Below are 114,301 nucleotides of genomic sequence, written 5' to 3' on the forward strand. Positions count from 1 at the left end.
ATTTACTGGATAGTAGTGTTTTCCTTTAAATCCAAATACAATATTTTCCTTTGTAAATTGCACTTTACCTTCTGTTATATTTCCATCCCAAGTCGTAATATACTTACGTATTGAGCACATTCACAAAACATGAATTACTGTTTCATTTTGTTTTTGCAGATTGGGCATAATGGAGAGTCTATATATCCCATTTAGAGTAAAACGCTATTTGTTCCAAGGATATTAATTATTTAATTTTGAAACCATCTTAGATTATAACTCTGTGTTCATCTATACGACAAAAAATATTTTTTTTACATTCTTCATTGTCATAATGTTTCTCAAACAGTTCCCCCTTCTTCATCTGACTATGTGTTCTTGTGCAACATGGTCCAATATTTCGACCCTATGTCTAGCATTCAGCAAGACAAGAAGAAGAAATTAGTTTTATGGTGTTTGTTTACGGCCCATGAGGAAAGCTGTAACAAGGGTGCATCCATGTAGTGATCAAAATACTTACGGTATACGGCGTATGTGCAGTTGCTTCCCCAGTCAGCATTACCGAAAGCCTCTTGTGTAGGTGTCTGTTTGAAGATATGACAGTATTCGTCTGCCCTTCCACTGGACTTGCCACCACCAGGGGTAAATTTGCATGGTGGTTTTCCTATCTCAAAAACACAGGGCGCGGCTGTTGTTACTGGTGCACTGGTTTCCATTAGACAGTGTAGAACCATCACACAGTCGTCCGTTTCTGTGCATTTCTTCCCACAGTTGGACTGTGTCAGTCCTGTCTCAGTTTTGCTCTTGAGGATATTGAAATCTAAACCAAAGGCACTTGGAGAAATGGCGAAGTCAACGTCTTTGAATATGTTCAGCTGTTTTTTAGACGCTGATAGTGGGTTAAAAGTACCAAGTGATGACTGACCCCCAGGTCCTGATGGTGCTGGAGAGGCCGCAGTGAGACCTGGGACAGCTGCGCTGGGACCTGGTATTGCTGCGCTGGGACCTGCTATTGGCTCTGATGGCCCTTGGACAGAAGACGGAGCCACAATTGGGGCCGGTATTGCAGCCGGCGCCTTTGGTGCCGGATTTGTATTGAGATTTGTAGGCAAACCTATAGTTCCTGTCTTCAGATTCGGCAGATTGAACGAGATGGCATCACAGTCAGTGTAGCACATTATCACAAGGATAAAGCAAGTAATTAATCTTGCTGCCATATTAATTTCTGACGGAACTCCTTCGTCCCCTCTGATACTCTGTTTATGTCTGTTGGAGGGATGAATCAACGTTCCAATCCCCTCACTGGATTGTTTTGGACATATCTCACTGAATATATATACATTTAGCATACATAATTTGATACCTTGATCATGAGGGTGGATATCTCACGTGAAATATCATGTTTGGAATAACATACTTTCGATAACCGAAGTCCAGATTTTACATATGTGGACGTTTAGCTACACTACACTTTCAGATAATACTTGACACTCAAAGTGGACATGACATTTGAGAAGTTGGTCTTCTAAAGATTTTATCTGGATTGTCAGAAAAATACTTAACGTTTAGCTCTCACGTGAAATATCAGGTTTGTAACAAGATACTTAACGATAACCAGAAGTACAAGCCCCCCTTTATCTATGTCAAGTTGGATTATGATGATTATTCGTGCATAACTATGAAAATTAAAATCTTGAAACCATACAATTAGAATAGAAGTTCCATTGACATGATAAAGGTGGACGCAATAGTCTATATACAGGATATATTTGTTTTGAGAATCCACATGGCATCAATTCCACTTGTCTCGAATACTTTCAGTGAATTAAAAAAACAACTTTCCTTGATAGTATTATGGATTATGTTAACGTTAGAGACATGGATTTGGTGGTACATTTGCTGGACCCAGCAATATATCTCTCTTTGTACAGACTACCTAGTATACGTGTTTAGAGTATGTACATGTATGACGTGCTTTGAGCATACGTTGTATATCATGCGATTTGAGCATACGTTTAATATGATGCGCTTTGAGCATACGTTGTATATATGACATGCTTCGAGCATACGTTCTATATATGAGGCGCTTTGAGCACACTTTTATATATGACGTGCTTCGAGCATACGTTGTATATCTAATGTGCGTCGAGCATACGTTGCATATGATGCGCTTTGAGCATACGTTGTATATAATGTGCGTTGAGCATACGTTGCATATGATGCGTTTTGAGCATACGTTGTATATGATGCGTTTTGAGCATACGTTGTATTTGATGCGCTTTGAGCATACGTTGCATATGATGCGTTTTGAGCATACGTTGTATATGATGCGTTTTGAGCATACGTTGCATATGATGCGCTTTGAGCATACGTTGTATATAATGTGCGTTGAGCATACGTTGCATATGATGCGTTTTGAGCATACGTTGTATATGATGCGCTTTGAGCATACGTTGTATTTGATGCCCTTTGAGCATACGCTGTATATATGATGCGATTTGAGCATGCGTTGTATATGATGCGCATTAAGCATACGTTGTATATGATCAGATATGAGCATACGTTGTATATGATGCGCATTGAGCATACGTTGTATATGATCAGATATGAGCATACGTTGTATATGATCAGATATGAGCATACGTTGTATATGATGCGCTTTGAGCATACGTTGTATATGATCAGATATGAGCATACGTTGTATTTGATGCGCTTTGAGCATACGATGTATATATGATGCGATTTGAGCATACGTTGTATATGATCAGTTACGAGCATACATTGTATATGATGCGCTTTGAGCATCAGTTGTATATGATCAGATATGAGCATACGTTGTATATGATGCGCTTTGAGCATACGTTGTATATATGATGCGATTTGAGCATACGTTGTATATGATCAGATACGAGCATACGTTGTATATGATGCGCTTTGAGCATACGTTGTATATGATCAGATATGAGCATACGTTGTATATGATCAGATATGAGCTTACGATGTATATGATGCGCTTTGAGCATACGTTGTATATATGATGCGATTTGAGCATACGTTGTATATGATCAGTTACGAGCATACATTGTATATGATGCGCTTTGAGCATCAGTTGTATATGATCAGATATGAGCATACGTTGTATATGATGCGCTTTGAGCATACGTTGTATATATGATGCGATTTGAGCATACGTTGTATATGATCAGATACGAGCATACGTTGTATATGATGCGCTTTGAGCATACGTTGTTTATGATCAGATATGAGCATACGTTGTATATATGATGCGATCTGAGCATACGTTGTTTATGATCAGATATGAGCTTACGATGTATATGATGCGCTTTGAGCATACGTTGTATATGATCAGATATGAGCATACGTTGTATATGATCAGATATGAGCATACGTTGTATTTGATGCGCTTTGAGCATACGATGTATATATGATGCGATATGAGCATACGATGTATATATGATGCGCTTTGAGCATACGTTGTATATGATCAGATATGAGCATACGTTGTATATGATGCGATATGAGCATACGATGAATATATGATGCGATTTGAGCATATGTTGTATATGATCAGATACGAGCATACGCTGTATATGATGCGCTTTGAGCATACGTTGTATATGATCAGATATGAGCATACGTTGTATATGATGCGCTTTGAGCATACGTTGTATATATGATGCGCTTTGAGCATACGTTGTATATGATGCGCTTTGAGGAATTGTTGTATATGATCAGATATGAGCATACGTTGTATATGATGCGATATGAGCATACGATATATATGTGATGCGATTTGAGCATACGTTGTATATGATCAGTTATGAGCATACGTTGTATTTGATGCGCTTTGAGGAATTGTTGTATATGATCAGATATGAGCATACGTTGTATATGATGCGCTTTGAGGAATTGTTGTATATGATCAGATATGAGCATACGTTGTATGTGATGCGCTTTGAGGAATTGTTGTATATGATCAGATATGAGCATACGTTGTATATGATCAGATATGAGCATACGTTGTATATGATGCGATATGAGCATACGATATATATGTGATGCGATTTGAGCATACGTTGTATATGATCAGATAAGAGCATACGTTGTATATGATGCGATATGAGCATACGATATATATGTGATGCGATTTGAGCATACGTTGTATATGATCAGAAACGAGCATACGCTGTATATGATGCGCTTTGAGCATACGTTGTATATGATCAGATATGAGCATACGTTGTATATGATGCGCTTTAAGCATACGTTGTATATGATGCGTTATGAGGATACGTTGTATGAAGTTCACATTCCCTATAGCATAACAAAGAATCCAAATTTAAGAAGGGTGTACGATTAGTAGTTTGAGAGGAGACGATTTTGAAAGACTTTCGTAAAAAGAGCACAAAATAGACTTGGAAAATCTTAAATCCAAACTAGATTACCTATATTTAGGTCAAATAACAAAACGTCACTGCTTCCTGACACTGTTTGAATTATCTGCCCTTCTTCCCGAGCCCTGACAGTCTAGATTTTATATGGACTAGTCCCCATTGTTCCGTATCAATGTAGATTATGAGGTTATCGCAGATGAATGCATTATGTTGCATGTAAGACTTTCACAGCACCGAGAATCAATTGAGAATTTGCACTGAAAACTGGTTGCTAAGCTGAGAAACCACCGTCAAGCACGTCTACAGTGGTGCTGACAGCGTCTACTCTGGACGGCCATGCAGTGGGGACAAGTTCTATTCACTGACGAGTCTCGTTTTCACCTTAGTCACAGCGATGGACGGATTCGAGTGTACCGACGTCGAGGTGAACGTTACGTCAATCATTGTGTCATGGAAGAAGATCGGTTCGGGGGCGGCAGCGTTATGGTATGGGGTGGGGTAACAGCAAGACAGAGGGAAATCTCAATGGACAGCGCTACCGCGACGAGATCATCGGCCCTGTTGTTCTACCGTTTTTGCGTCGTCATGGCCCAGGCATTACCTTTTAACATGACAACGGCCTCATATTGGTCGACTTGTTCAGGATTCCCTTCAACAAAACAACGTGAATGTCATCCCCTGGCCGGCTCGCTCCCCTGATCTCTCACCAATCGAGCACGTGTGGGATCGGCGCCTTCGACGTCAATCACGTGTTCCACAGACACTCCAGGAACTTCGAAACATGTGCGACGCCTGGTCCATTCAATAAGGTGGTGAGGTGAGGTGAAATTGGGTTTAACGTCGTGTCCAAGATTATTGGACTTATATAGCGACGTGCATGCACGTGTGTGTGTTTATGTGGTTGCTTTTTCTAGTCCGGACTGAATCCGATTTATAGTGCTAGCCAAATGAGATACCATGCCACAGTTTAACATGAATGCCCCACTCAGACACAGTAGACTGACTCCGAGCCGACCAGTCCTTGCTTTAACCCCTTAATGCCGAGCGCCAGACAGGGTAACAACAAGTACTATCTTTTAACGTCTTTTGATATTACGCGGCCGGGGATCGAACCCCGGACCTTCCGCTCTCCGGGCGGACGCTCTACCACTAGACCACGGAGGCAGTCCATTCCATAAGACGAAGATGTGTTGCTTGCATCGCAACCAGAGGTGGACACACGCTATTTATTTGTAAATTGACATTTTGGCATGTTCATGTTTTTTTTATGAAATCACGCATTTTCTGAAGTCAGTATGGCAAATTAAACCATTTGAACACTAACAGGAGTCTTTTATCTGTTGCAAACCGAAATTGTTTCAGATTTGGTAAAAAACATAACTTTGCATTAAATCTTATTCAATGTCACAGGAACTTTGTTGTTCAGTATATTTTTTCAAAGAAGTTACCGTCGACGATATAAAATTTATCATTCTGTTTGTTTTGTAAAGAAGCCATAACAACTTGTCTTTATATACATGTAGTTGGCAGTTTAATGCCTATTTCTTTAGTATGGTAAAACGGTTTACAGTATGCTTGCTTTCTTGCTATTGTGTAGCGACTATCCCGTTACAGGCACGTGTAATGTAAGTGTTATCGTCCAACTACAGAAAGTATCATATCTGTAAGAGAATCATGTCTGATGAAAAAATCTCACGATTCTCGTGACTGACATTTGAGCTTTTCTTCACATCTATTTGCAAAGGTGTAGTACAGGTGTTCATTATCTCGGCTCTGGGTGTAAAATTTGACAAAAAAAACCTTACGTGTGCATAATATGTGAAGGAATTGCGTTTGAAGAACTTTGATATCGCTTTGCAACAGTTGAGGTCACACGCGTGTAGGTGTTGTTGTTACATGATAAAGTAACAATATTAATACAAACGACAAACCATATAAGCACATTACAAAAGAATTCTAAAATTCATCGATTCGTATGTACTATTTTTACCTTTTATGTGAGGAAAATGGGGTGTTTTTGTTGCTCATAACTCATAGAATGTCCTTTTTTTGTCTTTAAAGATGTAACATGTACTTCCATGTAAACGATGTCCCAACAGGAGTTCACCCTGTGTTCACCCTCTGTTCACCCTGTGTTCACACTCTGTTCACCCTGTGTTCACCCTGTGTTCACACTCTGTTCAGCCTGTGTTCACCCTGTGTTCAGCCTGTGTTCACCCTGTGTTCACCCTGTGTTCACCCTGTGTTCACACTCTGTTCACCCTGTGTTCACCCTGTGTTCACACTCTGTTCACCTGTGTTCACCCTGTGTTCACACTCTGTTCACCCTGTGTTCACCCTCTGTTCACCCTGTGTTCACACTCTGTTCACCCTGTGTTCACCCTGTGTTCACACTCTGTTCAGCCTGTGTTCACCCTGTGTTCAGCCTGTGTTCACCCTGTGTTCACCCTGTGTTCACCCTGTGTTCACACTCTGTTCACCCTGTGTTCACCCTGTGTTCACCCTGTGTTCACCCTGTGTTCACCCTCTGTTCACCCTGTGTTCACACTCTGTTCACCCTGTGTTCACCCTCTGTTCACCCTGTGTTCACCCTGTGTTCACACTCTGTTCACACTCTGTTCACCCTGTGTTCACCCTGTGTTCACACTCTGTTCACCCTGTGTTCACCCTCTGTTCACCCTGTGTTCACCCTGTGTTCACACTCTGTTCACCCTGTGTTCACACTCTGTTCACCCTGTGTTCACCCTCTGTTCACCCTGTGTTCACCAGACGTGTTCACCAGACGTGTTCTAATCCGTACATTTGTGACACTGTCGATTGTATTTCGCCCATCATTGCGTATAGCATGAGTTATTTTTTAATTCTACTGGTCACCTGTAGTAATTGCAATAACGTTTTTGACGTACTAAACAGTATTGTAAATACACAGTATCTTCTTAAAAGTTATCATGAGAAGCATCCATCTCTTTGATAAAAGTCTTACTGTTTTAATAATGCAGACAAACAGTGGGTTTTAGTTATGCATAGGACTTTCTGATGGGTCAGTCATATTGTTTTATTGACACACATGGATCACATACACAATATGTGATCGTAAAAACCCCACAAGGTTCTAGATGAAAATGCAGTAAAATAACCAGACTTTTTTCCTGGTTTAAAGTACACACTTATCGTAATCAGATTTCATAAAGATACGAGAAATGGCTGGGCGTTGGGCCAAATGCCGTTTCAATATGGGGGCCATATTTAATTTCAGATGCAAATTCTGCGACTCTATGTCTTGAACACAACACCTATCAAGACATAAGGGAAATAGTTATAGTTATGGAAACAAAAAGCATCAATGCCCTCTTTGTTGTTATGGCAATAGGAAGCATCATTACCCTGTTTGTAGTTATGGCAATAGGAAGCATCAATGCCCTGTTTGTAGTTATTGCAATAGGAAGCATCAATGCCCTGTTTGTAGTTATGGCAATAGGAAGCATCAATGCCCTGTTTGTAGTTATGGCAATAGGAAGCATCAATGCCCTGTTTGTAGTTATGGCAATAGGATGCATCAATGCCCTGTTTGTAGTTATGGCAATAGGAAGCATCATTGCCCTGTTTGTAGTTATGGAAACGGCAATCACCAGTGCCCTGTTTGTAGTTATGGCAATAGGGAGCATCAATGCCCTGTTTGTATTTATGGTAATAGGAAGCATCATTGCCCTGGTTGTAGTTATGGCAATAGGAAGCATCTATGCCCTGTTTGAAGTAATAGAAACAGGAAGCATCATCGCGACGAGAACAAGTTTTACTACCTCCAGGCAATACATACTTCGAACACTAGTATCCGTAACTATGATTTTTTAACATATGAGGCATTTTTTAAATCCCCTTTCAGACACATGAGACACACGCAAACACGCGAAGCATGTTTGTTTAAGTGTTTATTTAATTTTTGTGATAGTTAAATTTCTTTCCTTACTCTAAACAAATACGTTTGAGATAAGGCGTATCATGTAAGTCCATAACATATCGTATTTGAAAGTGAATACTGTTTGATAAACGACTCACGATTCAACCTTTCATCAGATATACTGCTATGAGTCAGATGCGTGTGGTTAGATGCGTCTCGGGGTTAACTATGCCAAATTTAGGTAGGTTAGTGCATAATGGGAACATTTGTACCAAGAAAACTATTCCATTTGGTTCCTGGAAAGGGTTCACCGTGTCAACACCCACCATTTGAAACTGTAATGCATTTCTACGCGAGATGTAAATTTGCATGAAAGTGCCATGTCATGGAGAGAGAACTGGCGGCCTAAACATCATCTCAGTTCAGTTCATCATCAAAGGAGTAAAAGTTTGAAAACTTTAAAAAGTCTTGCCACCAATTCTGCCCATTTTAAGGTCCAGAGTACTCCTCAAACTTAACATGTGGCATACTTGACATATTTGAGGTCACTGATGAAGTTATTGTTGAAGTTGCAGTAACGTTGATGCAGGCGTTGTTGAATTTGCTACTGTTGTGGTGATGACAGCTGAAGACACAAGGATGGGTGAAGATGGTGACTGAGGGACAGGAACAGGCTGGTCAACAATAACCTTGGCTCCTTGCACCTTGATGGCTAATTCAGCCGATGTCAATATGGCTGCAAAGGTGGATCAGCTCACCAACTTGGTCGCTGAACAGCAGGACCCCACAACAGACCTCCGATGCAGAGATATAGACATCATCAACAAAAGCAACAACAGTTGCCACCTCCGAACTAGCCACCACCACCGATGCCAGCACATCCAATGAACATGCCTACAGTTCCAACGTCAACAATACTGACACCCTCAACAGCAGTATCCAAGTCGACCACGACTACCAGTACCACCCCGGCTCCAACAAAAGTGTCATGACGGTGGTGTGTATTGCTCGAATCGTTATGCATTCCCACACTACAACACAGTTTGTACTTATTGCAATAAGATAGGACACCATTTTAGCGTCTGTCTAAGTGCTTACTATTCACAGAACAAAGCACCTATGCAATAGGGACTCGCGCCTGATTCTCAGATTTCTGAGGTCAGGTATAAGAACCTTGTGGTATCACTTGTGGCTCCACTGGTCAAGAACACTGTTCTTGGCAGGATAGTCGGGATACACTAAGGAACAGTTATCTAAATCCCATCTTAGTCAAATAACAGGTGTAGGAGGTGAAATTCATTCAGTATAAGGCTCTCTTTCACTTTATATCAATATTGGCAATGTTCTCCTGTCCCAAACTTTTCATGTTCTTTCCCCTCTCCTTCACTCTCTCATCCTAGGCATCGACTTTTTAGAAGATAACAAAGTTACAGTCTGTCTGTCTTCTAAATGTCTTTACATTCATGAAGGTCTGATCACTGTTGCTTTCGTTGAATCTAATGCAGGTTTTGCTAGGTGTAAACATCAAGCTGCTATTCCCATCAAACAGCAGGTAGATCTTCCTGTTCTTATCTCTAGGAATAGACGAGGCGCTATCCTTCTGCTTGAGCCTGTAAGGAATTTGCAAAAGGCTGTGTATGTGAGACTTTTAAATCCAACACATAAAGATGTCCACTTAAACACTAAAAGAGTACTTGCAACCACTTCCGAAATTGACATTTCCTCTATATCAGTTCTCTCAGACATTCCTGACACTGACCCTAGGCCCTCTACCTCCAACTTGTCAAAACAGTTCAATGCATATCCAGGTCATTCATTCAACTCAACCTCAGCTCACTCATTCACTCAAAACTCAGGTTGTACATTCAACATGTCAAATCAGGTCAATGCATACTCAGGTCATTCACCCAACAGGCCCTCGAGTCATTCATTCAACCCACACTCAGTTTAGTCATTTAATCAAAACTCAAGTTGTTCATCCATCATATCACATCAGGTCAGTGCAACTTCATCTGATCACCCTAAAGGCATCACATCACTATCACATACTTCAAAGCTAGGTCTCAACCCCACGCTCAGGTTACTCACAACAACTTAGGATCATCTCATGCCTCGGTTCATCCATCACAAAACCAAAAGCCGCCATGCCCCTCTGATATATCTTTTGATTTAAGTGAATCTGATCTTTGCTCTGAACAAAAGCAAACTCTCTTATCCTTTTTAAATTTGCTGAAAACTGATCTGAGCTAGGTACAACCCACTTGCATCAACAAAAGATAGAAACAGGAGATGCCAGACCAGTAAGACTTCCCTTCTATCGCCAAAGTGCTGAAATCAGAAATGAATGCTCAAATCAATTAGAGGAAATGTTAGAAGCAAACATTATCTCCCCTAGTTCTTCTGAATGGCATTCACCTGTGGTTATGGTAAAGAAAAGAGACAACACCTATCGCTTTGCGGTCGACTACAGACGTCTGAATGCTGTTACAAAGCCCATTTTCTTCCCTCTCATTCGTTTTGAAGATGTCATAGATACTGTTGGTGAAAGTCAGGCCAAGTTCTTTAGTGTTCTGGATTGTGCTAGTGGGTTTTGGCAGATTCCCCTTCATTCTGACACAAAACATAAATCAGTGTTCATAACTCCTGATGGTGTATTTGAGTGGGATCGCCTCCCTTTTGGCCTGAAAAATGCTCCCTAGGCATTACCAAAGCACAATATCTGAAGCCTTAAAGAAATGAATGGAAAGTAAATTTTTATTTATGTGGATCATGCGGCAGTATTTTGAAATGTGTATTCGAAAAGATCAAACAAGCAGGACTTACTCTTAAAGCTAGTAAATGCAAGTTTGCTGTCAAAGAAGTACAGTATTTAGGTCTCATTTTTTACAAAGATCAAAATCCAAAACTGTAGCAGTCAATAAAATTCCCCAACCAAAGAATGTACATGCTGTTCGATACTTTTTAGGCTCAGCAAGTTACTACAGCAAATATTGTCCCAAACGTTTTCAGGAATTGCCTCACCACTGTATGATCTTCTAAAAAAGGACATGTACACCCCCTTCATTTGGTCTGACAAAGCTAAACAGGCATTCACAACACTTAAGCAAAAGCTAACATCATCTCCAGTTCCTGCTTATCCTGATTCCCCTCGACCATTCATTCTCACCACTGATTCATCAAATACTTCTATAGGGTACATCTTAGGTCAAAAAGGACTCTTAGGGATGTGAACATGTAATATGCTATGGAGATAGATCTTTACATCAGGTTGAAAGAATATGGGGTGTCGCACATTTAGAAGGCCGCCAGTTTTAGAAGGAATTAGACACTTTAGAGTATATTTGGCATCACAGAAATTTCAGCTGTACACAGATCACAAAGCTTTGACCTGGATCCATAAGTTCCAAGAAGATGCAGGACGTCTAGGTAGATGCTGCTTTTGCTTCAAGGCTAAGATTTTGAAGTTATACACTGCCCAGGAAAATCAAGGCAAATGCTGATGCTATATCTCGTACTTATATCTGAACCCAAAACTCTTCCAGTTACTGATGACAAACAATCCCATCCTCTGCCCTCTGTTCACACAAATGTTGCAGCTATCCAATGCGCTCCTTCCTTTATCTCCAAACCAAAACCATGCCAGTCTACCCAATCACAACATCCAAACAACTTCCTACTGATGTGCGCAAAAATAGGCTTTCCCCCTTTCCTGCAACATCGAACTCCATCACAAGCAACACAGCCCACACTGCATCCTTTGTGCCAATTGTTGACGATTCTGTCTCCCTAGCTGTTGATTTTGTGTATGTGAATGAACCACAAATTACCAGTCCATCAGTTTCTACAGTATCATCTAAGTTCGATTTTGAGCAACTAGATGTCAAACAATACAATTCCCCAGATCTTCAGCCTATAATTGAAATCCCAGAATCTTATAGTGAATCTCAGGTCAAAGGTCTTAGAGGTTGTGCCCAGGAATATGATGTCTGTGATGGTATCCTTTATCATTTTGGGGCAGTCGGGTAGCCTAGTGGTTAAAGCGTTCGATTCCCGGGTTCGATTCCCGACATGGGTACAATGTGTGAAGCCCATTTCTGGTGTCCCCAGCCGTGATATTGCTAGAATATTGCTAAAAGCGGCATTAAACATACTCACTCACTCACTCACTTTATCATTTTCATCAATCAAAGTTTAGAGGACAACATGCAGATAAGTCAGGAAATCAACAAAGAACATACAGATTTAAAAGCTAAGGTTCCTTCATTCTCAGTTGGTGACAACGTCCTGTTAACTGACCCTACAGTCTCAAAAGGTCTCTTGCCCAAATTGTCAAGCAAATCGGCAGGTCCTTTCACAATCATTGCTTTAGGTCCAAATCACACATTCAAACTTCAACATTAACACTCGGCCAAAGTCCACAAATCCCTTGTTCATGCTAACAGGTAGAAAACATACACCGAGAGAGCTGAAAATCCACCCAATGCCCAAGATCCTGACATAGGAATACATAACTTGGCAAGAGTGTTTGTTTGTTTGTTTGTTTGTTTAATACAAATAATTTCAATGATGGATTAGTCTTTCCGTGTGAAAATGTGATCGACATCCTCTACATAAACACGGAAGCACATGGCAAACCCCTTTATTCAGGATGGAACTATTCCGAGTAAAATCATCTGGATATATACAATTCCGGATTAAACAATTCTTCTTATGAAGTTGGGTGTATTTGGAGACAGACAGTCAGTTTTATTTCAGTGTTGGAAGCCCCGTTGTACAATCTTACACACATTGCCAATAGCGTGTGTTATAGAAGTTTAAAATATACATTAATCATGAATTCTGTATTAACTTCACATTAATTTGAAATTTTGAATTGAATCGCATTAAACAAGGGTATACCATGAATTGACATCATGCTACAAATAAAAAAATACTTAACACACAATGCATATCGCCCCACTTCCCCAAGCACGACATTGGTTGATGTGCGTTTACTAAGTAAAATGAATCTTTTGAAAAAAAATCCCTTTTGTTTTCAACACTTTCCCAAACAGTGTATCCCCAGATCTCACTGTCATAGCATGCGAGAAGAGCTATCTTAGTATAAAACATTGCAACAATTACATATAATAAAAGATTTGGATATTTCCTGATAAGATTATATCTTGGAAAACGTGTTTTCTTTGCCTGTACAGCTAACGTCTCACAAGCTTTGCACCACACTAAATGTGAAGAAAATATTAGACCAAGATATTTCTAAGAAGATACTATATTAATATTTTCATTGCCATAAAAATATATTTCTTTTCACTTTTAGCAGGCCATTTCTAAATACACGTATTTCAGAATGTTCTAAATTTACCTCACAATTCCACTGTTTGCAAAAATATTCTAATGCTGATAGCTTCTTTTGTAGATCAACATCTGAATCTGACACTAAAACAGCATTTTGATGATCTCAAAGATATCATTTACAAAGATGCCATTCGTTTCACTTACCATCATATCAGTAGCAAACTGGTTAATGAAAAATATGAAAAGTAGAGGACTAAGCAAACAGCTTTGTCTAACACCGCATGATGTTGAAAAGATATCTGTTTTCGAATTCCTTAAGCGGACACGAGCACAATCATTTCTGTACATTTTTTCTAAAACATTCTACATTCTACCATGAATATGTAATAACTCATATCTTATGAACCTTATCAAAGGCTTTACGGAAATTAATATAAGCTGCATAATAACTATATTTAGGCATACGTAAATATTTCTGAGCAAGTGATTGCAAGACAAAGACAATATCTATCGTAGAATGTTCCTTTCTAGGCCCAACTTGAGATTCAGCTATCAATTCATGTAATTCTTACCAATATCGCAATCACAGTTCAACTAAGGACGTAAATACTTTTCCCATGACATTGAGTAAAGATTTCCACCTATTTGGGTCCTTCCTGTTTCCTTTTTAAATAAAGATACTATTATTCCAACTTTCCAATCATTCGGTTATACACACTGATCCATAATAGAAATAAATAACATTCCCATGTAAGACAGTATTTCATAACAATTTTGAAAAAAATCAAGAGGCAAACCATCCGACTTTCAAAACACTACAGCTACTTTAATTTCTTCTGTAATTTTCCCTGATCATAATTCATGCACGTTGTTCAATCACATTTCAGGTTACCCAGTGACAAAAGTTTTGACATTACAGGCATCATTAGCATCCTAAGAGGGACCAGCGCCCGTTTCACAAAGCGGTCTTAGCGCTAAGACGATCGTAACTCCCATTCCTTAACACTGACTTACGACAGTCGTAGGCCGGTGAAGATTCCGGGGTAGAATTCCCCCGCCATATACCTGGAATATTGCTGAGTGCTGCGTTAAACAACAAACAAACAAACAAAACAAATACGACAGTCGTAGCGTTAAGATCTCTGTGGAATTGGGCGCTGGTGGTCAGGAAGGTCAAGCTGAAGTGACAAACAGTTGAGTCAAGATCATCAGTTCAAGGACGACTACGCTTTGCTCATAGATGTGAATGCCTTTGTATGTGCGTTTTCGTTGACGATCTGCCACTGTCCGATCCATGGACCAGTGATTCTTGTGTCAAACTCTTCCGTCTTTTTTACCTGAAACAAAAGGAATATACTTGTTGATTTCAGATGCGGATGCCAGATCCTCAGAAAACAAGAATGATCTTTTCATAGATAAAAGTGACAAAATCCTTTCCATATTCACATAAATAATGATAAAAGCAGCGTTGATTGTGCAATTCAGACTATATAATGAACATGATCATAAATTACAATCAAATAGTGATGATACCAGGTGTTCGAGAAAAGGTAGGCACCCGTCACAAACAGGGTCTAAAACAAGGGCTGGTCGGACAGTATACAGTGTCTGAGTGGGAGTATTCATGTTAAACTGGTATCTCTGTGGGTTAGTACTATAAAAGTGGCCCAGGTTCACACACGAAATTGAACTGTAGTTTGACACAAAATGAATTCTCAGGATGAACAGTATTTTAAAATAAATGTATTCCATATTTTGCACATCAATGTGTTTTACAGCTCGTTACTCCTTAAAGTGTCAAACGCACATGACGGCAGGAATGTTTCTTAAAGTTACCCTCAAATTGTCATACCACTAAAATATGTTAAGGGCCACATTGCTTTCATATCACTATGGGTAATCTATCGCCGAAGTGAGCATCGAAGCCTGGGGCGTGAGCCTGAGTGGAGACAGCAGGGTGCAGATCTGGGTGGGAGTAGCAAATATTCAGACGCGGCAGGACAGATTTATTACAGCAAAAAACTTCTTTTTTTTTAATAGAATATTTAACAATACAATTGATATATTATGTGTATAAGTTTTGTGAATCGTGGGAACAAAAATAATCCCTATCAAATATGGAGAGCATAGCATTTAAAAAGTAATCTAGAAAATAAAATAGAAACTAGAATGTTCTAAAATCCATCTATCTCCCCAGGAGAAATATATCTCAACAGCAGATATCATCTCATGTATACCAACCTCTTTGAAGTACTTCTTCTGCCAGACTTCTTTCCTGTCAACAGACAAAAATTTGTCCCAGTCTGGCTTCACGTTCGTTTCAGATGATGAACGGAACCTCACGCCATCTTGGATATTGTAGAAGCCCATATTATAGAATGGTGACTGCCACCGAAGATCGATACTCCATCTAATATCGTTTGACAGGTTCACACCGCTAAAACAGAGAGGACATATACTGAAATTCTAAGATAATTAATTAAATTAAGTGTCTCTTTGTACATTCAGAACGATTCAGATTGAATGTTTAGAAGGCTCAGTTCTGATGAGTGTCCTCGTCATCCTGGAAGCGTCTTCCTTTTTTGCCAGGAAATGGTCACTGGGGGCTAAGTCTGGGCTGTAGGGTGGGTGATTTAACTGTACAGACCAGACTTGGCCCCCAGTGACTATTTCCTGTCCCGGCAAATGAAATCTGCCCTACGTGGAAGACGCTTCCAGGATGACGAGGACATAAAGGCTGCCATAGAGGCGTGGTTAGAGGGCCTGATTTCTTTAAAAGTGGTATTAAAAGCTTGAAGGACAAGTGGAATAAGTGTTTTGAAGTGAATGGAGATCATAGTGAAAAATAAAAGTGCAAAATATATTCTTTGTCTCATATTGAAGTTGCAAAACATATTGAACGCCCCTCGTACATACACACACACACACACACACACACACACACACACACACACACACACACACACACACACACACACAGAGGCCTTATGTACAAATTATCTACATGCTGTTTAATATTTTTTAAATATTTTAAATGAACTTTTCAGGGCATTACCTTCTGTGTGGAGTAAGGTTGTGAAAGAGGATAAAACCGCCGTATGGCACTGGCTCAACATATACATCTTTCTTGAGGTCAACACCTATAACAAAGAACATTCTCAACTTACTTTCTAAAGTATGTGTGTTGTGTCACAGTGTAGTGCTTTTTATGCACGTGTCACATTGAACGTTCTGTCGTCATAATAGGGTGGGTGACATTATATGCTTCCATTGCTGAACTGACCGGTCAGCATACTGCAGAGAGGATGACGAATATCACTATTTTTAAAAAAACAAACAAACCATAAGATAGGCACAAAATGCATATGCATAAGCAGTGAAATCCATGAATATGTATGCGTGTTGCGAAACACGTTTCCATTTGTTGTACAATATTATAAAAATGTATTCATACTTTCGTGTTTAAGTGTATGATTGGGCTACTTAACCGTCGATATGAAGAGTAACGTGCATTCGTGAAGAAGAGGGGGCCCAGTTGTCTTAGATGCCGCGATTCGCTGTGCAGAGTTGCGTCCCTTGGACACACCAGTAACCTATGACTGTGGGTTCGAATCCCGGTTCGCCCCGATTATGTTTCTAGGTTTGTCAGCACCATACCCGTTCTCGTGGGTTTCACCGAAGAGGTAAACGTCTAAGACCTGCATCACTTCGGGCTTTCCTCCCACATTATGCAGACACGCCGTGATATTACTGTAATACTGTTAAAACCGGCGTTAAACCCAACTCACTCACTCACGTAAAGAAGACCAGGGTTACCAGATTCACATAAAATGGATGTTAAGAGGTTGATAATATTTGTAACAACTTTTTTTAAATATCAACAATGCTTAAATCTACTTTCTTTATTTTACCGCGTTGCCGTTATGTCTCAGTAAGTATAGTGTTAATTTATAAAAGGTGTGCGTGCTGATGTAATATACAAGGTTGTTGTGGCTGGGATCGAACACGCAAGCATGTTCTTTTTAGTGTGCACGACACATTTAGATTACGTCTTTAGAGTAACCTCCCCTTATAACATTGCTCATGACCGGAAGTAACGCGTATGTGTTTACGTCCGGAAATGGTGGGAGCTACTCAAGGGAAAACCAGAATTTAATGACAGGTTAATGAAAACACTTACATTAAGTGAGTGAGTGAGTATGGTTTTACGCCGCCTTTCGCAACACTTACATTAAGGCGTCGTTAGTTTAAAACTGATTTTAGTGATTTCACTTACAAATGATGCTTCGTGATTATTTGATTAACGGTAAGGACATTATACGTACCCAGTTCCTTCACCATGGTGTCCTCTTCAAGTGTTATGTACCACGTGTTGGCATGGCAACAGGTGTGACGAGCAACCCTTCCATCCGCATGGCCATATTTCACCATCTGTGAATGAATAAGAAAACGCGACAGTCGTTTACAGCTTGTGTCTTGTAAGATATGACGCCTCTGTTATCAGAAGTGTCGACAAAAGCTGTAGTTATCATTCCTATTAAGACTGTGACCTAGTGGTAGAGCATGGCCGGGCAGCGGAAGGTCGGGGTTCGCTCCCGTCCCGCGCTATCCCAATTCGTTACAACAAGGACTGGTCGTCTCGGAGTCAGTATACTGTGTCTGAGTGGGGTATTCATAATAACCTGCGGCATGGTATCTCAGTGGGCTAGCACTTTAAAATTGGCACATAGTACGGACTAGTACAAGTGGACACACACACACACACGTGCATGCACACGCACACGCACAAGAACTCGCACACACACACCTTCGTATATGCACGTCACTTTATAAGTTCAACAATCTTGAACGCGACGTTTAACCCCATTTCACCTCACCTATTAAGAATGTAATGATAATTGGAATGTTGCGTGCATGAACAAAAAGGAATCTTTAGGACTGAACATGTGAAAGTACAAACATGTTCAAGAATGAAATATAAACAACAACATTTTACCGACAAACTTACGATTCTTTGAACAATGTGTTGCGAAGAAAAAAGAAATAGTTCAGATCCCCTTAGTTCAGATCCCCTAAATTGCTTGTTTGAAGCAGCCATTGACAACATATTCTTTCTCAAACTCTGGAAATGTCAAACGCGATATACGCATTTCTAATTGGACAAGGGGCCGTCACATGGCCGCGAGACCCGTGAAGATCCAGGGTAGAATAGGTCTTAAGCAACCCATGTTTGCCGCAAAAAGCGACTATGCTTGTCGTAAGAGGCGACTAACTGGATCGGGTGGTCAGGCTCGCTGACGTGGTTGATGCAGGTCATCGTATCCCAATTGCATGGATCGATGCTCCTGACCTCCATCACTAGATTGTCTGGACTCGATTATTTGCATACCGCTGTCATATGGCTGGAATATTTCGGAGGGTGGCGTTGAACAACAAACAATAACAACAACAAAAAAACATGGCCGCGAAACTGACGTTTATAAGCGTACGACATATGTTGACGTTCATGCTGTTTTCAGGAGACTGTATTCCAGAAATAACCTAAAAACTGACGGAATACGTTCACATTCCTAAGGAAACCCCCAAGAGTTCCTATTCATAAATACATACAGATTCGTTGTTCGTGACCACATACAATATACAGTCCTGCATTGGAATCTAGTTCTAGACAAACCAGTGGGTGATATTATGAGCACGAGCCAAGCAGTCGGGGCACGGCGACCTACTATCAAGCAAGAAACCGAGCCTGACCACCCGATCCACTAAATAGCCTCTTCTCACAAGATTGCTAGGGACTATTTCTCCCCGTGTCTCCCCGTGTTACCATCTCGTCGCCTGCACAGCTAATGATAGTGTCCGGATTAATGCGGTGTCACTGTTCAAGCGTAACGAAATGAGACATGCGCATTTTCGTTTACGATAGTTTTGCTGTTTGGCTCCATGTATCATACTGACCGCCTCCGTGGTCTAGTGGTAGAGTTTCCGCCCGGAGAGCAGAAGGTCCGGGGTTCGATTCCCGGCCGCGTCATACCAAAAGACGTTAAAAGATGGTACTTGTTGTTACCCTGTCTGGCGCTCGACATTAAAGGGCTAAAACAAGGACTGGTCGGCTCGGAGTCAGTATACTGTGTCTGAGTGGGGTATTCGTGTTAAACTGTGGCATGGTATCTCAGTGCGCTAGCACTATAAATCGGCATCAATCCGGACCAGTACAAGCAACCCAACACACACACACACGTCGCTATGTAAGTGCAATAATCTTGGACGCGACGTTAAACCCCATTTCACCACACCTCGCCATGTATCATACATGTTCCTATCAGTGTGCTTGTTATTCGTACCGTAGTTTTAAATCGTATATTTGTGAATTTTAATTGATGGCTAAATTTACTACAATCACCAGCAGCTGAAGCGATGGTGTAAATCCTGCTAGGGGACCGTGTAGGTAGCAGAAGTATCGTAAGTCCCCACGGTCCCTAGTATGGTGGCCTAACTTTGGTTGCTGGTGATCTATAGCCCGTTTTTATAATGTATTGTCGAATCATAGATTATTCTTTTAAATGTTCGCAACTAGTTTTACTTCAAAACTGTGATAGTCTAGTTATTAATACTGTCCGTCGTTGACAGGTTTTTATTCATCTAAGTTTAAATTGTATTAATGTTCTCGTCACTCTATGGCTGAAATATTGCCGATGTGACGTAAAATTTTAACTCGCTCACTCACTCCTATCAGTGTACCTGCATGCATCCGTTTTCAGGGGTTGCATCCAGGAAGGGTATCCACGCTGTTGGGATGAGATGGTCATAGGACTCGTTGCTGAAGTAACCACTGTCTGGAATCGTTGGAATCGGTTTCATGAGTTAATAATGAATATCAGCAATACCTTAAACCAGGAATCAATAATTGGGAGAATTAACACTCACTTGCTTTGTACAGCAAATTATGAAATCATTTTATTCTGACGTCTTCTGTATATCAATCGGTTTTGGGCCGACCATTAGATATTCTGGGAGGGAGCTGGGAGTTTGGATCGAAATTAGATATATGTCACCTACAGCCGCAAAACCTCATATTTCTTTTTTTTACTTAAAACAAAGAGGCAATTCCATTTGTTTTCAACAGTCTGAAGCATTAATATATTTAACAAGAAGTTTTGGGGACAATATCTATAAAGTCCCATCAACCCACACCCCACACCCTCATCCAGAATATGAAATGGTCGTTCACTTCCCAATCCTTTATCCGCTTATTGATTCTTAGAAACTTACATGTTTATACTGAAATGAAGTTGGAATTGGCGTCAACCCAATGTCATCTAAACGCACACAACGTCCTTCCAAACTTACCTTGATGCCAAGGGATGGCGCCGATCTTGCTTTCGGGGGTTTTGGTCCTGAGGTTCCAAGTGGGATGTCCAGCAATGTCCGGCCCAATCAACTGTTCAATCAAGTTCAACATGCGCTCGTTGCTCCAAACGTCCATGAATGCCTTTGAGTAAAGAGGATGAATGCATGACAGGATGCAGTGCCAGACGGACAGTGTGTCTCCACACGCTACGTACCTCTGACCTAATGATCATAGGATGCAGTGCCATACGGACATTGTGTCTCTACACGCTACGTACCATTGTCCTAATGATCTCAGGATGCAGTGCCAGACGGACATCGTGTCTCTACACGCTACGTACCACTGTCCAAATGATCATAGGATGCAGTGCCATACAGACAGTGTGTCTCTACACGCTACGTACCACTACACTAATGATCATAGGATGCAGTGCCAGACGGACAGTGTGTCTCTACACGCTACGTACCACTGTCCTAATGATCATAGGATGCAGTGCCAGACGGACATTGTGTCTCTACACGCTACATACCACTGTCCAAATGATCATAGGATGCAGTGCCATACGGACAGTGTGTCTCTACACGCTACGTACCACTACACTAATGATCATAGGATGCAGTGCCAGACGGACAGTGTGTCCCTACACGCTACGTACCACTACACTAATGATCATAGGATGCAGTGCCATAGGGACATTTTGTCTCTACACGCTACGTACCACTGTCCTAATGATCATAGGATGCAGTGCCATACGGACATTGTGTCTCTACACGCTACGTACCACTGTCCTAATGATCTCAGGATGCAGTGTCAGACGGACACTGTGTCCCTACACGCTACGTACCACTGTCCTCATGATCATAGGATGCAGTGTCAGACGGACACTGTGTCCCTACACGCTACGTACCACTGTCCTAATGATCTCAGGATGCAGTCCCAGACGGACATCGTGTCTCTACACGCTACGTACCACTACACTAATGATCTCAGGATACAGTGCCAGACGGACATTGTGTCTCTACACGCTATGTACCACTGTCCTAATGACCTCAGGATGCAGTGTCAGACGGACACTGTGTCCCTACACGCTACGTACCACTGCCCTAATGATCAAAGGAAAGAGTGCCAGACGGACATTTTGACTCTACACGCTACGTACCACTGTCCTAATTATCATAGGAAAGAGTGTCAGACGGACACTGTGTCCCTACACGCTACGTATCACTGTCCTAATGATCTCAGGATGCAGTGACAGACGGACATCGTGTCTCTACACGCTACGTACCACTGTCCTAATGATCTCAGGATGCAGTGTCAGACGGACACTGTGTCCCTACACGCTACGTACCACTGTCCTAATGATCATAGGATGCAGTGCCAGACGAACATCGTGTCTCTACACGCTACGTACCACTGTCCTAATGATCATAGGATGCAGTGCCAGACGGACATCATGTCTCTACACGCTACGTACCACTGCCCTAATGAACATAGGGTACAGTGCCAGACGGACATCATGTCTCTACACGCTACGTTCCACTGTCCTAATGATCTCAGGATGCAGTGCCAGACGGACACTGTGTCTCTACACGCTACGTACCACCGTCCTAATGATCATAGGATGCAGTGCCAGACGGACATTGTGTCTCTACACGCTACGTACCACTGCCCTAATGATCACAGGATGCAGTGCCAGACGGACATTGTGTCTCTACACGCTACGTACCACTGTCCTAATGATCATAAGATGCAGTGCCAGACGGACAGTGTGTCCCTTCACACTACGTACCACTGTCCTAATAATCTCAGGATGCAGTGCCAGACAGACATTGTGTCTCTACACGCTACGTACCACTGTCCTAATGATCATAGGATGCAGTGCCAGACGGACATCGTGTCTCTACACGCTACGTACCACTGTCCTAATGATCATAGGATGCAGTGCCAGACGGACATCGTGTCTCTACACGCTACGTACCACTGTCCTAATGATCATAGGATGCAGTGTCAGACGGACATCGTGTCTCTACACGCTACGTACCACTGTCCTAATGATCTCAGGATGCAGTGTCAGACGGACAGTGTGTCCCTACACGCTACGTACCACTGCCCTAATGATCATATGATACAGTGCCAGACGGACATTGTGTCCCTACACGCTACGTACCACTGTCCTAATGATCATAGGATGCAGTGCCAGACGGACATCGTGTCTCTACACGCTACGTACCACTGTCCTAATGATCATAGGATGCAGTGTCAGACGGACATCGTGTCTCTACACGCTACGTACCACTGTCCTAATGATCTCAGGATGCAGTGTCAGACGGACAGTGTGTCCCTACACGCTACGTACCACTGCCCTAATGATCATATGATACAGTGCCAGACGGACAGTGTGTCCCTACACGCTACGTACCACTGTCCTAATGATCATAGGATGCAGTGCCAGACGAACATCGTGTCTCTACACGCTACGTTCCACTGTCCTAATGATCATAGGGTACAGTGCCAGACAGACATCATGTCTCTACACGCTACGTACCACTGTCCTAATGATCATAGGATGCAGTGCCAGACGGACAGTTTGTCTCTACACGCTACGTACCACTGTCCTAATGATCTCAGGATGCAGAGCCAGACGGACATCGTGTCTCTACACGCTACGTACCACTGTCCTAATGATCATAGGATGCGGTGCCAGACGGACATTGTGTCTCTACACGCTACGTACCACTACCCTAATGATCTCAGGATGCAGTGTCAGACGGACAGTGTGTCCCTACACGCTACGTACCACTACCCTAATGATCATAGGATGCAGTGTCAGACGGACACTGTGTCCCTACACGCTACGTACCACTGCCCTAATGATCATAAGATGCAGTGCCAGACGGACAGTGTGTCCCTTCACACTACGTACCACTGTCCTAATGATCTCAGGATGCAGTGCCAGACGGACATTGTGTCTCTACACGCTACGTACCAGTGTCCTAATGATCTCAGGATGCACTGCCAGACGGACATCGTGTCTCTACACGCTACGTACCAGTGTCCTAATGATCTCAGGATGCAGTGCCAGACGGACATTGTGTCTCTACACGCTACGTACCACTGTCCTAATGATCTCAGGATGCAGTGCCAGACGGACATTGTGTCCCTACACGCTACGTACCGCTGTCCTAATGATCATAGGGTACAGTGCCAGACGGACATCGTGTCTCTACACGCTACGTACCACTGCCCCAATGATCATAGGATGCAGTGCCAGACGGACAGTGTGTCCCTACACGCTACGTACCACTGTCCTAATGATCATAGGATGCAGTGCCAGACGGACATCGTGTCTCTACACGCTACGTACCACTGTCCTAATGATCATAGGATGCAGTGTCAGACGGACATCGTGTCTCTACACGCTACGTACCACTGTCCTAATGATCTCAGGATGCAGTGTCAGACGGACAGTGTGTCCCTACACGCTACGTACCACTGCCCTAATGATCATATGATACAGTGCCAGACGGACAGTGTGTCCCTACACGCTACGTACCACTGTCCTAATGATCATAGGATGCAGTGCCAGACGAACATCGTGTCTCTACACGCTACGTTCCACTGTCCTAATGATCATAGGGTACAGTGCCAGACAGACATCATGTCTCTACACGCTACGTACCACTGTCCTAATGATCATAGGATGCAGTGCCAGACGGACAGTTTGTCTCTACACGCTACGTACCACTGTCCTAATGATCTCAGGATGCAGAGCCAGACGGACATCGTGTCTCTACACGCTACGTACCACTGTCCTAATGATCATAGGATGCGGTGCCAGACGGACATTGTGTCTCTACACGCTACGTACCACTACCCTAATGATCTCAGGATGCAGTGTCAGACGGACAGTGTGTCCCTACACGCTACGTACCACTACCCTAATGATCATAGGATGCAGTGTCAGACGGACACTGTGTCCCTACACGCTACGTACCACTGCCCTAATGATCATAAGATGCAGTGCCAGACGGACAGTGTGTCCCTTCACACTACGTACCACTGTCCTAATGATCTCAGGATGCAGTGCCAGACGGACATTGTGTCTCTACACGCTACGTACCAGTGTCCTAATGATCTCAGGATGCACTGCCAGACGGACATCGTGTCTCTACACGCTACGTACCAGTGTCCTAATGATCTCAGGATGCAGTGCCAGACGGACATTGTGTCTCTACACGCTACGTACCACTGTCCTAATGATCTCAGGATGCAGTGCCAGACGGACATTGTGTCCCTACACGCTACGTACCGCTGTCCTAATGATCATAGGGTACAGTGCCAGACGGACATCGTGTCTCTACACGCTACGTACCACTGCCCCAATGATCATAGGATGCAGTGCCAGACGGACAGTGTGTCTCTACACGCTACGTACCACTGTCCTAATGATCATAGGATGCAGTGCCAGACGGACATTGTGTCTCTACACGCTACGTACCACTGTCCTAATGATCATAGGATGCAGTGCCAGACGGACAGTGTGTCTCTACACGCTACGTACCACTGTCCTAATGATCATAGGGTACAGTGCCAGACGGACATCGTGTCTCTACACGCTACGTACCACTGCCCTAATGATCATAGGATGCAGTGCCAGACGGACAGTGTGTCCCTACAAGCTACGTACCACTGTCCTAATGACCATAGGGTACAGTGCCAGACGGACAGTGTGTCTCTACACGCTACGTACCACTGTCCTAATGATCATAGGGTACAGTGCCAGACGGACATTGTCATGTCATAGAGTGTCACAGTTCGTAGGACTGTGACATCTGCCACACTGGTTCCAGAAAACATGAAACCACTAGTTTGCTTCGAATGCATTGTCACATTATCTGTGAAGCATTAGGATGGGAGGTTGGTGTCTAAAACTGACGCATCCTATGAAATTTCCGTCTGAAAATATACAACGTCAACGCCAGAGAACAACCAGTATCCACTATCCCACGGCACAGATCCCACCGGGCGTGAAAGGCAAAATAGCGGTGACAATTATATGAATGGACCACTAAAAAACCAGTGATGACACCAGGTGTTCACGAAAAGGGTAAGCATGTCTGCCTGTCCTCCCCTACCGGTAGCAACAACAACTCACACAATTTAAAGTATGTTTTTGATGCCTGTAATGTCATGGAGTAGCTAAATATTTTATAGGGCAGGATTAATAAAACATATTATTTCGGGCGTCTTCATTGAGAAAAGCACCGTCCGGAATAGCGAGTGAGTATGGTTTTACGCCACTGTTAGCTGTATTCCAGCAATATCACGGCGGGGGACATCAGAAAAGGGCTTCACACATTGTACCCATATTGGGAATCGAACTCGGTTCTTCGGCGTGACGAGCCAACGCTTTAACCACTCGGCTACCCGACTGCCCCCCGTCCTGAATAACAGGAAGACTACATGTTTCACTGTACCTGTGGTAGTTTCTGGTGTTTAAAGAGTAGAATGTTGGAACCAGGGAACTCTTGTTCCAGCTTTGTAAGTCTCTGAAATACGCCATAGTCTTCATATAGGCCTGAAACAAGAACATACCATGTACCGGGAAGTTCTATTACACTAAATCAGACACAGTCGTTCAACAAGCAGTTTTCGTTTTGAATCATCTGACAGCTTATTGGATGATTTTGTGTAAGATTAATGTTTTTGTAAATGTACATCCATCAAGTAATTAAAGCCATGTTTTTCTATATTAAGTGATGATGTTTTTAATATCATGATGTGGGGTAGCCTGTCGGGTAGCCTAGTGGTTAAAGCGTTCGCTCGTCACGCCGAAGACCCGGGTTCGATTCCCGACATAGGTACAATGTGTGAAGCCCATTTCTGATGTCCCCCGCCGTGATATTGCTGTAATATTGCTAAAAGCGGCGTAAAACCATACTCACTCACTTTAATATCATGAATGCTGGACATGCGGAATGTGACTACAAATGTTTTCAAGACAAGTGACATTAAATTTTGGGGCGGAACTGGGGTTGATGTGTTGGTAATGTCCGTTGAATGTTTAGTTGCTATGAAGGTCAATGGGAAAACATTTGGTTGTGTGTAACCTGGAGAGTGGTGTGCTGGTGATAACATTTATCCCTTAATAGATACTAACTTCTACCCAACCGAGTTGGCACAATAATTTATTCGGCCGATGCTTACTTATCTTGCCGATGGAGTTATGCACCCTGTCTTACGAGGTAGAGAGTATCTGTTTGGTCTTGTTTTAATGGTGACATGATTCTTGATGTAGCCAAAAGGTCATGACGTCAAACAAGCCATCTTCTATCACCTACACGAACTCCTGGATGTTTTCCCGTAGAAGCGGACATGAAGACATCCTTTCTATCCAAAATATCTTTTGTGGGCTTTCTTTTGGGTGTCTCAGTTTTTGCAATGTTGAATTTCTCGTAAACTCTGTCGTGACCAATATTTGTTGCTTGCTATATGTCACTTGATTTTGACTTAAGCCTCATACACCAATGGCGTCGGCGTTTGAGAGAAGTGAAGAGGACAACAACGCAATATTTCGTGTGAAGACACAAGTTTGCAAAATTCTGCTTGAAGTCGCATTTGTTTCATGTTTACGGAATCTTGTAACAATCCGGGCTAGAATTATATATAGGTCTTTAGCAATATATGCTTCCCGTAAAAGGCGACTGTGCTTGTCGTAAGAGGCGACACACGGTGGTCAGGCTCGCTGACTTGGTTGATGCATGTCCCAATTGCGTGGATCGATGCTCATGATATAATTTATAAATCACTGGATTGCCCAGACTCGATTACTTACAGACCGCCTTCAAGTTGCTGGAGTATGGCGTTAAACGAGAAACAAACAAAACATACCACTTGGATTTAATTCCGAGGTAACTATGTGTCTTCTCCAAACTTTATTCGCGTTGTACACGCATACACATGGAACGAACAGGAATAATATTGAAAAATATCCTCTTTTCCAACAGATTAATGTTGAATAAAGGCATACACAAATTACTGATCGCGGCCATAAATAAGGATAGAGGATACCTAGCCAGATGTCGAAATTTGCAAGAGTTGTCGTCTTAGTCCTTCCATTTACCATAGTGCATACCTATCACAAGCAATGTCCAATGTTGTTTCTATTTGAGATATTGCCATGGCAAAGCCACTCCATGCCAAGGCGAAGATAGTAATTGTCTTTTTCCACCACCGTTAAAGCCTCGGGGCAGCGGTGTTGTGTTAGCTATTCCAGGAACCAGATTAAAACGTATAAGTAGAGCTAGGTCATAGCAACTCTATTAACATAGACAGCTGGGCCTTTTTCCACGACCACATTTGAATTTAAGACACGTCAATATACCTGCTTCTGCTACTAAAAGATCACAGGGACTAGGATAGCTGTTCCACGTCTAACGGGACCTTCTTTTTTTGGAGTTCCTTTGCCTTTACAAATACATAACACCGTGTCTTTCGTATATTCTTTTCTGAGGACACATTCGAAAATATGACCATTTTAATCATTGCTACTCTGTGTGATATAAAGTCAGAGTTACCTGCCTCAGTTGTGCAAGAAGATGGCGGTTGTTGGTCCTCTTCCAGCTTCGCTTTAATTATTTATCTCTGACCTGCATTATTTCCTTCCCCAATTAAACTGATCACGACAAGCTGTTAAAAACTATGCGCTGAGCCTGACTCTGAAAAAAAAGAAGCTGGTGGGAGGTGTTAACTTACTTCGTATTTTCCCGGCCTGGTACAGTTTCTGGGCAAGAGCGTCGACCATCTTCTCCACAGCATCCCGACATGGCTGCAGCTCTTCTGGAGTGAAGAAGTCCCTGACGACGATATAGCCCTGTCATAATATAGCACATTTCAACTGTTAGTTCAGTCTGGACACGAAATCAAATAGATGTAAATTTTGTTGAAAAGACAAGGTGTGATATGGTCAATTTTTGGACAATATGATCTGCATAATTTAAACAGTAGCAACACATTAAAAAAATATGAAGGAGGTTACATGAGAAGTAGACTTTTCATTACAGCACTCACATGTTTTGGACTTTCAACAACGTTACACGAATGACAGCCTAGAAAAGGCTGATTTTAGGTTTTCAGGAAGCATCTATTTAATAATCAATCATTTGACCCAAAATGACGTTCTTAAGAGATGTAGATAACTACAGGCCAAACAAATGGTCAACTATTCATACTGACAATGAACTTCATAGCTAGTTATAGTGTTTCTTGAACATCATTTTTTGCTCATGTTTGACTCATGTACTAATATTACATCACATTGGGAAGCATGAATACACTGACGTACATGTATACAGATAGAAATAAAAAAAACAGCAATTTGGAATGAATATAATCGACAAAAACATTGAAATACAGTGTGCATTATTCATTTTACTGTATGTACCGCCATAACTATTTGTTTGATGTACTTAATGGACAGTGTTTTCATTGCCTTGTTAGAACAAATTAGTAAAATACAAACTTCATCCAAACGTCCCAATGGTATAATGTGATTTACAATTTTAAAAGTTGAGTAAATGAATAAAAACCGTTTTGTCCTCTTTGTATGCCCACGTCTATAAAAAAAAACGTACAATGTCCTCATGTTGGCCTACAGCTGTGAACTTATCAGTATTCTAACATGGTCTTACGCCTTTGATATGCCGAAATATTTCTTCAACCCTACCTTTTTGAAATATCGATCTGTGTCGAACTTGTACTTTAAATATCCTCCTTTGTGTCATTCGTCTTTTACTCGTCGAGGTCCTTCCCCTTAAATACTGAGCTAGTCCCCATAATGTTCTCATTGGGGTCATACTTCCTTAAAATGCCGACGTAAGACCTCATGTCGACCTACAATTTTGATATGCCGAACTGTTTCCAATATGGTCAGACGTCTTGAACTGCCGAACTATGAGGCCAAAGTGGGCCTACAGTTTTGGTGTGCCGAACTATTTGTAATCTGGTCTTTTCAGTGATACATTCAACAAATTATCAACTTTTTTTCCCCCTTTTCGCCAAATGGAGTTTGTTGGGTAGATAATCGAAACTGACTTAGCCTTGACGTTTTAGGTTCACCTTTCTGAAATGTCTAAATACGACCACCTAGTTTTTTAACTGCTGGAGTGTTTCCTCATGTTATGCCAAAACATGTCCTAAAGTAGACCTACCTTTTTGAGTTACCGAACTGTGTCCAAGTGGTGTACCAAAACATGTCCTGAAGTAGGTCTACCTCTTTGAGTTACCGAACTGTGTCCACGTGTCACACCAAAACATGTCCTCATGAGGACCTACCTCAATGAATTACCGAACTGTGTCCACGTGTGACACCAAAACATGTCCTCAAGTAGACCTACCTCCTTGAATTACCGAACTGTGTCATCATGTTACACCAAAACATGTCCTCAAGTAGGTCTACCTCTTTGAGTTACCGAACTGTGTCCACGTGTCACACCAAAACATGTCCTCATGAGGACCTACCTCAATGAATTACCGAACTGTGTCCACGTGTGACACCAAAACATGTCCTCAAGTAGACCTACCTCCTTGAATTACCGAACTGTGTCATCATGTTACACCAAAACATGTCCTCAAGTAGGTCTACCTCTTTGAGTTACCGAACTGTGTCCACGTGTCACACCAAAACATGTCCTCATGAGGACCTACCTCAAAGAATTACCGAACTGTGTCCACGTGTGACACCAAAACATCTCCTCATGAGGACCTACCTCTTTAAAGGTCCGATCTGCGTTCACGTGTTATACGAATACATGTCCTCAAGTAGTCCTACCTCTTTGAAATACTTGACTATGTCCTCATAGGGGAGTTGACCCGGCTTCCGCTCCTTGACTGGCGGGGGCGGGGTGTTGAAAGGCTCGGGGTAACATTTATCTGGAAGCCCGGGGGTAAGGAGTGTCCCGGTTGCCATTTCTACAAGCGCGTGTCTCTTTGCGAGAGAATAAGTGAACTGATTTGTAGAGATCAGATTGAGATAACCCAGGGTCATAGCCTTGTAAGGTCATGGCCATTGCGATTCTGTAGTTGCATGGTCATGAGTTAATACGTGGCGTTGCAAAATGTTATTGCCCAGGCCAAAACGAAAATAGTTTAAAGGTTCACCCACGGCTGTAAAACATTGAGTGAGACAGGATCAGGGCCTCCTTGAATATTCTTTCGGTTATATCGTGGCCAGGGAGACGTTTCCGGTCTGAGACTATACTTGGTACATGCATGTCATCCTGGAAGAGACTCCAGACTCTTATAGTTGGTTCATTACATCAAGTTTATTATATTATTATATAAAATATTATAGGGTCTGAATTGGGATTGTACGTCAGTCCGTTATATCAGACTTCGGTAAATATAAATGTTATTGGAGTGGAGTTTGAAACCTCCGTCAATTCGCTTTATCGGATTTCATTCATCGATAGTTCGTTATTCAAGTAAGTAGAAATTTATGAAAAACTTTAGGAGGATAGGAAGTTGTTTTGTTAGTTTTATCCGAAGTTCGTTATAAGTTTATGGTAACTCAAGAACCGTTATGGAGATTGGATGTGAGTTTGATTCGATTTCAGACTTCATTATATCCGTTGTTTACTGTATGATATGCACAGCTATTATTTGTTATAGTCAGCGAAGTAGACAGAACAGAATATTGAAAGATAATATTTATAATTTATTCACGTACATACAACAATGTCATGTAATTCAAATTTGCTTATACAATATCACAGAATTGCTGATTCAACACGAAACAATGATATAAATAAACTAAAAAACTGTATTCACAAATATAACAAACAAAACACCATATATAACAGTATGCTTAATTCAAATTTAATCATCGTGATATTAACAAACGTTTTTGATTTTATCCTCGTATTGTGCTGTGTCCCCCAATTTGCGCGAATACATAAAAAGTTTCACCATTAATTACAGCTGGCGCAGTAATTGATGACATTCAGGGAACGCTTCGTCAGTTTGGCTTATCTTATATCAAACCACGTGCAATCATCTACTGCAGCCGACTTGTGTTGGCGATGGGTACCGGTAGAAAGATATGGTCATGCCAGGTAACATAAACGGCAACTTATGATGTGAGATTCATCCTCACTGATCCAGGTTGCAATGTCTTGTGTATTTCCTCGGTGCTGTGAGAGTGAGTGAGTGAGTATGGTTTTACGCCGCTTTTAGCAATATTACAGCAATATCACGGCGGGGGACACCAGAAATGGGCTTCACACATTGTACCCATGTCGGGAATCGAACCCGGGTCTTCGGCGTGACGAGCGAACGCTTTAACCACTAGGCTACCCGACCGCCCCTCGGTGCTGTGAGAGAGTTCTGTGGCCTCATTCATTGTATTATCATCATTATTACTATTATCGTTATTGTTATCAATATTCATGTTGTCATTGTTCTACCCACACCCCTACCCTTAGAAAACCAGAATTTCCATATCGAAGGAGTATTTATATACAATGCCAGGCAAAAGAAAGTTTGGACATGAAAAGTGGATTTCGTCATGACAAAAAATATTACAAGGCTGAAAACAGTCGCCAAAAAACTGGAGACTTAGTGTCCAAAACACAGTTATGATACCCGTATCAAATACATCACCATCGGATAACAATTTCTTGTCTGTTTCATTTTTAGACACCATCAAATATAGGTGTATACTTTCTTTGCCCGGTAGTGTATCTGAAAATTCATTTCGAACATGTGCTTTGAGTTCACGGTACAGTCGATGTATATATTTCTGGAATTGTGCAGTTCTGACATTGAAAACGATTCCCAAGCCATATATACTCTCCGCCAAAAGAAACGCAAACCATAGAAACACAAAGAGAAGTATGTGCGTTAAGAAGAGATGTTTCCACTTAATGACAACACTAACAACCAGTCAAGTGGCACTGCAGAGTATCTTTATTCTTATCACGATATGCTGCACATGCTTTCCAAATTTTACACACCTATCCCGCACGAGACGAATGGTGCATCTCGAGTCATAGTTCAGTGACGTCACATGTGATGCATTTACGACCCTCGGTTCACACAACATAACAGCATGTTCGTTTGTGCATCAAACCGATCTAATATCTCTTAAATATGAGTAATTCTTCATTTATTAATCAGCAGGTATGTTTTTCGCGTTTCTTTTGGCGGTGAATATATATACTCTGGCAATCTCACGGTCGGTCTGCGTAATGAGAGATCGTGATGCGCCCCAATTCATCACGGCCAAACGGTAAAAATCAAATTCAGTCAAACACCGTTGTGTCGAAGTTGAAGGGACCTACGTCAATACTTCGAGTTATCCGAAGTTTGACACAACCGAAAATGATGATACGCAGGGATCAATCCGTTTATCCGAGACAAGCGTAAGTTCGACACATCAAAGTTCGACAGAACGGTGTTCGACTGTAGATCATTTATCAGTTGGATTATTCTATTCCGTCAACATACTTCCTTATCAAAGATCCACTGGGATAGTCCGCGTTAAATCGATAGCGCTGACAGGTACTGGAGCACACGTCCGGTTAAATTGAACTTGAGGGGAGATAACTCACATTTTCTTTTCTCTAATGCGTGGGGCAGACATGGAAAAGGACATGATATACATTGTGACTTAGAAGATAGCGTATCAAAGACAAATTGATTGTGTGGCATATTAATATTACAATCGGGTTCAGGTCGGATTTGGGATACTTATTGTCGGTACCCGTCAGAACCCTAGATAATACTGTGGGTGGTTTCAGAACGACGAATACGGCCCGAGGACATGGGATTTCTCCCGTCGTATACCCTGTATACTGAATGAGGGGCCGTGGGGTCGTGTGCAGGACGTAGGGGTGTATGACCCAGGGCCGGGGGTGTCTTCTGAAAAAAATAGAAGATTTTGTTGTTGGAATACAAAGATTATTTTGTTGTTGTTGTTGTTGTTCGGGGAAAGCCCGAAATGATGCAGGTCTCAGACGTTTACAACTTCGGTGAAACCCACGAGCACGGGTATGGTGCTGACAAACCTGGAAACATAATTGGAGCGAACCGGGATTCGAACCCAAAATCATAGATTTCTGGCGTGCCTAAGGGACGCAACTCTGCACAGCGAATCGCGGCGCCTTAGACGACTGGGCCACCCGTGCCCCCCTTCATACATTAATCCTGGCTTACGTAAACATATCAACAATGGCTCAATACGCGTCTTTAGTAAAGTGCAAGAAGTAGCGCTTAAAGATTAAGTTGTAAGACATCAAAAAGTGCCATTTATTCATGTTCATCCAACTTCTAAATGCCTATCAAAGACTTTAACCTTGACTAAATGCTTAACGCTTATCTTTCCATTTTTGTTCTCAATTACCATATGTTATGGAAATGATAATGTTAATGAAGAGGTCTAATTATGTTTTTTTACTTTTAGTTGCAAACTAACTATAACTTGTATTTTTCACAAATTCAGCGGCAGTTTTTTAAGGTTGTTATTTTACCTGCTGAAGACCACAAAATGGTACCCTCCCGTCTGAACTGGTGACTGTAGGCAGGGTGCCGTCTGAACAATGCCCTGTCTGAGTGATGAGTGTCATATTCTCCTGGTGATGGTTCCTTGGCGGCCCCTGAATTACAATAAACCAGACTCAGTTTTATTGAATTAATTATGGTAATCAAAACCGTATATACTTTAATAAATAGTTACAATAGGAATAATGAACAACAACAACAATGTTATCTTGCAGTGGCGATGGTTAACCAGTAGTGAAAGCGTTTGCTCGTTTGGGTTCTATTCCCGACATGGGTACAATGCGTGAAGACCATTTCGGGTGTCTCCCGCGTTGATATTGCTGGAATATTGCGTAAAATTATATTCATTCAAATCATGCGAATTTCTTCCTGTCATGTGTGCGGGTCAAAATTACTTCATAGAACGCAAATTAAATGCTGTTTTACACCGATTGTAGCAATAAGACTCGGGTTCCATTCCCGACATGGGTACAATGTGTGAAGCCCATTTCTGGTGTCCCCTGCCATGATATTGCTGGAATATTGCTAAAAGCGGCGTAAAAACATACTCACTCACTCACTATATCGTCATTAGCTTCATGTGCTAAAGCATTCACTATGTTTTTCATCTGATTGAACAAACTGTTCCATTTTGATATTTGTGTTTTGTGAAATTATTATTCAATAGTATTCAATAATTGATTGGATGAGCAGTACCTTGTTTCTCGATTGAGAAGTCGCCTTTCCTCCCCATTGAATATGACGGAGACTCCGGCATCGTCCTTTGCCGTGGTCCCAGGAGTGATCCTTTCTTGTACAGGTTAGGCGTCGGCCACTGAAACATGTATGTTAAGGTAAAACACAACGCTGAGGATTTGGTAGAAAATGTAAACCTGCGAGCGAGGGAAAAGCCCGAGCTGAAAGTTTTAAATTTTCAACCTTAACGTGTTTTACCCAACTTATGAACTGTCAAAATGCACGAAATACCAGAAGGAAAAGTAGTAAAACATCGAGATACCTTATAGTGAAGCAGAAGTGTGTCGCGGTATATCAGGAATTCTATCAAAGCGTGCGAGAGAAAAAGCATAGCAGCAGGGACCAACCGGAGTCATGACAAGTAAAATTGAACAACTTTTCGTCACCTGCCCCGGTGGCTCCGAGGGAAAACACGATATGTGATGTTCCAGGTTTGATTCATGTCATGGAATGTTCATGTAAAACAAATTGTGACTTTTAACCAAACAAAAATCAACATTATATTAATATCAAAAGGCCAGTTTGTAAAACCATTTCGGGTTTGGAAGGTGAGCTGGCTACTGATTTACTTCCTGTCTTATTTTGGCCGAGGTTGTCAGGAACCTGATGCAATATGGGGCAATACTGTGATAGGTTTATAAATAGACATTCTAAGCGTTGACTTCAGTATATTATTAAAGGGAACTGTGAAGATCCGGGTTAGAATATGTCTTCAACAACTCATATGCTTGTCTTAAGAGGCGACTAACGGGATGGGGGGAGGGGGGGGGGGGGGGGGGGGGGGGGGGGGGGGGGGGGGGTCAGGCAAACTTTGTCAATCGTGATCAACGCGTGTCTTTGACTGACATTTTACAGAAGCGACACCGAATTCCTAATAACAAGTCTCTGATAAGATAACAGGCACAATCACGCAGACCCTTGTTACGAGTCAACTAAAAACATTCAGCAACCATGATACTGTGACTTATAATCAGGATACGTTACTCAATTTCAGCCTTCACTTATCTCATTGTCGATCTGTTGTTTTTTCTTGAGTTTGCAAAGTGCTTTAACCTTCTTTAACCCATTAACCAACATCGTCACATTTCGTTCCTGCAGCAGTTTTTTCAACCCTGTTCGCCTTGACCTCAATCTGCTTTAAATTCCAGATTTATCCAGATTAGTTTGTCGGCACCAGAGCATGTAGGTGGTAAACCTCTATGACTTGCATAACGTTGTGTCGTCCTTTCAGACTAAGCTGACACGATATGATGTAACGAATACTTTTCAAAGTGGTGTGAAACACATTGTCATGGACGATACGAAGTGGTTAGTTAATCCAGACATCTTTTAATGCAGACATTCGTTAATCCATACACTCGCTAATCCGGACACCCGTTAATACAGCCAATCGCTAGGCTGGACATCTGTTATTCCAGACATACGCTAATCAAGACATTTTGTAATCCAGACACCGTTAAACCAGACACTCGTTCACCCAGACACCCCCTAATCCAGACATTTGTTAATCCGGATATTTGTAAATCCAGACATACGTTAATCAAGACATTTGGTAATCCAGACACCGTTAAACCAGACACTAGTTTACCTAGGCACCCTCTAATCCAGACATTTGTTAATTCCGACATTTGTTAATCCAGACACTTGTTAATCCAGACGACGGTACGGGCTATCGTTATAAATTTCTAACTCACCGTGCCGTCACTGACGAAGTCCACCTTGGTGTGCCAGACATGGGGTGTTTGAAACCACGTCTTGGCCCATGATGTTCTCGAACCTCCCTCTACAACGAAATGTGGGGATCTATTGATGTCAGATAAACTTTATTATCTAACTCTGGCTCCCACAAACGATATCTCCATAGCTTTCCTGATCACCTATTGGTCGACTGTCATAAGCGTAAACATGAAAGTTTAAACGTTCGCAGCTAACACAAGTGACAACATTTTACTTAAAAACATATTTTCATTCATTCAAACAATGCCACGAAATACAATTCAAAATACAGAACTGTTTGGTGAGTGAGGATGTGATTGACTCATAGTTAGTGAAAATACAGGGTAGAACAGGTCTTCAGCAACCCATGCTTGCCGTAAAAGGCGACTATGCTTGTCGTAAGAGGCGACTAACGGGATCGGGTGGTTAGGCTCACTGACTCGCGTGATGCATGTCATCGTATCCCAGTTGCGTGGGTTGTTGTTCATGGTGTAAATCACTTGATTGTCTGGTCCGGACTCGATGATTTACAGACCGCTGTCATGTGGCTGGAATAATGCTGAGTGCGGTGTTAAACAACAAACAAACAAACTCACCCTTGTGTCTTTCCATGTTTATCAGCATGCTGTTATCGATGAGTGTTGATTTATTTGATATCAAAAGAGGGTGAGATTCTAGTTCCCACTATTCCAGTTTGTAAACAGTAATAACCAGTGTAAAACGTACTACTAACAAACTTTAGTTACAGAGAGATTGGTGATGCCATTTGAATTTTAAAACTCATTGTAAGAATGACGTCTCAATGGTCCACTTTTACATGCCAAAAGATGAACTCGTATCGATATCTCCTGTGGAAGACAGTTTTGGACGATAATCGATTATCCACGTACCGAATATGATACAGCTGGAATATAGCTGACTCCGATGCTAAACATCATCAAAGAAAACAACAAACAGCCTGGCAAAAGAAATTATACCCTTGGAAATTGAGTACAAAACGTTACTAGGCTGAAAAAAATCGCCGAAACACAGCAAACATTAGGTCCATAACATAACTATGATCACATACATCACCAGCGAATACATTTGGTTTGTTTGTTTATGTTTAGCCACCATCAATCATGGGTGTATACTGTCTTTTTCCGACAGTTTATTTGAGGTAATATACGGCTTGCAAGCAATACAAGACCGCCTCCGTGGTCTAGTGGTGGAGCGTCCGCCCGGAGAGCGGAAGGTCCGGGGTTCGATTCCCCGACCGCGTCATACCAAAAGACGTTAAAAGATGGTACTTGTCTGGCGCTCGGCATTAAGGGGCTAAAAAACAAGGACTGGTCGGCTCGGAGTCAGTATACTGTGTCTGAGTTGTGTATTCATGTTAAACCGCGACATGTTATCTCATTTGGCTAGCACTATAAATCGGTATCAGTCCAGACTAGTACAAGCAGCCCAACACACACACACACACACACACACACACACACACACACACACACACACACACACACACACACGTCGCTATGTAAGTGCAATAATCTTGGACGCGACGTTAAACCCCATTTCACCTCACCGGCAAGCAATACATGATCAAACATTGCCATACCTCTCTCAGGGGAACACCGTGCTCCAAATGTCCAGGCAGGGGCATTGGTTTCGTACAGGGGCTTGTTCCGTGGGGAGTAGGTCCACGGCGAGGGCCCCTCCATGTCGAATCTCAGGGGGGGTCGCGCGTTATTGGCTTCCTCCCAAGTTATCATTTTCGTTGGACGTCGGGGTTCCTCGTAATATAGGCTTGGTGCTGCGCTGACCGTCTTGGCCCTGTATCGAAAACATGTTCTAATATATAACACGACATATCACATCTCACAACGTTACATTATCAGCGATTTTCACTAACTCTCAAGTCAGCCCCCACCTTATTGGCCAAGGTCTTGCCCTCAGTGTTAGATCAAGCGGTGGCAACATGACGCAATTGCTTCTGTGCCCGATTATACCTGTTTTAAACATTGTACAAGACTTTAAGTGGGACACAATTCAAATGCCCGAGCCCACTGTTCCGCAATCCGGGACTCGACTTAGAGCGATATCAGCGTTATTAATGACGGTGTTTACACAGCGAGTTTGTGAAGAGTGAAGAACAATTGTAAAGGTGTTTTTTTATAGATCTGCTGTTGAGGATTTATCAAGATGAAGAGATATACCATTTAATTTATCTTTGGACCATTGTAAAAAAATGCAACATGCAACATTTCTATTCATTTATCTCGAGTATCAAAAGTATCATTCATTTCTAAATATAGGATGAGGGGGAGGAGGGGTGTGTGTGTGTGTGTGTGTGTGTGTGTGTGTGTGTGTGTGTGGCGGGGGTAGTCTAGTAGTTAACCCTTTTCATCCATCTCCTCTTAAAATGTTGCTGGAATTGTGCACTCACTTTAATATACAGTAAACTACGGTTATAACGAACTCAAAGGGACCACTAACTTTAGTTTGTTATAACCGTAGTTCGTTATAATCATATATACAGCATAACTATAGCAAATAGTCGGGACCAAAAAATCAGTTCGTAATATCCGTCAGTTCGTTATAAGCGTGTTCGTTATAAACGTACTTTACTGTAACGGTAAATGGATGAATACAATTTGTGCACGTGTTAACCTCTTAAGGATACACATCATACATTTAAGGAACAACAGTCACATGAACTGGTCATTAACCCTAATTCTACCTTCGTTCTACGCAGGTCATGGTTTTTAACATTTGGTTGAAAATCAAGAAAAACAGCATGGTGCTAAAATAAATATCATGAATAGGTTTGAATCTGTCTTTGCACCGTAAAAAATCAGAGGGTCTTCATGAACACCTGTCACTGTTTGTCAGCGACCCATGCATACAATTTCAATCACTAGTTTCTTGTTTAAACCCAATGGGAGCTGTTTCGGCAGATAATCGAGACTGGTTGTTCTCTGGTGTTGCCGTTTTATATTTCAATATGCCAATGAGTTGTCCCGGCGCAGCACTGAAGGAAACGGCAAATCATACATGAAAGAAGAAAATAATATGTACTCATTGGAATCTTACTCACTTTGGCGCCATTGTAACGGTTGCCAGGCGTATGAATCGAGGTGGAACTCGACTCCGCAGCATCTGCTTGTGTTCGAATCCTCTCGGTGCGTTCGGAGCTTGTAGACTTTGAATGTGCGCATGCGCCGACCGTATCAATGGCAGACGACTCGGAGGTGCGGTTGACATGGTTGGGTAGCTTTCAGACGACGTGGGGGTCTTACGTCTACATGCTTTAGCATCGGCGGAATTCCTTTTGGCATTTCCCCTTTCATCAGATGCCCTTTGTACCGAGTCGCCAGCCAGTATTGCCGCAGAATCAACAGACATCTCTCTTACTGCATCAGTAAGATGCGTCTCGGTTATATTTTCTTCAGCGCCTCCTGAACGATTCGACGCAGAAACAACATCTAAACCATTTACTGTATGTTCAGAAGGGAGATTGTCCTTATGAACAGTGGTGATGTCGTCCACCGCTGGTACCACGACAGGAGACAGTCCCTTTGACTTCGAGTCACCAGACTCCAATGTGTCATTGCTGTCATTTGATTTGTCGTCTTCAACATCTGCTTTCTCTATAACCGGACCTTCATTGTGTCCTTGACCGGCAATTACTTGACCTTGACCTTGACCTTCAGTCACATTCCCACCCTCTTCCTCCAGTCTTCCTGGTAAATCTTCCTCTGGCATACTCCTGTCACCTTCTCCAAACACTCGCTCGCCAGACGGACCTGCACTGTCCTGTTGTTGTTTGTCAGAGGTATTCTCCGTCACGTGGCTTGCACATTGCACCGTGTTTCCTGTGGGATCATCCTGGGCCGTCCCTGCACCGTTCGGAGCTGCACCAGGAACAGCAGCTGCATCACCGGTGACGGCCTCCTCCGTGGTCATCGACATACTCCCGTCTCCTCAGACGACGCTTCACGGTGATGTCACGGGTAGTTTATCTGTTAACAAAACAATTGTGTGCTTAATAATAATATTATTTAAGTAATCTGTTCTAAAATCTTTGGTTCAGTAGAACTGAGTATAAAACGCTTGAACAAAGAAACTCGTGCCGTGTACACATTAAGTCAAGTGACCCGTAAAGATCCGGGCTGGAATAGGTCTTCAGCAACCCATGTCGCCGTAAAAGACGACTACGCTTGTCGTATGAGGCGACTAACGAGATCGGGTGGTCATGCTCGCTGACTTGGTTGATTCATATCATCGTATCCCAATTGCGTGGAATGATGCTCATAATGTCAATCACTGGATTGTCTGACTCAATTATTTACAGACCATCGTCATATAGCTGGAATATTGCTGAGTCAAAAGAATGGACTGCTTTGAAACGCGGAATTAAATACGAGTATATCAGTTCATTTGATAGATTGGGAATCAATTTGTATTAGTTTTATAGTATCTCACGAGGATTTCAAGGTGAGCAAATCTGCAATTCTTTAGTTCACTTGTAAGTCTTTGTTATCTTCCCATAGAAAATTGGTTGAGTTAGCCTAGTGGTTGAAACGTTCACTCATCACACCGACAGACCGGGTTCGATTCCCCACTTGGAAACAATGTCTGCAGCTCATTTATTGCTACAATAATGCTACGAGTGGCGTAAAACCATACTCACTCACTATTGTAGGAATGTCTCTATCTGTACATCAAAATATTTTCGAACAATATTTCTAGCGTGACACATAGCTCAGACGTTTACCACTTTGGGGAAACCCACGAGCACGGCTATGGTGCTCACAAGCCTAGAAACATAAAATCGGGGCGAACCGGGATTCGTACCCACAACGAATTGCCGCGCCTTTGACGACTGGGCCACTAGTGTTGCAGTTCTTCTTAGATATCTAGGGGGCCCAGTCGTATAAAGTGCCGCAGTTCACCTTATTTTCTGGGTTCGAATCCGGCAAAATACCCATGTTCGTAGAGTTCACTAAACTGGTAAACGAGTTCATATGCAATCGGGGATTCTTCCCAGGGGCGGGCTGGTAGCCTAGTGGTTAAAGCGTTCGAATCCCCACGTGGGTACAATGTGTGAAGCCCATTTCTGGTGTCCCCCGCCGTGATATTGCTGGAATATTGCTAAAAGCGGCGTAAAACCATATATACTCCCACAATAACCTCTTTTACTAAATGCCCTTATAAAACCTATTTCACTACACACCCCTAGAAACCACTTTGAAATAATCCCATGTTCAAAGACAACAGAACCAAACATGTAATCTTGAAATACATAAACGGTCACATGAACAAACAAATTTTAATCATGTCAGTACAACCAGTAAAATAACATTTTTATATCGACAGAACTTCTGATACCGATCCAAGAGCGAATATAATTGTCTTATACTCAGTGTTGATGTGAAGTTAAATTAGTTGGATGCTGTAATAATGTGGCAGAACGGGATTATATTAACTTCTTTTGGATCCGAGATTCGATTAAGACCGTGTCGTCTTATCCCTACTTATCAACAACAAGTTCTCAAAATGAAGAGTGTGTTATATTATTAAAAGTATCGTTTTACACTCAGAACATTAAGTCTGGAAGTCACATACTGTGTATTGCAGGAGGGCTATTGTACTGTGTAAAGTCGTTTGCTGGGCAGAATGTAGCTCGAAATTGAATGTTTACACACAGTTCTGCATTCTCTTTTGCAAGAAAAAACGACTTGTTTTTTTAACATTATTGAAAGTATGTGCATGTTGTGGATGTTGCTGTGCATGTTGCTGTGCACGTTGCTATGCATGCTGCTATGACGTTGCTGTGCATGTTGCTGTGCACGTTGCTAGTCATGCTGCTATGACGTTGCTGTGCATGTTGCTGTGCATGTTGCTGTGCATGTTGCTATGCACGTTGCTGTGCATGTTGCTTTGCATGTTGCTGTGCACGTTGCTGTGCATGTTGCTATGAATGTTTCTATGCACGTTGCTGTGCATGTTGCTATGAATGTTGCTGTGCATGTTGCTGTGCACGTTGCTGTGCACGTTGCTGTGCATGCTGCTGTGCACGTTGCTATGCATGTTGCTTTGCACGTTGCTGTGCATGTTGCTGTGCATGTTGCTATGCATGCTGCTGTGCACGTTGCTGTGCATGTTGCTGTGCACGTTGCTGTGCATGTTGCTGTGCATGTTGTTATGCATGTTGCTGTGCATGTTGCTGTGCTCATTGCTGTGCTCGTTGCTGTGCATGTTGCTATGCATGCTGCTGTGCACGTTGCTGTGCATATTGCTGTGCGCGTTGCTGTGCATGTTGCTGTGCACGTTGTGCGGATTGTTGTGCATGTCGCTGTGCATTTCGCTGTGCACGTTGTGCATGTTGCCATGCATGTTGCTGTTAATGTTGCTATGCATGTTGCTGTGCATGTTGCTGTGCATGTTACTGTGCATGGACTCCTCTTTACTGAGATGACCGAATACGCTTGAGGTGAGCCGAGTGATTATTTCAGCAATACACACGACTGTGCCGCCCCGTAATTCAGTCAGATATTATGTCGATCTTAATACCATGCCTTCTCATGCATGGTAACGTTATTCACGAAGACGCCACAACGCCAAGAGGTTTATATAGCATACACGCCAAAGACATGAACTTGACAGGGCTTTGTGTTGTGTTGTTCATGCAGGCGGAACACTGTATGCGTGCATGATAAACTCACTCTATTATTCAGTTTTATTGGCAGTGACACTGACGTTTATTCCAAGGAGGCTATAGCGGGTCCTTTCACGCAAACAACGCTTGGGGATTAAATTAAATCCTACACACATAACCTATAGGTTTATAAAACTGACAAAACGGTTGGACGCGATCTGGCAGGTGTTTTCCTTTTGGGCCATGGTGTCCTGAGCTGCTCAATTATTTACCCATTATATCTATCCGTGACGATCCGGGGTAGAATAGGTCTTCGGCAACCCATGCTTGCCGTAAAAGCGACTATGCTTGTCGTGAGAAGCGACTAACGGGATCGGGTGGTCAGGCTCGCTGACTTGGTTGATGCATGTAATCGATCCCAATTGCGTGGATCGATGTTCATGGCATTAATCACTGGATTGTTTTGTCCAGATTCGATTATTTACAGACCGCCGTCATATAGCTTAAATATTGCTGAGTGAGGCTTTAAACAACAAACAAACCAACAACTAACCTATTATATCTGTTGATTCAAGATACGTAATGCGTTTTGTGTGTGTATGTGTGTGTGTGTGAGTGAGAGAGTGTGTGTAAGAGTGTGTGAGTGAGAATGTGCGTGTGTGAGTGAGTGTGAGAATGTGCGTGTGTGAGAATGTGAGTGTGTGTGAGTGTAAGAGCGTGAGTGATGTGGGAGTGTGTGAGAGCGTTTGAGAATGTGAGTGTGTTTATGTGAGAGTGTAAGAATGTGAGTATGTGCGAGTGTTTGTGAATGTGTGTGTGTGTGTGTGTGTGTGTGTGTGTGTGTGTGTGTGAGAGAGAGTGAGTGTATGCGAGTGTGTGTGTGTGAGAGTGTGAGAATGTCAGTGTGTGGGGGTGTCAGTGTTTGTGTGTGTGTGTGTGTGTGTGTGTAGTGAATGTGTTAGTATGTGTGTGTGTGTGTGTGTGTATGTGTGTGTGAGCGTGTGTTTGACTGTGTTAGTATGTGTGTATTAGCACAACGTATATTATTATGTATATATATGTGTATCAATAGAGTCATCGAGCTTGACAATCAGAACCATTTAGTCGCCTCTTACAATAGACATACATGTTAGTTGCTGGAGACCAATTCAAATCCGTAGATTCCAACGATACGAGCGTTGTGTTTTAGTTCTTTTTAAACTTGGTAAATCTATTTCCAGTAGATTATGTATTACAATATACCCTCCAGGTTAGATGGCATGTACTGACAATGGCAAGGTCACCTTCTAGCAGAGTGGGGAGTGATTGAGTGAGTGAGAACGCCGCTTTTAACATTATTTCAGTTAAATCACGGCGTGTCAGCTTAATGTGGGAGGAAAGCCTGAAGTGATGCAGGTCTCAGACATTTACCACTTTGGTGAAACCCACAAACACAGGCTTGGTGCTGACAAACCGAGAAACATAGTCGGGTCGAATCGGGATTCGAATGATCATAGTTTCCTGGCGTGCCCAGGGGACGTAATTCTACACAGCGATACCGACGTCTTAGATGACGTGTCATATGTACCCCATCTGGCAGAAGGCATCAATGTTATGTAAATCTATTTAACAGATAATGATTACTCTAACAACATGTTTGACAATTGTCCCTAATGATAAAATTTAGACCATCACCGGGACTGGGCTACACGCCGTGCTGCGCAACCTCGTTTTAAGAAACTGGGTTTACTCTCTCTGCGACCGAATTGGCGGAACGAACACTGTTAAGTGACACCCACATTACCTGTTTGGCAATACCACTCCAAAGTACATATAAACACAGCCAGTCCCTGTTGATATAAGAAGCGAGACATCAACAATCGATACGGTCTGCTCGACACGGTAGAGTGTAATCTCCTCGGCCGTCTGGAGGGTGATTACACGCGTTCGAACACATATTGAGGCTATGCATTGATCTATCGATTACATTGATTAATCTGACGGGACATGTATGTCTTCATATATATATTGAATCAAGCTTATACCTGTGTATGATATTGCGGGCATTTATAACACGGGGAACCGGTTTGTCTTTGAGAGCAAAGAACTACCTCGTGTTTGTATATAAGAATTGTTAAAACTACGTACCTAGATAGATAGATAGATAGATAGATAGATAGATAGATAGATAGATAGATAGATAGATAGATAGATAGATAGATAGATAGATAGATAGATAGATAGATAGGTAAGTAAGTAAGTATATTACATTTGACAGAAATATCTATCAAATGGGACAACATATAAGATGGGATAGATTCTTAATAGTAGATACAAAGAAATACAGAAAGAAATACAAACGTATTAGATAGATATACAGAGAGAGAGAGAGAGAGAGAGAGAGAGAGAGAGAGAGAGAGAGAGAGAGAGAGAGAGAGAGAGAGAGGGGGGGAGGGAGAGATGAAAGAAGGATAAATATATCAGATGATAAATATATCGAGAAAACCTAGAAATTCTCACAGGAGAAGGGTAATAACATTTCAAACATGTTTATCACCTTGTTTCCGTATCATACATGACATATCCACGGACAACTGTGTAACTGTCACTAGACCGTTATACGAACTTAATCTATACATATAAACCATGCTCGTTAAAGTATCCCGTGTCAAAATCACGCGCAACGTGAATTATAACACTTACCTTGCATTGTAAATACACATTCGGTCAAATATGATTTATATTCACTTGCAGTCTCACGTACATCGGTTTATAAACACTTCATAAACCTGGTGTGTGCTTTGGCTATGTATATCGACTGTCACTCACTCCACCACAGCCGCCATGTTGTTACTAACGACGCCACGTGTTGTCAGGGTCCTTGCCTTATCACGGTTGGATCAGCGATTAGACTGCGCTCGTTCGTTGATAAGTCCTCTTGTTTTGACCTATGTCTCTCATGGGTTACTAGATCGGTTATTGAGACTCTAATCTGTACATGAACGTGATCAAGCGGCTTTAAGCTCCGCGGAGATATATTTCACATAATTGAGTATTTTATTACAGTAACGTGGGACTTTGATCACAGAAAACTGCAGGGTAAACATTAATGCTGGATAAGAACTAGGTATCCTGATGTATACAGTCAAAGGTTTTCATAATGAGATCCGACCCGTGAAGATCCGGTGTAGAATAGGTTTTCAGCAACCCATGCTTACCGTAAAAGGTGACTATGCTTGTCGTAAGAGGCGACTAACGGGATCGGGTGGTCAGGCTCTGACTTGGTTGACGCATGTCATCGATCCCAATGCATGCTTGCCGTAAAAGGTGACTATGCTTGTCGTAAGAGGCGACTAACGGGATCGGGTGGTCAGGCTCTCTGACTTGGTTGACGCATGTCATCGATCCCAATGCATGCTTGCCGTAAAAGGTGGCTGTGCTTGTCGTAAGAGGCGACTAACGGGATCGGGTGGTCAGGCTCTCTGACTTGGTTGATGCATGTCATCGATCCCAATGCATGCTTGCCATAAAAGGTGACTATGCTTGTCGTAAGAGGCGACTAACGGGATCGGGTGGTCAGGCTCGCTGACTTGGTTGATGCATGTGCGGCGTTAAACAACAAACAAACAAACTAAAAAACATAATGAGATCCAGATACGGCTTGTTTTAAATAGGTACCTTTCACGTTTATGATTTGATGAAGGAGATCGAGCCTCTGTATTAATCATTCCAAGCTTTCAAAATGTTGATATCAGGCCGGGGGACATCTGAAACGGGCTTCACACATTGTACCCATGTGGGGAATAGAACCCAGGTCTTCGGCGTAACGAGCGAACGCTTTAACCGTTTGGCAACCCCCATCGCCCTGATAATACTGAATTAGCATGCTGTTATTAATAAAAGTTTATACACTGTAACACATGTTTGAAATTAGTTGAATTGCCGTTTACTCAACGCAGTGAACAGTTTCCGTAGAATGAGGATCAGGGAACAGAAATAAGGTCACCACATATACGAACGAGTGAAGCCCCCATGCAAAAATTACCCCAGATAATTTGGAGAAAATGGCCCCAGATTTTAGTGACAATGGACCCAAAGTTTGGACAAAATGGACCCCATGTGCGAAAGAAAGTTAACACAAATCTGACCTTTCTTATGGATAGGATGTCCTGTAATGAAGAACCTTCTGATTTCTCAGCACCGTCTGTCTTCATACACGTATTGCAATTATCAGTCATTGTGATTTAGCTGTGGTCATGTTGTTGTTGCTTTAAGTGTTTAAGAGGTCGCTTTCTTCCTCAGCAATGCTGCCTGACCTGTCCCTCTTTGGGACTTATGTGTGTGAGTTGGGTACACATATCTATTGCAAGTTTTGGTATTCACGGAATTTCTGTTTTTGTATTGATATGATTTCTATTTTCGTATATTGATATAATTTCATTTTATCTTTGGCTGCTCTTTTTATATACGTTCGAGTAGCTGTCCATCTCTCAGAAATAGAGTTAGTTTGGCCTTCGTTATTGCATCTCTTGGCTTTAGGAGATCTACGACAGATAGCGGATCTAACTGCAATTCTTGTTTTAACCGAGCCCGGGCTGGGGCGTGGTCTTGACATTCCAGTAACAAGTGAGCAATGGATTCAGGTCGATTGCAAGATGGACAAACCTTCTCATAGTGGGTTTTTTATGTGTGACAGCGTCTGGGGCGTGAGACGGCAATTTCAACTTTCCTTTCATTTGAGTATGAGTCTGGCTTTTGGTGGATCATGGGTTGAATTTTGTATAGCAATCTGCCGATCTTACCTGCGTCCCATTTTGGGGCTATGGAGGCTTTGATTTTGCTTTTTATCTTTAGTTTACTGAAGGTAATAGGCTGTATCTCCGCTTTGCCCAGAACTAGCTTCGCCAGTGTGTCTGCTTTTTTTCATTTCCGTGAATATCTATTTGAGAGGGGACCTCCACCTGTTGCCCTTGGTCCGATAGTTTTGTATATTCGTAGAGAATATTATTGACTGTGTTTGGCCTGGACTTTGAGTTTGGCTTGAAGTGCACTTGGCGTGTCTGATCGGACGGCTGCCTTTGCTAGCTGTGGTCATGTTGTTGTTGCTTTAAGTGTTTAAGAGGTCGCCCTCTGCCTTAGCAATTCCGGCTGACCTGTCCTCTTTGGGACTCCTGTGTGTGAGTAGGGTACACACATCGATTGCGAGTTTTGGTATTCACAGAATTTCTTCTTTTGTATTGATATGATTTCTATTTTCGTATATTGATATAATTTCATTTTATCTTTGGTTGCTCTGTTTATAGGCTGTGGTCAGGCTGGAGGCAAGGATATATACCAAGATCAGGGATTAACGAATCCTAACTTCAAAAGAAGTTCGCCTCACTTTTGTTATTGAGGTGAGGTGAGGTGAAATTGGGTTTAACTTATATATATTTATTGCACTTATAAAGCGACGTGCATGTACGCGTATGTGTTTGTGTGGCTGCTTGTACTAGTCCTGACTGATGCCGATTTATAGTGCCAGCTCACTGAGATACCATGCCGCAGTTTAACATGAATACCCCACTCAGACACAGTATACTGACTCCGAGCCGACCAGTCCTTGTTTTAGCCCCTTAATGCCGAGCGCCAACGGGGTAACAACAAGTACCATCTTTTAACGTCTTTTGGTATGACGCTCTCGGGGCGGACGCTCTACCACTACACCACGGAGGCGGTCCCTTTTGTTATTTAATATTTTGTTTGTTAATACATGGGGCCAATGGTGGTCTCCGCACTTACCCAACTCCCGTTGCCCAGAGTTACAAAACCAGTCGAGCATGATTATCCCCAAGAACAAAAGGTGTCTCCTTTATTTTGCTCCCCATGGAATATTACACAGGACCAAATATTATGAGTACAAAGAGTATACAAAAGACCGATTTTTCAATATATCCAGAAGTGACATATTCATTAACAATTAATACACACATTAAATAATTTTCATCAAGATTTGCATGAAAATGGTATGTTGATATACAATTCATATGCAAATAAATTACCTGTATACAAAAGGTGAGGGGCGTTCAAGATTATTGGACTTCTATAGCGGCACGTGTGTGTGTGTGTGTGTGTGTGTGTCAGGCTGCTTGTACTAGTCCGGACTAATGCCGACTTAAAGTGCAAGCCCTCTGAGATACCATGCCACAGTTGAACATGAATACCCCACTCATACATAATATAATGACTCCAAACCGACCAGACCTTGTTATAGCCCCTTAATGCCGAGAGCCAGGCAGGGTAACAAGAAGTACCATCTTTTAACATCCTTTGGTTAATCTGGAAAAAATCTGGAAAGTGTGATACAACATTTGTCATAAAGTAAATGAATGAATGCTGTTCAATAACCCATCTCATTAAAATCACATCTTAGTTCTCGCTGCCGCTAAAAAAAGATCTGAGGACATCCCATTACGGGTCCGGCTTCACGGGAATCGAAACCGGGTCTTCGGCGTGACGAGCGAACGCTTTAACCACTAGGCTACCCGACCACCCATTACCTTTATTAGAGGCTTGGGGTGTGGGGTGTGGGTGAGGAGGAAGAGACTCCTTTCTAATCTCTCAAACACAATTAAAAAATGTGTATTTTTTTCAGTTTTCAAATCTCGTAATTCTAAATCCGTTGAGCGAGAACATCCTCAAGACAACCTTCTGAGCTGCCGGCCACGTGGTGCGAGTGTAAACATAACTCCCCCTGTATATAATCTGTGATTATGCACAGGGGGAAACGGAACGAAACCGCTCTTAAAGGGGCACTGATCTAAAGCAGTTCCCTGGGACTGGTTGTTGCGCATTAGTCACTTTTATCGATAGCAATAAGGGCGTATGGTCACATTGATCAACAAATTGAAATATGGTTTTCGACAAAATAAGGAAATGTAGGTATCTTTGTGGGTAGCATCGGTAATGGTAACGAAGTTTTGATAAGTCACTTGCTTGGTAATTTTGCGATTTTCGTTTACACTATTTTGACTTGCAACACAAAGTAAATATTTCACCTGAGCATTGCTTTTTTTATAGTGTGTATATTTTTTTACTGTCAAAATATGTAACATTTTCAAATGTATTAAACGCCTAAATATTCGGTTATTTTACAAATTGACTGAATTTTTTTTACATCTGTATTATTATGATAATGAATTCCAAACAATTTCATGTTTAATGTCATCACCAAGAGACTGAAAATGTTACGTTGAAAAGTACATTTCTATGTTGTTTGGCTTCTAATCCTACTTAATAATCTGTTGTGATGTTTTTAGGCTCTTTTGATCGTCTTAATCAACTTTAGTCAATCTGTTAAAGAAATGGACAGATTTTTCAGTCAAAATGACTGAAATATTTACACATTTTATAAATTGCCTGAGAGAATCACATTTTACAAATTGACGGTAATATATACACGCTTACAAAGGAAAAGACTTGTGAAAACAACGTCTATCGCGCATTGAAGAATTTTCTAGTTCAAAAGTATTGCCTGTTAGTATTTTTATTTTCGTTTTTACGTCGTACGACAACGATGGACGCATTATTTTCACCAATTTTATGTATTTCCTTAGTGGGGTGCAATAATGTATATGACTTAATTTTAGAGTAGCGTCCCTTTGATATGAGCTCATCGCTTGATTCAACTGGTATTGCTTTTGATATGCGGCAGCGCTTGAACGCCGTTAAACAAACAAGAAAAATAACGATGAACCAAGTTCACACAAGATGTCGCTCGCCCAGAATGATATCGTTGTAACTTGTCAACTTTGATTCTGTCAAAATTCACCCGAAATAACGAATTAATGCCTGCCTAAATGGTTGTTTCAGACTCAATCCTCTTTCCTCCTTCCAACATGAAGGTGCGAATTACAAGTTTAGATGGGAGGGATTATTTAGCCGACCTTCATCAGGAATGGAGTGTTGATAAAGTAAAAATCATGTCGCTTAGCCATTTCTTCAACCCAGCTGAGAGCATGAAAACCTCACTGTATCATAAACTGGTACATGTGAGGTCTGGTAAAGTCCTTGACGAGGAGCAGAGCCTTGCGCAGGAAGGTGTCAGAGATAATGGTAAGGTTAAGTGAATTTCAGATTACAATTTACATTCTACGATATTATGATTGGCGGTTGAATGAAAGTTTCTCTGCACATTAGCTGGCCTGTGTGGAATAATTGTTTGTACTGCAATATGCGCTCAGCTTCTAAGATTATTCAATATAGATCTTTATTAAAGACAACTTGTTGCGGTGGGGTAACCTATTGGTTAAAGTGTTCACTGGCCATGCTGAAGACCTGGTTTTGATATTGTGGAATATATCTAAAAGTGGCGTAAAACAATACTCACTCACTGTGTAGCAAACCGTGGAGACATCCCCCAGATGACATCCTTACCTTGTCAGCTGACTGACGGGGTGAACCTCCTGGGTAATGTGGATAGGACGTCCGACCCCAGATGAGAAGCTCCACGATGTTGATTCAAATCCAATAACCAGAATCCGAAATTTTATATAGTCACATCTGTATCATGCAACTGGGGATGCTCCCCCTTGATAAAAGTATTGTGGTACCGAATATGATGAGACGGGGGATAAAATCTCCTAACACCTCCATGGCCTCGTGGGTAGAGTGTCTGCCCTGGGAGCGGAAGGTCGGTGATTTGACAACCTGACAACGTCATACAGAAAGATGTTCAAAGATGGCAGCCTATGCATTTATGAATCTAGTGGTCTTGGTTGATTGTTGGCCATTGTGAAAAAATAGTTTAATTGTTATAATATCAATTGTTAATTTGTCCGGTCCAGGCACAGCTTAATTAGAGGCAGTTGTTATATAGCTAGAATATTTCTGAATGTTGTGTTAAGTATCGTAAACAGCAAAACAACAGAAGCTCTTATTCATATTGCTGGTCTTAAGCCTGACCGTGGCTGGTAACTTCTCTGTCGGCTGCATGAAATTTTCCTCTACCTGCCCGACTGTCTGGCAGATCATGCATATATGTTAAGACAACTTGCGTACTTGTTATAAATCCTCGTAGATTCTCATGTTATTGTTAGCATTATATCAACTGAGTCAAGATGCAATTTATAATGTCTGAGGGAGTGAGTGAGTTGTGTTTAACGCCGCTTTTAACAGTATTCCAGTTATATCACAGTGTGTCAGTTTAATGTGGGAGGAAAGCCCGATGTGATGCAGATCTAAGACAGCGGTAGAAACTAACATTTTTAGTCCACTAGTCCTTATAATGATAACATGTAGTAAAATCCTTAAAATGGCAAATTTCTACTAGTCCTTATGATACCTTAACTATTGGGCAGTTTGGCGGGGACTACAGGACTAGTGCCAATTTCCAATGCTGTCTAACACGTTTACCACTTTGGTGAAACCCACAAACACGGGTATGGTGCTGACAAACCTAGAAATATAATCGGGGCGAATCGGGATTCGAACCCACAATCATAGGTTTCTGCCGTGCCTAAGGGATGCAAATCTGCACAGCTAATTGCAGCGCCTTAGACGAGTCAGCCACCCGTGCCCCCCTGTAATCTCTGAATACGGGCAGGTAACTTTGAAGATGGGCAGGCTCTGTGACACGTTAGATTGTAAAGGTACCCCAAAAGCTTGGGAGTTTTTGTGCTACAGAATTTGGGATTCTCAAAAGTTTGCTTGTTTGAATCATTAAGATAAAATTAGTTAGGTTATAGCTCAGGGAAGGATTTCATAATGTCATGTTATTGTTAAGTGTCTGCGTTGTGTTTCGTTCAAACTGGACTAGTTGTAGACTCGTAATATTTCAGATACAGGATAATGACGCTTGTTATGTGGCAGTGTATTTTACTGTTCAACAATGATTGTAACTGTGTTATATCGTTTCTGTCGAGATTCAGTTGACGCTTGTTGCATTGTGTTTGGGCAGTGATTAATCGTCAGGAAGTTACTATATTTAGATGTATACCACGGACGATGATAGTATGTTATAGAGACATAAGGAAATTTCTGTAATGTTATGAGGGAACTGTCTGGAACTTTCGAGCTGCTAGTAGGGTTGTATATAAGGGGACATTAGTGTGTTTGTGTATCTCTCACGCTTTGATACCCGCTTTCATGTGAGGATCGCTCATCATCTCTGATTCCCTGCCTAGCCCATCTCGAAAGCTTGACCACTGTCCCCCGGGGGGTTAATATAATTATTATCATTGACGTTTACCGTCACCACTATTTGTATTTGATACTGTCCACTGCCATCATGTTATATATTGCCATTGAATATTGTACCACCACTCTATTGTCTACAGTGCAGTAATTGCTGTGCAGTAATTTGCATTGTTTTCCAAACTTAGTGTATTTTGTAATACATTTGTTCATAGTATACCACTTGTTGGTTTCACATAATGTTCTTTTATGTACAAATTTCTGGATAAACAGATTGTTTCAACTTGGGAATCGACATTTTAGACACTGGTGAGTGACCGAGTTGGGTTTAACGCCGCTTTTAACAGTATTCCAGTTATATCACAGCGTGTCAGCTTAATGTGGGAGGAAAGCCCGAAGTGATGCAGGTCTCAGACGTTTACCGCTTTGGTGAAACCCACAAACACGGGTATGGTGCTGACAAACCTAGAAACATAACTGGGGGGAACCGGGATTCGAACCCACAATAATAGGTTCCTGGCGTGCCCAAGGGACACAACTCTGCACAGCGAATTGCGGTGCCTTAAACGACTGGGCCACCCACCATTCTTTCGGAGAGTGTAATTAGTCATTAAGCATGTTAAGAAAACATTATTATATTGAGTGAAGTCTTTTTCACCACAAACTTGCACGCCTGTTACCTGAAAACACAAATAGCACCATTACGAAAACCTAAAAATTTGTTTTCAGATGAACTGCTTCTTTTGAAAAGACGACTTCCGCCATCTCCCTTTGATGGGCCTGAGAAAGCCAAGGTAAGGTCGGTGTTGGGTGCACATGTATACCAGTAAAGGTATCCGGTACCATGGTAACAAGTGTACACCATATTCCCAATGGGTATAAATATGCTTTTATTTTTTGCTAAGTCAAAATTTATATGTAATTATTTATATGTATTCTTATTCTAGTCTACAGAGATATCAATTTAACCACTCTGCTTTCGACAGTTATTTTTACAACCAAATGTTTACCTAGGATTTACCTAATCTAAAAAGACAGTATTTAGGATATAAAACGTCATGGTGGGAAATCGTCTCTAACCTTGATGCAGCACAACGTTGGTATCGGCTGTTCTGTGTTCATACTTATAATATGCTCCACTATGACCAAGGATTTACTGTCTTGTATGAAAGTGCGGACCAGATAATCCTCCTGTCATCATGGCCATAACCTGTATTGCAGCCTTTACAACCATGCATCATCACCAGTGTACACCGGACTCCCTGGTTCAGTGTACAGGTTAAGGGACATGGTGGTTCAGTGTATGGTCGTGGTGGTTCAGTGTATGGACTCCGACATGGTGGTTCAGTGTATGGACATGGTGGTTCAGTGTATGGATGTGGTGGTTCAGTGTATGGACGTGGTGGTTCAGTGTATGGACATTGTGATTCAGTGTACAGATTTATGGACATGGTGGTTCATTGTATGGACGCGGTGGTTCAGTGTATAGACGTGGTGGTTCAGTGTATGGACGTGGTGGTTCAGTGTACAGGTTTATGGACATGGTGGTTCAGTGTATGGACACGGTGGTTCAGTGTATGGACGCAGTAGTTCAGTGTATGGACATGGTGGTTCAGTGTATGGACATGGTGGTTCAGTGTATGGACACGGTGGTTCAGCGTATGGACACGGTGGTTCAGTGTATGGACGCAGTGGTTCAGTGTATGGCCGTGGTGGTTCAGTGTATGGACGTGGTGGTTCAGTGTATGGATGTGGTGGTTCAGTGTATGGACGTGGTGGTTCAGTGTATGGACGTGGTGGTTCAGTGTATGGATGTGGTGGTTCAGTGTATGGACATGGTGGTTCAGTGTATGGACATGGTGGTTCAGTGTATGGACGTGGTGGTTCAGTGTATGGATGTGGTGGTTCAGTGTATGGGCGTGGTGGTTCAGTGTATGGGCGTGGTGGTTCAGTGTATGGACGTGGTGGTTCAGTGTATGGACGTGGTGGTTCAGTGTATGGCTGTTGTGGTTCAGTGTATTGTCGTGGTGGTTCAGTGTATGGACATGGTGGTTCAGTGTATGGATGTGGTGGTTCAGTGTATGGGCGTGGTGGTTCAGTGTATGGCCGTGGTGGTTCAGTGTATGGACGTGGTGGTTCAGTGTATGGCTGTTGTGGTTCAGTGTATTGTCGTGGTGGTTCAGTGTATGGACATGGTGGTTCAGTGTATGGATGTGGTGGTTCAGTGTATGGCTGTGGTGGTTCAGTGTATGGACGTGGTGGTTCAGTGTATGGCTGTTGTGGTTCAGTGTATTGTCGTGGTGGTTCAGTGTATGGACATGGTGGTTCAGTGTATGGACGTGGTGGTTCAGTGTATGGACGTGGTGGTTCAGTGAATGGGCAAGGTGGTTCAGTGTATGGATGTGGTGGTTCAGTGTATGGATGTGGTGGTTCAGTGTATGGCTGTGGTGGTTCAGTGTATGGCCGTGGTGGTTCAGTGTATGGCTGTGGTGGTTCAGTGTATGGGCGTGGTGGTTCAGTGTATGGACGTGGTGGTTCAGTGTATGGCTGTTGTGGTTCAGTGTATTGTCGTGGTGGTTCAGTGTATGGACATGGTGGTTCAGTGTATGGACGTGGTGGTTCAGTGTATGGACGTGGTGGTTCAGTGAATGGGCAAGGTGGTTCAGTGTATGGATGTGGTGGTTCAGTGTATGGCCGTGGTGGTTCAGTGTATGGCTGTGGTGGTTCAGTGTATGGGCGTGGTGGTTCAGTGTATGGCCGTGGTGGTTCAGTGTATGGGCGTGGTTCAGTGTATGGCTGTGGTGGTTCAGTGTATGGACGTGGTGGTTCAGTGTATGGCTGTGGTGGTTCAGTGTATGGACGTGGTGGTTCAGTGTATGGACGTGGTGGTTCAGTGTATGGCTGTGGTGGTTCAGTGTATGGATGTGGTGGTTCAGTGTATGGCCGTGGTGGTTCAGTGTATGGGCGTGGTGGTTCAGTGTATGGACACGGTGGTTCAGTGTATGGACGTGGTGGTTCAGTGTATGGGCGTGGTGGTTCAGTGTATGGACACGGTGGTTCAGTGTATGGACGTGGTGGTTCAGTGTATGGACGTGGTGGTTCAGTGTATGGACGTGGTGGTTCAGTGTATGGACGTGGTGGTTCAGTGTATGGCTGTGGTGGTTCAGTGTATGGACGTGGTGGTTCAGTGTATGGATGTGGTGGTTCAGTGTATGGACGTGGTGGTTCAGTGTATGGACGTGGTGGTTCAGTGTATGGACACGGTGGTTCAGTGTATGGTCGTGGTGGTTCAGTGTATGGCCGTGGTGGTTCAGTGTATGGGCGTGGTGGTTCAGTGTATGGACATGGTGGTTCAGTGTATTGTCGTGGTGGTTCAGTGTATGGACGTGGTGGTTCAGTGTATGGCTGTGGTGGTTCAGTGTATGGATGTGGTGGTTCAGTGTATGGACATGGTGGTTCAGTGTATGGGCGTGGTGGTTCAGTGTATGGACGTGGTGGTTCAGTGTATGGACGTGGTGGTTCAGTGTATGGCTGTGGTGGTTCAGTGTATGGATGTGGTGGTTCAGTGTATGGACATGGTGGTTCAGTGTATGGGCGTGGTGGTTCAGTGTATGGCCGTGGTGGTTCAGTGTATGGGCGTGGTGGTTCAGTGTATGGACGTGGTGGTTCAGTGTATGGACGTGGTGGTTCAGTGTATGGCTGTGGTGGTTCAGTGTATGGATGTGGTGGTTCAGTGTATGGACGTGGTGGTTCAGTGTATGGACGTGGTGGTTCAGTGTATGGACGTGGTGGTTCAGTGTATGGCCGTGGTGGTTCAGTGTATGGACATGGTGGTTCAGTGTATGGACATGGTGGTTCAGTGTATGGCTGTGGTGGTTCAGTGTATGGACGTGGTGGTTCAGTGTATGGACATGGTGGTTCAGTGTATGGACATGGTGGTTCAGTGTATGGACGTGGTGGTTCAGTGTATAGACGTGGTGGTTCAGTGTATGGCTGTGGTGGTTCAGTGTATGGACGTGGTGGTTCAGTGTATGGACGTGGTGGTTCAGTGTATGGCTGTGGTGGTTCAGTGTATGGATGTGGTGGTTCAGTGTATGGACGTGGTGGTTCAGTGTATGGACGTGGTGGTTCAGTGTATGGACACGGTGGTTCAGTGTATGGTCGTGGTGGTTCAGTGTATGGCCGTGGTGGTTCAGTGTATGGGCGTGGTGGTTCAGTGTATGGACACGGTGGTTCAGTGTATGGACACGGTGGTTCAGTGTATGGACGTGGTGGTTCAGTGTATGGACACGGTGGTTCAGTGTATGGACACGGTGGTTCAGTGTATGGACGTGGTGGTTCAGTGTATGGACGTGGTGGTTCAGTGTATGGACACGGTGGTTCAGTGTATGGTCGTGGTGGTTCAGTGTATGGCCGTGGTGGTTCAGTGTATGGGCGTGGTGGTTCAGTGTATGGACACGGTGGTTCAGTGTATGGACGTGGTGGTTCAGTGTATGGGCGTGGTGGTTCAGTGTATGGACACGGTGGTTCAGTGTATGGACGTGGTGGTTCAGTGTATGGGCGTGGTGGTTCAGTGTATGGACGTGGTGGTTCAGTGTATGGACGTGGTGGTTCAGTGTATGGACATGGTGGTTCAGTGTATGGACGTGGTGGTTCAGTGTATGGCTGTGGTGGTTCAGTGTATGGACGTGGTGGTTCAGTGTATTGTCGTGGTGGTTCAGTGTATGGATGTGGTGGTTCAGTGTATTGTCGTGGTGGTTCAGTGTATGGACGTGGTGGTTCAGTGTATGGCCGTGGTGGTTCAGTGTATGGATGTGGTGGTTCAGTGTATGGATGTGGTGGTTCAGTGTATGGATGTTGTGGTTCAGTGTATGGATGTGGTGGTTCAGTGTATGGATGTTGTGGTTCAGTGTATGGATGTGGTGGTTCAGTATATGGACGTGGTGGTTCAGTGTATGGACGTGGTGGTTCAGTGTATGGATGTGGTGGTTCAGTGTATGGGCGTGGTGGTTCAGTGTATGGACATGGTGGTTCAGTGTATGGACATGGTGGTTCAGTGTATGGTCGTGGTGGTTCAGTGTATGGGCGTGGTGGTTCAGTGTATGGACGTGGTGGTTCAGTGTATGGACGTGGTGGTTCAGTGTATGGACGTGGTGGTTCAGTGTATGGGCGTGGTGGTTCAGTGTATGGACGTGGTGGTTCAGTGTATGGACGTGGTGGTTCAGTGTATGGACGTGGTGGTTCAGTGTATGGACGTGGTGGTTCAGTGTATGGGCGTGGTGGTTCAGTGTATGGACGTGGTGGTTCAGTGTATGGACGTGGTGGTTCAGTGTATGGCTGTTGTGGTTCAGTGTATGGACGTGGTGGTTCAGTGTATGGACGTGATGGTTCAGTGTATGGGCGTGGTGGTTCAGTGTATGGGCGTGGTGGTTCAGTGTATGGCCGTGGTGGTTCAGTGTATGGGCATGGTGGTTCAATATATGAACATGGTGGTTCAGTGCACATTGTGTGACTGTTTCAGGCTGATGGCAAGAAGGAAATGGACATGGAGACCATCAGACGTATGACGGCCGATGTGCCCAAGTCAACGTGTGAAGCTGCCGATGACTCGTCTGATCCAGCTGTAGATGTAAGACCTAGTTCAGGGCTAATACTTTTATCAGACCAGGTTCATACTATCGTTAGACCTGGTTCATACTATCGTCAGACCTGGTTCATACTACATCAGACCAGGTTCATACTATCGTCAGACGAACTTCATGCTATCGTCAGACCTGGTTCATACTATCGTCAGACCTGGTTCATGCTAGGCAGACCTGGTTCATACTATCGTTAGACCTGGTTCATACTATCGTTAGACCTGGTTCATACTACATCAGACCAGGTTCATACTATCGTCAGACGAACTTCATGCTATCGTCAGATCTGGTTCATACTATCGTCAGACCTGGTTCATACTAGCGTCAGACCAGGTTCATACTATCGTCAGACGAACTTCATGCTATCGTCAGACCTGGTTCATGCTATCGTTAGACCTGGTTCATACTATCATCAGACCTGGTTCATACTATCGTTAGACCTGGTTCATACTATCGTTAGACCAGGTTCATACTATCGTCAGATGAACTTCATGCTATCGTCAGATCTGGTTCATACTATCGTCAGACCTGGTTCATACTATCGTTAGACCTGGTTCATACTATCGTCAGACCTGGTTCATACTAGCGTCAGACCAGGTTCATACTATCGTCAGACGAACTTCATGCTATCGTCAGACCTGGTTCATGCTAGTCAGACCTGGTTCATACTATCGTTAGACCTGGTTCATACTGTCGTCAGACCTGGTTCATACTATCATTAGACCTGGTTCATACTATCGTTAGACCAGGTTCATACTATCGTCAGATGAACTTCATGCTATCGTCAGATCTGGTTCATACTATCGTCAGACCTGGTTCATACTATCGTTAGACCTGGTTCATACTATCGTCAGACCTGGTTCATACTAGCGTCAGACCAGGTTCATACTATCGTCAGACGAACTTCATGCTATCGTCAGACCTGGTTCATGCTAGTCAGACCTGGTTCATACTATCGTTAGACCAGGTTGATACTAGCGTCAGACCTGGTTCATACTATCGTCAGACCTGGTTCATACTATCATTAGACCTGGTTCATACTATTATGCTTGTGCAGTCTATTTTACACACGTTCAGCAGTCCAGAGTTTATGACATCAGCATGGCCACTACATTCATTGGAGACTGTCATATACAACAGGATGAGGCGTCATCATGATGATTAAGAAGTAGTGACTTTCATTAACAGCCGATTAATGTTATTTCTTTGTTTCCAACATTTGTATGAAGAATATTCCAAAAATATTGAAGGATGCTCTTTATGACTTTTTTTTACGAGTTATTGTTTGATATTGTGTACTGGTGAAGAACTAGACCCGCCTGAAATTGTGATAATTCTGATATTTGTCTTTGTACAGTTCCAGACAGAGCTGCGCCGTATCCTGATATCGTTGATAGAAGCCTCACAGAGAATCCTCTGCATGAACCCTGCAGCTGCCAAAATATTCAAACAGGCTGAAGGTCAGCATAAATCTATTTTCTATAGGGTTGATTCTCAGGCAGTGACTTTTGAAAATATAGTGTGGTCGGCTTTTGTTTTTTAGTTCAAACTAGTATGTAACCAAATATATACAGTGAACCATCACCCTGGGACAGGACCTCCCTACATAAACAAGCATACAAACTCCTATTGCTGCTTGACCATAACACGAGATGCACAGTAAAGCAGTGCATATGTAAAGGGAAGTAACTGCGTGCTATATTGGATCGCATTGTTTTTAAGTATATGGATGTTTTGATTTTTTTTATAATGGAAATACAAACGAAATGTGCGGCAGACTTTTTGTTAATGTGGGTGGTGCCTGAGTACCAAGACTATTATTTCTTTTAGCCTAGGCTCTGTCTGTCTCACAGAAGACTGAGGGAGTTCGCCTTAAAACTGCTTTGAGAAATATTTCAGTTACGTATATTACGTAATAAGCGCCCCGCTCTAATAAGCGCCCACGGCGATATTTGCTAATATATTGGCTAGTGAACAATCCCAATTATCACTCCTTCCTATTAATCAATATACACAAGACTTATTTATTCGTGTATAATACACAGTCGTGTGTTATATGCATTCTTAATTATGGGCAATTAAATTCTGGAAAAATGTATCTGTTGCATATTAACATTTCAGTGTGTCAGCATAAACCACGAAATTTATCTTTCAACTCTCTTTTCTCACCAAAATAATATTCTAATAAGAGCCCCCTATTTCTAATTTGGTCGCTATATAAGTGGACGCGATGTTAAACCCAATTTCACCTCACCTCACCTATTTCTAATTTTGAGAGCGCCCTGGGTGCTTGTTACGTCGAATACGGTATATCAGGGCGTGTCGTCTTACTGTGGGGGGAAAACCCAAAGTGATAAAAATCTAATATATTTACCTTTGACTAAACAGGAATCATCCTTATTAGGAGATCCCAGCACAACTAAGGAATAGTATGGCATAGAGACCGGTAGTGCCCGCACTCCCATCTAATACAGGAACACAATGGATAATTGAATCACTTGTCCAATGCATCACGAACACAGGACCCGTGAAGATGCAGGGTAGAATAGGTCTTCAGCAGCCCATGCTTGCTGTAAAAGGCGACTATGCTTGTCGTTAAGAGGCTACTAACGGGATCAGGTAGTGAGGCTTGCTGACTTGGTTGATGCATCGTTCTCAATTACGTGGATCGATGCTCCTGATGTCAGTCCCTGGATTATCTGGTCCAGACTCGATTATTAACAGACCGCCATCATATAGCTGGAATACTGCTGAGTGCGGCGTAAAACAACAAACAACACTATCAATTAGTCTGGACTAGTTCATGCAACCAGCCACACACACACACACACACACACACACACACACACACATATGCTATGTTAATGCAATAATCTTGAGCACGACTTGAAACCTCATTTTATCTCACCTGACATGACTGTTACAACATTTTATATGGGTTAATCTCAAAGTAAGTTACTTTTTGCATAATAGAATTCACAGAGTAAACTCCATATTGAAGTCATTGAATTTCTTGTACATGGGAATATTTTCAGAAATCCTAAATGAGCCTCCTCGGCCGAGTCAGGTGGACGATATGTCACTCAAACAGCTGGTGGATATGGGCTTCCCGGAGGCGAGAGCTCGGAAGGCTCTCATGCTGAATAAGTAAGCTTGGTTCTTTGTAAGCCTCTCTGTTTTCTGCAGCCTGGTCACACGGAGGGGATGTACGATTACTCCTTCATTTTCCGAAATGTTCAGAACATGCCTCTGTTCACCCAGCAGTGAATGGGTACCTGGTAGGATGTGATGGCAATGTGGTTGTTAATCTTCTAGCACCTAACAGGCAGCTTGAGTTGTATGATCCCCAGGGAGCTGAGAATGATTCTTAGTGCACATTGATCCAGTGACTGGGGTAATAATAGTGCTTTGAGCATGCGTCTCAGTGGTGTGGAAATATGCACAATAAAAAAAGCCTATCATCATCATCATCAGCAGCAGCACCAGCATCAGCATCAGCATTAGCATTATCCCTGCTACCCTCAGTGGTACAAGAGCAATGAAATGCCCCCCCCCCCCCCCCATCATCCCATTTCACCCCGTATCAGTAGGTGGGAGACTAAACACTCAACATTTGGCAGAATTAGAACCTTCTCGGAGACCAGTTTTGTCACAAATATTGTCTGAAATGGATACAACTATATTGTTGCCGAGCCTCACCTCATTACGTCACTGACGTCGACCACACGAGAGGGGGTGTACTCTTACCTGGGCCCACTTGCACAAACAATCTTAGCGCTATGACTATTGCAAGCCTATGTTAAAGTATGGGAGTTTTGATCATCTTAGCGCTAAGATCGCTTTGTACAAGTGGGCCCTGAACCCTGCTGCCCTTAGTTTTACAACAATGAAATGCCATGGTCTGTATAGGCTCAAATCCCAGGCTGAGGAACTATTTTGAGAAAAGTTACTGGGTTTGTAAAGGACTACCAGAGACGAAACATCTTACTGATATTATATTTGAGCATGACTACATTATAAGGGTGGATTTTGATTTTTTGAGAAATATTGACCGAACTTCATATAATGAGTCTTAATGGTTCAATGCCCAATACCCATGCCCGTGGTCCAGTAGTAAAGCGTCTTCCTGGAGAGAGGGAGGTCTGGTGTTTGAGATGGTACTTGTTGTTACCGTGCCTGGCCCTTGGCATTAAGGGGCTAAAACAAGGACTTGTGGGCTTGGAGTCTGGACAACTACAAGCAGACACACACTCACGTGCATGCATGTCGCTACATGAGCACAAAAATCTTGAACTTGACGTTAAACCCGATTTCACCTCACCTCACGCAAAACCTTGATTCAAAAATTGTAGACATGAGAACAATTGGTGATGCAAAGTCCCATTTAACATATTAACCTATACACTTCAGCCAGTAATATTGTTATACTGTGTTCTCCAGGATGAATGTGATGCCAGCGATGGAGTGGTTGTTTCAACACGAGGATGACCCTGACATTGATGCACCTCTGCCAGGGGAGGAGGAGACAACTCCGCAGACTCCAGAGGAGCAGGTACACTCTTCAAACTTCCATTTCATCCTAGGGAGCCATCTGGCTCCTAATGGTGTCTTTTTAAAGTAGGATCAATGCCTTGGAAAGTAGATCGTTGCCTTGAAAAGTAAGATAATTGCCTTGAAAAGGGCTAAAGGCCTTAATTTTAAGTTCTCTATGTTAAAGGGAACAAAGTATGGTGCATGAGGTATGGTGAACTAGGTACGGTGAACTAATGGTGAACGATGTATCATGAATTAGAAATGGTGAACTAGGTATGGTGAACAAGGTATCATGAATTAGGAATGGTGAACTAGGTATGGTGAACAAGTTATGGTGAATGAGGTATCATGAACTAGGAAAGGTGAACTAGGTATGGTGAACGAGGTATCATGAACTAGGAATGGTGAGCAAGTTATGGTGAATGATGTATCATGAAATAGGAAGGGTGAACAAGTTATGGTGAACAAGGTATCATGAACTAGGAATGGTAAGCAAGTTATGGTGAATGAGGTATCATGAACTAGGAATAGTGAACTAGGTACGGTGAACAAGTTATGGTGAACGAGGGGAAAAAACTGGGAATGGTGAACTAGGTATGGTGAACAAGTTATGGTGAATGAGGTATCATGAATTAGGAATGGTGAAACAGGTATGATGAACAAGTTATGGTGAACGAGGTATCATGAACTAGGTACGGTGAACTAGTTATGGTGAATGAGGTACGGTGAACTAGTTATGGTGAACAAGGTATTGTGAACGAGGTATGGTGAAATAGTAATGGTGAATGCGGTATCATGAACTAGTTATTGTGAATGAGGTATGGTGAAGTAGTTATGTAGAACGAGGTACGGTGAACTAGTTATGGTGAACTAGGTATCATGAACTAAGAACGGTGAACTAGGTATCATGGACTAAGAACGGTGAACTAGTTATGGTGAATGAAGTACGGTGAACTAGTTATGGTGAACAAGGAACAGTGAACTATTTATGGTGAACTAGCTATTATGAACTAAGAACGGTAAACTATGTATGGGGAACAAGGTATGGTGAAGTAGTTATGATGAATGAGGTACGGTGAACTAGTTATGGTGAATGAGGTACGGTGAACTAGTTATGGTGAACAAGGTATTGTGAAAGAGGTATGGTGAAGTAGTTATGGTGAATGCGATATCATGAACTAGTTATTGTGAATGAGGTATGGTGAAGTAGTTATGTAGAACGAGGTATGGTGAACTAGTTATGGTGAACTAGGTATCATGAACTAAGAACGGTGAACTAGGTATCATGGACTAAGAACGGTGAACTAGTTATGGTGAATGAAGTACGGTGAACTAGTTATGGTGAACAAGGAACAGTGAACTATTTATGGTGAACTAGCTATTATGAACTAAGAACGGTAAACTATGTATGGGGAACAAGGTATGGTGAAGTAGTTATGATGAATGAGGTACGGTGAACTAGTTATGGTGAACTAGGTATCATGAACTAAGAACAGTGAACTAGGTATGGTGAACCGGGTATCATGAACTTAGAACAGTGAACTGGGTATGGTGAAGTAGTTATAGTGAATGAGGTATGGTGAACTGGGTATGGTGAACTAGTTATAGTGAATGAGGTATGGTGAACTGGGTATGGTGAAGTAGTTATGGGGAAGGAGGTACGGTGAACTGGGTATGGTGAACTAGTTAAAGTGAATGAGGTATGGTGAACTAGTTATAGTGAATGAGGTATGGTGAACTGGGTATGGTGAACTAGTTATAGTGAATGAGGTATGGTGAACTGGGTATGGTGAACTAGTTATAGTGAATGAGGTATGGTGAAATAGTTATAGTGAATGAGGTATGGTGAACTGGGTATGGTGAACTAGTTATAGTGAATGAGGTATGGTGAACTAGTTATGGTGAATGAGGTATGGTGAACTGGGTATGGTGAACTAGTTATAGTGAATGAGGTATGGTGAACTGGGTATGGTGTACTAGTTATAGTGAATGAGGTATGGTGAACTGGGTATGGTGAACTAGTTATAGTGAATGAGGTATGGTGAACTAGTTATAGTGAAGGAGGTATGGTGAACTGGGTATGGTGAACTAGTTATAGTGAATGAGGTATGGTGAACTAGTTATAGTGAAGGAGGTATGGTGAACTAGTTATAGTGAATGAGGTACGGTGAACTGGGTATGGTAAACTAGTTATAGTGAATGAGGTACGGTGAACTGGGTATGGTGAACTAGTTATAGTGAATGAGGTACGGTGAACTGGGTATGGTGAACTAGTTATAGTGAAGGAGGTATGGTGAACTGGGTATGGTGAACTAGTTATAGTGAAGGAGGTATGGTGAACTGGGTATGGTGAACTAGTTATAGTGAATGAGGTACGGTGAACTGGGTATGGTGAACTAGTTATAGTGAATGAGGTACGGTGAACTGGGTATGGTGAACTAGTTATAGTGAATGAGGTATGGTGAACTGGGTATGGTGAACCTTCTATGATCCTGACTTCAGCCAGAGGGAGCAATTGGCGGCAAGGAAAATCCTGATGGAACTCCCAAAGTGACAAATATTCTCGAATCTCTACGAGCTTTCAGGAAGAGGGAATTCCGTCCAAATGCCAGGGTAAGTGAAAACTCAGACAGTGATTCTAGGAACAATACCAGGGCTGGTCAAAAAGTTCTAAGTCTGACTAACATTCAGCTAAGGGCCATACCAAAGTGAGCTAGTCAATGTAGTACATTGTTTGAGTAGTTCATTGCAAGTGTATTTGGTCTGTTGAAGCCGTTTGTATATTAGTGACAGCCAGTTGATCGTGATAGGCGTCCAAATGGACACAGAAATGGAAAAGAACAAGTACCAAGCAGTCATCAAGATGATGACCCTAGGTCTGGACGTCCCTCAACTTCCATCAATGAAGATTCAACCAAGGAGTTAGACAATAGATTACCAATGCTGACCTTGAGGAAGACACAGGCCTAAGCCATGGAACCATTGAAACTATTATTCATGAACATTTATGGATGAATAACATATTTGCTGTTTGGGTGCCAGAGTTCCTAAATTCTGATCTTACAAAAAAAGAACTGACAAAGCCAGAGAAAATTCAGAGCTAACTGAGGATTTCATCACAATCAAAAAGAGATTAGTTCTGGGTGATAAAACATGGGTCTACCACTATGATCCTGAGTCACAACATCAGTCCATGGAAGGGCACCATTCCACTTCTCTAGCACCAAAGAAATTCAAGTCTTGAAGATCAGTGAAGAAAGTTACGGCTACTGTATTCTGGGATGCAAAGGGTGTGATCCTTGTTGATTACTTAGAAAGTCAAAAGACGATTACCAGTGCCTGCTATGCTGATTTGCTTCTTAGCCTGAGAGATTCTGTCAAAGAAAATCTGCGAGGAATGCTGACTGCTTGAGTTCTACTACTTCATGACCATGCCTCTTCTCACACCTTTTGACTTTCAAAGGCTGCAATGCAACAATGTGGGTTCGAAGAGCTTCCTCACCCTCCATACTCGCTCCACCTGTTTCCTATACTGAAAGAACACCGCATAAAGCACTATGATAACAGTGATGACCTCAAAGCTGCATTGAATGGGTTCTCAGGGTGACTTCAGAAAACTTTTTCCTGGAATTGAAAAGCTCCACTATCAATATGAGAAGTGTATTGAAAAGCTGGAGAATTATGTTGAAAAATAAAATCATAAACACTTTCACAATTGTTGGTTTTGTTTGTTAGGCTTAGAACCTTTTGACCAGCCCTTGGAACATTGGTGTGTTTCAGATCTCACTGATACTGTTGAGGTTGTTATAACATCGATCTGTCAGTTTTAATCGGTTCTGTTGTCTATGACAAGATAATCCTCCTTAAGTCTTTTTGTCCTACTCTCTTGAGGAGCCACAAGTGGCACAACTGTCTTTGACAGTGCAGTTCCCTTTGCTGATTAACATGCTTCAGTCCTGCAACGGTTTGAAAAATGAAGTCCAAAGAAATATCAGAAATCCAGCTATTGTAACTAACAATATACTCCATGCAGGAATTCAGTGATTGGATGCAGAGTACAAACGATGATGCATTTATTAGCCACAGTTGATAACACTGTCCTATGATCAGCTGTCCATACATAGTTGATCAACATGGATAATTATAAATGTTATTAATTTTCAACCATATGTTATGGAGTCATAACCTAAATGCCTCTGAATGTATAATTTGTATCCTTTATTTTTTTAAGGAAATCTAAACTAACAATCAGCCCCATTTGGAATGACAGATAGTTCAATAAGGTAACAGAATTAAGTCCCTTGATGATCGACTGGATGCAGGAGAATGTGTGATAGCATCCTCGTCCTGTGTTTCAGGCTCTACAGAAGCTGTTGGAAATGGGCTTCAGTGAACAGGAGGCGACGGATGCACTCCGAGTGTCTAGGAATGACCAGGATGCAGCTGTAAGTTCACTTTCATCTCAATATTCCAGGATCCTGTGAAGATCCGGGTTAGAAGGGGTCTCCAGCAACCCATGTTTGTTGAAAGAGGAGACTTTGCTTGTCATAAGAGGCGACTAACGGGTGGTCAGACTCACTGACTTTGTTTGATGCATGTCATCGTGTCCCGTTTGCGTCATCTTCCCAAGAGAGTTAACTGACTATAAAAGCCCAGTATCCACCCTTCCTTACCAGGCTGGTATTATGGAGATACATTTTGGCTGGACTAACGAGTTTATGCATAGTCCAATCAAAATCGCTCACCGAAATCGAAATCCGGTTCGTAAAGTGTCATGCAGATTTTGGTCAACTGCGGGATTTGCAAAGCATGTGCACCGCTAACTCGTTGTCAACAGATATTTTCTAAATCTTTTCATGTTTTTAATCAAGGTGCTCACGTGATCTGATGCACTTCGCAATGTAAGACTCGTTTTATCACAATATAGATCTTGATTATCGATCAGACCGTCTTGACTGGGCGCCACCATTTTGTTTGAAGCAAATGCAAGTGATATGAGAGGTTGAATCTGATTGGTCAATATGAGAGGCATAGAAAGGTCATAGTTCGTAATAGCCACTGGTGGCGCTACGATCGAGCCCAGGAATTCCAGCCTAGTTCGGCAAGGGTGGAAACTGGACTTTTAAAGTCAGTTTACTCTCTTGCCTCGGGAAGATGGGGTGTCTCCTGCACCTCAGGTGTCTGTAGTGTTAGCCTGTTCTTTGATTGTCCCAGGATCTGGTGATTATGAATTTGAGGGTTTGAATCCCAGATTCTCCCCAATTATGATCCCTGGTTTGTTAGCACCAACCCATACCCTTTTCACACCCAAACATAAGGGATGTCACAATGCAGGTGTCGCACACTATTTGTTATGATGTCTTACGGTGTTTCTGCTATCCTCATATGAGACTGTATACGGCAACTAAAGACACCCAACAAATTTATTATGCCGAAAAGTTTCCACTGTGGTATCTATGTCGCACTACTCTTCTAAACTTAGTACACTGACCTTAGGCGTGAAAGGGAGACTATTCTTCAAACCTTAGAGGGGGGCACGGGTGGCCCAGTTGTCTAAGGCGCCACAATTAGCTGTGCAGAGTTGCGTCCCTTGGGCACGCCAGAAACCTATGATTGTGGGTTCGAATCCCGGTTCGCCCCGATTATGTTTCTAGATTTGTCAGCACCATACCCGTGCTCGTGGGTTTCATCGAAGTGGTAAACATCTAAGACCTGCATCACTTGGGGCTTTCCTCCCACATTAAGCTGACACGTCGCGATATAACTGTAATACTGTTAAAAGTGGCGTTAAGCCCAACTCACTCACACACCAGTGTCTGAAATGTCGATTCCCAAGTTGAAACAATCTCACTCACTCACTCAAACCTTAGAGGACAAACCTTGTTGACAGTTTTAAAATAATCTTTATCAATAAAGTCATGAACGTGATTAAAAAAGATTAATGTCCTTGCATATCACAATTGATTATGAACAAACACAAAACAGTGTTGAATATCGACTTTCTGTAGCAGAATTTTCATGTGAAATATGTGAAATGGGTGTTGGAAAATCCAAGATGGTTGTCACTGATGGTTTACAATCTCATATTAGGTCAGTAACAATCATGTTGGATTTTTACTGATGGTATACAGCAGGGCTCCGGAAAATTTAAAATCCCAATCGGACATTTGCATTTAGGCCACGCCCCCTTCAAATAGCGTATTTTAGTACGACTTTTCACACACATTACAAGTTTACGTATTCATAATATGATGAATTATGAATTGTTTCAATTTAAATTGTTTAATTCACCGGACAATTAATAACAAATAATATCATTTTAGATTTACATGGAAAACATACGTTTGTTTCTGTTATAATAACGATCTGTTAACGTAGTGAACGGTCTAATTAATATTCATAAGTTATATTCATGAGTCTGCTCAAGTGTACGCGTTGTAACATTTGGATCGAGACTATTATCCCATATTTGGTTATCACGTGACCTCACGGGAAAAGCATTTTTTTAAACTAAAGATTTTTTTAAAAACAAGATAGATAATTTAATCACAAATACTAAAATATCGTTGATAGCAATAGTTATTTGAATACTTTTTTCATCTGTACTTAATTATTGACCATAAAAAAATTGGATATCGATCGTCCGAGAAAGCAAAATGGCGGTCAATCAAGATTCAATATACGACTAGCTACTGAAAACAATAAATTCTGCAAATCCTCATTGTATGTCAACCAAGTGAAAGTCGTTAGCCACGACTTACAAAATGATCGTCCAGACTCGACTGATCTGCATCGGTCGACTGGCTGTCGTCACGCTTTCGCTTCTTGTCTGAGGTTACGTATCGTAGCATTGTTAGGATAATGAGGTACATCGATGATGCAAGGTATTAATGTACAGTTGTAAACACCTTTCACTCAAATTAACAAGATGTTCTCAGTAATTAATCCTCGATTAATCAGTGTCAACTCAGTTTATTGCCTATTACAGTGATTGACCGATTGGACTATCATGTAGGTACGATGTATTTTCAGCAATCAAAACAAACAAAGCTTGTCAGTGTAGTTAATCTTCATTGTGTTGCAACTGCAGACAGAAACTGCTCAGTCCTAACTGTTGATCATGTCCGGTCAAAATATAAGAATGTCCGGACAATACTTTTTAAAATGTCCGGTAAGCAATATTTTAAAACGGACATTTGAGATTCCCAATCGGACATGACCGGCGCATATGACGGTTTCCGCACCCCTGGTATACAGGCTCATGTGGGGTCAGTAGTTCTGCTCTCTGATTAGTCAATCACACCTTGAGGCACAATAAAATACAATACATATCTAGACAGAAGCCACGATTCGATTCACGATACTGCATGTACGATTTAATGAGGAAAATCTCTGTCAGTAGTCCATAGCCTCGCTCATTAAGGTAACGAAGGACAACTGACAACTCACCAATAATACCCATCAACATGACACTGAGGCAAGTCAACTATCCTGTATGAGAAAATAATAGTAAACAAACAAGTTTACATACTGTATTAAGACAGGCAGTAAGGAAAAGCTGGTCAATCTTAACGGGCCGGTTTCATATCCCAAAGACAACCAAGAAAGATATGAGGAATTAAAAAATTAGTTTGTATTTGAAATAGGGGCGCTTATTAGATTATAATTTTGGTGAAAAAAAACAGAATTTAATATCAGCAAATATAGCCGTGGGCGCTTATTAGAGCTGGGCACTTATTGGGTCACATACGGTACTGTGGTACTGTAAACTAAAATACTGTTGGTCGGTGTTATGAAAGTCCAGTACTTTCAGGAGTTTCAACCCTTGCCGAACTAGCCTGTAATTATGGAGTTATGTTTTGGCTGGACTGACGAGTTCGTGCAGATTTCGGTCTATTGCAGGATTTGCAAAACATGTTTTCATATTTTTTATCAAGGTGCTCAAGTGATTTGAGGCACTTCACGAAGTAAGACTCTTTTCATTACAGTACAGATTTTGCTTATTGATCAGATCGTCTTGTCTGGGCACCGCCATTTTGTTTGAAGCAAATGGAAGTGATGTGAGAGTAGGAATCTGATTGGTCAATAGAAGGGACATAACTCATAATCACCACTGGTGGCACTACCATTGAATCCAGACATACCAGCCTAGTTCGGCAAGGGTGGAAACTTAACTTTTACAGTCAGTTAACTCCCTTGCCTCAGGAAGATGGGGTTAGAACCACTTACTCACTTTACAACTTTTATCATCATCAGTGTGAATGGCTCCTTGGTGACCGGCAGACCCGCCCGGAGACGGTGGACGATGGACTGGACCCTGACAGTCCTGTCTACAAGGCAATACTCGCCAACCCAACTGTCCAGCTGGGCCTCAATAACCCTCGATGTTTACTGGGTGAGTTCTAGAAGTAGTACAAATTACACCCTGACATTCCTGCAGTACCGTACCCCCTCATTCCTTCATCGTTTAATGTCAGGTTTTCTAAATGTCACTACTGGGGCTGTGGATTGTCCTGTTAGAAAAGCAACAAAGTGGGCTGTAGGATTGTCTTCCAATACCAATCTCTACCTTCATCGATTCCTCCAAATTTACACAGTAAACTACAGTTATAACGAAAACAAGGGACCACTAATTTTAGTTCGTAATAACCCGTAGTTTGTTAAAAGCATATATATACAGCATATATACAACAAATGTCCGGGACTAAAAAATTAGTTCGTTATATCGATCAGTTCGTTATATCGGTCAGTTCGTTATAAGCGTGTTTGTTATAAACATAGTTTACTGTATACGTTTCTTCATCTGCCTTTAACCCAAATCCACTTTCTTATGAAATATTGTTAATGATGGTGAATAGTTCAGCTTAATGATAAGTCGTGGATCATATTTTTCTTTTTTTGACTTCTCCAGAAAGCACACTTTCATTCATTTAGATAACCTAAAAACACTGACATGACCTTGTTGTGTTTCAGCTTTCCTTCAGATGCTTGAGTCCCCTATGTCAGCCAATCAGTGGCTCAACGATTCAGAGACAGGGCCAATCCTTATCCAGATATCGAGAATATATCACGCCGAGAAAAACTCGAAACCTCGCAACATCCAAAGTGCGGTTGCAAGCTGACGAATACAGAGGGCTTCCTTTGTAATAATTTATTTATGCAATATGAAAGTTGTTTTTCTGTGTATGTGTATGCTTTTAGGAGATGATTGTTACGACTTTATACCAAGTGTTTGTAAGGCTAAAAAATATAATAGCCTTGGTTCTCAGGCACTGCTTACGTCATCATAAAGTCCACTGCACGTTTTGTTTTTATTTCCATTTAGAGAAAAGAAAAATTCTTTCTTTTCTGCATCTCGAACGCACGACACCCCTAAAAAAAATCCTTAAGTATTCCGGGTCTCAAATACATGAAATACCTATGCTACCATACCTAAAAACAATGTGATCCAATATAGTGTGCAGTTACTTCCCTGCACTGCACATCTCGTGTTATGGTCATGGCGGCAATAGGAGTTTGTGTGCTTGTTTTGCTGTTTGCAAATTTGGTAAATTAAAACATGAAATTTATGATAAAACATCATCAGTCATGATGATTTTCGAATTCAATGGCATTTGTGTACTGTATGCCAGACAATATTTTATACACAGAGATTAAGATAACATGTGTATTTGTCTTGTAAAATAAGCCGGAAATAGCAATCAGCTCTTCACACATTTTCTCCTCGATCTATGGTTGATTTAGTTTAGGAAATAATGTCATGGCCAATAAGAAATTCAATACAATGATAGGAAGTCTGAAGACTTTGTATTTCTAACGACTAATGTTGTGAGTTCATGGTGAGTTGTGATTTGCTGATCATTTCATAAATGATTTCGCTGAAATTAATGTAAATAAAATTGAATAAAATCTTTGATAATAGTAATATAATAGATAACAAACGTAAGTCCAGATACACAATGAACACTTTTATAGCCAGACAGTGTAGTAACAGGACTAACTTGCGTACTTCAGTACGGATTTGTTGGCATGCTTCTTCCGGTGTTGTGTGTTCACTGTAAAGTCTTCACGTTGTGATATAAAATCAAAGCTCATTGTATGCATGAATTATGCACACACTGATGTTAAACAGTGGTCAAATACTGTATGCCAGTATTTTACTCATCAAGGAATACGTATATGTGGGGAGGCCCTTTCTCAGGTTGATTGTACACAACTGTTTATTTGGTAACATGCAAGTCTAAAAACCATCATCCGCTCCATGATATTTTCCAAAGCCATTGCCTGAGAACCAATTCTTTTATTTTGTAAGCCTAAAGTAATTGCACATACTCGGCTTTTTTAAATTGAGTGATTGTTTCTCCGGCATTAAGGGACTGACCATGTGATATTCTTGGAGGGTCCCTAAATCACTAACCAATCACTTATCTGGTCCAGGCTTCATTATTAACGGCCATATAGCTGGGGGGCGGTGGGGTAGCCTTATGGTTGAAGCTTTCGCTTGTCACGCCGAAAACCCCGGGTTCAATTCCTGACATGGGTACAATGTGTGAAGCCCATTTATAGTGTCCCCTGTGGTATTGCTGGAATATTGCTAAAAGCGGCGTAAAACAAATTCACTCACTCACTCATATAGCTGGAATATTGCTGAGTGACAAAACTACAAACAATTTGAGTCAGGGAGGTATGATATCATTTAATGAGATTGAGAACAAGGGTTAGGATTTCTTTAAATGGCATTTAGAAGTTATACAGACAGAATTTATGGATGTCAACTTCTTCAGCACGAAGAAAACAATGTTTCGGTAAATACTTACTCCTTTATCAGGTGAAATATACTCCGAAACATTGTCATAATAAAGAAGTTGACATCAATACATTTTCTTCCTCACTTTGAGGTCATGAAAGATGAAACACCTCTTCCCGAGGCAAGGGAGTTAACTGACTTTAAAAGTCCAGTTTCCACTCGAACTAGGTTGGAATTCCTGGGCTCGATCGTAGCACCACTAGTGGTTTTACGAGTTACGTCCCTTCTAAGGCTATCCTTTGGACCAATCAGATTCGTATCACTTGCATTTGTTTCAAACAAAATGGCACGGCCAGTCAAGACGATCTGATCGATAATAAAGACCTATGTTGTGATAAACGGGTCTTACATCGTGAAGTGCATCAAATCACCTGAGCACCTTGATCAAAAACATGAAAAGACTTGGAAAAATAACTGTTGACAACGAGTTGGCGGTGCACATGCTTTGCAAATCCTGCAATCGACCGAAATCTGCACCACAGTTTACAAACCGGATTTCCATTTATTTGCGCGATTTTGATTGGACTATGCAAAGACTCGTTAGTCCAGCCAAAATGTAACTCCATAATACCAGTCTAGTTCGGCAAGAGTGGAAACTGGACATTTATAGTCAGTTAACTCTTACCTCGGGAAGATTGATGAAACATAACCGATAGTGTTTGTGCCTTGAACAAGTAAGCTGTGAAGAGGAGGAACTAGTGTTTGCATAACTTGTCCTATGTATTTCGCATCGAGAGAGGGGAGCACAGGTGGCCCAGTCATCTAAGGCGCCACGATTCACTATGCAGAGTTGGGTCCCTTGGGCACACCAGAAACCTATGATTGTGGGTTCGAATCCCGGTTCACTCCGAATAGGTTTCTTAGCACCATACTCGTGGATTTCACCGAAGTGGTAAACGTCTGAGACCTGCATCATTTGGGGCTTTCCTCCCACATTAAACTGACACGCCCCTATATAACTGGAATACTTTAAATACAGCGTTAAACCCAACTCTCTCATCGAGAGAGCCTTATCCCGAGAAGAACACCTTGTTCTCAGTGAAAAGGAACTGTTCCAGCTGTCGCTACCTTGTTGAAATAAATACAGGTAGAGGGTTGGGTGTCCCATTATACCCAGAGAAACAAAAGGTTGACGACATGCTACAACGGTTTCAGCATCCTGTTAACTTTATTTTGAATGATTTGCGATTTTCCAATTTGTAGTGCCTGGTACCAAGGATACATTTGGGTTAATGTTCCATTTATTTTGTCGAAAGAAGCTCTCATATCTGTTGGGAGTCCACATTAAGTAATCATGTCACTGATTGCAGACAAGAATCTGTAGGCATTTCGTTGTTTGTTGAAGGTTGTGTGAGCTATGTAGAGATTCTTGTACAGAACTTGTATTGTGGGAAAGAAAGTGAATGAAATAAACGCATCAGTTCTTTTTGTTGATGGTCTTGTTTCCTAATGAAGTTGACGCAAGCCTGTTATGGGATACTAGGCTTAGCTCTGTGTTCCTCACAGACAATCATTGGAAGATTAGGCCTCCAGGATCCAATGCTTCTGGAAACAACCCAGTGGTTACAATGTGTGCTGCTGGGGTTCATCAGTGTTCCTGCTATCACACCCTGGCTGGACTGACCAAAGCTGCAGTATTTACCATGTTTACAAGACACTTGGATGTCGCAGGTTTACTGCTGACTGTCGTGTACTACATGTTGTATACTTTCACTATTTTATACCTTGAACGATCTTCATTTAGTGTGTGGGGCCCGATTGGCCCAGGCGGCGCGATTCGCTGTGCAGAGTTGCGTCCCTTGGGCACGCCAGAAACCTATGATTGTGGGTTCGAATCCCGGTTCGCCCCGATTATGTTTCTAGTTTTGTCAGCACCATACCCGTGCTCGTGGGTTTCACCGAAGTGGTAAACGTCTGAGACCTGCATCACTTGGGGCTTTCCTCCCACATTAAGCTGACACGTCGCGATATAACTGGAATACTGTTAAAAGCGGCGTTAAACCCAACTCACTCACTCACTCATTTAGTGTGTGTGACATCCATACAACAACCATCTGCAACATGGAATCAAACAGTTCCTCAAAAGGAGAGGTGATATGAGCGAATGTTTGCTCTAACGTCTCTACAATAACATCTTTTTCGTTTGGTTACAACCAACAGATTAAGAAAATAAATCCTGTCACACAATGGTGTTCAGCCGTGAGTTCACACAGCCAGTAGTAAGGGTGTCCACCCTGAACATTGATACATTGATGGTACTTGTTCCACCTTTCCAAAGCTCAACACTGAAACAGCGACTAGTCAGCCCGCAGTCCGCAGTCATGTCTGAGTAGGGTATTCATGGTAAACCGTGACGACATATCTCAGTGGGCTAGAACTTTAAAACGGGCACAAGTCCGAACTAGTACAAGCACCACGCACACAGGTACATCCATGTCGTGCAAGTATCTTGAACACGGTTATTATAGCAGAAATCAAGTCTTGATACTCCCAATTGATGTTTATTGTCCGTTATTCGTTGACAATAATAAGTGAAAAGCTCATTCGTTTGTATCCGTATACATGCTTTTCCTTTGAACGTTAGCGTTGAATGAACAGTGTTGAGGTTCAAGAAACTAGAAAATAACAAGAAAATGTGCTAAGTTACAGTGTAAACAGTGAATTGGCTAAGTTGTTACAAATACAAAATTCTACAAATATTATATCATTTGAAGATAAATGATAGCTTCAACATTACTTTAGATGTACACACATTGTATAAATATGAATAAGCAGGTTAAAAACTTACATCTGTGTTCTGCAATAGTTCATGACATGTTTCTCCAACATGGAGACCTTTCAAACTGAAGGTGACAGTGGATGAGGTCACATGACTAATCCCATGATGCAACACAACTGATTATAAGTCACAAAAACTTTTGCCTGAACCTGGGATTGAACCCTGGACCTTTATCCTGCTAATCCAGTGACATAACCAACAGACCATTGTTAAGGCTGATATCTGTACATGAAATTCATAACATTTTTGCATAACAGATTTGCAACATAAATTATACATTCTGCACTAACACACTCGGCCTCTTAAACAGATGGGATGTTTAACACAAATATAACAAACAGTGCAGAAATCACAAGCTTGTATATACAGACACACTGGGTTTTGACTGATGGCTAAATTTGACAAAATCACGACTTGCTGGATAACAGCAATATAAGCTTGCTGATCGGTCGACGAAATTCACCAGTTTGAGTTTTCAGTACAGCACTCCTGACAAAACCCTTCTGATCAGGTTCAACCGACTTAACACGAGCCATGGGCCACTGAAGTCTCGGTAAACTGTCATCCATTATCAGGACAATGTCATCCACTTGGATATTCCGTTTTGGGATCGTCCATTTTTGCCGTTGCTGCAGTGACACCAAATACTCCTTTCTCCATCTGGACCAAAAGACATTGGCCAAATATTGGATCCGTCTCCACCTTTTCCGCATGTATACATCATTCTTCTGGAATTGGCCAGGAGGTGGAACAGACACGCTTGTTTTCATCTGTAGGATATGATTTGGAGTAAGTGAACATAGGTCATCAGGACTGTCAGATACTGTGGTTAGTGGCCGAAAATTGACAATTGCCTCAACTTCGCACATTAAAGTTCGGAACGATTCATCATCCAAGCGTTCATTGAAATCGTGCAAGAGAGAAGTCAGGGTTTTTCAAACTGTTCTGATCATCCGTTCCCAAATGCCACCCATGTGACTGGCTGATGGAGGGTTAAAGTTCCATTTGATGCTACTTTTCAACAGGTCGGATTTGATACTATCTTGATCCATTTCTGACACAGCCTTCTGTAGTTCTCGTGATGCGCCCGTGAAGTTGGTGCCATTGTCACACCATATCTCTGAGACTTGTCCTCTACGTGCTATGAAGCGTCTTAGGGCATGAATAAAAGAGTCAGTGTCAAGTGAATTTGCCGTTTCAATATGCACTGCTCGGCTAACTAAGCACGTGAAGAGTGCCCCATAGCGTTTTACGTACTTGCGTCCATCTTTGATAACGAAGGGTCCGTAAAAATCCACACCGGTGAAGGTAAAGGGTGGAGCAGGATTGACTCTCCTAGATGGCAAGTCAGCCATTTTCTGATCACATGTTGAACCACGCAGACGTCGGCAGGTAACACAGTGTGACAAGACGTTGCGGACAGCAGAGTTAGCCTTAATAATCCAGTAGGTTTCTCTCAGCATGGAAAGTACATGGTTACGTCCTGCATGGGCTAGCTTTATGTGCTGGTCTGTAAATAATCAGTGACGTCACGTGACTTCTGTAAGGAAGTATAACTGGGTGCTTCATCTCCTTGGGGATATTAGCTTTGCCAATGCGACCCCCGACTTTGAGAATTCCACTTTCAAGGAATGGGTCAAGGTTATACACTGAACTTGTCCTTGGAACTCGGCCTCGTGTACCTTCACATCCTTGAAGCAGTTCAAACTCTTTGTTGAAGTGTATTTTCTGCACAAATTGAAGAATACTCTTCTCTGCTCGACTGAGGTCCTCCACAGAAAGCGATATGTTGTTTTTAGCATGCTTCTTATTTTTGTATTGATGCTCATCGCTCCGTGACTTGAGTGAGTCAAACAATCTGTGATATATGGCTACCGCACGCTTCAGACGATACCAGCTGGAGTAATGTTCCAACAATTTATTCACAGTGTTGTGAGAGCAGTCATCCTGTGAAGCATCGGTTGCTATGACTGTTTCTTCATGCATCTTCTCATCATGGATAAGATGTGGCTGTACTGGCCATTCTGATTCTGAAGAAGAAAGAAATTTGGGCCCATGAAACCAGTTCATACAGGTAAGCAGATGTGATGTAGATACACCTCTGGATGCAACATCAGCCGGATTGCTTTTTGAATCTACATACTTCCACTGAGTAGGTTCTGAAAAGTCTCTGATTTGCTTGACACGGTTGGCAACGGAGATTGGAAACCTCTTTGTTTCATTGCTGATATAGTGTAACACCGTCGTTGAGTCTGTGTGGTAGGTGACACTTTCAGGTGTAGTCTCCAGTTCCTTCATTAACAGTTGTCCGATGTGAATAGACACGGTGGCTGCAGTTAATTCCAACCTGGGAACAGTGATAGTTTTCACTGGAGCAGGCCTAGACTTTCCAATCAAGAAAGCTGTGTGAATACCGCCTTCTTCGTTAGACATACGTAGATATGCTACACAACCGTATCCAACAGTGCTTGCATCAGAGAATACATGTAGTTGAACAGAAATAACATGTCCAAAATCAGCAGGTTTGAGACATCTGTCAATCCGTAGTGTACTCAAATGCTGAAGCTCTTCTATCCACTGCTCCCATGATGCCTTGTATTCCACAGGTATGTCATCATCCCATCCGAGCTGCTTGTTGATGCACAGATCGTGTAACATCTTCTTGGCTGGTAACAAAACTGGTGCAACAATTCCTAAAGGATCATAGAGTGACGACATCGTAGACAAGAGTCCTCTTCGTGTGAATGGCTTACTCTTCAGGTGAACTGAGAATCCAAAAACATCACCGTTGATATGCCACTGCATCCCTAGAGCACGTTCAACAGGCAGTTCGTCATAGTCTAAATCACGTGTTTGGAGTTCTTTTGAGTGATGTTCCTGTGGTATGGATCTGAGAAGATTGCGACTGTTAGCTGTGAACTTAGTAAGCTTGAAGCCACCTTCTGCACATGATTTCTGCAAAGAGTCCATTAAGTCAATAGCTGCCTCTTCCGTGCATTCCGATTTGAGACAATCATCAACATAAAAATTGTTGCAGATTGTGTCAGCAGCAAGGCTTCCATATTTCTCTTCAGCTTTCTTTGCAGCAGCTTTGAGAGCAAAGTTGGATATGCTGGGGGAAGAAACTGCTCCAAAAATGTGAACAGCCATCCTATACTCATGTAGCTCCGAGTTCAAGTCACCATTTGGCCACCACAGGAAGCGTAACAGATCATGTTGTTGAGGAGGAACACGAACTTGATAAAACATGGCTTCAATATCAGCCATGAAGGCAACTGGTTCATTTCTGAATTTGGTAAGAACACCTATCAGGGAGTTCGTGAGATCAGGTCCTTGCAAGAGTCTGTCATTTAAAGAAAACCCTTCAAACTTTGCTTTGCAGTCAAATACTACGCGGATTTTTGAAGGCTTCTTCGGATGGTATACACCATGGTGTGGCAGATACCAAACCTTTCCTGGTACAGGTGCTAGCTCATCACTTGGGACCTTGTAGGCATATCCATTGGAAAGCAGACTATCCATAAAGGCAGTATAATGTTCATGATACTCATCATCATGTAGCATTTTCTTCCTTTGCCACATTGCTCTCTTCTCGGCTTGTTCTCTGTTGTTGGAAAAATCAATGTCTGGATCCCTGAGTGGTAATGGCAATTCAAAGTGGCCGTTAACTTCCGCGATGCCTTTATTTGCCATGTCGATAAACTGATCATCCTCTCTAGAGAAACCACGTTCACCAGGTAATATTCCAGTGTCCTTGAGATTAAAATCCATTTCAAACATATTCAGTATCACATCAGTGAGACATTCTTTTGCCCAGGTGAGTTCTTGGAAGAGCACACGATTGCATGTGAGTGTATTATCAACTGGGTTGAACTTGATATAAAGCGGCCCACTGACAGTCCATCCATGTCTGTAGAGTACGGCGAAAGGACCTTCACCTTGAGATGGAATCACTTGCTGAGGTTGAAGTGCAAGAGGACAGTTACTCCCAATAAGAAGACCAATATCCAGATGAGGTAGGTATTTGGGCAACTTGTCAGCCATAGCACACAGATGAGGCCATTTCTTCAGAATGTCAGGATTGGGAATCTGACTATGACTTACAGGTATCTCCTCTCGAGTGAAAGTTCTTGGAAGCGTCACTGCATTATCACCATTGAGATCTGACACAACAAGACCTTCCACAACATGCGTACTCACAACATGAAGTCCGTGCATAGTCCGAAGTTTCAGTGAAGATGCTGTAGATGTAGTCTCAAGTCGCTGTCTAAAATCCTCCGTTATAAAGCAGCCAGTACTCCTGTTGTCAAGTAGTGCATAGATCTTCACCAGCTTGTCACTTCCCTTTTGTTGAATCAGAACTGGAAGAATCGCTTGGAGCACAGTATCTGAAATAACAGGTTCAATGTTGTTGCATGAAGATAGAGAGATACAAGAGAATCACAAGCTTCAGAAGAGTTCTGTTCTACGTTCTTACTTGCAGAACGGAAGTTCTCATCATGCAGTATTGTTGGATGACACTTTCCACACTTCTTACAGCTTCGTTTCTTCATACAGCCCTTTACCATGTGATTGAATCCAAAACATCCAAAGCACATTTTCTTCTCTTAAAGATATGTCCTCCGTTCACTGAGAGATTTCTGACAAAACTGTTTGCAGGATTCAATGTCATGAGGTCCTCTGCAGAAGTAGCACGAAACACTTCGGTATTTATCCTGCTTGTGGTTCGAACTGTCTACACCAGTCACGAAACTACTTGACTTGGCTCCATCTTTCTTTGAACTCTTGCCTTGTTTGGATCCCCAGTGAACTTGGCTCTTGGATATAGCTTCCTTTCCAAACACAGGCTCATTAGCAGATCTAGAAGCAAACTCAATGAAATGCACAAGATCTTCAAAGTCAACAGGCCTGTTGCTATGAAGTTGTGCTCTGGTAACATGATCATGCCATTTATTTTGTAGATGCACTGGCAACTTCAACACAACTGCTTGCAAGTTAACAGAATGATTAAGAACAGTCATGTGTGACATAGTCTTCATTGCATGAAAACACTTGATGAGGAAGTGAGAGAATTGTTTAAGTCCATGACAATCATCATGCTTGATCTGAGGCCATGATAGAACTTGATTAACATAGGCAGTTGAAACTTTGTATGGGTTACCATACTCACTACTCAACAGGTCCCTGGCCTTAGTGTAGCCTTCCTCTGGATCCATGTAGAGACATCCAGCAATCAAGTCCTTTGGTTCTCCCTCAAGCTGCTGTTCCAGGTAGTAGAGTCGATCTATAGAGCTGCTAGCATGAGGAACTATACGGGCATCAAAAGACATGATAAATGCACCATATTCTGTAGGGTCACCTTAAACTTTGGAACCTTAGGCTGAGGTAACAACATAGCTGTTGCCATCTGTCTATGAGCTTGCAAAATCAGTTCATTCTGGTCATGTAAATGTTTGGATGTATCTTCTGTCCTAGAGTTTTCCATACCAGGATACTTTGAAAAGGATGGTTGAAAGTCAGAAGCATTAGGGTTAAGCCCTTTCTGATGCTCATTATCGTCCAAAGTTTCATGTTTGAATACAAGATGAGGTCTTTTGTCAAAAGGTTTCAAAATGGGGTTACCACTTTGAACAATACTGGCATTTGACAACTGTAGCTTAAAATCGGCACTATATGAACTACCTACTTCAAGATATTCGGGCATGTTGCCAGGAGATCTTAGCATATCAGGCACAGTAGCTTTGACATCAGGCATAGAAGGCTTGACATCAATCATGGAAGGCTTGACATCAGGCATGATAGGATTGACACTAGGTCTTGATGCTACAGAGATCCTTTTATCATGATCAACTAAAGTGTCAGAAACATAAGGATTACACTCCACCACACCAGACGTATAAGTTCTTGTGTCTGCTTGTGAATCAGCATAGACTTTCTCACGTGCCTGAGATTTAGCAATTTTAATGTCTAACTTCAAAGATTGCAATTTCTTAGACTCTTCAAGTAATGACTTTTCAACTAAAAGTTCAGCCAACCTTGCACGCTCCTTTGTATATGCTGACCTGGTTGAACTCCTGGAATGTCTCGATGACTTGAAACTTTTTGATGACTTGAATTCCCTAGAAGACACACTTTCAAGGTGATCCGCCAGGACATTCTCCATGCGAGTAATCCAATTTTCTACTTCACTACGAAACTGTAGAATGGAAATCACCCTCTCCTGGTGACGCATCTGCTCTGAACTCTGCACATCCTCTGAAATAAGCTCTTCATAATAATTTGTGAAACATACAGAATACCTTTGACACAAGTCTTTAAATTCAACAAAGGTAAGCTTAACAACATGCAAATTGTCACTACTGCTACTGAACAAGAGTCTACTGAAAGTTCTGTTCTCTTCTTAGTAAGAGAAGAGACAACACCAGTCACTCTGGTTTTCAACAAACGAATCTGTTCAGCTTTCCCTTTCTCAGTAAGTGTCCTTTGACGACCAGAACCACTATCCTCCTGAATGTCATTACTCACTTCAGTACCTTGTCCAGTCTCAATCACACTTGCACCTTGAGCTAGCTGTTTCTGTTCTGTAGCAGTCTCATCACCACTATCTATCAGCATCCTTTCTTCTGTGTCTATGCCTCTGTTGTCATCTAGAGCGTTGTCGTTGGGCAATACACCCTTAGGATTCATGATGTTGTAACAATCACAAAACTTCAATGAAAATTCACAAAATTCAAAATCCAAAATATGTGCAGTCTACGTTCAACAGTCTACACAATGTCTTCCAAATCATTTAGATGCAGGGAAGATTTTCTTGAACTATATTATAGCAGAAATCAACAGTCTTGATACTCTCAATTGATGTTTATTGTCCGTTATTCGTTGACAATAATAAGTGAAAAGCTCATTCGTTTGTATCCGTATACATGCTTTTCCTTTGAACGTTAGCGTTGAATGAACAGTGTTGAGGTTCAAGAAACTAGAAAATAACAAGAAAATGTGCTAAGTTACAGTGTAAACAGTGAATTGTCTAAGTTGTTACAAATACAAAATTCTACAAATATTATATCATTTGAAGATAAATGATAGCTTCAACATTACTTTAGATGTACACACATTGTATAAATATGAATAAGCAGGTTAAAAACTTACATCTGTGTTCTGCAATAGTTCATGACATGTTTCTCCAACATGGAGACCTTTCAAACTGAAGGTGACAGTGGATGAGGTCACATGACTAATCCCATGATGCAACACAACTGATTATAAGTCACAAAAACTTTTGCCTGAACCTGGGATTGAACCCTGGACCTTTATCCTGCTAGTCCAGTGACATAACCAACAGACCATTGTTAAGGCTGATATCTGTACATGAAATTCATAACATTTTTGCATAACAGATTTGCAACATAAATTATACATTCTGCACTAACAACGGTGTTAAAGCGCAAGTAAAGTCAACATTTTAACTATGCAGAATTCAATAAATTAGGTATAATTTCAAATGGTTAACCAAAATTAAATTTGAAAAAAGGATAATAACAGGCAAAATTTTCAACTGAACGAAAAATTCCTCCCCTGAGGGGGAAACCCCTTCATGAAGGTTTGAACGAGTTTCCTGTTTTTGACAGTGTACAATTTCAACGATCTGGCCACGCCAAGTCCCCCTGGTGGTTTATTAGGGGTCTTCCTCATGCACCTATTGCAGGAATTTGGGTATGGGTATATTTGTGAGTGAGGTTGAGTGTGTGTGTGTGTGTGCGTGCGTGTATGTCTCGAGTGAGGGGGTGGGGGATATCTGAATGTGTTTGGGATTCTGTTTAGTATGTGCGGGAGAATATTAGAATGATTGATTGTGGACATGCGTGCGTGAGTGCGTATGTATATATGTGTGTATGCATGCATGCATTATGTGATTGTGTTAGTGAATATGTGTATATGTAGATATTAAGAATGTGCATGATTACTTTTTATATCTAATTGTATTTTAATATTTGTAATATCTTAAGGTGTCATTTCGGTGAGGCCTGGTGTTTGTATTTTAAGTATGTGCTAAATGTTGTATTGCTTTGGAACACATGACACTGTAATAAACTATATTATTATTATTATTATATTGTTATTATATTGTTATTATATTATTATTATATTGTTATTATATTGTTATTGGTACAAATTCACCCGAGTGTGGTGATGGTTGGGACAATAGGGGTTTAAGGAGCGCATCTCGCATGAGACAAGAAATTGGTGAATATTTCACGAAATATAACATCACAACAAATTGACAAACTCTGTTCAAATACACTGTACTGGGTGAAAACTTTTATAATATATATCAATGAGTCAGTAGTAGAGACGATGAGGGAACTGGACCACCCCAGGCCATGCCCTGACAATGCTTCCAAGGGCGTCTAAAGTTTTATTATTTATGTGATAAAGACCATTGGATCGTCATGTATCATGATGCCACCCTATATCGGGGAAACAATTTATTCTCAATCTCTGGTTTTGGCACGTTAGTTCTACTATTTTTTCCCCTTTAACTAATGCCATTGGTCTTACGAGAAATTGATTGAATCTCTTGCTTCATTGTGTTGTTTTTGGTAAGGTCTGATAACGCTAAACGAAACTCTTCAGATATCTTGCTGTTGGCCAGTCCTGCTGAGATATGATCCTCAATGCCATTTACCCAGCCGCGTCATACCAAAAGACCTTAAGTGATGGTACTTCTTGTTGCCCTGTCTGGCGCTCGGCATTAAGCGGCTAAAACAAGTACTGGTCGGCTCGGAGTCAGTACACTGTGTCTGAGTGGGGTATTCATGTTAAACTGCGGCTTGGTATCTCAGTGAGCTAGCACTATAAATCAGCATCAGCATCAGACTAGTACAAGCAGCTGCACATGCACAGAGCTACATAAGTGCAATAATCTTGGACGCTACATTAAAACCAATTTCACCTCATCTCAATGCTTTTTAACTTTGCTTCAGCCAGCACATGAATACTATCATGTTTCAATGCTTCCTTTTGCATCTGGCGAGAAATAAATGTAAGAGCTATTCCTCCAAGTCCAGAAACTCCTGCTGCTACTTCCATGCCAAGCATGGAGGAGCGATGATTATAGTTATTATAATAATAAACCAACACTGGCTACGCCAAGCTCCATGCTAGTTGCTATATATGCAGTGTCAACCCCATCAAGGCATTCACAGCAAAATCCAAATTCCAGAATTGCACTCTTTCTCTAGTTGATGTTTTATTTCACTTATTTGATGTAATCGAAATCTAACAGCAGTATCCATCTTTCTTGGATACTTCATCGAGTACAGAATAAAAATCCATAATGTACAATATTGTATTATTCAAGCATCTTTAATTGGCAAAATGACAATGCCTTGTGGTAGTCTCAAGGCATTGTCATTTAACCTCATTAGATGTATATTTAGGGCATGAATATGTAAGTGAGCAAAATGGTTCTTCGATGACTAACTTGATGTCACAATAAAAAATAAAAAATATATAAAGGAAGGGCGTTGGCCCGGACATGAGGATGATGATGATGATGATGATGGTGATTATTTAGTCGATATGATGTCCACTGATGATAAACAAGTGAAAATGACTGATAATCATAAATGACAGTGAAATAACATTTGAATAAAAAATTGTGAACTCTACCCAGCTTTCTTTCTTGTTACATGGGTGATACCATTTTACTTAAGGGTACAGGGTACTACATACTGATGCAACCAGCCATAACGAGTGTTGTTTTAACGGGTCTGCGTTTTGGCAGGTCTACGTTTTGGGAAGATACCCTCCCGGGTGCAATTCTCTCAGATGAAACCTGGATCCCCTCAAAGGTTATATCGATAAATGACCCTGGCCGTATAAAAATACAATGTTGGCATTCATTTAATCCCTAGGCCTAGAATTAATTGTGTGTTTTTTTTACCCTGTTCCCTGTTGATGGAAAGTGTGTCGTCTACTACCCCAGCTGGAGCCATCTGGTAACAATTAATTAACATCACAAGCTGGCGTGTAGCCCCGACAGCTGAATGCCCTGCTTTTTGAGTTCAAAGAAAACCCGTGTCTGTCGATACTCGTCGATAAATGTTAAAAATTCGTATTAAATCAAACATTGAAAAAAATATAACATGAATATAATTGAGGATAAAATTGAAACTTTTGTTTTGGGATGAAAGTACAAAAAAATACCCTTTAAAATACATGATTAGGGAATTTCAGAATCAATTGTTTCTTGTATTTATGCACGCCTTCATACAAACTGAAAAGTATACATATGTTTAAATACCTATATTTACATGCATGGCACAAAGATTAACATGAAATAATAATGTTGGTCATTTTGGTTAATTTCTACATTTCGTTGTTATTGGTATCTTTAGGATGTTGTAATTATGCACGGGTTCTGATCTTCTTTGACGTAGAATACATGAACTAGTTGAGTGACTTTCTGCCATCAATCAGCGTGAATGGATTACCCACACATATACCCACAATCCTTTGTCAAAGAGAAAGAAAGGATATTAAATCCTATAAATATCATATCCACCTGGTACTAAAAGTTCACTATCAATCTCCTCTGATAACAAACTGTTACCCTTGATATCCACAAGCAACAATACTCAGTATGCTCATGGAGTAATTGTCAAAATCGGAAACCCGAAAGATATCCTGTCTACATGGTCACAGACGATGATGTTCAGATCTACACTCAACCAACATGGCAGTCTGTATTCATTTCTTATATACCTAAAGTTCCCCATCAAACTTCCTCTTATTAATTCTTACAAACAAAAAAAACAGAAAAAAGTGGGATTTTGGGACTGTGAATAGGAAATTGTTCATGATCCTAACATATGTTTTATTCAGTAAATGAATCTGGATTGGTAAATATTGCTCCAGAGACAAAATATTATTTATCAAGTAATAGTGATATGTATTGGTTAATATTATTGCTACCTCAGTTTGAAGGCCTGTCCTCATCTGGCATACACCTCATATCGCCTACACTACTATCAAATAAAATTTATGGATGAGTGCACATCACACTTTATACACTCGAGGCAGACATTTGGTAAAAGGGTAGATTTGGTACTAATTTGGTATTTGGTATTAATACTTTGTTTACATGCTTGTTCTTTTGAACTCTTTTGTTACACCGACGGTGGTTTGGAGAATAATAAACTGAAACTGAAACTGGCAGATTTGGTAAGTCGGCCTCAGGTGAAACTAACAAGGCAAGTAATTACATACGGATTTTGGTAACAAAGGACCAAACCAATTGAAACTTGCGTTAAATAAACATACTCCCACTTCACGCTCGGCTGTGAAACAACATAATCATTGGCAATCATATGGAGAAGATATCTGATCATCTCTTATGGAAGAACTTTTTTTATTATTAAATAAGACAACAAACACGATTCTACACCAGAGAAGCATTTACTCGTTCGTTATAATTCAACATACATCATAATGAAAGTCATCCATCACTATCATTAAAAGACATAACACATTAGGTGAGGTGAAATGGGGATTAACGTCGCGTCCAAGATTATTGATTATTCGCCGTTTTACACTCACTCAGAAGAAAGCCAGATCAAATCTTTTTAACAGTTACACCACATCACACCTGTACACATGGGCACATATTAGAGATAAAGTCCAGATGTGTGTTTGGTATACAGGTTTCTATATATGGGTACATGTACCGCGCCTGCTACTAAATGCACAAGAGTCATCAGAAAGATGACATATCCCCCCGGCTGGTGTCTGTAAAGTAACCACAAGTAAACGTGCAATTCTGTATGTAATGAGTCGAGAGCTGAATGTTCTTTAAGAAGCATACATTGTTTACCCACAAAAGATCCACCATGGTGACATCCATATGAAATGGAAAGTAAAACAAGTGTGTTTCTGTGGGTTATTTTTATGCAAACAAATGACAAATTACAAGAAATAATAACTAAACAAGCGTATAGTCAACAAAGTCATCTATATCCCCCGCCCATTTTAACACGTTATGGTCCCAAACCAGGTAACTGACCCAACATTTCCCTTAGACCATGTCAAAATAGCTGCAATGGAAATTCTAAAGTAAACATTTCTAAAACTCCTTAATATCAAATGGCACCAGTTCAGTATGTGCTTTATATACAGACATGCAATGTTTGGCAAGGAAATATTTAACAGTGTATTTGTTATACTCCATAAGTTAACCCACCCTATATTAAAACCTAAGTCCAACTTGTTGCCATGGAAACGTAAAAAATAAAAACAAATAAAATTCCTTAATAGCAAAAGGCACCAGTTCAGTATGTGCCTCGTAGACATGCAAAGTTTTGTAAGAAAGTATTGAACGGTTTTTGAGTTACGCTCCGGAAACGAACACCACCCTTATAGAACCTAAGTCCGACTTGTTGCCATGAAAACGTAAAAAATAAAAAATAATAAAATTCCTTAATAGCAAAAGGCACCAGTTAATTATGTGCTAGGTAGACATGCAAAGTTTTGTAAGAAAGTATTTAAAGGCTTTTGAGTTACGCTCCGGAAATGAACACCACTCTTATAGAACCTAAGTCCAACTTGTTGCCATGGAAACGTAAAAATAAAAATTTATAAACTTCCCAAATAGCAAAAGGCACAATTTCAGTATGTGACTGATAGATTTGCCAAGTTTTGATCAAATACACTGAATTGTTTTCGAGTTATGCCCCGGAAAGGGAAATGATTACGGACGGACAGACGGACGGATTATATGCATTATATGCCGGGGGGGGGGGGCATGAGATAAAGGGCATGAGAGGGTGAGTGAGTGGGTGAGCGAGTGAGTGGGTGAGTGAATGGGTGAATAAAACGTAACTTTGTAACGTCTTTGAAAGTTTGTTAGTTCATGTGAAATGTGGTATAACGCGGTCAATTGTTGACCTAATATAGCGATGTGCTTGCACGTGTGTGTGTGTGTGTGTGTGTGTGTGTGTGTGTGTGTGTGTGTGTGTGTGTGTGTGTGTGTGTGTTTTTATAATTTCTAAGGGAGACGCATCTGCACAGGTGTGTTTGTTTGTTTGTTTTCTCGTTGTTTAACGCCGCACTCAGCAATATTCCAGCTATATGACGGCGGTCTGTAAATAATCGAGTCTGGACCAGACAATCCAATGACTGACATCGTGAGCATCTATCCACGCAATTGGGATCGATGACATGCATCAACAAAGTTAGCGAGCCTGACCACCCGATGCTGCACAGGTAGAAGTATTGAATCAGGCAAGGCAAACAGGGCGATGAAATCTTTTCTTAAAAATCAATATTGTAGCTGTAGGCGTTGACCGTTCCACGTAAATGTTATAAACTTCTTTTATCAACATATAACGGGTTACTTGGAATACGGATTTGATTTTTTGTGTATGCAGATGAAATACTGATATAACTATAAATGCTGGGTTATTTCTTGAAGTTAAACATCCTTCTCACTTGTGAACATGAAAAACAAAACTGTTGGTGGTGTAAAAACGGTTTATTGACAAAGTCATGTCTCTCCCCGCTTTGTTTTTTTACATTCCATTATGTTTGGATGACGCTTCTTCCGATATCAGCTCAAACTGAAAACAAGAGACCAAAATATTTGCAAGTGAATGTATTGATTCTCCCTGACTCACATATGAACACAAATAATGCTCATTATACCAATTATCAGTTTTATGCAAACCATGGATTACAGAGGATACTTAGTTACCATACATTACAATAAGAAGGTATACTAAAGGGAAAGGATATCTTCGATCAGAGGTTTCAATAAAAATAAACAAAACTTAACACACCGTCATCGGATTCCGCTTATGGACAGCTGCAATATGAAAACATGAAAATAAACATCAAAATTACAATTTATGGTGTTTTGACTGAGTATATATACCTTCCCCTTCAAAATCTCTGACACATCTAATTGTGAAAGATTTTAATTCCTTTTCTGTTATGTTTGGATGCCACTGTTCCAAACATATCAGTGGACTATATTTAGAGGAATTAACACTCACAATCACTGTTCAATAATTATAATGCAACATATTAAAGCTGTTTGAAATGCAATTGCTATAAGTAGAAAAGTAATATTGTCTAACTCTATGTTCTAATAATAGTTGATTACTTGGTCGTTGTTATTGTTAGTTGTGTTATCTCAACAATGCTTCGTTTACTCATCCATGTTAATATTTCATACCAGAATGTTGGATCAACCCCAATGGACGGACATGAAGATGGAGTCGACAAGGTGTAGTCTAGTGTTCTATCTAATTCAAATGATGTAATGTTGTAGATCTCAATATCTCTGAAAGAAGACGTTTTCAAATAGTTACATTAAATGTAATAGATTGTTGCAAACATACTGATGAAAGCAGAGTAATACCTATTTCAGATGGACTCTACAAATAAAACTGGATCCTGAAGTAATGGATTATGTGTCAAAAATATTTGTACACAAGTTGCAACTCCATCACATCGCCTCTCAAACCTAATCTGAAATAAAGAAGCTCAAGGAGTGAAATATCATGACAATGTATTGGCTCTAATTGTTGTCAACATTTCAGATACCAAATTTTGAAGTAAGGATGTTCGTTTTATCTAACTGTATTATCACATATCTGCTCCTATCATATGGAGATTATTTACTTACGCATAGTTCCTGTTTGCAACGTAGAGAAGGGACTCGCAGGGATTGCCTGTCATTGAATGACAGAACTTTTCTTCATTTGGCTCTCTCAGCTGCCTGTATGTTCGGTTTGAAGGGTCGTATATCCAAATGGCGCCAGCGTCATCACAAAACACTATTCTACCTGTAATAGAGAAACGAAGATTGGATGTTAACACCTTTTATCAGCGGTACATTTAGGGTGAGAGAACAGACTAATGCCCTCTTTATCTGTGGCGATGTACTTGGGAATCAGATGGTCTCACTGTTGGGATTCATGTGGATTGCTGTTGTGTTTATGCCAACGCTTGAATTATAGTGACAAACCCATTACCATAATTGGATCACATAAGATATTACAGCATAGTCAGTTGACGATTCCGACTATATTATAAGAATGTTTTTAAGAAATACTATCAAAGTGTGATGACGTCTGCGTAAAGGTGACCATATCCTGCTCCACCAGTGGCATCTGTCTCGAGGAAATGCAAAGTCAAGTCAGTTCGGGCAACTTGTATGATACTAGGGATACTCAGCTAGATATTCAGTGTGAATATGGTGGCACATGACTTTGTAGAATTATATTATATTCTGACATTATACCTACCATCATTGGTTACTAGAAACGACAGAATTGATGTTGAAAACTTCAGCACTTGCACTGGGTTACCGATAGTTGGTATTATCACGATCTTCTGACCATCACCCATGTACACAAGACTGTAACAAAAACAACATTGGATTTCAATTGGCGTGGTAGATTTCGGAAACATAATCCCTTTTTCTGCCGTTCACCATATTTAAAGCTGTTATCAGTTTAGGAATAATAAACACACAACTCGAAACGCAGAGCCGAAACGGTTTTTTCACACATTGTATGTAAATGTAAGAAACATTTATAGTAATTCCTTGTCATCTCTTTGTGACACCTGAATAGAAATCAATCTAAAACATTGTGAATAACCTATAGTATGTATAACTGACAGATGCATTTCTTTCAAGGTATAGTGACATTGTGTACACATGATAGTTAATGAGTGAGTGAGTATGGTTTTACGCCGCTTTTAGCAATACTCCAGCAATATCACGGCGGGGCACACCAGAAATGGGCTTCACACATTGTACCCATGTCATGAATCGAACCCGGGTCATCGGCGTCAGGCGATCCTCAGTGTGTGGGCTCAAGTGCATATGGCCTTCATCAACCGCCTCATCCATTCCATGTATCGACGTTGCACGACAGTCATCATGCACATGGCGGACACACGAGATACTGACTTGTGATGCCATATTCTCAGAGACTAGTGTTGTGTTTCACTTTATGAACATTTGACACTTTAATTTTAACCTTGATGATCAGTTTTGCCAAGTTTCATCTTGTAAATATGTCTCAACGTATGATTACAGTGTTTGGACAAATAATGTTTCTCATATATCTATCCATGGTGACGGTTCTTTTGCGGTTCAGTATATATAGTAAATGCATTCTGTGCCTAGGCTATCCATCCTCACTTCCTAAAGTTACAGACAACATGGACTTTCACAACAATGCCACCTTGTTCAGGAGCGTACAAACCTGCCAACAATCTGTATCTGTCCAGTAGGGCCGTCATATGAGGAGACCAAGGTAATTATTGGAGAGGAGGTCCTGTTGAAGGCATAGATGCCATTTAGGGTCTCGTTGTCGAAAGAAATGGCTACATAATCTTCTTCTGTGACAGGATTGTAGTGAGTGAGTGAGTATGGTTTTACGCCGCTTTTAGCAATATTCCAGCAATATCACGGCGGGGGACACCAGAAATGGGCTTCACACATTGTACCCATGTCGGGAATCGAACCCGGGTCTTCGGCGTGACGAGCGAACGCTTTAACCACTAGGCTACCCGACCGCCCCGACAGGATTGTAAGCAATGCCAGTTCCTCTTGCTGTCGTCGTTAGTGGAGAATCTAATATCAAAGAAATGACAAACTGTCATTGGACAACAGTTAAGCCAATCACAAGTCCGAAAGTGTCAAAGCATCCTTCCCACATCCAAATATAAAGTGGGCGTTCCCTGACAGAAAACTGCTATGTTGAAAACGGCCCACCCCAACATGATAAATGGTCGTTCCCTGACAATATAGTGTTATTTTGAAAACGGTCCAACCAAACATGATAAATGGACCTTCCCTGACAGTCTATTTTCATAATAAGAATCCATATATGTTGACAAGAGAGATTAAAAACGTAGGAACGAGGTTGTCATAAACATACCAGTATCACTGCCTAATATAACTTCCGTTCCATCAGGCGTGGAGAGACATCGAACGACAAACGGGTCGTTTCTAAAGTAGTCAAACCCATAGGTATCACCGTTGGTATATACAGGCCATCTGGTTACATTAGTGTCTGTTGTGAAGCCGTTTTGGATGAAACAATTTGGATCTACCACAGCAACATCAGTTCCATCACACGTAGCCACGAAGACCGCACCAGTACCTTCAAGTAAATAGCAGCAAAAATAGGTTTTAGTCTTTATTTTGCATGTCATTATGAAAATTGTAAAAGAGTCACAGGTAAAGATTGTGAGGAGTTAAACAAGTTAACAAGTGACAAATTGTCTCGATAATCTGCTGAAACAGATTCCACTGGGAGAAAAAGGAAATAGTCGTGATGAAAATTATATGAGTCGGTTGAATATAATTCCTGTATAACATTTTACTTCATCCTAAAAAGACCTACGGTCCGGGCAGTCTTGTGGGACGCTGGATGTGACATTTGCGACATCAGCAATCAGCTCTTGCAAAGCAGTTCTGAAGTCGGAAACTTGTGTTTCGAAGCAGTCTGCGGAGCCAGCATCTGGAAAGACGAAATCAAGTTATTCTTGTTCTAACTTAATGCAGAGAGTTTTTCTAGTACTGGAAAGAGAAGGTTCCATTCAAAGAAATTGTATTTAAATAAATTTTATATGCATCACTTTTACAATCAAAAGAGCTAAATTGCCGATTCTCAAGTAGTTTTTGGTTTATACCACAAATGATACTTGCTTAAATATTCAATGGCTTGCTCGTCATGCTTTATCCAACATAACTGATAACTGGTAGACCCAGATGTGTTGAGGATGTGCACAGTTGTCGTAGGTCATTGGTGACCATATCCGTATACTGTTAACTGCATTCACTCAAGAACTCCCAGGCATATTTTCTAAATGAACGCCCTTTTTCATCCTGTTTGTTCCTCACATAAATCTCCACTAAGTAGTGTGAAATATTCAATACTTACACCTTGCAACTATTTGAACCACTGATAATAATTCTTTGGTGTCTCAAAAGAGGTCCAGAGATCAGTGCTGAGATTCACAGAAACACAAAAATATAGTTCTGTTTTTTTCCAACCACAGAAGTTTTTCTTTCATGACAGGTCTTTTCAAAGATGCTACATGTGCTAACAAAAATGATTATTTCCTGAAATGCATTGTACTTAAAAAAAACAACTGTTCAGCATCACCTTTCAGAAAAAACACCAAACCCAGAGCCAGAATAGTATAGTCTGTCTTAAAGAAACTCACGGTCACACGTTTGGTAATAACACTTTAAACTTTACAGAGTTTACGATTTAAAACAAAACATGTGTGTGAATATCGTCAAGACTGAACACATGCTCATTGATAGTTTGAGACAGGACATCATCAGTGCATGGTGGCTCGTTTGTATTTTAAAATGTTCTCTATATATAAATTATCCACAAATAGCGGAAATATAGCTGATGAGTCGCTGAGCAAAAATCACTCACTCACTCACTCTTTCTAAAAAGCGCAGCCAAATATCCCCTTGTGTACCGTAGCTATGTGTATCATACCTTACTTTCCTGAGTTATGTTTATCTGGATTAAAGTTTCTCAATCAAGATCTAATTGTGCAACACTTGGGTCATGACCATATGGAGTTATTACTTATAGATTTAGTAGATTTAATTAACTTGCTTGGGTGTAACATGTTTGTTTGTTTGTTGTTTAACGCCGCACTCAGCATGTAGTTGCGGATACCACAGTCATCGGTATGAATGAAAAAAAGCAAATCACAGATAGGGATTCGCATCATCGTCAGAGTAATGTATCTTAACACACGTGAACGATTATGAAACAAAGGTCTCTACTGTCATAAATTAATTCAACCCATTCTGCCAAGCCGATTAAACACACAAAGCACCACTGCGTCTTAGTATATGTACATTTACTTCGCCAAACTGTACTGACCTGTTTCGGATACATGTGTATTTACTACAGGTCAAATTGTTCGCTCTTTAATATTATGAACATGACCTAACTGAAGGGCATCACTGGGTGGGGCACATTTGACTGTAAGCAGTTTGCCACACCCTCCAACAAATATAACGTTTAGTGATAATCATAGAAGTAACACATAGTATGTTGTATCACTTACCAAAGCATGGACACTGCTCGTCGATGATGCTGAAGACGCAATCAAGCCCGGAGTTAAGGGCACTGAGTGTCGTACTTAAGTTCTGAAGCTTCTCGTTCAGGAGACCTGCTTGTGGACACACTGGTGGTTCTGGAACTGGAGGTGGCTGTGGCGGTGGCTGTTGCGGTAGCGGTGGTTGAAATATGCATGCTGCCATAGGGAACAATTCTAAGGCTGGGGCCGCCAGGAGGAGATAAAGAAAGCAATTGGAGAACATCATCTAGGTTCCTCAAACAGCTACTGACAAGGATCAACCAGAGACCTTATTTATACAGTTTGTACTGCTACCGTGTATCGCTGTAACGGCCTGATTGGAGCAACGTAGAGTCAAATGACTGTACAGTGTCACATGGCTGGGTCCATGGCTGTGTCCATTGATTTTATCGAACATGATCTGCTTTTTACATTTTTCGTAACTGTCGCCCAGGAACGTTGGGCCTCATAATATCCTAGTGATTAATGTTGTGTAATTTACTGTATAAAGGAGACCACAGAAATATGTATGTTTTTAACAGCGAATGACCATCATTGTAACGTTTGGCTTTGTTGTTTCGATATATAACTCATCGAGGCATTGCTGTTGACACGAATTAACACTGTGGTCTATTTGAAAAAAATCATGAGTGAGTGAGTGAGTGAGTTGTGTTTAACGCCGCTTTTAACAATATTCAAGTTATATCGCGGCGTGTCAGCTTAATGTGGGAGGAAAGCCCGAAGTGATGCAGGTCACAGACGTTTACCACTTCGGTGAAACCCACGAGCACGGGTATGGTGCTGACAAACCTAGAAACATAATCGGGGTGAACCGGGATTCGAACCCACAATCATAGGTTTCTGGCGTGCCCAAGGGAAGCAACTCTGCACAGCGAATCGCTGCGCCTTAGACGACTTGGCCACCCGTGCCCCCCAAAAATCATGATGTTTAAGGGCGAACAGACATGTTTTGGTAAAGTCTATATAGAGTGCATGATATGTGCTTGATACATATACACCATCTATTCAAAGTGGACGTGCAAAATACTGTCTCAATTGTAACGCATAAACGCGGGTTCAATAAGTTTTTGCAACTTCAATATAAGACCAAGTCGCAGAATATTTTTTGCATTTGCATTTTCAATACAATCTCCATTCACCTCAATACACGTATTCCATTAAATTTGTCCTTCAAGCTTTTAATACCACTTTTATAGCAATCCACAGATTGGCCCTCTAACCACGCCTCTGTGGCAGCCTTTATGTCCTCGTCATCCTGGAAGCGTCTTCCGCGTAGGGCAGATTTCATTTGCCGGAACAGGAAATAGTCACTGGGGGCTAAGTCCGGGCTGTACAGTTAAATCACCCACCCTTCAGCCTGTGTGTTCATGCCGTTCATACGAACAAATTAGCCACTCACTCACTCACTCACTCACTCTCCACTCACTCACTCACTCACTCACTCACTCACTCTCCACTCACTCACTCACTCACTCACTCACTCACTCACTCACTCACTCACTCACTCACTCACTCACTCACTCATTTTTAAATACTGTTTGACTTTCCCAAACTGCCTTGCCTGTGATCAACAAATGTTGAGCATTGCTGATGAAGTGATACGTTTCCTTTGTTTCATCAAAGCTTCTCGTGATGGAATTTCTCTCTTTATGGCGGTGTCAGGTTTGGAGCCGGATGTCAACAGTCCACCTTTCAACATTAGGGACATTTTGTATTGAAACGTGGACTTTCCAACCTTTTTTTCCTGTCCTAGTTACCAATGAGCTTTGGTAGAAAAAATGATTGTCTATGAAATGTAAGAATTTTCTCATTTTCTCTCGAAACTTTATTATTTGTTCCAAGAGATTGGGAAAACTATTGCATAACATTATTTCCTTACTGGGTGTGGGGTTTTCATTGTGGGATGGGTGGATTTATCACTGATACTGCTCTTGTCATGTATCCTCATCCCTCAACCACATGCCACACGCACAGCTGATGTCTTGCCATCACAGTATTGAATTATGAACTTCATAAGATGTGGGTCGATATTATAACACTTTTGATGAACTGTCACCTGGCGGCTTGTTGGTCTACTCTCCATACCGCCTATCTGCACATTCATGTGTTTCGGCCTATATAATCTGAACTAGCAACGTCAAATGCGGGGCAAAGGTTTTATATACTTATGTTTTAATGTGGCTAAAATTGAAACAAAGAAGAAATAATTATTATGGTGATGCATAATTCTAGGGATTATAATGAAGAAGTGTGCAGCCATATTTTATTCAGTGACAAGTCAAAGGGTCAAAACCCGCAACCCAGCAAACACACAATGTGTATACAACGTTCTCCGGGGGCTTCAATGAGCAAAGTTTCATGAAACATTGTCAAAACGTTTTTAAAACGGTTACGGTATGAAAACGTTAGCTCGAAACCAAAGAAACACGCCTTCATCCCAACGTTGTAGAAACGTTATTGAAACTTTTTGAAATATTCTTTTCATAAAAAACACACGTCTCTTTTCACTGTAAGAATGCATATGAACTTGACACTAACAATTGTGCAATTACGTCTGTACACAAATAATAGTAATACATTAGAAATTGTAAGCCGCATCCTCAAGCACTTGTGCATATTTTCTCAAGTTTTATTAATTACTATCACTGATTTTGTTTACTGTAGAGAAATGTAATTCTATTCTACTATTGTTTAAGTTTATCCTACTTTGCTTGGTCATTTCAGCTGACTGTGATATCGGTGTCAGCTCTCAGGAATACCAAGTGCAAGATGGTATTTTTATCGGGGTGTGAACCCAGTGTATTCAGAGTAAACCTATATGTTTGAAACAATATTACCTCTTTGCAAAGTACATGAGTATATATTCCAAATAACACAACTTCTTTCTCGTAAATATAATTTGTGATATGCAATGTACGTGGCCATTACTCTTACAAGTTTGAATTTATCTGTGGTGTTAGAATAAAGTTATTTGAGCAGAAGATAATGAAATTATAATCGTCATTAAACTACCTTAGCCGTAATCTTTACTGTCCACAAGATCAAAATGTATTATACAAACATAATAAGAACAGCGTGTTTGGAAATCTGAGTTCCGCAAGGTGGTATATTACTTATCACACTTTTACATCCAAAATGGTTCAAACTGTGTTTTCAATATAGAGCTGGGTTACCTGCAGATTTAACCACGCTAAATTGAATTTGGAACCGAACACGCAGCGTTAAATCAACGGGTAGCCTATCTCCACATGCGAAAATGCTTTTCACTATTTTCTTGAATGTAAAATATATTCTTTAATAAGAGAATCTTTGTTTATCAACATTAGGAATATAGAGAATTTAGAAACAATTCTTTGTGGTAACAAAAATCTATCTGAAGAGCAAAATAACTTAATTTTTAAATGTGTCCATAAATTTATGTAGAAACAAACAGATTTTAAATTGTATCCTAATACAACAAGAATTATAACAAGATTTATATTTCACGAGCTACATTCAAATTATCTGGATTTTACAAGTGACTGGTACATATAAATTATGGTTTTTTCAACACTCTGAATTTGATGTAAAACAATAGCATTCCCCGTAACTATCACAGCTTAGTTACATTCTAGATTTCCCGTCCTTCACATAAATTTAAAATGTCTATTACATGTAGTTTATTAACTACTGTTTTATTTTATAAATATATCATGTACCATTGTATACCAAAAATGTAAATTCATCATATGTATATATGTAGATGTATTTTTGAGTGTATGTAGGTATATGTGTTTGTGTATAATACTGTATATATATGAATATGTGTGTGTTATTATATTTTCTCATTACTTGTAATTCCTATGCACTGTACATTTATTCTGCACCATAGAATTCACATACCACAATGTAATGAAATGTTTATAGGAGAAGGCCTCGTAAGTGTGTCACTTCTGCCTACTCCATTAGGTTTTCCGCAATAAAATATGTTTAAATAAAAAAAACCCACTGAAAACACAGACTGAGTATGTTTATCTCCGTTCTACCATGATTAAAATATCGCGAACTCTTTGGTGCTATCAAATATATTGAATAAAGTGGAATGGGTTTTGTCCAGTAGATTAATTTATGCAGTAGAGTAGATATCAGATGAAATTATACTGGAGTGGAGAAGCCTGTTATGTACACACAAGGGTAGTAATGACAATCATCAGTGAAGTCAGTGACATAAAGAAAGGGTTAAGCCAGTAATATAAACAACAGGATTATGGCTGATTGGGGTCTTTGATGAGTTGATGTAGTTATACTGGAGTGGAGAAGCCTGTTATGCACATCTGATATCTACTCTACTGTATGTATGTATGCCTCCCACCTGAATATATACTTGTCAACCATACTTTTTATAGCACTTGCTTGATAACGGTGTTAGAACCTGCGCCGAAACGTCGCTCTTAATTGTAAAAAAGAAGTTGTTCATCCATAAATTCTTATCAATACTTAGTAGATGTACTTCATTTAAACTTAAATGAATTTATACTGAACCGCAAAAGAAACGTCACCGTGGATAGATATACGAGAAACCGTATTTGTCCAAACACTGTACACATATTTTGAGACATATTAAAAAGATGAAACACGGCAAAACTGATCATCAAGGTTGAAATTAAAGTGTCAAATGTTCATAAAGTGAAACACAACACTAGTCTCTGAGAATATGGCATCACAAGTCAGTATCTCGTGTGTCTGCCATGTGCATTGATGACTACTGTGCAACGTCGATACATGGAATGAATGAGACGGTTGATGAAGGCCATATGCACTTGAGCCGACACTCTGAGGAACGCCTGACGCAGTTCAGCTGCAGTTGTCGGCCTTGGTCGGACGTCATTCAGCCGTCTTTGAATCTCGTCCCACAGGTGCCCAATGGGATTTAAATCGGGACTGAGGGCAGGCCACTGCATGGTTCTGATGCCATTTTGCTGGAGGAAGTCTCTTGTTGCTCTCGCAGTGTGGGCACGAACGTTATCATGCTGCAACTCGTGATTGCAGCAACGTGCTAAATGAGGTATGGCGTGTGGTATCAAGACTTGATCAATGTACCGAGCTGCTGTGACACCATTGCCTCTTCCTTGACTGATGTTCTGGAAGACCACAGGGCCGACCCTCTGTGCAAGACCAATTTTACCCCACACAAGTCTCTCTCAACAACACAGTCATCCGAATAATGTTCCACGCGGCGTCGCCAGACTCTCTCTCTGCAATCTGCTGTTGAAATACAGTAACGGCTCTCAGCTGAGAAGAGGACTCTTCTCCACTGCTGATGGCGCCAATGCTGGTGCTGCGTTGCCCACTGAAGACGGCCCCGGCGATGACATGGTTTCAGAATGGGTCCTCGGTGTGGTCTGTGACAGTGGAGGTGTCTGCTCGTCAATCATCAACGCACGATTTCCGCACTAATGTGTCGCTGTTATCGCAGCAGTAACAAAGCCATCTTGAAGATGATGTTGCACAATCTGGCGATCCTGACGTCGGGTGATGAACCTTGGTCTTCCACTACGTGGTCGGTCATCTGTGGTGTTGGTGGTCTGGTACCGTTGCTGGAGCCTGTATATGGTCCTTACGTGGACTTAAAATGCATTGACAGCTTACCTAGCGGTTTGTCCAGCTTGCAATCGTCCAAGGGCTTGGTGTGGCTGATTTCCTGTCAATCTTGGCATGTGGTAGCAATTCAATAACGAATGTTATCCGATCTGGGTGGATTTTTATAGGGCATCGGGTTACCATGGCCGTTGCCGTGATGCGTTTGGGCGATCGGTTTTATTGTCATCTTTCATTTTTCCAGACAATGTAATGTTAAATTTGAGAAACTTTGACAAAAATTACCCAGATATTTAAATGACAACTTTTCATGCAATATTACTTGGGGTGACGTTTCTTTTGCGGTTCAGTATATATGGTGAAATGTGTATCATTATTTAGTTTGAATGTTGTATCATCAGGAGTCATTGAAATGAATACTAGCCAACACAGACGCAATACAGTTCGACAACTAATTATTGTGCTATTATGTATTGATGAAATGAAGCATTCATTGAAAAAAATAGCATTGTTTTGTTCTCCTTTTACTCCATCACTTCCTTTTAGATGATAAACAGAAATGCATAAAACGGTGAGTGAACTGACTTATATATGTACGAACTGGATGGATTTTCAACACTGGACGTATTTATAAGCGAACTGTACGATGCCAGAAGACGCCATGCAATTATTGTATCTCTAGAGGTGCCAGATTTGCTCAACCATGAAGTTATATTTAGGTTTCCATAAGGTACCGCGCCAACGATTTTTTTCTGAACGTTTTGGAAACGTCAACACAAATTCACAAATTGGTGTCTTTAAACCTTTTTCTCGAACGTTTTTTGTGACCATAAAGAAACGTTTTCAAACCATTTGAACAAGGTGCATGTGTTAGCTGGGAAAACATCTTAATTATACAAACACAGATACAGTTTTCGTGTTTATATGCTTTAATGTACACACACATTCTGGTGATGTATTTTATGCTTCTATGCATCTCGATGTTTTACGTAAAATGCTTGTAACAATTGAAAAAAAGGTTGTGGTAAATAATGAGAAATCATATAATCTTGGTATCAGAAAACGAAATTTGTAAGACAAACTAATGACACTGGTAATTACAAAGCATGAGTTTCGTCATTACACGATTGAAACAACAAACTCAAGAAACATCGTATCTGAATTGTTAGATGGAAATATTGCATATTGCAGAGAAATACACGGGGTATTAGATTACTGGCATTGATCAAGATGTCCGCAAAATGATCTTTAGTCATCTTGTTCTTCAGATGGCTACATTTGTGAAGGTGTAAACTAAGGCAAGTGGAGAAATGATTAAATTTCTTTCTAATTTTTTCGGTAAAATATTCTCAGGACAAATCAGAGAATACTCAATCTTCATTATCCGCCCAATTGTGTCTTAATCAATCACTGGATTGTCTGGTCCAGACTCGATTATTTACAGACCGCCGTCATATAGCTGGAATATTGCTGATTGTGGCGTTAAACAACAAACAAACCAAACCATTGTGTGTTATAGGCAAAAGAGTAGTACAAATATCCTTAAATTAATAGCAATGTATCAAAGTCCTTAACATCGTTAATATTTCATGATAGACAAATGATAAAACAATTACAAATGGTTCTGTTCGAGTACTATCCACACAGAGTTGCACAGAAGTAAGATGTAAGTTCAGCACATAAAGTGTGTCGATTTGCACACAGATGGTAGGGAGAAAAAAAGATGTCGGCCAAGGAGACGTCAGCTGTGTTATCTAGCCAACAAGCTGTTATGTGACTACAGTGACCTTAAACTGTTAACTGTCAACGTTTTAAGCATGGAGTAAAAGGAAGACTCGGTGCCTGCATACACTGGAAATGCTGTATGTTCAGCAACAGCCAACAATTCTAATGATCTTATCACGACCACAAACCTTGCGCCAAAAAAATATACGAGACGACCACTGCTGTCTGTCTCCCAATCAGCAGGAAGAGAGGCCATCCCGACATAGAATGCATGAACTGGTTGAGTGATTTATTTGATTTAGAATTTGGAGTACTATGTAAGAATACGATTTATGGATTGCTTGATAAGGGTGTTAGAACCTACAGTCCGTTTGACTCTAAATGAGAACGATGAATTGCAAAATAACTCGAAATCCAGAAAAGTGTATAAAACATCACTACGGTACTTGACCATGAATACCCTGTACCCAACAAAATCTGAATTTTGTTTAATTAAAGACCCATGACGGATGAAGTTCTTTGAGAAACTATCATGTAATTTTGTATAGAAATGTGTACATGACACGTAGGGGGGACAAACCGTGGAAGGCACAGCGCAAGCACGCATGCACTGCACGTTCTGTGGTAGGGGAAATGACAGAGCATTAGATGGGCCGTCTCATGATAATTTCAGTCACAATCTGATTGGCTCATGCCATAGATCTCGTCTTCGGAACTGCTGGTGCCTGAACCGATTGCCACTATTATAGGTTGGACTGTTGCTGGCCGTAGTCCATCTCGTGACCAATAACGTGGCTCTATCTCGTCAACGACTGTGGCCACACAACGCCTCCATGTTTCTACTGTTACCCGACTAAGGGATTCCTTTACGAGTTGTTCAACGTCTCGTAATTTGAACGTTGTGTTCGATCATCCAACGTCACCCTTGACGATGCCCCATACCAACTCGATTGGATTCAGGTCGCAGTGATAAGGTGGCAGTCGTAAGATAGCGTGACCCTGACCCTTGATGTAACTGTCAACTTTATACACGGAGTCAGGTTTCATAGTTTTGATGATTTCATAGAGCTGTGGTTTCGTCGCTCGAGAAGGAAAGGTAATGTTCCTCCATTGCAGCCAAGTAACCATGTCTCCTTTACGGTTATTATAGGTTGGAGTCTTGCTTTCTGGATCCTGCACACTATGATACGGTGCATTGTCCATGACAATGAGAGACTTGGTAGGCAAAGCAGGGACTAATTTATCTTTCACCCGCTCCAGAAATACATTGCCGTTCATTTCTGTGTGGTAGTCCCTGTTGTCTTTGGCCTTGGCTCTAAAGACGAGGTCACAGTCTGGGAGAAAACCCTGACTAGCAGAACCAGCATGGGGAACTATGAGTCTTTCACCCTTTCCCATTGGTAACTTTCTACCAGACTCCTTACAGTCACCACTGGGTACCCACTGACTGCTGGCTGTGTGTGACGCATTTACCCATGTCTCATCTAAGAAGACGGGCTCATATCCTTCTTCACGTTTCTGCTTGGTGGTACGAAGGTAATGATTTCGGAGACGAACAATGTCAGACCGTTCACACAACACAGCCCTATTTTCTCCAGTTATCTTTTTGTATTTGTAACCAAATGTATGCAACAGCGGCCATAGTTTGTACTTTGTAACACGTAAATCATGGTCAGTTTCAAGGTGTTTCTTCAAAATTCTTAGGGGCAGGTACTTATTTTCTGAGTGCAGTTTAACAATTGCACGTCTGACTTGATCCCTCTGAAAACTGTCTAATTTATCAACCTCACGTGGTTTTGACATGTTCCCTACCTCCTTGGCCTGACTATTTGTATCTCGTCGACTAACAACATTTTTAAGTTTCTGAGGGGACATACCAAGAGCTTTTGAAGCTCGTTTCAAGAATTTATTAATTGCATAAAAAGGCTTTGCTCTTTCTGCTTCACTTCTAAAGAAATCATACACATTCAACATGAACTGTTTAACATCTGCTGAGTAGCGCATCTTGTCATTGAATGAACACGGTCACTGTGTAGCACGTGCAGACCGTGATTGCGCTGTTCCTTCCACGGTTTGTCCCCCTACGTGTCATGTACACATTTCTATACAAAATTACATGATAGTTTCTCAAAGAACTTCATCCGTCATGGGTCTTTAATTAAACAAAATTCAGATTTTGTTGGGTACAGGGTATTCATGGTCAAGTACCGTATTGATGTTTCATACACTTTTTCCTGGATTTCGAGTTATTTTGCAATTCATCATTCTCATTTGGAGTCAAACGGACTGTAAACTGAAACGCTCTTAATTGTAATAAAGAAGTTATTCATCCATAAATCTTATCCTTACTGTCAACATGACGTGAAACACTGACAATGAAACAATGTGAACTTGAAGGGGGCGATGTGAGGTGTCATAGCAAGAGCAGTAATATAACTAAATCTAACCACCCGAACCACAACCACCCACCCCCATCACCACCACCCGTACTACAACCACCCACCCCCATCACCACCAGCCGAACTACAACCACCCACCCCCATCACCACCACCCGTACTACAACCACCCACCCCCATCACCACCACCCGAACTACAACCACCCACCCCCATCACCACCACCCGAACTACAACCATCCACCCCCATCACCACCACCGAACTACAACCACCCATCCCCATCACCACCACCCGAACTACAACCACCCACCCCCATCACCACCACCCGAACTACAACCATCCACCCCCATCACCACCACCGAACTACAACCACCCACCCCTATCACCGCCACACGAACTACAACCACCCACCCCCATCACCACCACCCGAACTACAACCACCCACCCCCATCACCACCACCCGAACTACAACCATCCACCCCCATCACCACCACCGAACTACAACCACCCACCCCTATCACCGCCACACGAACTACAACCACCCACCCCCATCACCACCACCCGAACTACAACCACCCACCACCATCACCGCCACCCGAACTACAACCACCCACCCCCATCACCACCACCCGAACTACAACCATCCACCCCCATCACCACCACCGAACTACAACCACCCACCCCTATCACCGCCACACGAACTACAACCACCCACCCCCATCACCACCACCCGAACTACAACCACCCACCCCCATCACCACCACCCGTACTACAACCACCCACCCCCATCACCACCACCCGAACCACAACCACCCACCCCTATCACCGCCACCCGAACTACAACCACCCACCCCTATCACCGCCACCCGAACCACAACCACCCACCCCTATCACCGCCACCCGAACTACAACCACCCACCCCTATCACCGCCACCCGAACCACAACCACCCACCCCTATCACCGCCACCCGAACTACAACCACCCACCCCCATCACCACCACCCGTACTACAACCACCCACCCCCATCACCACCACCCGAACTACAACCACCCACCCCTATCACCGCCACCCGAACCACAACCACCCACCCCTATCACCACCACCAGAACTACAACCACCCACCACCATCACCGCCACCCGAACTACAACCACCCACCACCATCACCGCCACCCGAACTACAACCACCCACCCACCCCCATCACCGCCACCCGAACTACAACCACCCACCCACCCCCATCACCGCCACCCGAACTACAACCACCCACCCACCACCATCACCGCCACCCGAACTACAACCACCCACCCACCCCCATCACCGCCACCCGAACTACAACAACCCACCCCCATCAACACCACCCGAACTACAACCACCCACCCCTATCACCACCACCCGAACTACAACCACCCACCCCTATCACCACCACCCGAACTACAACCACCCACCCCCAACGCAAACCCCACACATAGGAAGGAAATAATTTTATACAATATTTAAGTCAATCTCTGGGAACAAATAATTAATGTATCAAGTTAACTAATCTTTAAAGAAGAAGCAAGAATAATGAAGATACAGATGACGTGAAGCACCTTGTGGGTTCCAAAGTTAATTACAGGAGCAGAGTTAGTTACTTAATTAGTTGACAAGTTTACAGTGATAATATATATATATATATATATATATATATATATATATATATATATATATATATATATATATATATATATATACTGAACTACAAAAGAAACGTCACCCCAAGTAATATTGCATGAAAAGTTAAATATCTAGGTAATTTTTGTCAAAGTTTCTAAACTTTAACATTACCTTGCCCGGAAAAATGAAATTTGATGATGAAAAAAACCAAAGCAGACGACAAACGCATTATGGCAACGGCCATGGTAACCCGATGCACGTGAGTTCCGTGCAAATTGAAACGCACATGCGTTCCCCCATTTCGTGCCCTATAAAAATCCACCCAGATCGGATAATATTATTTCGTTATTGAATTGCTACAACATGCCAAGATTGACAGGAAATCAACGACACCAAGCCCTTGGACGATTGCAAGCTGGACACACCGCCCGTCAATTTACCAATGCATTTCAAGTGCACGTAAGGACCATATACAGGCTCCAGCAACGGTACTAGATCACCAACACTACAGATGACCGACCACGTAGTGGAAGACCAAGGGTCACCACCCGACGTCAGGATCGTCAGATTGTGCGACAGCATCTGTATTACTGCTGCGGAAACTGCTCGGCAGGCCATGGGGACACACCAGCAACACATGAGTGCGGACACTCGACGATTGACGAGCAGACACCTCCACTGTCACAGACCACACCGAGGACCCATTCTGACACCACGTCATCGCCGTGACCGTCTTCAGTGGGCAACAAAGCACCAGCATTGGCACCATTAGCAGTGGAGAAGAGTCCTCTTCTCAGACGAGAGCCGTTACTGTATCGCAACAGCAGATGGCAGAGAGAGAGAGAGAGAGAGTCTGCAGAAGCCGAGGGGAACGTTATTCGGATGCTTGTGTTGTTGAGAGAGACTGGTGGGGTGGTCCGAGGATCATTGCGTGGGGTGGAACTGGTCTTGCACAGAGGGTCGGCCCTGTGGTCTTCCAGAACATCGGTCCAGGGAGAGGCAATGGGGTCACAGCAGCTCGGTACATTGATCAAGTCTTGATACCACACGCCATACCCCATTTAGCACGTCTCCGCAACCACGAGTTTCAGCATGATAACGCCCGTGCCCACACTACGAGAGCAACACGTGACTTTCTCCAGCAGAATGGCATCGGAACCATGCACTGGCCTGCCCTCAGTCCCGTTTTAAATCCCATTGGGCACCTGTGGGACGAGATTCAAAGACGGGTGAATGACGTCCGACCAAGGCCGACAACTACAGCTGAACTGCGTCAGGCGTTCCTCAGAGTGTGGGCTCAAGTGCCTATGGCCTTCATCAACCGCCTCATCCATTCCATGTATCGACGTTGCACAGCAGTCATCAATGCACATGGCGGACACACGGGATACTGATTTGTGATGCCATTTTCTCTGATACGAGTGTTGTGATTCACTTTAAGAACACTTGACACTTTAATTTCAACCTTGATGATCAGTTTTGCCAAGTTTCACCTTTTTAATATGTCTCAAAGTATGTTTACAGTGTTTGGACAAATAAGGTTTCTCATATATCTATCCATGGATACGTTTCTTATGCGGTTCAGTATATATATATATATATATATATATATATATATATATATATATATATATATATATATATATATATCATATATGATAGATGATGACAAGTTGTAGACATTGGAATACCTACATTGCTGCAGATATTAATTGTTATATATAATTACATCAGTTTAAGTAATCCACTCACTGTGACAGTGGTCAGTGTCACGTGAGGCTATTAATATTGGCTCTCAGGTATCAGATAAACTGTCAGATACGATTTATGCAACACGCTTTATTACGTCTGATACACTTCTGACTTTTTATCATCTGATATATGTATAGCACACTTGAATGACATCATATTTAAGCTCGAGATCTCGACCCAGTCACAGCGTGACCTAGTTCTAGGTGCGGTGACTCTCACGAACTTAGTTCAGCTGGAGATGCATGAAAAGTAAAATCCACGTACTCATTTATTTTGGTGGTAAGAGCAATAAAAAGCGTCTTGTGAGAAAGCCATGGTAGAATGATGATCTGCGTATCAGGAATGACATGAGCGAGCAGAGAGAAAGTAGTATAAATGTAAACGCCCTGGTAATGAGAGAATGTGTCTGTTTACAACATAGTTTTATCAGAAAAATGTGTTTGACAAAGCTGTGCAATTTGCTAAACGAATGTATGCGAGAGAGTAAAGTAAACGGTTGGATGAAATTTGTGAGGATGATAATAGAGAATTCTGGAAGAAGATTGGTAAGATTGGGGTAGGTGGGTGCTACGGTACAAAATAACATCTCTAAAATAATTTCTATTTATTTTTCCAAATTATTCAAGTTTGAAATATTCTTTAATTTTTCATTCCTAATTTAGCAGTTAAAAGATTATTATTTTATGTATGCTTCAGGAGTTTAGCCAAGGAAGGTAACTCTGTTTAGTCTTCATGCCACGCTTTTTAGTTCATGCAATGAGAAAATGAGGACCAATTAGGTCAGAAATAAGAAAAGAAAGAATTAAAAGTTAGAAAAGAATGTGGGTCTACCAAAATAGTATGTTTTCTTGCATTTGTATTTCTATTCCATTGTCAGTATATTTCTGTAGCAATTTTATTTCCCAAAATGTTTGTAACTTTTTTCTGAAGTAATGATAATGTGTTCAGTTTTCAATTTCTCATGTTTACATTCAAGTAAATTTAAAGATGTATTTTCATCAAATATTTTCTTTTTAAACTACACCATATAACTTCATATTATACATTCTTTCTGTGCAAATGCTCTTGTAATTATTTTGGTACAATTTAATGTCTTTTGTCAACTTTTGTTGTTTTAGTAATTTCATAGATTGTTTTGTTTACATATTGAACTGCAAATGTATGATTGTTCATTTTTCCTTGGCAGTCCATCTTCCAACTCCAACGAGAATAAGGATTTGGGTATTTATTGATAATTGATGATGATGAGATGAGATGCATATTATGAACTTTATTTGAAAATGAATACACAGCAACTTTGAGATATGATGCATGTGTTATGGACTTTGTTTGATCATAGACTTAAAACAACATTGAATTGTGTTCTCCACGGGATATGATGTTTGACATGTGACACATGAACAGATGAGAATGGAAAGGGGAATGTGGATGGAACTTTTGATCTTAGATGATATGACATTTACTGTGATCCTTACAGTGGAGAAAGACGAAAAAAGATCCCCATGAAAGTGGTTTGAGGGGATGGAAATGTGTCTGAGAAATGGAGTGATTTCCTAGATAAGTGGAAGAGTGATTATTATAAACTGTTGAATGGTGACGCCAGGATGCAGAATGTTAAGTGTGACTATGAGACTGGTGACACACATGTGTTGTTCGACGCTAAAATTACTCTCTTTGAAGTAACTGGACACGGTTGATAGAAGTCAATGTGGCAATGCTCCTGGTGTTGCCGGTTTCCCGATGGAATGACTTAAATCGCAAAATGTTTTTTCGGCTATGCACAAAATCGTTAATATCTGTTTTAGCACTGGGAAAATCCCTGTATGGTGATTAAAGGTCATTATTAACCCCATACCAAAGTGTTCTACCTTAGATCCATCGGATGTTTTTATCGTATAGAGGTTTGACCCTAACCAATTCCATTTCCAAATTATATTGTAATATTTTAAATAACCGTCTGCAATCTTAGACTGAAAGTACAGGAGCTCGAAATGGATGCCGGAAACGTAGATCAACCACGGATCATATTCACTCTGTTTGTTCTTTTATTGAAACAAGAAAATGTATTAAAAAAGACACCTTTTCTGCTTTTTTGGACTTTCATAAAGCGTAAGATAGCGTTAACAGAGATGTGTTGTGGGAGAAATTATGTAATATTGGTGTGAAAGGGAAACTGTTTCTAGCCCTTCAATCTTTATATGAAAATGTGAAATGCAGTGTACGTATAAATGGTATGCTTACACCCTTGTTTAATCTTAATCGGGATTTAAAACAAATATAAGGCAACCGGAGGTATGCAACCACTACTTATTCCAAATTGTATGATACGATGGTTTGGTCAGTTTTGAGTTATGGGGCATCTATTTGGGGTCGGGGGTACGTGTGGCTCAGTCGTCTAAGGCGCCGCAATTCGCAGTGCAGAGTTGCGTCCCTTGGACATGCCAGAAACATATGATTGAGGTTCGAATCCCGGTTCACCCTGATTATGTTTCTAGGTTTGTCAGCACCATACCCGTGCTCGTGGGTTTCACCGAAGTTGTGAACGTCTCAGACCTGCACATCGGGCTTTCCTCCCACATTAAGCTGACACACGTGATATAGCTGGAATACCATCAAGCGGCGTAAAACACAACTCATTCACTCACTATTTGGGGTCATCGTGACATTTCTTCTGTAAATGCCATCCACCATCGTGCTTTGAGATTTTACTTTGGGTTGGGTAACTACGCTCCAAATGTTGCTGTTATTGAAGATATGGGATGGATTCCTTCGATAGTTTGACAGTAGATGTGTATTGTCGTTTTACTAAAATGCCTTTTCGATTAAATAAGTATGATTTCATGTGGTCTGAACGGTATGCTGGTGGACGTGTGAAAACCTGGAATTTTCGTGTGAGGGCAAAGCTGAACGAATAGGGTCTGGATATTTCTGAGAATGTTAGCGTGAAAACTGTAGTTGTACGTGTGCATGATCTATGCATGGGAAAGTATGTGTCTGATTGAGGCGACTAACGGGATCGGGTTGTTAGACTCGCTGACTTGGTTGAGACCCCGGTGTTTGATGTCTGGTGCATGGTGCATGATGTCCGATGCAGAAGTGCCCGGGTCTCTTAGAGTCTTGGCGTTTGTTAGAAGTCCCGGGGTCTGTTGGACCTCTGGCATATGTTTGATGTATCGGGTATGTTGGAAGTATTGAGTGCGTTACAGCTCACGGGGCTGTTGGAGGTCTAGCGTATGTGGAAGGTTCGGTACCTGTTGGAAGTCTGGCGTCTTTTGGAGGTGCACAGTGGCTCGGTGTCTATTGTAGTTTAAGTATCTTTGGAGACCAGGGTGCCGTTTACAAAGCGATCTCAGCTCCTAGGTGATCGTAAAATCCATAGCTTAACAAACACTTACGACAGTAGTAGCACTGAGGTTATTTTGTGTACCACGGCACTTAGGGGTCCGGCTTTTCAGAGGAAATACGGTACACTGCGAATTTCATCCCGTGAAAGGTCTTTTCAGTGTGTGCTTTTAAACCTTTTTATGTCATCCCATCGTCACAGAAAACATCGATGGGGGATTTTGTTATGAATTCACGATGTGGTCCAGATATATCCTGCTGTACATTTGTCTGTTACTTCCTACAGGAAAGATGCTTGTTTTTTGTATATTGCCCCTATTGTGGACACACACGAGTGATATTCAATATTGTCGTGTACATCCGTCATCATCGATTGGAAGCCAAGGGATATGTACCTACTTGAATATAAAGTGTCTTCAACAGAGATTCGTTGCATCGCTTTGTTGTGGTTTTATTATCATTTTTTTATGTTTTTAAAACTGATATTTGTACATGAATGCTTGTAAACAGTTTAAAGCAGGAGTATTCGTATAGGGGACACACGCACGCACATACAAAACTCACAATACATCAATTCCTTTCTGCTTATATACATCCTGTTAACACACACGCGCGTGCACATCCACACACACACACACGTACAAACACGTGTACACACACAAATACACACACATACAGACAGAAACACACACAACACACAAACACACACAAACAAATACAAACACACACACACACACACGCGCTGGAACACACACACATACACACACACTAAACAAACACATGCACACACACATATCTAACATCTTATGTTACACTGAAACTTGGTCTAAAAACTGTACTTAATAGAAACAAGCAACTGCATTTCATTTGAAAAGGAGACGCAGGAAGATATCTAAAAAATAGGCTTGCTTAATGTAGGGCCATATCATTGTAGTAAGGGATTTGCGGAAGGGAAACTAATATGGTTCAGGAACAGTGAGACGAGATGCTGCAACGAGATTCCGATATCAAAAGAACCATCAATGCAGATTATTGACACTACACTTGAGGTCCATTTCTAAAGGAAAGACTTGAGCTCGTATGCTTCCATGCATAAATAAAAATGATGCATCGTTATGCTGATGTGATGAGAAGGAGAATGGACGATTTTACTTCAGTGGCTAAATGTATTAAACCCATGACTAACTGTATTGGTTCTCCACAGC

The 114,301-nt window shown here is 41.6% G+C and overlaps 5 protein-coding genes across 7 annotated transcripts; 1 reads left to right on the forward strand and 4 right to left on the reverse strand.

The window, feature by feature from the left end:
- Nucleotides 1-12,562: 12,562 nt before the first annotated feature.
- LOC124144624 lies at nucleotides 12,563-30,963 on the reverse strand. Its single transcript, XM_046514112.2, has 9 exons — nucleotides 30,765-30,963; nucleotides 28,691-28,808; nucleotides 26,413-26,513; nucleotides 20,935-21,076; nucleotides 20,326-20,420; nucleotides 17,913-18,018; nucleotides 16,643-16,727; nucleotides 15,829-16,024; nucleotides 12,563-14,924 (listed from the first exon to the last, which is right to left on the reverse strand). Exons 1-9 carry the CDS (start codon nucleotides 30,900-30,902, stop codon nucleotides 14,811-14,813), a joined length of 1,095 nt encoding a protein of 364 aa, XP_046370068.2. The 5' UTR covers nucleotides 30,903-30,963; the 3' UTR covers nucleotides 12,563-14,810.
- Nucleotides 30,964-31,628: 665 nt separating this feature from the next.
- On the reverse strand, nucleotides 31,629-46,417 carry LOC124144623. Its single transcript, XM_046514111.2, has 7 exons — nucleotides 46,269-46,417; nucleotides 40,023-40,947; nucleotides 38,544-38,758; nucleotides 36,922-37,010; nucleotides 35,189-35,306; nucleotides 34,462-34,587; nucleotides 31,629-33,853 (listed from the first exon to the last, which is right to left on the reverse strand). The coding sequence occupies exons 2-7, from the start codon at nucleotides 40,895-40,897 to the stop codon at nucleotides 33,729-33,731; spliced, it is 1,548 nt and encodes a 515-aa protein (XP_046370067.1). The 5' UTR covers nucleotides 40,898-40,947; nucleotides 46,269-46,417; the 3' UTR covers nucleotides 31,629-33,728.
- Nucleotides 46,418-51,278: 4,861 nt separating this feature from the next.
- LOC124144622 (ubiquitin-associated domain-containing protein 1-like) lies at nucleotides 51,279-74,953 on the forward strand. Its single transcript, XM_048389374.1, has 10 exons — nucleotides 51,279-51,659; nucleotides 54,468-54,532; nucleotides 59,260-59,367; nucleotides 60,735-60,837; nucleotides 62,413-62,524; nucleotides 63,818-63,929; nucleotides 66,413-66,523; nucleotides 68,269-68,355; nucleotides 72,167-72,305; nucleotides 72,884-74,953. Exons 1-10 carry the CDS (start codon nucleotides 51,404-51,406, stop codon nucleotides 73,030-73,032), a joined length of 1,242 nt encoding a protein of 413 aa, XP_048245331.1. The 5' UTR covers nucleotides 51,279-51,403; the 3' UTR covers nucleotides 73,033-74,953.
- Nucleotides 74,954-78,972: 4,019 nt separating this feature from the next.
- On the reverse strand, nucleotides 78,973-84,183 carry LOC124144674. Its single transcript, XM_048389251.1, has 5 exons — nucleotides 84,030-84,183; nucleotides 83,179-83,751; nucleotides 82,667-82,804; nucleotides 82,253-82,480; nucleotides 78,973-81,884 (listed from the first exon to the last, which is right to left on the reverse strand). Exons 1-5 carry the CDS (start codon nucleotides 84,181-84,183, stop codon nucleotides 78,973-78,975), a joined length of 4,005 nt encoding a protein of 1,334 aa, XP_048245208.1.
- A 6,830-nt stretch (nucleotides 84,184-91,013) lies between these two features.
- On the reverse strand, nucleotides 91,014-96,880 carry LOC124144658. Of its 3 annotated transcripts, XR_006862452.1 has the most exons (9): nucleotides 96,619-96,880; nucleotides 94,920-95,036; nucleotides 94,452-94,676; nucleotides 93,774-94,144; nucleotides 92,805-92,917; nucleotides 92,183-92,342; nucleotides 91,730-91,837; nucleotides 91,332-91,357; nucleotides 91,014-91,112 (listed from the first exon to the last, which is right to left on the reverse strand). XR_006862452.1 is itself a non-coding variant. In XM_046514193.1 (6 exons), the coding sequence occupies exons 1-4, from the start codon at nucleotides 96,875-96,877 to the stop codon at nucleotides 92,883-92,885; spliced, it is 636 nt and encodes a 211-aa protein (XP_046370149.1). In that variant the 5' UTR covers nucleotides 96,878-96,880; the 3' UTR covers nucleotides 91,134-91,837; nucleotides 92,183-92,342; nucleotides 92,805-92,882. The 3 variants fall into 3 exon arrangements, 2 of the variants coding, with proteins under 2 accessions (XP_046370149.1, XP_046370148.1); XM_046514193.1 differs by lacking the exons at nucleotides 91,014-91,112; nucleotides 93,774-94,144 and having other exon boundaries at nucleotides 91,134-91,837; XM_046514192.1 differs by lacking the exon at nucleotides 91,014-91,112 and having other exon boundaries at nucleotides 91,134-92,342.
- Between the last annotated feature and the right edge of the window lie 17,421 nt (nucleotides 96,881-114,301).

The sequence above is a fragment of the Haliotis rufescens genome, unplaced genomic scaffold (genome assembly GCF_023055435.1).
Source record: "Haliotis rufescens isolate VD_foot unplaced genomic scaffold, xgHalRufe1.0.p SCAF_8, whole genome shotgun sequence".
NCBI lineage: Eukaryota > Metazoa > Mollusca > Gastropoda > Lepetellida > Haliotidae > Haliotis > Haliotis rufescens.

Excerpts from the sequence above, each read along its gene's own strand:
- LOC124144624 (XM_046514112.2), bottom strand. The coding sequence starts at position 30,902 with ATGGCAACCGGGACACTCCTTACCCCCGGGCTTCCAGATAAATGTTAC. Across the intron at positions 20,421-20,934 it reads CGCCATCCCTTGGCATCAAG|ACAGTGGTTACTTCAGCAAC; the intron begins GTAAGTTTGGAA and ends CAACGATTCCAG. Across the intron at positions 18,019-20,325 it reads CTGAAAACGGATGCATGCAG|ATGGTGAAATATGGCCATGC; the intron begins GTACACTGATAG and ends ATTCATTCACAG.
- LOC124144623 (XM_046514111.2), bottom strand. The coding sequence starts at position 40,897 with ATGTCGATGACCACGGAGGAGGCCGTCACCGGTGATGCAGCTGCTGTT. Across the intron at positions 38,759-40,022 it reads ACCGTTACAATGGCGCCAAA|GGCCAAGACGGTCAGCGCAG; the intron begins GTGAGTAAGATT and ends TTTTCGATACAG. Across the intron at positions 34,588-35,188 it reads CTTCTCAATCGAGAAACAAG|GGGCCGCCAAGGAACCATCA; the intron begins GTACTGCTCATC and ends ATTGTAATTCAG.
- LOC124144622 (XM_048389374.1), top strand. The coding sequence starts at position 51,404 with ATGGTTGTTTCAGACTCAATCCTCTTTCCTCCTTCCAACATGAAGGTG. Across the intron at positions 60,838-62,412 it reads AATATTCAAACAGGCTGAAG|AAATCCTAAATGAGCCTCCT; the intron begins GTCAGCATAAAT and ends GAATATTTTCAG. Across the intron at positions 72,306-72,883 it reads TAACCCTCGATGTTTACTGG|CTTTCCTTCAGATGCTTGAG; the intron begins GTGAGTTCTAGA and ends GTTGTGTTTCAG.
- LOC124144674 (XM_048389251.1), bottom strand. The coding sequence starts at position 84,183 with ATGAATCCTAAGGGTGTATTGCCCAACGACAACGCTCTAGATGACAAC. Across the intron at positions 82,481-82,666 it reads GGCCAGGGACCTGTTGAGTA|TTGTGTTGAAGTTGCCAGTG; the intron begins GTGAGTATGGTA and ends ACTTGCAAGCAG. Across the intron at positions 81,885-82,252 it reads GAAAGATGGAGCCAAGTCAA|ATACTGTGCTCCAAGCGATT; the intron begins GTAGTTTCGTGA and ends CTGTTATTTCAG.
- LOC124144658 (XM_046514192.1), bottom strand. The coding sequence starts at position 96,877 with ATGATGTTCTCCAATTGCTTTCTTTATCTCCTCCTGGCGGCCCCAGCC. Across the intron at positions 95,037-96,618 it reads CGAGCAGTGTCCATGCTTTG|ATGCTGGCTCCGCAGACTGC; the intron begins GTAAGTGATACA and ends TCGTCTTTCCAG. Across the intron at positions 94,677-94,919 it reads CCCACAAGACTGCCCGGACC|GTACTGGTGCGGTCTTCGTG; the intron begins GTAGGTCTTTTT and ends ATTTACTTGAAG.